Source organism: Helianthus annuus, chromosome 9, assembly GCF_002127325.2.
Source record: "Helianthus annuus cultivar XRQ/B chromosome 9, HanXRQr2.0-SUNRISE, whole genome shotgun sequence".
NCBI classification, from domain to species: Eukaryota; Viridiplantae; Streptophyta; class Magnoliopsida; order Asterales; family Asteraceae; genus Helianthus; species Helianthus annuus.
In genome coordinates, this window is record NC_035441.2 from 32,421,808 (window position 1) to 32,534,815 (window position 113,008).

General features: G+C 37.9%; 3 protein-coding genes and 1 long non-coding RNA gene across 17 annotated transcripts; 2 read left to right on the forward strand and 2 right to left on the reverse strand.

The window, feature by feature from the left end:
• The first annotated feature begins 44,036 nt into the window (after positions 1-44,036).
• LOC110877451 (proton pump-interactor 1) lies at positions 44,037-48,916 on the forward strand. 14 transcript variants are annotated; one of them, XR_004868318.1, is made up of 13 exons: positions 44,038-44,256; positions 44,363-44,765; positions 44,849-44,923; positions 45,008-45,086; positions 45,312-45,491; positions 45,570-45,764; positions 45,853-45,951; positions 46,412-46,493; positions 46,598-46,665; positions 47,150-47,260; positions 47,321-47,640; positions 47,881-48,071; positions 48,274-48,916. XR_004868318.1 is itself a non-coding variant. In XM_035978094.1 (12 exons), the coding sequence occupies exons 4-9, from the start codon at positions 45,112-45,114 to the stop codon at positions 47,151-47,153; spliced, it is 573 nt and encodes a 190-aa protein (XP_035833987.1). In that variant the 5' UTR covers positions 44,038-44,256; positions 44,363-44,765; positions 44,849-44,923; positions 45,008-45,111; the 3' UTR covers positions 47,154-47,260; positions 47,321-47,640; positions 47,881-48,071; positions 48,274-48,916. The 14 variants fall into 14 exon arrangements, 11 of the variants coding, with proteins under 11 accessions (XP_035833983.1, XP_035833987.1, XP_035833986.1 ...); XR_004868319.1 differs by having other exon boundaries at positions 46,435-46,493; XM_035978094.1 differs by lacking the exon at positions 46,412-46,493 and having other exon boundaries at positions 45,008-45,138.
• Positions 48,917-52,589: 3,673 nt separating this feature from the next.
• On the forward strand, positions 52,590-53,840 carry LOC110875553 (protein FAR1-RELATED SEQUENCE 5-like). The gene is made up of 2 exons (XM_022123749.1): positions 52,590-53,045; positions 53,217-53,840. Exons 1-2 carry the CDS (start codon positions 52,590-52,592, stop codon positions 53,838-53,840), a joined length of 1,080 nt encoding a protein of 359 aa, XP_021979441.1.
• Positions 53,841-65,867: 12,027 nt separating this feature from the next.
• LOC118481691 lies at positions 65,868-70,879 on the reverse strand. The gene is made up of 8 exons (XM_035976894.1): positions 70,834-70,879; positions 69,855-69,995; positions 69,406-69,614; positions 68,583-68,723; positions 67,599-68,491; positions 66,957-67,044; positions 66,376-66,633; positions 65,868-66,305 (listed from the first exon to the last, which is right to left on the reverse strand). The coding sequence occupies exons 1-8, from the start codon at positions 70,877-70,879 to the stop codon at positions 65,868-65,870; spliced, it is 2,214 nt and encodes a 737-aa protein (XP_035832787.1).
• A 7,384-nt stretch (positions 70,880-78,263) lies between these two features.
• On the reverse strand, positions 78,264-81,230 carry LOC110877450. Its single transcript, XR_004866176.1, has 8 exons — positions 80,876-81,230; positions 80,696-80,783; positions 80,505-80,587; positions 80,049-80,092; positions 79,804-79,979; positions 79,612-79,680; positions 79,416-79,445; positions 78,264-79,201 (listed from the first exon to the last, which is right to left on the reverse strand). It is a non-coding gene; the product is annotated as an uncharacterized LOC110877450 (long non-coding RNA).
• Positions 81,231-113,008: the final 31,778 nt, after the last annotated feature.

Consider the following 113,008-nt stretch of genomic DNA (forward strand, 5'->3'; position numbering starts at 1 on the left):
AGAAAAGGCTGATCAAAAGAAGAAGTTGAGAGAACAACTTCTAGCCTTCATCATGAAAGAAAAGTTCTATCATGTTGAAGAACAACAGTTTAAAGAATGACCTTTAGTAGCTTTAAAGCATGAGGCTGAAAGGATCCAAAGAATCAAAAATGATCCTTCAAAGAAAAAGAATGCTCCAAACTGGAGTAAATACAAAAAGCTCATTGCTGACCTCATTGCTGAATATAAAGGAAAGAAAAAGGAGCAAGTGGATGCTAAGGTGGACACTGCTGAAGCCATTTCAAAATGGTCTAGGCAGCAAATTGATGAAGCCTATGAGAGGCTGAAGAAAAGGAAGAAGAGAGAACAAATGGTGAAGCTGGAACAATAAATTGAAAGCCTCAAAACAATGCTAAAATCAGCAGACAACCTTACTTTTGTGACAAACCAAGAAGAAGGTAAACAACTGTCTGACAAGGAGGTCAAAGAAAAGGAAGCAGAGTATCTCAAAGACACCATCATGAAAATGGGTCTAAAAGAAGATAGCTCAGCAAGAATTCAAAACCTTTTTAAGAAGGTATTAAACAGTTCTGCATCCCCAAACACTGCAACAGGCATGATAGAAAAAGAAAAACAAGAGCTTACTGGACAAGAAACTGCAGAAAACATAGTTGCAGCAAACCAAGTCATTGAAGAAGCTTTCAAAAGAATGTCTGAGAGTTTGCATGTGTTTTCAAGGCCATCATCCCTCAACTCATCTGATAATAAATCTCTCCCAAGAAACCCATTGGATTCAAAAATACTAAAGTGGAAGTCTGATCAAAAGACCCACGTATTGACTTTGCTCAGATCCAACTGTAGGTGAAGCACATATCAAGGAAAGAAGCACTAGACCTTAGTGTTGAAGATTTGCAGGATCTCCTTGAGCTGTCACTGTGCAGGGATGAAGATGACCAGAGTGCCAAAGAATTTGAAGCTGAATTTAAGGAACAAGCTAAGGCACTCTTGATGAGTAATAAAGGTCCTGAATAAGGAAGGGTTTTGGCATTATCTGTTCCAGGGGAGATTGTTGGGATTGAACCCTAACAGAGGAACAGATAATGTAAAGCCAAAACCGGATCTCATCAGTGGACCATCAATAAGCAGCAGTTTATCGTATGCTCTCCCCTTGACAGTTGTTATCTAACAACTGATAGATCTTAAGTGTTGCTCAACTACAAAGACTGATAAACCAAACTCTGATGATTATCCAACGACTGCTGAAGACAAACACTGATGCTCTATCTACTGTTGTTTCCTAAGTACTGCTGAAGACTCAAGCACTGCTCTCTCAAAGATTGATCACCTTTGAAGAATGCACTGAAGATTCAACATCTGTGCTCAGGCTACAACAGTGGAACGTGAAGCAGTAGTTTTCCTTAGCTTTGCTTTTTACTACTTATCAGATGCTACATGTTAGTAGTTTGTATAGAACAGTGTTTATAGTTTGTTAGGTCGTTAGATGTCACTATCATGGTGACGTCAGCTGAAGCCCATCAGTAGTTTGGTTTGCCTATAAATGTGACAGTATTCTGTACTGTTATATTTGATCGTTTTGAGTGAGCTCTTCTCCTCAATTCAATCCTTTCATCTTGTGCAACCAGCTCTGGTGTATCAGGCTGAGGGAGAGTTTAGGTTGTAAGCTTGCATTGTAATCTTTTGCTTTTATGTAAATCTTTTGACTCAATGAAAAGCAATTGTTTATCAATCTATACTTTCCTTTGATTGTGTTTACAAAGTTTGCTACTCATTTCCGCTGCACTTAGTATTCGCTTTATGCAAACAAACACAATCATCACGGCCCCAGATCCTAACAGTCTCATCTGAATCTCTGAAATTTCCTCAACATTTTCTGAAAGTTCATCAACACTTTCTGAATTTTCATCCGACATAACAGTTTTTTCATCCTCACTCGTCACATTCACTCCAATAGATTTCATCCATGTAGCAAACATATCTGGCTCTCTGACAATCTTGGCGATGAAGGCTTTGAATTCTCCTTTTTCATCAACGAACATATCCCAGCAGAAACCTTCAGGTAGTCTCTTATCATCTTGATCAACTATACAGGCTTTGCTGTCAGGAGATATGTATTTGTTCCAGCTGAAGTCTACTAAACATGCTCTCTTAGAATCTTCAACCTTTCTACCATGAGCCGTCTGTGAGTCTTGAGATTGACCAACCTGCTGATAAATGGCTTTCCGGTAATAATCATCTTTTCCGAACGGATTCTGAGCTCCACTAGCTTCTCTATTCTTGCATTCCCGTTTGAAATGACCTTTCTCCCTGCATCGAAAACAAGTAACTTTAGATTTATCAAAACCTAAAGTAGATACATGAGCATCAAGAAAGTCATTTCTCCCGGTAATTGTTTTAAACTTTTCAGCACGTCGAAGAACACTAGCAAGACACCATTTGATATCCATCAATTCTATCTCCTCATCGTCTATTTGATCGTAATCCTCTTTGTTGAGCATGGGATTTCCGATCCGACCTGCTACTAGCCCTTCATAAGATAACAATACGGAACCAAGTAGAGCCATGTGGTCTTTAGCAGTGTCTTCTGAGAAGCTTTGACCATCTGGAAGATTTAGAGCTATGCTGCATTGAATCACATATCCATTTCCTGTCTTTGTACCCTGAGACTGAAAGCTTGTATTTGTCTCTTTAGGATTGACACTTGGAAATGATGAGAATCCGCTGATGCTTTTGGTTGAATTCTGATCAACTTTTTCCGTTGAATCACCAGCATTGAAAGCAGTTTGGATTTTCGGACTTCTCTCAGCTTCAGGAACTGGAATGCTACCTTTATAGTACATCTTCACATCCTGCTGACCACTCGGATTGTTCATCCTAGCGATCTTTTGTTGTTCCAAATCCTGACTTTCAATTTTTTCTATGAACTGAGAAATCGTTAACCCATCATAAACACCCGTGTTTTTCAGAATCATCAGATAAGTTCCCCACTCTTTCTGTGGTAAAGCATCAGCTAGCTTGTCCACCACTTTTCACGATCTTTAGTAATACTCAACATTGACATCGATCGCACTAAGTGACAGTATCTCTCAGTCAGTTTCTTTGTGTCTTCACCCGGTAAGCTGCTGAACAAATCAAACTCTTTCTTAAGTAACGCTTTCTTGCTCCTTATCATGTTCTCGCTTCCCTCAAATTTAACTTTAAGAGCATCCCAAATGGATTTTGCAGTTTTGTCATGCTGTAGCAGAATGAATATATCTTCTTTGATCTCTTGCTGTAGCAGACTGATCATCATCTTTTCTGCTTTGTACATCACTCGTTCTTGATCAGTGAACTCAGATAACTCTTTGAGAACCTGCAAATCTGTTCTAGGTAACACATATTTCTTTAAGATGCATTCCCATGATCTAAGATGATTTGCTTGGACCCAGTTCTCAAATCGATCTTTCCACCCATAGTATTCTTCGATACTCATCAATTTCGGGGGCTTTTGGGTGGTTCTCGTATCGTTCTCTAAGTTCATAGCTTGAGCAATCGCAGCTGGACCAGACGGTGTTGCAAAAGCATTATAGAATTCGGTATCCATGATGACTTGGCACGTTTTCAAGATCATTGACAGATAGGCGAAATTGATTGACCACAAAAACGAAACTGCTGAAATGCACTTGAAGCGAAACTGTGATGCTGTCCGAATAAGCGAAACTGTTGGAGCGGAACCTTAGATAATCAATGAAGCGAAACCTAATAAGCGAAATTCCAAAACTGTTCTATAAAGCGGAACCTTGAAGCGGAATCCTTGATGTTTTTGAAGCGGAAACTCACTTATGGTGACACACAAGCGGAACTACCACGTAATTTGAAGCGGAACCTCTGAAAAATGACCGAATAAGCGGAACTATGAAGTAGTTTGGAGTGGAACCACTCAAGCGAAATTCCAAATTGTTAGTTGAAGCGGAACCTTTCAAGTGAAATAGTTAAGTGTCCAAATAAGCGAAACCTATTCGAACGTCAATTTGATCAACTTTTAGTCCATATTTTGGCATGAAACTTTCAAGGGTTTATTAATGTCCAATAACACACATTCTGTGCAATTTTGATCCAATTCTGACCAATACAACTTTCTGAAATGATCAAAGAAGGTGTAGAAGTAAGAAATGATGATGAAATCCAGCTAATTTCTGTAGAAAACCTCCTCCCAAGCTCTGATACCACTTGTAGCATCGTGAATTGACCCGAACGAGTCGTTCAGAGGTGTTCTTCTATGTTTCAGGTGCGGAATAACAAGAAACGTAGATAGAAATAGCTTGCTCTTCACTTTAATCTACTGTATTATTGATTTGACAATGATTACAGCTCAATCGTCACACTGGCAGCACCTCGGTATGGAAATTGTCAAAAATTCTTATGGTTTCGCTCATAGGGACCCTATTTATAGTACTTGTAGTTTCGCTTGTGTGTACATGACACATAAGCGGAACCTCTACAGTGACAACAAAGCGGAACCTCTAGCATATGTCCCTTTAAGCGAAACCTCCCTATTACACACATACAATCTTCAGTTTTCTCGTAAAACACGCCCTAAACGATACAATACAATGTATGACTCGATTCAAGACGAAGTCGACAGATGAAGTGCACCAACACAACTGTTAACAAACCGGGTTTTGGTGAAAATGAAAAAAATGAAAAAGTTGAGGGTGAACCCAGTCAAGTCCCGTTTCCATCGGCTTTACTTAACCCGGGAAAGAAAAACTTTATTGCATCGAGAGGTCCCCAAAAAGAAGAAATGTGGGACATGTTTAAACAAGTGAAAATAAATCTTCCACTCCTTGATGCAATAAAACAAGTACCCGCCTATGCAAAATTTTTAAAAGAGTTATGTACACAAAAAGGCAAAACAAGAAGAAAGTGCCTAAGCGGGTGGACTTAGCCGGGCAAGTGAGTGCGGTTTTGAATGGGGAGCTTCCTCCTAAGCTCCAAGATCCGGGCACGCCACTAATTAATATTCAAGTGGGTAATTTTCAAATGGCAAAAGCGTTGCTAGATCTTGGAGCCGGGGTTAGCATTTTACCGGGGGGTTTATATGACAAATATGATTTTGGTCCGTTAGCAAGGGTAGAGACAACGGTTGTTTTGGCCGATTTGTCTCATAAGTTACCTCGAGGGATGGTCCAAAATGTAATTGTTAAAATTGATGAGTTTTATTACCCGGTTGACTTTCTAGTTTTGGACTACTCATCTGCGGACCCAAAACCACAATAAAATGTAATTTTGGGTCGGCCATTTTTGAGCACCGCACATGCTGTCATCGATTGTAGATTTTGTACAGTCGATATGACTTTTGGTAATCGAAAAATGCGTTTGAATGTTTTCACTAACAATTCTAATGCTAATGGTGTTGATGAGTGTTTCATGGCAGATATAGTCGAAGGATGCAACCCGCATGAGTATGAGGAGGATGGTATGGAAGTTTGTTTGTGTGATTTTTCTGAACATGTACATGCTTATGCACTTCGGGTTGAAGAAGAGAAGCAAGATGCTATGGCCTTAAGGGAAGGTCGGCCACCATGGACTCACCAATTTGAAAACTTGCCGACGGAAATCGATTCGGGAACTAAACCGTCATTGGAGGAGCCGCCAAGGTTGGAGCTCAAAGACTTGCCGAGCCATTTGAAGTATTCGTTTTTAGGGGATAATGACACTTTACCGGTCATTATTGCCTCTAATTTGGAGTTGGCACAAGAGCAAGCTTTGTTGGAAATTTTGAAAGAAAACAAGGGAGCTATCGGATGGACGATTGCCGATCTCAAAGGAATTAGTCCATCCATTGTCATGCACAAAATCATTACCACCGAAGATGCAAAGCCGACACGAGAAGCTCAAAGGCGATTGAATCCGAACCTACGGGAGGTGGTAAAAAAGGAGGTAATTAAATGGTTGGATGCGGGAATTATCTATCCGATTTCGGATAATGCTTGGAAGTCCCACCCAAGTTGTGCCTAAGAAGGCCGGCATTCAAGTAGTCAAAGATGAAAATGGTGAACAAATTGCCACACTACCGGTTACCGGGTGGCGTGTATGTATTGACTACCGAAAATTAAATGCCGCCACTTCTAAGGACCATTTCCCGTTACCTTTTATCGACCAAAACATTGAAAAACTGTCGGGTCAAAAATATTACTTCTTTTTGGACGGGTATTTGGGTTACAATCAAATCGCAATACACCCGGATGACCAACACAAGACCACCTTCACTTGTCCATATGGCACCTTCGCCTTTCGGCGAATGCCATTTGGCTTGTCTAATGCTCCGGCCACTTTCCAACGATGTATGATGAGTATCTTCTCGGACATGGTTGGGGAGTCGCTTGAAGTGTTTATGGATGACTTTTCAATCTTTGGCACTAGTTTTGAATCTTGTCTCAACGAATTACAAAAAGTTTTAAAAAGGTGCGTTGACAAAAATTTAGTGCTAAGTTGGGAGAAAAGTCATTTCATGGTGCAAGAGGTCATTGTCTTGGGTTACGTAATTTCTGAAAGGGGGATGGAGGTGGATAAGGCAAAAATACGGGTAATAGCATCTTTGCCACCTCCGAAAAATGTTAAGGGTGTAAGGTCATTCTTGAGGCACGCCGGTTTTTATAGACGTTTCATAAAGGTTTTAGTGTCATTACCAAACCTTTGTGCAATTTGTTATTAAAAGATGTCCCATTTGAGTTTACTAATGAGTGTATGCAAGCTTTCACTGTTTTGAACGAACATTTGTTCAAAGCTCCCATTTTACAACCGCCGGATTGGTCAAAGCCGTTCGAGATCATGTGTGACGCAAGCGACACTACTATTGGTGCAGTTTTGGGTCAACGGGTTGACAAGAAACCGATGGTGATTTACTATGCAAGCAAAACGTTATCTGAAGCGCAACCGAGAAGGAATTACTAGCGGTGGGGTATGCTTTAGATAAGTTTCGCTCGTATATTTGGGGGAGCAAGGTAGTGGTATATTCGGACCATAGTGCGGTCCGTTACTTGATGGAGAAAAAGGATGCGAAGCCTCATTTAATTCGGTGGGTGTTGTTGTTGCAAGAATTTGATTTAGAAATCCGAGACAAAAAGGGAAGTGAGAATGTAGTGGCAGATCACTTGTCTCGGATTCCGGTTGAAGGGATTGACGATGTTAGTGAAATAAACGAAAGTTTTCCCGATGAGCAACTCCAAGCCGTGTCCACCTTTGTTGCACCATGGTACGCTCATTACGTTAATTATTTGGCCACGGGTGCCGTCCCAAGTCATTGGACCAAAAAGCGAAGACAACAATTTATGGTTCAAGTGAAACAATACATTTGGGATGAACCGGATCTCTTCAAGATTGGACCGGATCAAGTCATTAGGAGGTGTGTGCCCGAAACAGAAGTGTTGGAAATTTTAACACATGCTCATTCATCCGCATGTGGGGGTCACTTTAGCGGACACAAAACGGGTTACCGGGTTCTCTCATGTGGGTTTTATTGGCCCACCATTTACAAAGATGCTTGCGAGTTTGCTAGAAATTGCATCAATTACCAAAAGATGGGAAGCATATCGAAAAGAGATGAAAAGCCCTGACAACTGATCTTGGTTGTGGAAATATTTGATGTTTGGGGCATTGACTTTATGGGCCCCTTCCCGAATTCGAATGGTTTTCTATACATTCTGGTGGCGGTTGATTATGTCTCTAAGTGGATTGAAGCCATTGCAACAAGAACAAATGACCACTCAGTTGTTTGCAAATTTGTTCAATCCAACATTTTTGCTCAGTTCGGCATTCCAAGAGTTATCATAAGTGATGGGGGTTCGCACTTCAAAAACTTTAATTTCAGTAAATTGTTGAAGAGGTATAGTGTGAATCACCATATTGCCACACCTTACCATCCGCAAACGAGTGGACAAGTCGAACTGTCCAACCGTCAAATCAAGGAAATTCTCATGAAGACGGTAAGAACGGATTGGAAGGATTGGTCGAGTAAATTGGATGATGCATTGTGGGCATACCGAACGACCTTCAAAACTCCTATTGGCACAACCCCTTACCGGATGGTTTATGGGAATGGTTGTCATTTGCCTATGGAGTTAGCACATCGGGCTTATTGGGCGATTACTACGGTTAATGCGGATTGCAACGAAGGGGGGAAGATGAGGAAGCTACAATTGTGTGAAATTGAAGAGCTTAGAGATGAGGCGTATGAATGTGCATCGGCATATAAAGACAAACTCAAGAAGGTGCATGATGCAAAATTGCGGAAGAAAACATTCGAAGTGGCACAAAAAGTTTGGTTATATAACTCAAGACTCAAAATGTTTGCGGGTAAGCTTAAAAGTAAATGGATGGGCCCATATGTCGTTCGGCAAGTTGGAAGGTTTGGCGACGTTGACATTCAAGACGAGCAAACACTAAAACAACAAACGGTCAACGGTTGAAACCGTACTTGGAGGGGAACAACATTAACAATTTAGAGCTTGATAAAGTGGGCTACATTCTACGCCCGGTTGATGAGGAACAACAATGAGAGGCCCAGGTTTGGTATTGTATATAGTAGCATTTCGTTTTATTTTGTTTTGTATAGTTTGTGCAATTATCGTATTTCCTTGAAATCCGTGTTTGAAACAAGTGTGGGGACATTCGGGTCATGAATTGCTCTAACATTGTGTTGAGGACAACACGGATCTTGCGAGGGGGTAGGGTGATTTTTGCTTGTTTTTGAAAAATTTTAAAAACATAAAAAAAAAATCGAAAAAAGTGAAAAAAAAATATAAAAATACATGTAAAATAACATTTTTCGGCGAATCAGAAATGCCCAGGTGCTACCGTTACTTACGGTGGCACCGTAAGTTACGGTAGGGGGTAAAAACCTTAAGTCTTTACGGTGAAATGCCCCTAAGTTACGGTAGGAATTTTTGCCAGAAGTCCACCGTAATTTACGGTGACACCGTAATTTACGGTGGACTCTAGCGATGTAAGGATCCGTGCAGTTCAGCGGTTACATAAAAAAATATATATTAATAAAAAACGATCGGTCACGTGAATTAACCCCAACCATTCATTCTTTCTTCATCTTTCTCATCCATCTCTTTCACCCATCACTTTCCAAAACCCCGCAAGACCTCCATAGCTTTTTCCACCTTCAAACACTCATAACCTCTTCAATTTTCAACCAAATCAAGTGAAATTGGATTCTATCTTGGCTAATTTTTCACGCACTTTCTGATTTTGAGAAGAGATTGGTGAAAAAACGAAGTTTTGGGCTCGGATTCCAGACCCTAGTTCCGAAAATTTTAGGGGTTTTTGAAGTTTTTGCTTCACAAGTGTGTTAGCATCTCCAAACCAATGTATGAAAGTTTATTTGTTATATTATGATGCTACATTGTAAAAAAGTAAGGTTATTTACGTTATTTTCCCATACCCACTTGCTTGTTCTTAGATATGGTCATGAAATTGGTTATTTGAACATGGTTATGGTTGTAGATGTGGGGTTTGTGATGAAAGTAGTGAACTTTTGGGATGCTCTACATTGTAGAGACACCATGCCCGATTTTTGAAAAACTCTTGATAAATTTTTGGTTCACTAACATTTACAACCATGGTAACAAGCAAGTGTGGGGATATTGTGTGAGAAGGGACTAATTTTTGTGTCTTGGTTGTGTTGTTTGCTCTATTGTGTGTAGGATAATGGCATGCAGAAAGGAACCTATTGGAGCTAGTTCATCTTCGTCCTCGAAGGGAAAGGGCAAACAGCCGGAACAACAACCACGGAAGAGACAATACATGGGTCGAATTGATGAAAGTGAAAGTGAAGGCGGTGAAGAGATGGTAGAGTTGAATTCGCATGATAAGCCGACATGGGATTCGGGTCCTTTGGATGACCAACCAGAGGAATGGCAACCAACGTTGTATCACGATAGAATGAATCGGTTGAAGAATAAAGCGGCAGCCTTTATATGTGAAAGGGAAGTTCGGGAAGTTGAATTTAGACAGTTCGGTGTGTTTGACAAATTCCGCGCTCTAGGTTAGGAGTCGGCACTTAAATGTTTTGACAAAGATAAAAGCAACTTGTTTGTCACCGAAATCCAAGAGTGGATGGCGACTCTTAAATGCAACAGATACGACAAACCATCACAAATGAAGTTAGTTGGTGAAGTGCACGGGATTCCAGTGGAGATGTCTTTTGACACGTTGAAGAAGCTCGGGAAATATGATAGTCTTCCAGCCCGTGATTATATGATTCCCACTCTTGATGACCTGTTGGTGAAGCCGGAGAGGCACCCCCGTTGGAACGACATGCTGGCAGCACTATTTTTGCCCGGTACTTATCATGGAACTTTATATCGGAAGAATTTGAAGATCGAAGCAAAATTGTTGTTGGCAATTTGTCTTTTGAATGTCATACCACGAAGGGGGGACAAAGAACAAGTAAGGTACCCCGAAGTATCTGTCATCTACTCACTACTCACTGGGGGTCCGCGCTTCCCAATCCGATATCTAATCATGAACCACCTATGGATCTGCCGAAACAAGTTTGGTAGAGATATAATCCCATATTGTCGAATCATTACGAGGTTAATGAAGCAACAAATGGCACTTACGTCAGGAGATAGAGGAGCAACAAAAAGACATCAACCGTTTACTCTAGACAAAATGGGGATTGGTTGGAATTATACGCAGTCGGAGCGGTACCATAAGCTTACGTCTGAGGGGCAAAGATGGAGAGCGTTAAAGGCGGGTGCTAGAGATTTGTTACCGGGTGAAGAAGATGAACCTGAGAGTGATGCAGAAATCCCAAGTGGTGACGATGATTATGCGGATGCGCCGCACGGTGGTGAATATGTGAACTTGAATGTTGGGCAAGGGGGACCGTGTGGAGGTTATGGTAGCCCTTTTTACGACTACACGGAGCGTTCTTACGAGCCCGGGTGGGCTTATAAAGGTACTATGCAAGAGGTGATAGCAAATCAACGTCCTCCGGCTTCCGTTTTTGAAACGTGGTCGGGATCGGATCGGACGTTATATGATCAGAATACAATGATGAGTGCAAGCATAGAGCGGTCGTTTACACATAGCTTTGATCGTAATGAGGCGTGGAATCGCACTCGTGCGTATTCCCATGAGTTGGAGATGAATAGTCGGTATAATGATGATCAAGCTAGAAGAATGCACGCGGATTGGCATGCAGGGCGGGCGGTGGTGGTGGATCCACAACATGTGGATTATGCCTCTCTACCACCTTATGATGGTAGTGTGTCGTATCCGACTCCACAGCTTCACCACTCACAATGGATCGACCCGAGGCAACAAGAAGGAGCTCAACAACAACAAGGAGGGAGTAGTAGCGGCTCATTTGCGTTTGGAGAATGGAACGACATGATGTCTTTAATTTTTGGACCTCCGGGACCGCGCTATTATTAGTCAGGTTGTGTTCATCCTTTGTAGATTTTGTGCATATTTGTTAGTTTGTTTTGTTTATGGTCGGGTGGTTGGGTGGTGTTAGTTGTTATGATGTGTTTGGGTTGGTTCTAGTTGGTGGTGTGTTGGTGTTAAAAAAAATCAAAAAAAAAGAAACTTCGGATTTAAGTGTTTAAGGATTTGTTGATGTTGAATGAATTGTAGTGATCAAAGCCTCCTAAAACCATACATTGGGGTCAATGTATCCAAAGTGTGGGGATGGGGGGAATTTTTGAAAATTTCGAAAAACTTTTAATCAAGTGAAACGATGTGAGAATTTGAACGCCCTAGATTAACCCCAAATGATGCACCGGCAACCCTTGATACCCTTTTCATTCTTGGTGAGAGTTGAAGCCACCTTGTACATAAATAATGCTTATCTTTGATGAGAGTGGCAACGGGTGGGGGTGCATTAGAACTTGTGCTTGAATACGGTTCGAGTCCTTAGTTGAACTTGAATGCAAAAAGGATAAGGGCATCTAGGTAGCCTCGTCATGGGTGTGAGCGAGTGTGGGATTTGGGGGGTTGGACCTCATAAGTTATATATATATGAGCATGGTTGCGAGAGGGGCGGGGGTTTGGACATGTAGCAGCCATTTTGTGCCTAAAAGCTTATCGTTTGTTACCCCTAGCTACTTACTTAAAAATTTACCCAATTTAACCCGGTCTTATAGTGCTAGTAGTTGCTTTAGTCGTGTTTAGATATGTTATGTGAATGTTTCTATATGTTAAAAAAATGAAAAAGATAAAGAAAAAAAAGTGATGGTAGTTGTCTTGTATATATTAGTTAACTTGGTAGTTGTTAGTTTGCTTTATTGTAATAAAAAGACCGGGTTAAGTTTCCCTACTTCATATATATTCCATTTCCTACCCATACACCTAGCCACGTTACAAAATTGGAAGTCCCTTTGATTTGCATTCATGTTCGACCCATACTAGGAGAAGAATCGATTTAGGTACAAGCTTATAGTTGTGCAACCACCCGTTAGCCATTGTGTGTCTAGCTCATGTTGCTAGTGCTTACTTGTTACCGAGAGGAGAGACATGGCGAGGGGTGCATTAGTTGGGTGTTAAAAAGGGGTTAGTAAAAGGATTGCATGTTTTTGCTTGGTTTACAATGATCACTTGTTGAGAAATTGATTTAATAAGTTGCTTGGGACAAGCAACGGTTAAGTGTGGGGATGTGACGGGTGGTCCATTGGACAACCCTTTATGATGTTAAAAGACAAGTTTATCCCTCATTTAAGTGTGTAATTATCTTGAATTGGATAACTATTGTTTCTTATGTCTCAGGTGCGGTTTGGTGGCTTAAAGTGGATAAAATGCAGCTTTGGAGGGTTTAAAGACGAACGGGTCATGTGCGGAACGAAAGAAGAAACAAGGCACACATTTCAGGGGTCCACCGTAATTTACGGTGCCACCGTAATTTACGGTGGCCCTGAAATGTCAAAAGATCCCACCGTACCTCAGTCCTCAACTACCGTAACAACCTGATGGCCACCGTAACTTACGGTGGCACCGTAAGTTACGGTGGAAGCTGCGAGAAAAATGTAACTGCCTCATTTAATCAGTTTTGATGGTGTCTTTTGGGATATTCTCATCATTGGACGGTTTAGGAGCTTCCTAGGGGCGATTTTGGCTATCTTGCTTGGTTGTAAACATTTTCTAAACAATTCGTTTGTGTTTTCGATCCGTATGAACATTGAAGTTGTTGCTATGATGATTCACCAAGCTATGTGTGGCTAAACTTATGGTGATTATCCTGAATTGAAGGTTTGTCTATGACTTTTGTGTTTGGATTCGTATTTCTAGAATAATAGACTTGCAATGTTTGTTTGTTTATTATGGTGTGTGAATGTTTGTTTGTAAATTGTTGATTGATGTTATAATCATATTCTAAACCGTACGTTCTTGGTGTCGTTGACAATCGAGATATCACGGGAGGGATTAGGGTTGGATATTAATCAATTGGTTATCGGGTAACAACCTCGCATTGTCATAATCTGAGTAATTAGTTCCCTTTTATCAAAACAAACAATTATACACGAATCATGTCTATGTGATTCTTTCTAGTGAATTTAAACACAATTGTCAAAAGCAAAGTGGAAATTTAGGATGGTCGCTTGTTCCTAATCTGTTTACAAACTACAATATTTGATTTGCAATTTAATTAGTTAATTTTAGTTGTTAAAACCAAAACAATCAACTATTGAATTTTAATTTCTGCATTTTAGGTAATTGTAGTTAAATCACAAAGCTATAACATAAGCACATTTTCCACATACTCCCTGAGTTCGATACCCACTTACCGCTAGCTATTAGTTGTATTTGGATTAAATTTGATTGTGGCTACGACAGCACGTCAGGCTTCATATTTAGATCTTCTACCACCTTCTCCGTTGCTTCCTTCCTAGTGCCACTTGACACTTCTTGATGATTCTTATGAACTCCTACGTTCCTCATATTGAGATCCTCATCTACAGAGTTGACACTATCCTCGTCAATACCGATAATTTCATTCAAATCAAACGCGTCATTATGTCTTGTCCTCTTTCTTGGCCTTATTAACCCACTAATCGCACAAGATCTGATCGCATAAGGATCAGATCGCACAAGTCCTTAATCGCACAAATTGGATCGCACAAGCTAGGATTCCCTAAAGTGCAACTGTTCAAATCATACTGTACAACCCATTGTTGCATGATCGCACAAGATAGTGCTGATCGCACAACATGTTGGGCCGCTCAAATGATTTAACTGTTTTAATGTATTTGGGCCATGTATCTTATTTGGGCTGGGTAAAGGATGAATCGCACAATCCTTGATTGTGGGTCGGGCCTGCATATGGTAGACTCGCACAACAGTGATGGGCTCGCACAATCTTATCGGCCCAATCACTTGAGTCGCACAATTGGACCTTATACGTAAATGCCGATGTTGAATATATTATGTGGTATTAACCACCTGCCAGGAATCTATGTGTATGCCATGTATGTCGTGATCTATATGTGTTTGTAACCTGCTAGTTTATGTGTAAACATACATGCACTACTTAAACCTAGACCTGACTTGTATGGTAACCATGTTAGGATGTGGTTGACCACTTATAGCTCGAGTAACCTTTCGTGAATCTGCCGAGTAAACCAAGGTGAGTTCACACTCTTACCAAGGCATGGGATTCCCGGGGTTGGGAATGGGATTGAATGATACTTGTACTTTTATCGCTACTGGAATACGTACTATTGTCCTACTTTTATCGCTACTGTAACACATGGGAAGCCCCCACTACTCTTCGCACACATGCCTGGGAGGCCGCGATATGAACATTAATCTTCGCACACATGTCTGTGAGACCGCGATACGAATACTAAACTTCTCAAACATGTCTGGGAGACCGCGAGACAAATACAAATACAACTAGTCTAGGATACATGGGAAAACCCCACTACTCTACGCAAACATGTCTGGGAGATCGCGATACAAATTAATACGATATATGGTTTACAAAACGAACATATGATTTACGAAAACGAATACCGTAACTAGACAACCAACCGTGAACTCGCTCAACTTTGTTGATGACTCTCTGGTACATGGCTTACAAGTCGTTAGGTACTCATGGAGCTTGCACTGGGAGGCGTGGGACATGGACAGTGGATACCATGTTAAAACATTATAACACTTTGAACTTAGTACTTATGTTTGGGTTTTCACAATTATGCTTTCGCTAAACACTTACTATGCTTTGTTTTGAACACCTTTCATATTGTTGGTTAAATTACATTTATTACTTATTATGTTCAATATGATTGGGGGCTTGATCCTTGTCATGTCACGCCTCCAGGCGGTGATACTCCGCGTGTGGATTTTTGGGGCTTGATCATTGGTTATAGTGAACTTTGTTTTAATAGGGGGAAAAAGTTTTGTTAGAACCAGACTATAACCTGTACAGTGCTCAACGATCCACAACAACGCTTCGCTCCACGTGCAAGACTCAACACTATAGGTAATATTGTTCATATTTACATTTCCTACTTGCTAGATTACATAGAACTTTGCTCATGGTATGCTTAGATAAACGTAACAACTATTGCTTGAGAACACTTGTGTGCTTACTCTCTTTAGTCATCGCATTTCTCACGAACCTCTCTCATTTATGTTGCCTCTGATATGAAGATCATGGCTGGACGCATTAACATGACTCAAGCCCAGTTGACGGCTCTGATTAACGAACAAGTTGTTGCGGCACTTTCAGCCGCGCAGGCGGGAGGTCAACACGCTCAGCCACCTGTTTGCACCTTCAAAACTTTTATGGACTGTCGTCCCAGTACCTTCAGTGGCACTGAAGGAGCAGTTGGACTCCTCCATTGGTTTGAAAAGCTCGAGTCCGTATTTGAGATATGTGAATGCCCTGAGGCTCGCAGGGTGAAGTACGTCACTGGTACTCTCGAAGGCATTGCGCTGACTTGGTGGAATGCGCAAGTTTAGATGTTAGGGTTAGCAGCTGCTAACGCCACCCCTTGGAATGATTTCAAGGAACTAATCAAGCGGGAATACAGCACACGTGATGACATCCACAAGTTAGAAGTGGAGTTCTTTAATCTGAAAATGACGGGGTCAGAGATTGAGGCATATACGAAAAGGTCGAATGAGCTGGCCATCTTGTGTCCAACTATGGTGGACCCTCCAATCAGGCGCATTGAGTTGTATCTCAAAGGACTGGTACCAGAAATACAAAGTCTTGTGACGTCGGCCAACCTTGCTAATATCCAGGATATTGCAAGTCTTGCTCATCGCCTCACAGATCAGGCAGTGGAACAGAACAAGCTGCCCAAATGTATCAGTGCTGCTAATGCTACTACTTCCGCTACTCCCAGTGATAACAAGCGGAAATGGGAGCAAGGGTTCAGCTACAGCTCAGTCTCAGGCACAGCAGCAAAAGACTGATAACTACCAGAGCCCTGGACAGCAATTTTCTAGTAATCAAAGACAGGGTGGATATCGAGGAAATCTCCCAAGGTGCAACACATGCAACAGGCACCACAATGGCCAGTGCAACAAAGGTCGTTGTCAAAGGTCTCTCAAGATGGGTCATGAAGCTAAAGATTGCAGGAGTTCACGACCTGCGAATCAGAATCAGCAACGACAACCACCAGCTCCACAAAACCAGCAGTAGCAACTGACGTGATGTAGTGGTCACTATCAAATTTAATCTCCAAAACAACTATAGATAGTGGTAAGAGGGTATCGAACTCAGGGAGTATGTGGAAGATGTGTCGATTGTATAGCTTTGTACTTAAACTAATATTAAACTAAATTGCAGAAATTAAAATTCAAGAGTTTGGATTGTTGTTTTAGAAATCTAAATTAAAAACTAATTTCAAATCAAATGTTGGTTGTAAAACCGATTAGGAGAGAACAATGATCATCTTAGGTTTCAGTTTCTTTAAACAATTGTGTGTAATTCCAACTAGAAAGAGTTACATAGACATAACTCGTGTATAGATAATTGAAGTGATAAAAGAGAACAAAGTACTCGGATTATATAAACGCGAGGTTGTTTCCCAATGACCAATTAATCAATAACCAACCCTAACCCTTCCCGTGATATCTCAATTGCCAACGGCACCAAGAACGTACGATTAAGACTAGAAATTGCAATATCGATTAACAAGTTTCAAGCAATCAAACATACACCATGATATTCAAGCAATGCAAGTTATCATTCTAGAAATTCAGAAATAAAACACACACAAGTTCAAAAGAAACCTTCACCTAAGATGATCACCGAAGAGTTTAGCCGGACATGGCTTGGTGAATCATCATAATAGCAAATCCAATGTTCATACGAATCGAAAATACAAACCGGATGATAACAATTGTTCAAAACCAAGCAAGACAGCCAAAATTCGCCCCTAAACTGCTCCAAAACCGTCCACAATGATTGGCATTGAAAAGACACAATAAAACATCATAAAATAGGCCAGTTACACATTTCTCGCTGGCCTCCACCGTAAATTACGGTACCACTGTAACTTACGGTGGCTTGGAATGGCTTACGGTGGGTCTCTACTGCCTTACGGTGGAAGAAAAATGCTGGGGTCTACCGTAATTTACGGTAGCTACCGTAAATTACGGTAGGCTTCAGCATGCAATTTTGTTTTCAGCATAACTTTTTCGTTTCAACTCCGTTTTCTTCACCGTTTTCGCCTACGTTCTCGTAATTTCGTCCTCTATAATGCTATCCTCTTAATTCTTCCATAAAAATAATTGATTTTTTCATATACTCTCCATCTTTCAATCTCCAATCCAGTTGCGCCTATTCGAAGCTTCATTTCCACACTTTTAAGCCCCAAATGTACCTGAAACACAAGCAACCGTAGTTATCTAATTCTAGACAATTACCCGATTAATGTGGGATTTTAATATCATTTATACCACTTAAGGGTTGTCCTACGGACTACCCGTCACATCCCCACACTTAACCGTTGCTTGCCCCAAGCAACCCATCAAAAACCATTTTCAAGTGCACAAGCGATCAACATAAATCAAGCGTAAACATGTTATCCTTTTACTAACCCTTTCCTACCACCCTGAACAACACACCCCTCACTATATCTCTCCTCTCGGCAACAAGTAAGCACTAGCAAAGATAGCTAGACACACACAAGGCAACCGGGTGATTTCACAACTATATGCTTGTACCTAAACCGGTCCTCCTCCTCAAAAGTGCCAAACATGAATGCAAATCAAATGGGCTTTAAGGTTGTAACGTGGCTAGGTGTACGGGTAGGAAATGGAATATATATGTAGTAGCGAAGGACTTAACCCGGTCTTTTATTACACAATGAAAAAAAAACAATAAACATGACATAAACTACTATATACAAGATAACTCAAACATTACTTTTTTTTTTCATTTTTCATTGCTTCTTTTTTCTCTTCTTTTCTTTTTCTTTTCTTTTTCTTTTCTTTTTCTTTTTTTAACAACATAGCAAACATAACATAGCAACAACGAAACATTCAACATAACAAATCTAAACACCACTATAACAACTACTAACACTATAAGACCGAGTCAGGTCGGGTAAATTTTTGAGGAACTTGGTAAGGGGTAACAAATGATCGGTTTAAGCACAAAATGGGCAACTAAATGTCCAAACCCCCGCCCCTCTCACTACCATGCTCATATATATAATTAATGAGGTCCAACCCCCCAAATCCCACACTCGCACACACTATGACGAGGCTTTCCTAAATGCCCTTATCCTTTCTACATTCATGCTCAACTAAGTCCTCGAACCGTATTCAAGCACAAGTTCTAATGCACCCCCACCCGTTGCCACTCTCATTAAAGACAAGCATTATTTATATACAAGTGTAGCTTCAACTCTCACCAAGAACAAAGGGTATTAAGGGTTGTCGGTGTGTTACTCAGGTGTATTCCAAGGTGTTCAAATTCTCACAATGTTTCGTTTGATTTACAAATTTTTAAAAACCTCAAAATTTCCCCCCATCCCCACACTTGGGATACATTGACCTCAATGTATGGCTTTGGAAGGAAATGATCACTAAAAACCCATTCAACATCAACATTAGCTCAAACACTCAAACCCCAAATTTCTTTGTGGTCTTTTTCATTTTATATATTTTTTTATTTTTTATAAAAACACATTAACACCACCAAACTAGCACAACCCAACACATAACATCATAACCAATACACCACCCATCCGCCCAATCATGATTATAAACATGAATATATACAAAGGTGCACAAAATGAGAACAAGACACAACCTGATCAGTAAATCAGCAGTGTTGGTAGTGATGCAACTGCGGTAATCGGACAGGAACATAAACATCAATTGGATTCGCTGATATCTCAGCGGGGATGTTGCCAAACATCCCCACACTTGAATCATTGTATCCGCGAGGGTTGAAATGTAATAACCTGCCAAAACACAAACACAACACCAAAACAAAACCAAACAAAGCAAAACAAAACAAAACAAAACAAAACAAAACAAAACAAAACACAAATACAATACTCTACATCCTCGGGCTGCCTCCCGAGAGCGCTAAGTTTAAAGGTCTTCAGCCAGACCATACCTGATATGCGTTATGGTGGTCTTAGTGCACACTTACCTGCAACATTTCCAACAAATGCCCGGAAATTGACATGCCATCTCCATAGATTTGTCAGTATATTTGGCATGTTAAAGCTGCTGCTACGGGCTTTGCTAGTCCACTTCATGACATATACCTTAATGTCTGGTAGTTTCACCTTTCTCATCTTATTCCTCGAACCCTCTTCGCCACACTTGTTAATTTAAATCATTGATATGGGAAGAGGTTCGGTACACATATCCATCCCATCAGCCTGCTCTACCTTATAATCTGCACACATCATCTGGTCTACAAGTGACTCTTCATCAGATAAAGGACTCATTGGTGTGGTATTATCCTCCACAACCTCCTCCTTCATGTGAGAATAATCTCTAATATCGTCAGGTAATGGTGAGAGGCGTTCTTCTATCTCTATCTTCAATTTTAAAGTATTACACTTAGAAACTAAGCAGCTGATTCGGGCTTCATCGGACAGGTTGGGTGTTGCTAAATATTGCTCGAGTTTGGACAAAGTTACTTCCAATACAGCAAGCTCTTTTTCCTCCTCGGTCTCATAAACATAAACACCCTCGGGCTCAGAATATTCTTCGGGATGAAATTGTCGATATCCCTGATACGGTCTATAGATGCGCGCTTCCATCATCTTTTTATTCCAATATTTTGGGTTTTCTGAATACACCGTGCACACATCATAATCATAAGTGTGATCGCGACTGCAACAAAAACATAGACTATCCATCCTTGCCTCATAATAAACTTCCTCGTAGTCATTCTCCATTTCTGATTCATAATCGTCAACGTATGATGGAGGTGGAACTGTGAAACATAAGACACCGGTTTTCCATGTGCCCTCCTGTAGTGAGCCTCGTGGCAACCAATACATGGATGTCGTGGACCCCCGCACAATACGCTGAAATTTGTGTAATGCCCTGTCATCCTGCACAACACAACTCAACTACCAAGTGTAAATCATGAACATAAAAGAAATCTTTTTGGTTTTTTTTTTTATTTTTTTTCAAACTAACACACAAGATAACACACGTTGCGCACTACTCCCCGGCAACGGCGGCGCCAAAATTTGACGTGATGTCGTGGTCACTATCAAATTTAATCCCCAAAAAAACTATAGATAGTGGTTAGAGGGTATCGAACTCAGGGAGTATGTGGAAGATGTGTTGATTGTATAGCTTTGTACTTAAACTAATATTAAACTAAATTGCAGAAATTAAAATTCAAGAGTTTGGATTGTTGTTTTAGAAAACTAAATTAAAAACTAATTTCAAATCAAATGTTGGTTGTAAAACAGATTAGGAGAGAAAAATGATCATCTTAGGTTTCAGTTTCTTTAAACAATTGTGTGTAATTCCAACTAGAAAGAGTTACATAGACATAACTGGTGTATAGATAATTGAAGTGATAAAAGAGAACAAAGTACTCGGATTATATAAACGCGAGGTTGTTTCCCGATGACCAATAATCAATAACCAACCCTAACCCTTCCCGTGATATCTCGATTGCCAACGGCACCAAGAACGTACGATTAAGACTAGAAATTGCAATATCGATTAACAAGTTACAAGCAATCAAACATACACCATGATATTCAAGCAATGCAAGTTATCATTCTAGAAATTCAGAAATAAAACACACACAAGTTCAAAAGAAACCTTCACCTAAGATGATCACCGAAGAGTTTAGCCGGACATGGCTTGGTGAATCATCATAATAGCAAATCCAATGTTCATACGAATCGAAAATACAAACCGGATGATAACAATTGTTCAAAACCAAGCAAGACAGCCAAAATTCGCCCCTAAACTGCTCCAAAACCGTCCACAATGATTGGCATTGAAAAGACACAATAAAACATCATAAAATAGGGCAGTTACACATTTCTCGCTGGCCTCCACCGTAAATTACGGTACCACCGTAACTTACGGTGGCTTGGAATGGCTTACGGTGGGTCTCTACTGCCTTATGGAGGAAGAAAAATGTTGGGGTCTACCGTAATTTACGGTAGCTACCGTAAATTACGGTAGGCTTCAGCATGCAATTTTGTTTTCAGCATAACTTTTTCGTTTCAACTTCGTTTTCTTCACCGTTTTCGCCTACGTTCTCGTAATTTCGTCCTCTATAATGCTATCCTCTTAATTCTTCCATAACAATAATTTATTTTTTTCATATACTCTCCATCTTTCAATCTCCAATCCAGTTGCGCCTATTCGAAGCTTCATTTCCACACTTTTAAGCCCCAAATGTACCTGAAACACAAGCAACCGTAGTTATCAAATTCTAGACAATTACCCGATTAAATGTGGGATTTTAATATCATTTATACCACTTAAGGGTTGTCCTACGGACTACCAGTCAACAACAACAACGAGGCAACAAGGGATTCTTTCAGTGTGGTATTGAAGGCCACTTCAAACGAGACTGCCCCCAGTTAAACCAGAATCGCAACAAAAACAATAATCAGGGCAATGGGAACAATAATGGGGGAAACAATAACGACAATAGCGTTAGGGGTCATGCGTTCGTGCTGGGTGAGGGTGATGCAAGGAATGATCCTAACATAGTGATGGGTAAGTTCCTTCTCGACGACTTTTATGTTACTGTATTATTTGATTCGGGTGCGGATACCAGTTATGTGTCTTTAAAAGTTAGTCAAATGCTTAAACGTACACCAACTCCTTTAAACACCAAGCATGTCGTAGAGTTAGCTAATGGTAAGAGTTTAGAAGCCACACACATAGTCAAGGGTTGTAACATCGTGTTGCTGGCCAGACTTTCTCTATCGACCTCATTCTTATAGTTTTGGGTAGTTTCGACATCGTCATTGGGATGGATTGGTTATTCCAATAGCAAGCAGAGATCCTATGTGTGACATCTGTGTCACTTCAGCCATCAAACAAATACCAAACCAATGAAATATTGTATTTCATACTTGGGATTTGTATAAACATATGTATCCTTTGTACATATCAATTCTTGTTCGATATCGGGCTCTAAATCGCTTTCTGGAGGGTTATATGCGCACTAATGCGTAAATATAACTAGTTTAATGCAACAAACATTCCGGAATAGTGACATAGGCTTAACATACCTTAAATAACCTTTACATAACTTAGAAATTAGTTTTGGAAGGTTTGGTATGCCGAGATCAAGTTTATTCGCTTACAGGGACTAAATTCGAAAAACTGCGAAAGTATGCCAATTTGAACTATAACGAACATTCCGGAACTTGGCCATAAGTTAAACATACCCAAAATATCCTCTACATAGCTTAGAAATAGGCTTTGAGGTGTTCGGTGTGCTAAAATAAACTTTTTGGTCATTCAGGGACTAAAAGCGTCAAAAAGTGCATAAGTTTGCATTTTCGCGCATAACTTACGTTCTAAATACTTCCGGACTTCCAAAAATTTATTTAATCATTAAAATATTATGTTTTAGTGATTGGCTTGCCAAAAATCCATTCGACGCGCAATTTGTACCGTTTTGCATCCCTTACGACTTCCGTCGTAATTAACCGAACAACGCAATCGTACGACCAAACGAACCGACATCCGGAATATTTTTTTGCACATTTCAAGTCCCCTATACTTTAACTTCATTTTAGAGCCTTAAAATGGGGTTAACGGGGCTTAAACGGGTCAAAAATGCCTTAAAAACCAAGTTTGGAGGTGCAGGCGCCTGTTCTACCAAAATTCAAACTTTCTGACCTGCAGGGTCCTTACGGACCGTAAGACCAACTCCATACGGTTCGTAAGCAGGTGCCAGTAACCAGAAAATGCATTCCAGCTTGATCCAGCTGTTCCTCACTTGTGCAAATGGTTTTGGGCAATCTGTGGGCTGGTTTTGGATGCCCATTGTATTGCAAATCAGTGGGTACAAGTGTAGGGATGAGATTTAACGCTTGGGGAACAAGAAACGATCCTAACGGTTCCGTGTTTCCTATAAATACCCAACCCAACTCCATTCAAACCCACTTGATTCTGAGATTTTCTCTAAGTTGGAGTTACAAACACTTCATACCTGAGAAATACTCGGAAATCAATCTTGCGGGGACCTTATGTAAGTATCCTTTCGCGTTTTTCGTTCGTTTTAGCGTTAAAGTCAAGCTTCGTTTGACTTTCTGCATTGACCAGTTTATATTCTATGAGAAGTTCGTTTGAACTTCATCACGTGAGCGTAATCACGATGGTTATAGTCCCTAGTAACTATACCTACTGATTACCACGTTATCTAGGCTCAGTGACGAGTCGTAGTTTCGGCCAAAATGCGTTTTCTCGCGTATTTTGTAACCAAACTACTCTAGGGTATTAAAACCGTTTGTTTTAATACCAAACCTGTTTTCTAACTTTACTAAACATGTTCTAGCATGTTTTGCTCGTCGCTTTTAGATTTGTGCTTGTTTAGGGTCATAAAGTTAAGCGATCTAATCAATCGCTTATACTTTCGAACCCGACCCATTTGGTCAATCCTTAGGATTCGATCAAACACATTAGGCGACCATAGTTGTATAGGGAATAACCTTCTGAGGTTATACCTTATGGTCACGTGGTTTAAGTAGTTGTATGATAGGTAGTTCTTATGCCTTAGGTAAATTACCAAAATACCCTTTTTACGCATAAATTCATTCTAAGCCTATGTAACCTAAATTTTGACATCTAAACTGATTAAGCAACTATATTAGACATGTTGAGGCATATTCTACTTGTTATAGGACTAGTTAGGCGGTCCGAACGCGTTTTACGCGAACGACACGTTAAAGTAGCATAAGCTACCTAAACGGGTCGTAAGCACTTAGGTTAGGTTTCATTTTAGTTTGTAGGATTTGTTAAACCATATCATATGAGTTCCAATACTCATTTGGTTTACAAAACCTCATACTATCAATCTCCCGATTTAGGTCCGGTTATTTATGTAGTTATCTATATAGGGTGCCGTTTGATTTTCGTGATCCCTCTAGCTGTGCTTGGTTGTTGTTCAAGACTGATAAACACCCTCAAGTGAGTACATAGTCCCCTCTTTTACTGTTTTTCAAACGTTTTGGGGTGAAACACATGTGCCTACTTGTTACTTTCATGCTTTCCATGTTTTCATAACATATACTTGCTATTTTCACTAGTACACTATTAGTACATGATTTTATTATGTTTTGCTATGTATGTTTACTTAACATGCTAGCACATTATTTTACATTACTTTTTCTGCTATGTATGTTTACTGAGCATGCTAGCACATTGATTTACATGGCTTTTCTGCTTTGTATGTTTACTTAGCATACTTAGTACATTGTTTTACATTGCATTTCTGTTGCATATGTTCTCGTAACATATGGACACATTGTTTTACATCTCTACCTTGTATGTTTACTTAGCATACTAGGTACATTACATCTCTACCTTGTATGTTTTACATTGCATTTCTGATGCATATGTTCTCGTAACCACTTAGGTTAGGTTTCATTTGGTATAACATCTGGTTTGTTTAACGGATCTTTATTACATTCATTAACACCGATCATGCCGCTCGGTAGTAGGTAGTGGTACCATAGGACTTGACAAATCCCGTTCCTAAAATCCTAGGTTTGTTTGGATGGATGGAATGACCGAATCCGAAAACATTTTACTTTGATAACCTTTACTCCAAGGTTATCCTGCTGTCTCATGGCTTGGATGTATGCGTTAACATACCGCATAAATGTTTGTATCAGTATAGCATGCATTTTCACAAAACATAACTTTGATTTAAACCAAGTTTTATTTCAAATACTTGTTTTGTTCATTTTTACTTATGGTTTAAGTAGTCTCATTTTTACTTACCATACATAACTTTTGTTTACATATTACATGACTTACACTTAACTTGGGTTATACTATGACATTTGACTATTGGTTTAAACATGAACATTATACATTGGTGGTTGGTTTGGGTAAGTGATTTAAGTAACGAGGCGTGTGTAATATGATACAAACATGGTGGATAGGCCGCTGGTACTTCCTATATATAAGTGTTTGTATGATATTACATATCGCAGCATTGTTTAAATCATTTCAGTTTAGACATATTTTTCACAAGACATTGTTTTACAAACAACTTATTTTATACAAACTCGTTTTTACTTGGTTACTCATTTAACCTTACATTACTCTTTTATATATCATCTACCTTATTATCGCTTTTCAAACGTTTTACTAAAGCAAACACTTAAACTGGATTCATGACAAGTTTTCATTAAACATTTTCTTAAACCTAAGTCATGAATCCTATTTTCACAAAACCTATGTACTCGCCGGCATTTTTATGCTGATGTATTTTCACATGTGTTTCAGGAGATGATGCATAGGATTGATCAAAATACACGTAGGCGGACTTGGGCCTTAGTGACAATAAAAGATGCAAGACTAGTTAATTTTGTTATTCTTCTTTGTTTGTTAAGACATTGTAACTCATTTAATTCAATAAAACGAAATTTGTTTAATCCATGGTTGTGAAACAATGATTCTGTTACAACACTCCCCGACGTTTCCGCCACGTTTTGTTGTTTTACGTGGTCGGGGTGTGACACTATGCAAAGAGAAGATTGTTCGTACTCCCCGTACTGGTAAAGAACCTCTCGAAGTTCAAGGCGACAAGAGTGGTGCCGTGGTGGGCATCATCTCCTTTCTAAAGACTCAGAAGTGTTTGCGAAAGGGCCACACCGCTATTTTAGCGCTTGTTACTAACACATCAGCGAAAGAGAAGAAAATCGAGGATATTCCTGTACTACGTGACTTTCCACAAGTGTTTCATGAAGAATCACCAGGGCTACTGCCTCATCGCCAGGTCGAATTTCAAATCGAGCTAGCTCCTGGAGCAGCGCCCATAGCTCGAGCACCTTATCGCTTAGCTCCAACCGAACTGGAAGAACTGTCCAAGCAATTGCAAGAATTTTTGGATAAAGGTTTTATTCGTCCTAGCTCGTCGCCCTGGGGAGCTCCAGTGTTATTTGTGAAGAAGAAAGACAGTACCTTCAGAATGTACATCGATTACCGTGAACTCAACAAGGTGACCATGAAGAATCGTTATCCTCTTCCACGCATTGATGACTTATTCGACCAGTTGCAAGGGTCGAGCTACTATTCGAAGATTGATCTGAGGTCAGGCTACCATCAACTGAGAGTCCGGGACGAGGACGTCTCCAAAACCGCATTCAGGACTCGCTACGGCCACTACGAGTTTCTGGTCATGCCATTCAGGTTAACAAACACGCCTGCAGTCTTCATGGATCTTATGAATAGGGTGTACAAGCCCTACCTGGACAATTTTGTTATTGTTTTCATCGACGACATCCTGATCTATTCTAGGAGTCAGGAGGAACACGAGCAGCATCTACGACTTATTTTGGAACTTCTTCGTACAGAGCAGCTGTATGCCAAGTTTTCGAAATGCGACTTCTGGCTCTGTGAAGTCCATTTCCTAGGCCATGTGGTAAACAAGGATGGGATCCATGTTGATCCATCCAAGGTAGACTCGATGAAGAACTGGCCTGCACCTCGCACACCAACGAAAATTCGCCAATTCTTGGGTTTGACAGGTTACTACAAACGGTTCCTCAAAGACATCTCGAAGATTGCGCAATCTCTCACCTCACTAACGCAGAAGGGCATTACTTATCAATGGGGAAATACTCAGGAAACAGCTTTTCAGCACTTAAAGGATAGGCTCTGCAGCGCACCTGTCACGGCCCCCGACCCCATCTAGCCGGAATCGGTGCCGTGCGCAGTCCAATGGTACCGGTGATTATTTTGAAAAACATTGCAGCGGAAATTTCATCAGGACCGTGAGTTAGGAAAAATATCAGAGTTTAGAAACACCGGATTTTATTTCAATAGATGGAATAAAAGGGAATGGCAGGGGTTTGGGCTTTGCAAACCGGTGGGCCTGATTTGTCTTAATTAAGTTGCATAGTGGGTTGGGTGGACAACAGGATTACTAGTTGGGCCTGATGGACTTATGCAGGGTAATACGAATTGAATAAACACATATGGTCAAGAACTAGTGTGTAGCCTGTTTATCTTAGTTTAGAGTAACATATGAATTGCACCTATTTGTTATTTCGACTGGGTTGGGCTTATGTTATTCGGCCCAACATCTATAGGGCAGCACATGATGTGATTTGGGTCGGACATTGAATGTTTGGCTTTGTTAGATATCGTGATACGCATATGTTGAAACTTTGGGTCATACACTTGCTAGTTGATTTTGGTAGGAATGTAAATGGTGTGTGTGCGTGATTACATGTTGAGCATCATTCGATACTTTAAATGGACGAATAGGCTGTCATGTGTTGTAGTGCATATGTGTGTTACATGAGCAATGATCATACTTGATGTGAATCTCGAATACGTGAATTAGCTGTACGTGAACGGTGTGGTGCATATGCATGTAAAACTGACTGTAATCGGTAATCCTTTTAGGGCGTGCTTTGTTCGATTAATAAACAAGATATTTAATCTTACCGAGCAAACCAAAGGTGAGTTCATTGCTATTTTCTCAAGCATGGATCCCAGGGAAGGGATAACGGGTAACGTTCCGATGAGGAATGCATGGGTAACGGGATGTTGGTTATTGTACTCAGTTTTTCTATCATTGTAAGACCACTACATCTACCGGGTCGTTGCTTGTAGGGCAACGGGGGTTATTAGTTGATAGCGCTATTAGGTTTGGCACCCTCACGACGTTCGAGGAGAACGGGCGTGAACTAATTACCTTAAAACATGACCAATGCTTTGATAGAGGCATTGGGGTTGGCAATCACATATCATCTGGCCATTCGGTACTCGAGTAATAACAACATCGAAACATCAAACATCTTAACAACAAACAATCTATTGTCTTGTAAACTGTTTTGCTCACCTGAATGGTAACACTACTTGGTAAACAAACACAAACCTTGAACTCACCAGCGTAGTCTGACACACTTGTTTCCATGCTTGTAGGTAATTATTGAAGGAACTGAGGAGCTTGCCGTCTGATGCTGCTGGAGTGGTTATGGTCATGACAAACATTTATATTGATTGGGTTTCGACACACTTATATATTTATACTTTTATGCTTCCGCTCAATACTTTGGTTTTGGTTAAACCTTTCAAACGTTATATTTATTTTAATTGGGTATTTCAATACATTATGATCTGTGTTTGATATGATTGGTGGCTCTTTGTTGAATCGTTACACCTCCATTAGGGACACGCCCTAGGTGGTAATTTGGGGGTGTGACAGTTTGGTATCAGAGCCACTGGTTATAGAGAACTCGGTTTTAAAACATTTTCATAAAACCAGACTATAACCGAATTGATCAAAACGATGACCATGACACCCAGCTTCAGACTGCAAGGTTCGTTCCTCCTTTGCTTATGCTTTATATGCCTAGTAAACGTAACTATATTTATAGCATGCATGATACGACATGGTAGGCATCATGACACATTGATAGTGTAACATAACACTTGCATATAGTAAATTCTAATCTTGTTGGTAGTGCTTATTTTGTGTTGATTGGGGTGGGAGAAACTTCAAACATAAGTTAAGAAGCATCGAGAGGAGCATGCAAACCGCCTTATTATCATGGGGGCACACATAATAATAACGCGTGGTGCATGCAAATCCCAATGAGGCTTAACGAGTGTAAGAGGGGTTCTTCCCTGTTTGTGTATGAACATGGTAGTTAATCGTTCTTAACGTGATAAACCTGAACACTTTCCTCGTTTTCGACCCCTAAATTAGTTCATTTCCATATATAGAAACATGAGTGGACGAGGAAACGGACGTAGCAACTATTGATTGAAACCTTGTGTGCTCACTCTTTCTGTCATTTTTTTTCCTTTCTGCGTTAATACCCTCTTTTGGAACGTTGTGAGTGTGCATTCTTTCGTTTAACTTGCGTTACGTCATCAACTCGACAGGCATGTCTACACCGTCCGCATCTTTCGACCAATCCCGGGCGCCAGGGAAGGCACCCGCTGATACTCACTCACCCCCGCGTCAGATGGAGACGCGTGCTGCTTATAGGAAGAGACTCGCACAGGGCGGGGAGTCGTCCTCCCGACCTACGCATGCACTACCAGTTAACTCCCTCAGCGCTCAGGCCGAGTCGGCTGTGAGTAAGGCCCTCCGAGATTATAACCAGATTCTAATAGGACAAAACCAAGTCCTAATGGAGCAAAATCAGAAGTTACTAAGAAAGGTTGATACCCTAGGAGGGCGAGTGGAAGCTCAAGAGAAGCAGATACAAGAACTTACTAGGAGCACTACTGACTTGAAGGCAGAAGCCCTAAAAGGGCGTGAGGTACAAGGTCTGATACTGAGAGACGCTCGAGTGGATCATGAAAGGCTTAACTCGCATGCCGAAAGGATAGGTATGATGGATTGGAGGGTCCATCAGTTGGAGGAAGCCCGCTTCGCACCTGAACCCGAGCCAGCCCCAGTCCCGGCACCTCCCGAACCAGAGGAGGAGGAAGAGCCGGAAGAGGAGGAAGAAGAGCCAGAGGAGGTCTCGGATAATGACGGAGACGATGATGATGGTAGTGACCTCGGGGATGGTGACGTGGACGACTGACTCGTCTTTCAATCGTTTATCAAGTTATTTTTCTTTCAGTTGTTTTCATATAAACAATCATGGTGATTAAAACTTTTGCGGATATTCGATGTAGTGACTTATATGGTTTAATTTGAATGGGTTTCTTATTTTATCGTTTAAAGGATATTTCTTGTACTGAGTCGTCACCTTACCTCTTTTTACCCTTGCACCACAAGAGTCACATCTTTGACTCTACGACAGTTACCTTAATTATGGTAAACCTCTCGCTGGCCTTTGTACTATCCGGTGCCTATGGGTGGATGCAATGCCTCTATTGGTTGATGCAATACTCTTGTAAGTTTTGACATGGTCGTTGACATGGACTTGGTTATCTAGGTATCAAGCGGAAAATTTTCTGCAAACAGAAAATCGTGCGTTCCCTCTCCCCAGTGGGGAATCCTTATCAGTTTAAGATCATCGTAGTGGTGCCGTTGTTGGCATTGTCACGGTCGTGAAAGCCCAGAAGTGTCTACGGAAGGGCTACCCTGCCATACTAGCTCTTGTCACCGATTTGCCGCTTTAAGAAAGGAAGATCGAGTGTCTTCCAATTATCCATGAATTTTCTGACATGCCTTCTGAAGAGTGAGCAGGTTTACTTCCACATCGTTAGGCGGAATTTCAGATTGACCTTATGCAATTTCAGATTCCTTAAGGGAAACGGAAATCCCTTAGGTTCGCTAGATACTATCACAGCTTCATCATAGGATTTTCGAAAGTTTCGCAACTTCAACCTCCTTAGCATAGCGGGGAGCTGTGAATTCCTGAGAAATAAAATCGGAGAACGTCTTTGCAGCTTTTGAAAAACCCAACCCTACAACACGCAGAGCATCGCTTCTATCCGAGGGTACCGATGATCCAGCGATATACCATGATGGTGTTACGGAGAGGAACTGCACGACCTACAACCTCCGGTGGAAACCGTGGTCATTGGATTTAAGTGGGGGGCATTACTTGGACGGTACCGAATGCACCAATTAGACCGATCACAAGGGCCTCCAGTGCACCTTTGTTTCAATAGAGCTAACCATGTGATGGCATCGCTAGATGGAACTTCCAAACGAACATGGGATTAGGAGAACTATACCCACGCATCCCTGTAGACGAACCTTATCACTTTCACTTGTAATCGCCGCTAGAAGTAAAGCAGTCACAGTTACACGCGTATGTCGTTTTGCAACACTAACCTTTACCCACCAAACTCTGTTTTGGACAAATGATACACTCGCGCGACCGCAATGTGACGAACCTCCCTGTTGTGCCATGCCGCCATGCACCACTACTGGAAATTACTTCTAGACAACAAATTTGCTGGCCAAATCCTTCGGATGTTTAATGGACCCCTGTTTCGCTCGATTCTTTGTACGAACCTCATTAATTCCCTGTTTCTTTGATTGGCAGCTGATATAACAAAACGCTAACCACCATACCATGATCTCCACCGATCACAAGATTAGCCCCCCCAGGCGTTGTAAAGTATCTATGGATCGAGTTCGTCGGAACTCACTTCAAGCCATTGTATTAGATCAATTTTCGGGACGAAAATTCTTTCAAGTAGGGGATGATGTGACACCCCGCGAAAACGCTTAACAAAACTAGCTTCCTCAGTGACTGTTTGCTAAATTTCGGGACGAAATTTCTTTCAACTTGGGGATGATGTGACAACCCGAACTTTCAAGGTTAGAAACGTGATTCTAATTCCTCAAAATTCTCTTTCTTTCACGCTCCTGGTATAGTAAACCGTTATCTAACTTCTCGTTTTCATAAACTTGTCGAATGAAAATCTTAGTGGTTATGGCTGAGGGTATGATTGGATTTGTTGATAAGGGCCGCACATGAATCTTGGGCCGTTATGTATGTTTTGGGCCGCGAGGGTATTGCGTCCACACGCACACACGCGCGGCTTATATGTGGGCCACGATCAGCCCATACATACACATCGGACCAAACCATCTAAGCCCAATCCCCATTTTATCAGTATGCATATGTAATTAAAGTAGAAGGCTTAAACTTTTGTTTTTACCTAATTTATTTGGCAGTCCAATCTATTGGACCTAGGCCCAGATCGGTCAAGATAAACAACCGCCCCCAAGATCCTATATCTATTATATTTATTAAAACGTATCATACTCCAAGACGAATTCTGCTTAGCTTAAAATCATAACAAACTCTACTAACAAACTCTACTCCCTATCTCTCTCTCAAATCTACATACGGCAGACGTAGGAGACCCCCCCCCCCTCTCGCAGCAATCTTGTAATCTGTGAACATCCGCTCGTTTAGTCGAGTTCCTGGTTAGTAATTCGTATTTGTTGATCTTCATGGTTGTGTGATATTGTTCATGTGTGAATCTCATGTTCGATATATATATATACATGAATGTATTCGTATTATGTTTTGCAATGGGCTCGTTGGCCTTGTGATGATGGTCTGATAAGACATTATTGCCCTTGAACACTTAGCCAATCATCTCCACTTTGCCGCCCAAGATTTGTAAATATTATGATAACTAAACATGATTAATTGCCTTCGTGTGATGTGTGAATATGTTTGATGTTGATGTATTGGATTGCTGATCAAAACAGGAATAATAGCATGATGTTTTAATGCATAGCAAGTGCAATCGGAGGAAAGTAGATGGTGTTTATGTTGCTAATCAAAATTGTTAGTAATGGTCTCCTGTTTGTTCATAAAGAATCTGATTTAGAACAAGTATTAATGGATGATGAACAATGGTCTTAATGTTAAAACGTTGATGTTTAGGTATGGGCCGATCTGCATGAATTGGATTATGATGTTTAGGAATTGGTTAATTAGATAGGCTAGGTGCGAGTGGGCTGCCTTGGTATGATGTGCCAAACAAAATAATTAACCATATACGGATAAGTTGTAAATTGTAAGTCTGGTTGTTTATTGTTCTAGGATTTCGTGACTTAATTGCTTGCATGATCTATTTGGTTGTTGGATACTGTATGTACATCGAATTCATTGAGACTTCTGGTTTGTTAATGGGCTGGCCACAAGGGTTGGGTAAGGGGCCCAAGACTCCGGTTTAGATAATGGAGGATGCATAACGGTTGGGGCTGCCCACCTGTTGCTGGGCCACGTAACAAGCTGGGGTACACCGGGCCCAAACATAAGTGCCTAGCCGAGAGTTATAAAAGGGAATGGCAGGGGTTTGGGCTTTGCAAACCGGTGGGCCTGATTTGTCTTAATTAAGTTGCATAGTGGGTTGGGTGGACAACAGGATTACTAGTTGGGCCTGATGGACTTATGCAGGGTAATACGAATTGAATAAACACATATGGTCAAGAACTAGTGTGTAGCCTGTTTATCTTAGTTTAGAGTAACATATGAATTGCACCTATTTGTTATTTCGACTGGGTTGGGCTTATGTTATTCGGCCCAACATCTATAGGGCAGCACATGATGTGATTTGGGTCGGACATTGAATGTTTGGCTTTGTTAGATATCGTGATACGCATATGTTGAAACTTTGGGTCATACACTTGCTAGTTGATTTTGGTAGGAATGTAAATGGTGTGTGTGCGTGATTACATGTTGAGCATCATTCGATACTTTAAATGGACGAATAGGCTGTCATGTGTTGTAGTGCATATGTGTGTTACATGAGCAATGATCATACTTGATGTGAATCTCGAATACGTGAATTAGCTGTACGTGAACGGTGTGGTGCATATGCATGTAAAACTGACTGTAATCGGTAATCCTTTTAGGGCGTGCTTTGTTCGATTAATAAACAAGATATTTAATCTTACCGAGCAAACCAAAGGTGAGTTCATTGCTATTTCTCAAGCATGGATCCCAGGGAAGGGATAACGGGTAACGTTCCGATGAGGAATGCATGGGTAACGGGATGTTGGTTATTGTACTCAGTTTTTCTATCATTGTAAGACCACTACATCTACCGGGTCGTTGCTTGTAGGGCAACGGGGGTTATTAGTTGATAGCGCTATTAGGTTTGGCACCCTCACGACGTTCGAGGAGAACGGGCGTGAACTAATTACCTTAAAACATGACCAATGCTTTGATAGAGGCATTGGGGTTGGCAATCACATATCATCTGGCCATTCGGTACTCGAGTAATAACAACATCGAAACATCAAACATCTTAACAACAAACAATCTATTGTCTTGTAAACTGTTTTGCTCACCTGAATGGTAACACTACTTGGTAAACAAACACAAACCTTGAACTCACCAGCGTAGTCTGACACACTTGTTTCCATGCTTGTAGGTAATTATTGAAGGAACTGAGGAGCTTGCCGTCTGATGCTGCTGGAGTGGTTATGGTCATGACAAACATTTATATTGATTGGGTTTCGACACACTTATATATTTATACTTTTATGCTTCCGCTCAATACTTTGGTTTTGGTTAAACCTTTCAAACGTTATATTTATTTTAATTGGGTATTTCAATACATTATGATCTGTGTTTGATATGATTGGTGGCTCTTTGTTGAATCGTTACACCTCCATTAGGGACACGCCCTAGGTGGTAATTTGGGGGTGTGACAAGTTAGATCTAATATTGAAACATGGTTGATATCGGCCGACGATGTAGAATTGGTAGTAATCGGTTTGCATGTTGAATGTTGTTTGAGAGCATGTATATACGGCATGAATGAATGATCTGATAGTGATGAATATTTGATTTAATGAACATTTTGATTGATCCAAATTGATTTATGTGATAAGGGTTGTTCATGATTTTAGGTTAGGGTTCTAAGTAAATTAATTGATAGGTGTTGATTTGAATCTGATCATAGGTAAATTGATGATTTGATCATGGTTAGGTTCATGTTAATTGATTGAGAATTGATTGTCAAAAACCGTGTAATTATGGAATGTGTAATTGAACCCATAAGTTATGGTCACATATAACTAATCGCACAAGATCTGATCACATAAGGATCAGATCGCACAAGTCCCTAATAGCACAAATAGGATCGCACAAGCTAGGATTCCCTAGAGTGCAACTGTTCAAAGCATACTGTACAACCCATTGTTGCATGATCGCACAACAGGTTGTGGATCGCACAAGATAGTGCTGATCGCACAACATGTTGGGCCGCTCAAATGATTTAACTGTTTTAATGTATTTGGGCCACGTATCTTATTTGGGCTGGGTAAAGGATGAATCGCACAATCCTTGATTGCGGGTCGAGCCCGCATATGGTAGAATCGCACAACAGTGATGGGCTCGCACAATCATATCAGCCCAATCACTTGATTCGCACAATTGGACCTTATACGTAAATGCCGATGTTGAATATATTATGTGGTATTAACCACCTACCAAGAATCTATGTGTATGCCATGTATGTCATGATCTATACGTGTTCGTAACCTGCTAGTTTATGTGTAAACATACGTGCACTACTTAAACCTACACCTGACTTGTATGGTAACCATGTTAGGACGTGGTTGACCACTTATAGCTCGAGTAACCTTTCGTGTATCTGCCGAGCAAACCAAGGTGAGTTCACACTCTTACCAAGGCATGGGATTCCTGGGGTTGGGAATGGTATTGAATGATACTTGTACTTTTATCGCTACTGGAATACGTACTATTGTCCTAGTTAGGGGAAGGACACCTATAGATACAACTAGACTAGTAACACATGGGTAGCCCCCACTAATCTTCGCACACATGCCTGGGAGGCCGCGATACGAACATTAATCTTCGTACACATGTCTGTGAGACCGCGATACGAATACTAAACTTCGCAAACATGTCTGGGAGACCGTGATACAAACACAAATACAACTAGTCTAGGGTACATGGGAAACCCCCACTAATCTTCGCAAACATGTCTGCGAGACCGCGATACAAATTAATACGATATATGGTTTACAAAACGAACATATGATTTACAAAAAAGAATACCGTAACTAGACAACCAACCGTGAACTCGCTCAACTTTGTTGTTGACTCTCTGTTAGATGCCTTGCAGGTCGTTAGGTACTTATGGAGCTTGCACTGGGAGGCGCAGTTGTTGTGGGACATGGACAGTGGATGCCATGTTAAAACATTATAACACTTTGAACTTAGTACTTATGTTTGGGTTTTCACAATTATGCTTCCGCTAAACACTTACTATGCTTTGTTTTGAACACCTTTCATATTGTTGGTTAAATTACATTTATTACTTATTATGTTCAATATGATTGGTGGCTTGATCCTGGTCATGTCACGCCTCCAGGCGGTGATACTCCGCGTGTGAATTTTTGGGGGTGTGACATTTTCTCTCACCTCACATGTCTTTGATGCCATTGAACCATCATAGGTGAATGTGGAGGCATTAAATCTAGAATCCTGGCATCTAATACTTTCCATATGACCATTATTTTCCATTGGAAAACCCCACTCATTAACTTCTGTCGACGCTACCTCTATCGGTCGTTCCATACCATCGACCGAAGATACCTCTTCCGACTGTTCTTTTTCTCTGGTACACCTACTCTTTGCCGGAACACTCCCGCTTCAGTCACCATCCCCTTCCTGTGTCGTCGGAGATCTCACCTCACAATACTCCCTCCCACCAACCGCCGTATTCCGGGAATTTGTGTTGACATCGAGTTCCGGCTGGGTGGTCGGGCATGATATTTTATTATTCTTTACACCTTCCTTCTTAGTTTTTTCTTCACTAACTTGACTATCAGTCTCTGTCATATTCTTTATGTTATTTTTGTTTTCACTCTCAGATATTAAATCCCACCCGTCATATTTTTCCCGAATAGTCTTCCTGATTTTCGATCGAATCTGGTATCCAATCTCCCCTTTCTTCTTCGACCCATATCCTGAAACGTTTCCCGTCTTCAATTAAAATGACTTCTTCTTCAATCCTCTTGAACGATTCTGTCATAACGCACACACAATCAGAGGTTAAAATATTGTCCTTTGGCTGCCTTTGTGAAGCATGAATAACTTTTCCAAAACGCCTTCCCACCGAATCATATGTTTCATTTTCTGACAGATGGTGTGGAACCCCTAGAATGTTCAGCCATGCCAATCTCTCAAAAGTTAAAGATTGTCCCTTCCATATTTCCACGAAAACGAACCACCCATACCCCGGAGCATTGGCTCTAAAACTGTCTGCCTCGAGAGATGATTGGAAAACCAATAGAATATTCAAACCTCGTAGATACTTAATCTTCGTATCCCCAATATTCGCTTCCTTTAGCAGGATATCAAACTTTCTTAATGTCCACAAGTCCTTAACTTTGCCGATTATTGCCTTACCGTGTAGCTCCCCATAAGCCTTAACGTACCCGGAGACCACCACTTCCTTCAATTTGGTCGGACCCAAAGTCTTACCTGACAGGGATTCAGCGAAGGATCTCCCATTGTTGACAAAGTTGCTACTTCTAGAGCCTTCCTAATCCAAGTAAGTCTGACCCTTATTCATTCCTTTCTGCTCCTTATTGTCTCTCTCAGCTCCGTTTTCCATTGCAAACTTAGCCACATTGATGACGAGACTATAGTTTCCCATCCAAATATTACCCAAATCCTTCACTAACTGCACCGCGTCTTTCACTCCTTTGAAACTAGCGAAGCCGAAACGAAATCCTCGCTTGTCTCTCTTCCTAGCGATGTAAACTCCCTCGACCGTCCCAAAGGCTCCTAATGCTTCCGCAATATCCTTCGAACTACATCCATCTGGTAACCTCGAGACAAAGTATTTCGTAATACCCTTGCGACCTAACTCTGTACTCCGGCCGTCCATATTTGCCGGGTGCCTTCTGCCGGAAAAGAATTATGTAAGGAGACAATAGACCTCAATTAAAACATATACTCATATTAGTTATGAAGTTAATGTGTTTAGTCATACACATGAATTTTTACTCCCAGTTTTCAAATACAATTAAGATTTGAGATCTTCTTGCTTAATCATGACATGGCTCAATCATAATGTTCACCGCTACTAAATATTCGCAATTACTACCAAGATGGTTTATGGGTCCAATTCCTTTGCTTTTCTATTTACTCCTAATATTATGGTAATACGAGACCAAGATCGTTTGTGGGTCTAATTCCTTTGCTTTTCAATTCACTCCTAATATTACGGTAATATGAGACCAAGATTGTTTGTGGGTCCAATTCCTTTGCTTTTCTGTTCACTCCTAATATCATGGTAAACGAGACTTCTCAAATACTCTCATAGTCTTCATATACCATCCTATCATGTTGCATTCACAAACGTGTCTCGTCAGCTACCACATCAAACATTTACCACTGCCAACATCAAACATTTACCACTGCCAACGCAGCTAATATTTATAAACCCCAAGAGAGGCTACCTTAATATATGTATGAATCATAAGATTAGAGGGTATGGTGAGGTCCATCCATATGAGGATGGGCCGCCACGTAGACGCCACATCACCGGCTCATGGGGGTGGGCCACCTTCACTTTTGAGGGGGGTGGAGGATGGGGGCTACCCCACCTAAATATTTTATAATTTTCTAAGTTTTTTTTATCAACTTAATAAAAACTTTATAAAAAATTAAAAAATACAACATAAAACAACATAAATAAATGGATAAATTACACTTTTCGTCCTTTATGTTTATACCGGATTGCAATGGATAGCCTTTAACTTCAATAATTACACCAACGGTCCTTTATTTGGAAAACACATTACACCCTACGTCCTTTAACACTAACAATGCTAAAATTTTAGGTTAAGTCTATTTACACGAGGGTGGTTTTGTAATTTTACCTATTTACTTATAAAAATATATTAAAAATGAAAAAACAAGAAAATATATTTATTTATATCTGTAAACCAAAATTCACCCAAAGTCTCAACCGTCTCTTTCTCTCTCTCTAAAACCCTGCTTCTCACCACCACCAGTCCTACCGTCAACCACCACCTAAAGGCTCGCCACAACCACTCCGGCCATCACTCACTCTAAGCACTCCCTCATTCCTGCAACCCCATTGCCCCATCTCGAATCTGTTTTAGCAGATCTGCAATCGATTAGTCGGATCTAGGGTTTAGGTAAATAAAGAGATGAAGGTGCGACTCCCGAATCTGGTGGTGGGTGGCGAAGTGGCTATGACGGTGAAGTACAGAGAGAAAGATGGAGACGCAGGTACAGTCTGATTCTATTTTCTCTCGCCATTTGAGTGAAGAAAATCAATTGTGCGTGTTTAAAGAGAAAGATTCTGTTTTTAGAAGTAGAAAATCATTTGTTTCTCTTTTTTCTCTCCCTCTCTAAACATCACAGATTTTCGTTGTTTGGTGATGGTAGTTTCTAGATATGGTGGAGATTTCTGGTGGTGGTGGGTGTGGACTTAACCCAAGACTTGACGATGGTGGGTAATGGTGGAGAATGGGGTTTTCAGATTTAGAGATTGTGATGATGGTTGTTGGTGGTATTTGTGATTTGAAATCCACAGGTTTCATGTTTTCTTTTACTGATGCCTTCGATGGGATACCCTAACTGTATATATTAAGTTAGTGGATTTTGATTTGGTTGGGGAAGAGGTTTAGAGAGAGAGAAAGTGTGTGTGTTAAATTTCTGGTATACGTCAGAGGTGGTGGTATGGCTCGAGTCGGTGGTGGGGGCTGGGATACGAAGGTGATGGTGGTGGAGGTTGGTGAGGGGGGTTGAAGAGAGGAAGAAGCTGACCAGAACTAACTGGATTTATGTGTATACATATATATATATATATATATATATTTTCTTTTTTTAAATAAATGAGTAAAATTACCAATCTGCCCTTATATGCAAATCACATGACTAGATTTAACTAAAAAAATTTAACCTTGTTAGTGTTAAAGGACGTAGGGTGTAACGTGTTTTCCAAATAAAGGACCGTGACTGTAATTATTGAAGTTTAAGGTTATCCATTGCAATCCAGTATAAACATAAAGGACGAAAAGTGTAATTTATCCTAAATAAATTAATTTCATAACATAAAAAAATAATTACATTTCCTAAAAATAAAAAAAAAAAAAAACATTTCCGAGAAATAAATAAAAATTACATTTCCTATAAAAAAAACCTACGACGTCCATTTTTTCTTCACCTCTTCCTTCATCCTCCGATACACCTCTCGTTCATCTTCATCCTCTGGAACCGAGTCGAGATCCAACCTCATTATCCTAAAATCCTCCGCTCTAGCATAGTCGGCCGACACGTTTTTCTTGTGACTATATTTTTCGGCTGCAAAGTCTTTAAACAAACAGAATTCGGAAATCAACTCGTCCATTTTCGAAGACGCCTTCGAGCAGCCACCTCCACCCGAGCCGCCCCCTCCACTCGAGCCGGCCCCTTTGCATTTTCCGGCCGCCTCTTTTTTTGCTTTATCTATTCCGCCGGGACGTTCGATCTCGTGAGCGGGCAACGCATCCTCGTCATATTCTGGTTCGTCGTTTATGTCAATTTGACAACGAGCGGTGGAGCCTCCCGCACTATAAATTCTGGACTCGGAAGTTTTAGTCCGCTTGGCGGTTGCGACCTCATTTGGAACCGGCGCCCATTTAGGTTCTTTCTTTAAAATGTTCCATACTCCGAGGTGCGGGAAAGGCGGATTTTTTGATTCCCATTTAGCCATCGCAAGGTTAAGAACGTCCTCTCGCTACTCCCACTAGGACTATTGATGTAAAGTGGGTTATAAATCCCCATAAAATCATTCACGCACTTGTTCATTTTCCGCCACTTGCCCGATACGGAATCAAGATCACGTATCGGACCTTGCCCTATAAGCTCGTTAAATTTATCCGTACATGCATTGCAAAAACTAGAACCCGTCCCTAAAATTAAAAAATTTGCATTAGTAAAACTATAAAATAAATATTTTTAATTTAAATTAAAAAAAATTAACTTTGGTTCATACCGACAATCGGGCAATTTGAAGACTTAACATACACAATTGCTAGCGCCTCCTCCTCTACTTTTGTCCACGTTCTCGCCTTTGCTCTCAAAACGCTTTTTTTTTTGCGGTGTCGGGTTCGGTTTCAACCGCCTTCCCCTTCCCCGTGTTTTTTTTTGCGCTTGAGTTTTTTAGGTGGCGATTCGGGGACGACTTCATCATCATCGTCAAGTTGAACCGAGGGTTGCGGTTGCGAAGTTGGCAGTTGCGATTGGAATTGATCAAGTTGAAGCGAGTTGCGTTGCATGAATTGTTGGAGTGCTTGGTATTGTTGCATTTGTTGAACTTGGGACATAGAAGGCGTTAAGTGATTGTTGGAAACCCGAAAACGTAAATGGTGGAGACCCCCACGAAGGATCTATAGTCGGAGTGTAAGTGGGACTCGAAAAAAAGTTAGGATTGTTCGGGTTGGGATTGTTAGGGTTGGAATTGTTCGAGTTGGGGTTGTTCGGGTTGGGGTTGTTTGGGTTGAAGGGATTCATGATTGTATAAAAAATGGGAGTGTTTTTTAATAAAAATGGATGAGAGAATGGGAGAAGAATGAAAGAAATGGATGAGAATTGTATAAAAAATGGATAAAAGTTGTATATATTTAAAGTGAAAAAGTATTTTTTTACTAAAATTATCCGTTATGCAACGGATATATCTTTGAACTTTGGGCCCTCGACTTCGGCTGTGGGTCGCTGGATTCGCCGAGCTGTTTTGAGGGCGGCGGTGTGGGGGACCGGCGGCCGGGCCTCGCCGGGCCTAAGCCGGCCCCCATACCGCTTAGTCTAAGGGAGTATCTCTCCTATTCTGTACACAGTGTACCTGTCAAAGCATGAAAACTGGGAATATGATTAATTCCAGGATTTGGATTAAATACAAAGGCTCCTATTGTAAAAAAGGTACAAAGGCTCCTAAAAATATCCACTACAAAAACCCCCACCCCCACCCCCACCCCCACCCCCACCCACTACAAAGGCTCCTAATTGGGTGGTGGTTGGGTGGGGTGGGGGTGGGTGTTTAGGTTTTGTATGGTGATGTAGTGGGTTTAATTTTAGATTATTGGACACTTGTTACTCTATAAATTCTTCTTACACTTCTTAGAATTAAGAGCCTTTATATAATAAATTGACCCATAAATTCAATATCGAAACCATAATTCATGTGGTAAACATCTAACACTCCGTTTTAGTAGCAAAAGTACAAGGCATTACTGAGAATAAGGAAGACCTCTAGCCCTGTGCGAGTAGAAAAACGGACTAGAACTTTTTTTTTAACAAGGGGTCCAAAGAAAGTTGTTTTTACATTCCCACATATGTTGGTTATCTTTCTTAATTACCGATGTAATAATTCTTTTTAATAACCAACTAGATGTGAGCTCCCGCTGCGTTGCAGCCGGGGCTTACAAATTCAGCCGGTATGGGTTAGTTAATAATTAAGGGGCTGTTTGTTTACCTCTTAATGAGGGTCTGGATGGTTCAGACCTCTTACTGGTTCAACACTTAATGATTCATATTGTTTGTTTCGTGAGTAAATGTCTGAATGTTTCAGACATTTGCATCTGAATGGTTCAGAAATTTGCATCTGAATGATTAACTATTATACCAAGTCTCAATGTTTAAGACCTCTAATCTGAATTTGTCAGACATTTGTCTCTGAACGGTTAAGTATTATACTGTCTCTTAATAGTTCAGACCTCATACTGCTTAAGCATTTAGTAGTTCAGACATCTTACTGATTCAGCACTTAACCATTCAAAAGTTACCAAACAGCCCCTAAACATTATACATGAGCTCCATGTTATGGCCGGTGTATTCGGTATCGGTACCCACTTTTCTCGTTTTTCAGTACCGGTACCGAACGGGTACCGTGCTCATCCCTACCTAACAATGTTACCAATTAATAGGATATAAATAAATACTATATTACATGGTTTTATCATAAAGCAATGTCCAACTTTATAAGCTAAAAATACAAGTTTTAATGCCTAACAATGTTACCAACTAATAGTATATAAATAATAATAATATCTAGGATTTAATAAATATTCTATTTGAAATAAATACAAATATGATATGGATACTTGAATTTCTCAGAAATTTTTATTTGTATTAACTATTTAAGAGTTAAGAATTATACATTTGTCTTAGGAAAAAAGGTGTAATTAACTAACACATTTGTGATAAATGAAAACTCAAAAACTTTTTTGGAAAACTCCCAATTCTTAGAGTACAACTCCATTAAGCACAAACATGTTTGTAAAAAGGTGTAATTAACTAACACATTTGTGATAAATAAAAACTCAAAAATTTTTGGAAAACTCCCAATCCTTAGAGTACAACTCCATTAAGCACAAAGATGTTTGTAATTTATAATATGGTAATGTAATATAAACACAAGAAGGGTTGTTCATTGTTGGCTTCTTTTGTTGTTGCTTTTCTCTTTTTTAATAACCGATGTAATATAAACCCAAAAAGGTTGTTGGCTTCTTTGAAGGTTACTTTAATTGCATCATTGGATTTAACTTATTATATTACTTTTTGTCAGAATATATTTAGAAAAAAGTTATTAAATAATTATATATTAGGGCAAAGATCAAATAGAAAGTTAATTTTCGCTAGGAAGGATAGGAAGCAATCTCAGCCGTTCATCATCAATTTTTAAATTTTTGTACGCGTGGGCTTTTTCTTCTTTTTACATTATCATATCTTCATTCTAATTTATAGATTCTGTTACTTATCTATACTACTTTATAAAGCATATAGGAAGGATAGAATGGTCATTTGCCACTTTACAAGTCTTTGAAGCCCATTGTACAAACCTATTAAGCACAAAGTGTTGAAAAACCCATTCAACACACGCGGAGCTTGAACCGGATATTCTTGACCCGTATTTTATATTCCGGATCCAATATAATGTTCGTATCTCTCTCCAAACCCTATTCATTTCATTCGGCCGCTCTTGCATTCTTCAAACCCTAATCTTCTTCATCTTCAACCCCCCAAAAGCACAAACCTGGTGAAAACCAAACCCCGCAAGACCAAAATTCAAACACTCATCTTCCTTCGTTCACCTTCTCACTCTCTCTCGCAAACAGGAAAGAGGAGTCAAACCGTATACACAAATTTCAGAAAACCAAACCAGGTACTTTTCTTTTGTTGGTTCTCCTTTTCTTCCCTGTTTATCTTCAAGTTCTTGCTTTCGTCAGCTCAAGGTCATTTTTTTGACATTTTCGGTTTGTTTGGTGTAGATGAAGATGGAGTGAGGAAGATGAAGATGACATTACTTTGCAGATCTGAGTCTTTTACATTCAAATCTTATGGGTTTGCGTTCAGATCTGGATCTGGATCTGAATCGATTTAATTTAGGGTTTATCTGGATCTGGATCTGAGTCTTTTTAGGGCTTTGCTGAATCTTCTATTATGTGTTTTAGTATTTGTTTATTTACGGAACATAAATTATTGCAGGCTTTTTATTGATATTGTTGTTGATTATTTCAGTTGGTGAAGACAGAGAGTGTGGCTCTTCTTTTTTGTATGGAGCCTTGCGATAATCTGGATTTCTTGAAAGACATGGAATGGGATCTGGGGTATTGGTGTCCACTTATTGATAATATATGTTTCTTGCAGTAGCTTTGTAAGCTTTAAGATATTGTAAGTCTCATTTTTACTGATTTTTAAGCTAAAAATGTGTAATATATGGATAACACTGATGACTAAATTTGTTTGATCTGCAGAGGTATATCTTACAATCAGATCACCGGTGAATCCCATACAATATTGGGTCTCTCCAAGATCATTTGCTGAATGAGGTTATTTTCTGAATTAGACACTGTCGTTTTGCTTTCATATAAAAATATCAGTGCTTCGTTATAACTAAATCATTTTGTATTCAGGTGGTGACCCTTATTTCTAATCTAACTGAAGAGAAAAATTATGCTTGTAGAGTTGGAAGGATATATTCGTGTCCTCGATGTACAACCTTGACTATTTTTATTGAATGCTAAGGTTTATGTGGTTGATTAAGGTCCAAGAGTCGCTCAAATTGTATTTTCATTTTTCGATGATTGGTAAAACAGTCAAATGGCTCAAGAGTCGCTCAAATTGTATTTTCATTTTTCGATGATTAAGGTCCTAAATCGTCTTTTAAAAGGGATCAGATAGTTATTAATTAATTTTTACTCTTGAATCTTGATGCAGATTAAGAGCATGCAATACCGTATTCAACATGAAAGTATTACTCTAAACGAGGAGAAACAAATCATCAGAGAAATAAAACAACTTCAAGGGACGAGGGATAAGGTTATTGCAAACGCTGCTATGAGGGCTGAAGTTCAAAAATTTGTTGGTGAAAAAGATGCCATTCAAGACAAGGTCAAAGTAAGAACGCCTCTTCTTCTATATACCAGTGTAAAAGTTTATTTATTAATGCTTATTATGATTCCATGTTGTTTGTAGTCTATTAGCGTTGATCTTGACGAGGTCCGCAAGGATCATCAAGCTATCAAGGCCAAATTTAAGACACTCGAGACTGAAAAGGAGGCCATAAACAATGTGATTGCTTCTTTAGAGGAGGAATTGTGTGTAGTGATCGAGAAAAAGGATAAGGTCTATCACAAAATTCGTGAGCTGAGGAATAAACGTGAAGAAGAGGTATGTTAGCATTTTCATTTAAGGCTAGATTTTGTGTTTTAGAATTTAAAATGGATGTCATCAATTTTTTCGTTTTCTGTCTTTCCAGAATACTTGCTTTTACCAAAGCCGCTCCCTCTTGAACGATGCAAGAAGGCTAGCTGCAAGTAAGGACGTTAATGCCCTTATAGAGCTTTCAACCTCAGAGGTTTGTTAAACACTCCAGTTGTCTGATTTCTAAATTTTATTAATATTGGGAAGCACATTAAACGCTTATATTCGCTTATTGGTGATTCTCTACTATAGAGCACACTGGTTTGTTTTTATCAGATAGTTTACATTAGTTACGGTTTATTGTAATTCGTTTTTAAGATATTTTAACAAATGAAACAATCATCTGTTTGTTTATCTCCACAAGCGATGCTATTTTTTATGTCTAACAGGATGGCAATATGGTTAGATCGTTGATAGCTGATATTCGTAATTAAAACATTTTGATTAAAGTCCATTTTATGGAAATTTAGGGGTGCTAAACGGGTCGGGTTCGCTGGTTGGCGGGTTCAACCCGACTCGACCCCGAAAATTTTACACGAATCTGAATCCAACCCGAACCCGAAAATCGTATTATTCATATAAGTGTCATTTATGGAGCTTATATAAATTCATAGCTATCTTTTATTACCCAATCAAGAAGTAGCTTAAAGAGGGAACTGGCCCTGATACAGACATTGGCCTTATGATCATATAATGGTGCGCAAATTGATATTTTTTCGAAAATAATCTTTTCTATTACCTTTTTGTTCTAAATATCTTATTTATTAGTCATTCTTTGATATATTGTGTTGTATTGGCAGGGAAAGGAATTAATCCAAGTAGGTATTGAGGCTGGTGCTAGATTATTTATTATGGAAGAAATATTGAGGTCTATCCTTATCTAAAAATAATTGTCCAAAACTATTAGTTTGATATATTGATATCAAGTAGATTAAACATATGGATATAGTTTTTTCCAAACTGTAACACATGTGTGTTTAGTCCTTTTCACTCAAAGATGATATAAAGTTCATTTGACTCCAAGTGAAATGACCATTATACCCTTAAAACAATTCGACGCACTGGCCTACTTTCTTGAATTTTTGTTTTACCTTTTCAGTTTTGTTCATATGACATGTGTTAATTAACTATCATAAGTGGATTGAAATGGCCACCTTTAAAAATATAACAACAATTTCCAGGAGTTCTTTAGGTCAGTCATCAGTAACATCTACTTCGTTTTTTATTTTTGTTTTGCTCCTGATCTCTGGCTTCTTAATTCCATTTTACACGCTGTTTGGCAAATTAAAGTCATGATTTTTTGGTATTAAGAAGTTTCGCTTACATGCTTAAGAAGTTTCGCTTTGTTCCAGGTAAAGATGAAGGTGAGTAGATCGCTTAAGTTGACGAGGGGCGCTTCAATTTGCACAAGGAAACTGGCAAGGGACATGCTGGTCTTTTGGAAGAGAATCGATAAAGAAATGGTAATATTTTTGTATTTTAAGTGTTGAGTGAAGTTGACAACACTAATGTTGTTCTTTCAGGCTGAAATAAGGAAAAAGGAATAAAAAGAAGCTGCGGAAGCTTTGAAACGTGAACAGGAGCTTCGGCGCAGTGAGCGAGCGAGCGCAGCTGCAGCGGCGTGGCGAGCGCAGCCGCGACAAGCGTAGCAGCATGGTTAACAAAAATGGCAATATTCGTGTATGGGACTTGACTGCAAGAATGTAAGTTCAATATTCGTGTATGGGACTTGACTGCACGGTTAACGAAAGGCTATGTTAAAGCTTGGAATGAAGCCCATTCTTGGAATGAAGCCCATTCTTGGAGTCGGTCGTGTTAAAGCTTGGAATGAAGCCCATTCTTGGTATAATTATTAGGACTAGAAGTGTTATTAGTTGCAACTATTAGGGTAAATCTGTGTTAGGGATGAATGATTTAAAAAAATGGATGGGTACAGGTTAGGGCGGGTTTTAAAAGGTTGGCATTTTGGTTTGTGTTAAAACAAGTTTTGTCAATATGGATGGGTCCAAATGGGTTTGTTTTTAAAAAGAGTATTTCAGATAAGGTACTGCTTCTGATAATGTGTTTGTTTGTCAAAATGCAGAGGAGAATCCTTCTGGTGGTATATTGCTACCATCAACTGCAGAGTCAAAACCTCAAAGGTGGATCTAAGTGTCAAGCTAATGCTTCCTCTATATCAAGCTCTAATGCTCTAAGGCAGGACAGTTCGGCAGCAACCTCCACGTCGATGTCTCACCATCTATTTTTTGTCTCGATTGTTCTTCATTCGCGACGGTAGGCACACTTAAGGGGCATTGGTGCACTCATATGTCTTTCATTAAAGAAAATGTTTTGACCATTGGATCAAACCTGCATGAATCGACCGAATACACGTTCAACTTGTTGATTATCTTCACCTAAATCCATTCTGATGCGTTACGTGACCTGCCTTTTTTCTTTGAAATATTGAACTCATTTTGTTTGCTTCTTTGAACAGGTTTCGCTCAGAATGGCTTCCAGTCAACAGGTCAATTAAAAAAGGCTACATTTGTTCGGGTCGGGTCGAAATGGGTCGATTATTGAATGTTGTTTTGGTTCAGCTAAAAAATGAATCGTTTCAACTCATTTAAATGTCACATTTCCAAAGCGATCCGTTTTTTACCTGAACTAAGCTATCCGTTTTTGAAACTGGATGTACTGTTGTTGGTGGAGGAAATATGGTTGGAAGTTTTTTCTTTATATAGTTCTACCCCATATGACTAGCTAAAAGCTATCATCATTGGTAAGGTGTTTAATTGAATTTGTTTAAAATTAGATATGTACTTTTAGTTGTTTGCCTAAATATTTGGATGATGAAGTACACTTGGGTTGAAGCGACCTGGTTTTTTAGAGAAAGGGGTGACTCCAGTTCAGATGCGAGTTCAGAGCATGGTGAGATCACCGCTGAAGATATTTTGATATTCTTTTACCAGTTGGATTTGGGGGATTTGGGGCAACTGGTTAAATGTGTCATGTGGGTTACGGGTCAAACGCAACATAGGTTTCTAGCATTTTATGAGTTACCTTTTTTATTGTAATAAACTAGCAGAATCCTATGTATTGATTCTTATGTTAAATAAAGAAACTCATCTTTAGATTAACCAGCGAGAGATGGATCAGGTCATGTTAGATTAAAAACCTTGATTATCCACCTACAAATGGTTTGGTGAGGTACATCGAGCTTTGGCTAATTCTCTGTTGTGGCTTTTGGTGACGCTAGAAGATTACTACAAGAGTGCAGACTCTGTTTGTTGTGCGGGTGCCAGGGATGGACTCAAAACTGGTGTTCACCTGCTCAAGTCACACAAGAGGCTGGAGTAGTTTTACATAGCTCAAGTGCATTTTTTACGTCACTTTGTAACTTAAGTTGTGTTACAATTTCTCTACATAGATGCTTGTATGTGGGAACTTCGGGGGAATTAATGTTTGGTTTGAGTAGCTACAACATAAGCTAAAATAAGTGTATTAATTTGATATGTGCCTTCCAGACCTCTTTCACCCGAATATATTCCTTTTTGAGCTAATTTTATCTATCTAATAACAGTTAAAGACTTACGTTATTTTCAAGATTAAAAATACAATTTAGACCTAAAAACTAAATACTGATAGTGGGTCAGCGGTCAACCCAATCTACCTTGGTTATTTAGATTGTACTAAAAATGACGTTATAACAACCAAGCATTGTGCTACTTATATGCTAAAAGTTGATTTCCTCGAACCCATGATCATATAAATTTTATATAATTTTAGAGGTGATAATATGATCATTATGAATAGGTAGATTTAGGTTGTTTTATTTTAAACAAGTCAACTTGGATTGCGTTTTATTCCAAAGGAGTGGTATAAAAATTTAGTTAAACAAATGACGCGTTGAAAGTCACATTTTTAGAAAAAAAGTAACACAATATATGATTTTAAGTAAGGGTTATTTGATTTTAAAAATTCTAAGTTTCACATGTTGGCCTTCTTCAGTTTCTCAACGTGATGACCCGACCCAGCCTTTCAGGAGGAAACCCACAACTTAAAAAACCTCTAGCCTTCATTTGTACTTATGATTGATTTGATGGAAAGATTGATAAACTAATACCTACAAAAATTAATAAAGTATATCACCAAAAAATCAATAAACTAAAAGAAAAACGAGTGCCAACATATCACGAAAATCAAACCAGTCGCTACGTTTTGAAGATTTTGATCATGCTTAAAGCATCAATGGTCTGGTTTGATTTTATATGGCCGGTTTTGGTATAAAACCGAAAATCAAACCAGACGCTATGTTTTGAAGATTTTGAAACCGACAAGCTAAAAGTTAAAGAAAGAAAGTTACCGCGAAACCAAACCGAAGACCAGTTTTGGCAGTTTTATGATTTGAAACCGACAAGCTAAAAGTTAAAGAAAGAAAGTTACCGCGAAACCAAACCGAAGACCAGTTTTGGCAGTTTTATGATTTGAAACCGAACCGTGATCACCCCTACAATATATCACCAAACGACAGATAAACTAATGGTAAACGAGTATCCTATTGTAAATCGTCTCCGCCGCTGCATCGCGCGGGTAGAAAGCTAGTTTTCTTAGTTCATCACTCTCATAACAGAATTGAAGATTTCATAACCCTAAATCGCCATCGATCGCAAATTCAACTCTTTTCAAACATTAATCTTCTTTCGTTTGTCAATTCGATAACTTCAATGTCTTCGTCCGACTCTGCTGGTATGTTTAGGTTCAATTTTGAGTAATTTTTTGTAATTTTTGTCCAAAATTCATTGTTTTACGATTTATAATTCGTGTTTCTGTAATTAATATTTTATATTTCATAAGTTTAATTGTTATTGTTGTATAATTTAACATAATTTGTTTGTTTTGTTTCTTCATCAATTTATTGCGTTTTAGTTAATAGTTGCATTTTATGATATTAATTAAATCATACGCATACAAACTTGTAGTTTAAGATTTATGTGATATAAAGCTAAATATTAGCTATAACTGTTATTGTTGTACAATTTTTGTTTCTTCATCATTGAATGCGTTTTACTGAATGTATTGCGTTTTATGCTTTTACTCACAATACTTCTTATACAAACCTTAAAGGTCTGTATTTCTAAATTATTATATACATACTTTGAGATTTAACAGTAAACACATTATTATATAGGTTGTAATGCGTTTTATGATTTTTTGTAAAGTGTTTCAGATCACATGTGCGTTTTACTGAACATATTTTTAGGTTTATCACTAAAAACATTATTCTGTAATAGGTATTGCGTTTTATATTCTTTTTAATTGTTTCAGATAACATTTCCAAGTGGGAGGAACGTGTATGCATAAACAGTGGAAGAAAGTTTTTCAAACCTAAAGTCAGTGGATCACTTACACCTGCTGTTGGAATGCTTTTTAAGTCATTTGATAATGAGGCATTTGCATTTTATCAGAGATATGCACTTGCTGCAGGTTTTTCTGCAAGAAAAAATACCTCTTGGAAAAATGTTGGTGGTTTAGTAAAAATAAGATATATTGTCTATTCAAAAGAAGGATTTCATGTTTCCAAAGCAATAGATTCTGGTTCAGTTGAGAATAGTAAAAAGATTGTTAGACGTAATAGAGGTTCAAAAAGAGTTGGATGCAACGCTCATGTGAAACTATTATTAGAGGACAATAATATGTATAAAATCTACTTCTTTGAAGAAGAACATAATCATATCTTTGTTGAAGATGAAGATATTTATTTCTTGCCGGCTGCCAGAAGTATCGATTATGTGAAAGAAAGTTTTATATCTGGATTGTCTACAATCAATATTGGACCTGTTAAAGCATTCAATATTATGAAAACAGTCTATGGTGGTTTTGGTGAAGTTGGAGCTAGTAAAGTTGATTGTAAGAATTATAGAAGGGATTTGAATCTTTACATCGGAGAGTATGATGCAGAAATGGTAGTTAGGCGACTTATTAGGAAGAAAGAATGTTGCCCTGGTTTCACATGAGATTATGTTATTGGTGAAGACAGAAGATTGAGAGGGCTTTTCTGGGCTGATGAGCAATCAAAAAAAAATTATACAGTGTTTGGTGACATATTTGGTTTTGATGCTACTTATAAATCAAACAAGTAAGTTTTTTTGATTTATTGCGTTATATAAATTCTATTGCGTTATATATCCTGTTCTAAATTTTCTAGTGTTTTTTTAATTTTTTTTATTCAGGTATGATTTGGTTTTTGTACCATTTACTGGTATCGATAATCATTTTAGGAATGTCACATTTGGTGGTGCATTACTTGGTTCGGAGACTGCAGATTCGTATAGATGGCTTTTAAGATGCTTTGTTAATGCTTTTGGAAGTGAGCCTAAAGTTGTTGTTACTGATCAAGATGCTGCAATGAAGAGAGCTATTAAGGATGTACTTCCAAGAAGTAGGCATAGGTTATGTATGTGGCATATATGGGAGAAATTGAAGACAAAGGTATTAACTGCGTTTTATGATATAACAAACTGCAATTTTATAATTGTTTTTTTACTGCGTTTTATGTATTATACAAAAAGATCCAACATTTTTAACATTAGAATTACAAAACAATTGCTTTTTTACGATCAATGCATTATGTTAGTCATTTTGAATATATTGGTATTTAGGTATTGCGTTTTATGTTTAATGATTTTATAACTTTTTATTCAGGTTGGTCCTGTTTTGTCAGCAAACACTGATTTTAATACAAGAATGACTCGTGTTGTTTGGAATGATACTATTATTCCAGAAGATTTTGAAACTGAGTGGCATTCAATAATGTGTACTTTTGGATTGGAAGATCATGAGTGGTTAAAAGACATGTACGATCTTCGATTTGATTGGATTCCTGATTATTACCATGGAGAGGATTTGGCTGGGCTTATGCGTACCACGTCAAGATGTGAAAGCGAGAATTACTTCTTTGGTCAGATTTGCAATCCAAGATGTACACTTGTTGAATTTTTCTCTCATTTTGATACTGCAATGGATATTCAAAGGCATGAGCATAGGAGGAATGATCATGATACAAGGTATATTGTGTGTAAACCGTGGAGTGACTTTGTATTGGAGAAACAAGCATCAGAAATATACACCCAAACTATTTTTAAGGATATTCAAATAGAAATTGATGCTGCTATTACAAAGTGTATGTCAAAGTCTGTTGAAACTGTGGGTGATGTTCAATATTTTGACATAAAGGATTTCAGACAGCCATGCACATCTTTTTTCAAGGTAATTTTTTAAATTTATATTGTTTAAGTATCTATTGCGTTTTATATTTCATCTTTAATTGCGTTTTAACATTATATGATCATATGGTTATATCTGTATTATATTTATTATTCATTGCGTTTTACATTACATTTCACTAATTTTATATAGCTTTTTAATCTTATTTTACAGGTGCAATACAGCAAAGAAGAAGATGGTTTAAGTATAAATTGTTCTTGCAAACGGTTTGAACAATTTGGTATATTGTGCCGCCATATATTTTACGTATTACGGTATGAGGATATTAGTGAGTTTCCTAGAAGATATGTTCATAGAAGATGGACGAGAGATGTCGTTTCAATGGGATCAAATCATTCCAATATTCGATTTGATGAAATTGGTAGGAATAGTGAGATAGATAAAGTTTATAGAGAGATTGTTGTTGCAAATGAGTACGTGGTTAATAGGCTGGTTGGCGATTTAGATGAACTGTGTCATTACATGGATCATATGAAAAGTTATATTGATAAAGCGGATGAGGTTATGGTTTCTGCGCCGCCTCCTACTCGCAAAGAAAGATTTGCTGATATTGGAGGGAACATAGAGAAATCTGATTCTATGATTCGTGTCCCCATCAAAACAAGGACCAAAGGATGCGGTGTACAAAAAAGGATCAAGTCTAATCGTGAGATTGCAATTCAGAAATCATCAAAGATCCAGAAATCGTGCCGTGTTTGTGGTGGTAAAGGACATAACAGTCGAACATCTAAAGATAAGTTTTCTTCTAATGCTATAGGTTCTAGCAATGGAATGTAATTATGTATACAAATTCTTTCGAAATCAGATATCAATAAGTAAAAAAAAAATTGTCATTGTGTTTTATGATGTATAGGTTTCATATCTTTTTGTTACTACGTTTTTGAGATATCCTTCATAAATATCAGTTTGTTTTTGGTTAATTGCGTTTTATGATAACAACAATATATTTGATCTTTACCATATACTTTATATGGTATTGCCAAATCTCTTATCAGCTTTTTTTGGTTATTCCGTTTTATATATAGAACAATACAATATACTTTAAGGGATACTTTAAATGGTATTTATTGATTATTGCGTTTTATTATCACACAGATGATACACAAAATTAAACAAGAAATGTGTGACAACCCGAACATCTAAGGTTAGTCTCTCAAATTTTGATTCCTCGTTATTCCTCCTCTCACTTTCGCAACGACTAGTTCATGTCATGTTTACATTTATCATACACATATTACATTGGGCCTGTGTATATCTGTCATGCACATGCTACATTGGGCCGGCCATCACTATTATATGTCTAACTAGTCAAGCCCACAATCACTATTATATAGTTTATCGGCCCATCAGTTTATTAGCACAATTATATATAGCCAAGCCCACAAACATGATTATATGTTATCGGCCCACAATCACTACTAAATAGAGTGACCGGCCACCCTAGCCCATACGAATGCGGGCATAAACTTAGTTTGGCGGTCCACCCTTTGGGCTTAGGCCCAGAGGGGGTAAGACTTAACCACCGCCCTAAGAAACCTGATTGATGCGTATAAGGAAGGTAAACTAATTAAATACGGATCATAACAAACAAAACCCTACCCCCTTTGGAATTGCGGCAGACGAACCCCACTCCCCTCGAATTCTGTGTTCTTTGGTAGTATAATCAGGTTAGCATGTGCTTGGATTGTTCACGTGATATTTTTATTGTAAATATGTTTGTGGATTGATATGTGAATGATACTTTGATTGATGTGCATAATAATGTTGTATTAATGCTGACTTCGTGACATTATCCGATTATAATTAATCTATAATTGCATGGAAATTAAGTTGGATTGGATATGTATGGAAACAACACAAAACCTAGGATTGGTGTATATGGCCGGCTAATTGGAATATATGGGCGGCAGGTTTAGTAAATATATGATTGTTTAATAGGTGTCGGCCACCATAATACTAATGTTGATGACATGTATGATGGGTTAATAAAGGTTCAATCACATCAAAGGGGGGGTGCCGGCCATTAGTGGGTGGCGACCAAGTAAAAAGCAAAATAAGATTCGTTTGTTTTGTCAGTTTGTGATAAGTTATGGGGTTATGGGTTATAAGGGGCGGCCCATGTGCATGATCAATCATAGGGATTACTTAGTTTAATAAGTTGCCGCCCACCACTGATATTTTATTATATGTTGTTTGTCGCCGCCCATGTTCAACCAATAGTAATTAGTTGTTTGATAGTGAGCCGCCAGGTAAGTATCTTGGTAGTTTTGATATATACGACCATGTGCAGATCAGATCATTATTAAAGTTCAGCGGCCCAATTAAAATTCACAATTCCAATCAAAAGAGAATCATATGTGAAGGAGTGTGTGGCTCAAATATAAAACAATATTTCACTCGGTTACTCGGGATAGGTGATCAAATTTGTTGATATTTGTAAGGTGGGCCGATAATCCATTAAATGTGCTTAGGTTATCGGGCTCAACCTCAACAGGGCCGCATAAGTTCCATAAGCTCCGTAGTGGGCTATCCAAATGATTGTAGTCTATTAAACATATGATTCGAATTGCATTATGACCCAAATGCTTGTTGTGTGTTATATGCACTTGTATGTATACTTGATTGTGTGTTGAACTGTTAATATGTGACAAATGGCATTGTGAATGTGTAATGTGGGTGTGCTTAGGATGCGAATAATAGCCGTAACATGAGTAATGATATGCGCCATAATTGCTTACTACTTGAGGAATGTGTACAAGAATATGTGGTTTTGAGTAAACGAAACTAATTGTTATTGGAACTACATTAGGTGTGAGTGTCCATCAATAAACAAGTAGATTAATCTTACCGAGCAAACCAAAGGTGAGTTCATTGCTATTTTCTCAAGCATGGATCCCAGGGAAGGGATAACGGGTAACGTTCCGATAAGGAATGCATGGGTAACGGGATGTTGGTTATTGTACTCAGTTTTCTATCATTGTAAGACCACTACATCTACCGGGTCGTTGCTTGTAGGGCAACGGGGGTTATTAGTTGATAGCGCTATTAGGTTTGGCACCCTCACGACGTTCAAGGGGAACGGGCGTGAACTAATTACCTTAAAACATGACCAATGCTTTGATAGAGGCATTGGGGTTGGCAATCACATATCATATGGCCATTCGGTAATCGAGTAATAACAACATCGAAACATCAAACATTTTAACAACAAACAGCATATCGTCTTGTAAACTGTTTTACTCACATGATTGGTAACACAACTTGGTAAACGAACACAAACCTTGAACTCACCAGCGTAGTCTGACACACTTGTTTACATGCTTGTAGGTAATTACTAAAGGAACTGGGGAGCTTGCTGTCTGATGCTGCTGGAGTGGTTATGGTCATGATAAACAATTGCGTTGTTTTGGTTTCAATACATTTATACTTTTATGCTTCCGCTCAATACTTTGGTTTAGGATTTGGTTTAACTTTCAAACGATACTTTTCTTTCAATTGGGTATTTTATTACTTTACAACTTGTGTTTGATATGATTGGTGGCTCTTTGTTGAATCGTTACACCTCTAGTAGGGACACGCCCTAGGTGGTAATTTGGGGGTGTGACAGTTTGGTATCAGAGCCACTGGTTATAGAGAACTCGGTTTTAAAAATGTTTTCATAAAACCAGACTATAACCGAATTGATCAACACGTTGACCATGACACTCAGCTTCAGACTGCAAGGTTCGTTCCTCCTTAGCTTATGCATTATATGCCTAGTAAACGTAACTATATTTATAGCATGCATGATATGACATGGTAGGCATCATGACACATTGATAGTGTAACATAACACTTGCATCTAGTAAATCCTAATCTTGTTGGTAGTGCTTATTTTGTGTTGACTGGGTGGGAGAAACTTCAAACGTAAGTTAAGAAGCATCGAGAGGAGCATGCAAACCGCCTTATTATCATGGGTGCACACATAATAATAACGCGTGGTGCATGCAAATCCCAATGAGGCTTAACGAGTGTAAGAGGGGTTCTTCCCTATTTGTGTATGAACATGGTAGTTAATCGCCCTTAACGTGATAAACCTGAATACTTTTCTCGTTTTCGACTCCTAAATTAGTCCATTCCCTATTATAGAACCATGAGTGGACGAGGACACGGACGTGGTAGCATCAACATGACTCAGGCTGAGTTAACGAACCTGATAAACACACGTGTGGCTGAGGCTCTGGCAGCCTACCAAGCTGGTATGAATTGTACCAAATACTTTTAATCCTATATAGTGAACCCAACTCTTACTCTTGTGTTGTATCTTCTTTCATTCAGCGCACCCAAACAACCAGCCTGCCTGTACGTTCAAAATGTTTATGGATTGCAAGCCACAGACCTTCAGCGGGACGGAAGGGGCTGTGGGACTATTGAGGTGGTTCGAGAAAGCTGAGTCAGTGTTCGCTATGTGCAACTGTCCCGTGGGGGACCGCGTGAAGTATGCGACAGGCACGCTTGAGGATGGTGCCTTAACCTGGTGGAATGCCCAGGTTCAGCTGCTGGGTATTGAGGCAGCAAACGCTACTACTTGGGACGACTTCAAGGAATTAATGAGGGAGGAATATTGTCCTCGTGACGAGATACAGAAGCTAGAGAACGAGTATTACGATCTGAAACTGGTAGGGTCTGAGGTTGAAGCGTATGTGAAGCGATCATATGAGCTGGCTGATTTGTGTCCGAATTTGTCTCGACCTATGTCACGAAGGATCGAGTTATTCATCAAGGGGTTACCTCCACGAGTGAAGGGTCTGGTTACTACTGCAAACCTCAATAACTTGACCCAGATTGTCCGGTTGACTCACAAGATTATTGATCAGGAGGTGGAAAGCGACTCACTGCCACCACGTATTTCTAAAGCTACTACTGCCGCCACCACCGCCACTACTCCTGTCACTGATAGTAAACGCAAGTGGGGTGATATGGACAAAGCGTCCAACTCGATTCAGCCCCAAAAGAAGACAGACACGGGCAGTACTCGCAGCTTTAGCCAATCATCCTCAGTGAATCAAAATCAGAGGTCTTATGCAGGAAAGAAGCCTCAGTGTGGCAAATGTGGGTTTCATCACTATGGGCAGTGTGATCGGGTTTGTCGCAGGTGCGACAAGGTAGGCCATGAGGCCAAAGATTGTAGGGCTCCTCAGCGAAAGCAGCAGCAGCAGCAGACACAGTCGAATCAGAGACAGCAAGGGCAGCAATCTCAACAAAGTCAGGGGTCTAAAAAGGGGTGTTATCAGTGTGGGGCTGAGGGGCATATGAAGCGGGATTGCCCGCAACTGAAGCAGAATACTGGTGGTAACAACGCAGGGAGCAATGGTGGGAACAATGGGGGCAACGTGGCACGTGGGCGTGGATTTACTATTGGAGCTGGTGAAGCTCGGAGCGACGGCAATGTAGTTACTGGTACGTTCTCCATTAACGGTGTTTTTGCTTCTATATTATTTGATTCGGGCGCCGATTGGAGTTATGTGTCTACGGGGTTCAGTAGTCGTCTAGGATTGAGTCCTACACCTCTTATTGTTAAGCATGTAGTGGAAATAGCGAATGGTAAAACAATTGAAGCGTCTCATGTCCTCATGGGTTGCAAGTTAGATCTCTTGGGTCAAGTATTTGACATTGACCTACTCCCTGTCACCCTCGGAAGCTTCGATGTAGTTGTCGGAATGGATTGGTTATCCAAATATCAGGCGGAAATTCTCTGCAAGGAGAAAGTCGTTCGTATTCCTCTTGCTAGTGGTGAATCTCTATCTGTTCAGGGTCATCGTAGCGGTGCTACAATAGGTATTATCTCAGCCATGATGGCTCTAAGTTGTCTGCGTAAGGGCTATCCTTCCCTCTTGGCCCTTATTACTGACTCTCAGACTGACGAAAGGAAACTCGAAGACCTTCCTGTTGTTCGAGAGTTTCCTGACGTTTTTCCTGAAGAGCTTCCCGGTCTACCTCCGCATCGTCAAGTAGAATTTCAGATTGAACTCCAGCCAGGAGCAGCACCGATTGCTCGTGCTCCATACCGTCTTGCACCAGGAGAGTTGCAAGAATTATCGAATCAACTTCAAGAGTTACTAGACAGGGGTTTCATTCGTCCTAGCTCTTCCCCTTGGGGAGCCCCTGTATTATTTGTGAAGAAGAAGGACGGGTCTTTTCGTATGTGTATCGACTATCGCGAGCTCAACAAGGTGACAATCAAAAACCGCTACCCATTACCACGCATTGACGACTTGTTTGACCAGCTGCAAGGGTCAAGTTTCTATTCAAAGATTGACTTGAGGTCAGGATATCATCAGGTACGAGTTAGAGAGGAGGATGTGCCTCGAACAGCTTTTCGAACGCGGTACGGCCACTATGAATTTCTGGTTATGCCATTCGGGATGACCAACGCACCAGCGGTCTTCATGGATCTCATGAACCGCGTGTGCAAACCTTACCTTGATGACTTCGTTATCGTTTTCATTGACGACATATTGATCTACTCCAAGAGCAAGGAAGACCACGAGCGCCATCTTCGTCTTATTTTGGAGCTCCTGAGGAAGGAGCAATTGTACGCGAAATTTTCTAAGTGTGACTTCTGGATTCGGGAGGTACACTTTCTCGGGCACATCGTTAATGAAATGGGTATTCACGTGGATCCTGCCAAGATCGATGCTATTCGAAATTGGGCGGCACCAAAGAATCCTTTGGAGGTGCGTCAATTTCTTGGTCTTGCGGGATATTATCGTCGGTTTATTCGGGATTTCTCTAAAATCGCTCAACCCCTCACCTCCCTGACTCAAAAGAAAGTCGTTTATTCTTGGGGGTCGAAACAAGAAGAAGCATTCCAGCTCTTAAAGCAGAAGTTGTGCAGTGCGCCGATTTTATCACTACAAGAGGGTACTGAAGATTTCGTGGTCTATTGCGATGCGTCTATTCAGGGTCTCGGCTGTGTGTTGATGCAGCGGGACAAGGTGATAGCTTATGCTTCTCGACAGTTGAAGGTGCACGAGAAGAACTATACGACACACGACCTGGAGTTAGGAGCCGTAGTCTTTGCGTTGAAGATTTGGAGGCATTACCTGTACGGTACCAAGTGTACCATCTACACCGATCACAGGAGTCTTCAACATATCTTCGACCAGAAGGAGTTAAACATGCGGCAACGTCGTTGGGTCGAGCTTTTCAATGATTATGAGTGTGCTATCAAGTATCATCCGGGTAAAGCTAATGTTGTAGCCGATGCCCTTAGTCGCAAGGAACCGAAGCAGAAGCGTGTTCGTGCCCTACAGCTTACTATTCACTCTGATTTACCTGCTCGGATTCGTTCAGCTCAGATTGAAGCGTTAAAGGAAGAAAACATCGAAGCCGAAGGATTACGAGGGCTACACAAAAAGAAGTTCGAGCAACGGTCTGACAATATCTACTACTTCATGGAACGGATATGGGTCCCTTTATTTGGTGATCTTCGAGAACTTGTGATGGACGAAGCTCACAAGTCACGATACTCTATTCATCCAGGGTCTGATAAGATGTACCAGGACCTCAAGGTTTTGTATTGGTGGCCGAACATGAAAGCTCTTATTGCCACCTATGTGAGTAAGTGTTTGACCTGTGCTAGGGTCAAGGTAGAGTACCAGAAGCCGTCAGGACCACTTCAGCAACCGGAGATACCTATGTGGAAATGGGAACAGATCGCTATGGATTTTGTTACGGGGTTACCTAGGTCACAGGCTGGAAACGATACTATATGGGTGATTGTTGACCGTCTCACAAAGTCAGCACATTTCCTTGCAATCAAAGAGACAGATAAGTATTCGTTGCTCGCAGCAGTGTACCTTAAAGAGGTGGTTTCCAGGCACGGGGTGCCGACTTCTATTATTTCTGATCGAGATCCTCGTTTTACTTCCGAGTTATGGCAGGCTATTCATAAGTCGTTCGGCTCACGTCTTGATATGAGCACGGCTTATCATCCACAAACGGATGGTCAGAGTGAACGCACTATTCAGACACTGGAGGATATGCTGCGGGCGTGTGTTATTGATTTTGGGAAAGGTTGGGAGAAGCACCTGCCGTTGGTTGAGTTCTCCTACAATAACAGCTACCACACCAGCATCAAAGCGGCACCGTTTGAGGCACTGTACGGGAGGAAGTGTCGTTCACCCCTCTGCTGGGCTGAGGTGGGTGATAGTCAGATCACAGGGCCTGAGATGGTACTCGAAACTTCAAAGATGATCGTGAAAATCAGAGAACGTATGGCAGCTGCTCGTGATCGCCAGAAGGCCTATGCGGATAAGCGTGCCAAAGAGGTAGTGTTTGAAGTAAATGACCGCGTCATGCTGAAAGTCTCGCCGTGGAAAGGGGTTGTACGCTTTGGGAAGCGTGGCAAGCTGAACCCACGTTATGTTGGTCCGTTTAAAGTTCTCGAGCGTATCGGTAAGGTGGCGTACAGATTGGAGTTACCTACTGAGTTGGGTAATGTTCACGACGTATTCCATGTCTCGCAGTTAAAGAAGTGCTATGCTGATGACCCACTAGCGGTACCCCTTATAGAGTTAAAAGTCAACGACAAGTTACAGTTTGTTGAAGAACCCATCGAAATCATGGACCGTGAGGTCAAAGTGCGTAAGCACAGTCGTATTCCCATCGTTAGGGTTCGTTGGAACTCAAGACGTGGACCAGAGTTCACGTGGGAGCGCGAGGATCAGATGAAGCTCAAGTATCCTCACCTCTTTCCCAAAGACAAACCAGAGTCAAGCGAAACTGGTGAATCTCGGGGCGAGATTCCTCTTCAAGCTGGGGATGATGTCGCAACTGAGCAGAACCCGCAACAATCCTGATTTCTCAAATCGTTTCTCTCACACTTGACGCCTGCCAATTTCGGGACGAAATTTCCTTCAAGTTGGGGATGATGTGACAACCCGAACTTCTAAGGTTAGTCTCGCAAATTTTGATTCCTCGTTATTCCTCCTCTCACTTTCGCAACGACTAGTTCATGTCATGTTTACATTTATCATACACATATTACATTGGGCCTGTGTATATCTGTCATGCACATGCTACATTGGGCCGGCCATCACTATTATATGTCTAACTAGTCAAGCCCACAATCACTATTATATAGTTTATCGGCCCATCAGTTTATTAGCACAATTATATATAGCCAAGCCCACAAACATGATTATATGTTATCGGCCCACAATCACTACTAAATAGAGTGACCGGCCACCCTAGCCCATACGAATGCGGGCATAAACTTAGTTTGGCGGTCCACCCTTTGGGCTTAGGCCCAGAGGGGGTAAGACTTAACCACCGCCCTAAGAAACCTGATTGATGCGTATAAGGAAGGTAAACTAATTAAATACGGATCATAACAAACAAAACCCAACCCCCTTTGGAATTGCGGCAGACGAACCCCACTCCCCTCGAATTCGGTGTTCTTTGGTAGTATAATCAGGTTAGCATGTGCTTGGATTGTTCACGTGATATTTTTATTGTAAATATGTTTGTGGATTGATATGTGAATGATACTTTGATTGATGTGCATAATAATGTTGTATTAATGCTGACTTCGTGACATTATCCGATTATAATTAATCTATAATTTCATGGAAATTAAGTTGGATTGGATATGTATGGAAACAACACAGAACCTAGGATTGGTGTATATGGCCGGCTAATTGGAATATATGGGCGGCAGGTTTAGTAAATATATGATTGTTTAATAGGTGTCGGCCACCATAATACTAATGTTGATGACATGTATGATGGGTTAATAAAGGTTCAATCACATCAAAGGGGGGGTGTCGGCCATTAGTGGGTGGCGACCAAGTAAAAAGCAAATTAAGATTCGTTTGTTTTGTCAGTTTGTGATAAGTTAAGGGGTTATGGGTTATAAGGGGCGGCCCATGTGCATGATCAATCATAGGGATTACTTAGTTTAATAAGTTGCCGCCCACCACTGATATTTTATTATATGTTGTTTGTCGCCGCCCATGTTCAACCAATAGTAATTAGTTGTTTGATAGTGAGCCGCCAGGTAAGTATCTTGGTAGTTTTGATATATATAGGACCATGTGCAGATCAGATCATTATTAAAGTTCAGCGGCCCAATTAAAATTCACAATTCCAATCAAAAGAGAATCATATGTGAAGGAGTGTGTGGCTCAAATATAAAACAATATTTCACTCGGTTACTCGGGATAGGTGATCAAATTTGTTGATATTTGTAAGGTGGGCCGATAATCCATTAAATGGGCTTAGGTTATCGGGCTCAACCTCAACAGGGCCGCATAAGTTCCATAAGCTCCGTAGTGGGCTATCCAAATGATTGTAGTCTATTAAACATATGATTCGAATTGCATTATGACCCAAATGCTTGTTGTGTGTTATATGCACTTGTATGTATACTTGATTGTGTGTTGAACTGTTAATATGTGACAAATGGCATTGTGAATGTGTAATGTGGGTGTGCTTAGGATGCGAATGATAGCCGTAACATGAGTAATGATATGCGCCATAATTGCTTACTACTTGAGGAATGTGTACAAGAATATGTGGTTTTGAGTAAACGAAACTAATTGTTATTGGAACTACATTAGGTGTGAGTGTCCATCAATAAACAAGTAGATTAATCTTACCGAGCAAACCAAAGGTGAGTTCATTGCTATTTTCTCAAGCATGGATCCCAGGGAAGGGATAACGGGTAACGTTCCGATAAGGAATGCATGGGTAACGGGATGTTGGTTATTGTACTCAGTTTTCTATCATTGTAAGACCACTACATCTACCGGGTCGTTGCTTGTAGGGCAACGGGGGTTATTAGTTGATAGCGCTATTAGGTTTGGCACCCTCACGACGTTCAAGGGGAACGGGCGTGAACTAATTACCTTAAAACATGACCAATGCTTTGATAGAGGCATTGGGGTTGGCAATCACATATCATATGGCCATTCGGTAATCGAGTAATAACAACATCGAAACATCAAACATTTTAACAACAAACAGCATATCGTCTTGTAAACTGCTTTACTCACATGATTGGTAACACAACTTGGTAAACGAACACAAACCTTGAACTCAACAGCGTAGTCTGACACACTTGTTTACATGCTTGTAGGTAATTACTAAAGGAACTGGGGAGCTTGCTGTCTGATGCTGCTGGAGTGGTTATGGTCATGATAAACAATTGCGTTGTTTTGGTTTCAATACATTTATACATTTATACTTTTATGCTTCCGCTCAATACTTTGGTTTAGGATTTGGTTTAACTTTCAAACGATACTTTTCTTTCAATTGGGTATTTTATTACTTTACAACTTGTGTTTGATATGATTGGTGGCTCTTTGTTGAATCGTTACACCTCCAGTAGGGACACGCCCTAGGTGGTAATTTGGGGGTGTGACAAAATGCAAGTGGATATAATAAACATTGCGTTATATAGATGATCATAGTTTTTAAACAGACAAACATGATGTTTTCATAACACAAAATTAAAGAAAAATTACTAGCATTATCATCTTCATGGATCAAAGTTTGTTTCTTCATCGGATGAGAACCCTAAGCTTTCCATCAGGGATTTCCTCATCACTTTCAGATTCAACCCAAAGTTCAACCTGTGAGACTACTGCGTTTTGGAGCTTCTCTGCAAATTAACTACCAGAGTTGTTGATGATTGGTATTTAAGATAACTGCTTCAGAAACCTTAGATCCTCATTTGTAGATATGTCCTTTGGGTCATACATCTCCACTTCACCATCGTCCCAAGTCACTGAAACTTTGAAAGTTTCCTCACTGAACTCCCAAGATGTAACCTGGGCATCTTCAGTTGCAGTTTGATTCGGATCACCATATCTCTTGTGTAGAATTCTGAACAGTGCGGCTGATTGATTTGTGTAACAAGAAGGTGGTATACCTATTTCGTTCATTCTTTTCAAAACATCTTCATTGCAGTTATGAAGAACAGAAGCAACGGAATGGTATTTTATATTTTTTCCATCAAGGAATTGAAGAACGAAATTGCCTTTTTTAACCCACCAAACTGATAGTTGTGTATTAGCCATTTTAGGGTTTGTATGTGTTGGGTATTTTGGTGTATGATGAGAGCAATGTGAAAATAGTTTAGGGTTTCTTTTCTTATATATTGCTAGAGGAATTTGAATCAACTGTTTTTAATAATAAAAATGATTATTTTTTATTTTTTTCTTTGAATTGAATGTTCAATCATACACACTATTGGCTATCAGGAATCCAAAAGGCTTTTTAAGGCATTTTAAGGCTTTTGGTCTAATCAACTGTATAAATTTCTATCATACACAGTATTTTTAAGGCTTTTCTTTGAATATTATTTTATTTTTTTATAGCATTTTGTTTAAGAAGATTATAATATATTATTTTTATTATTGTCCTTATTGTAATTATGTTTTTTGTGTTATAAAAATTTAAAAAAAATGCATTGCGTTATAAATTATATTGCTTTATATGTTTGGAAATGAACAATTAGAAAAAACATTGCGTTTTATAATCAAAACATATTAAAATTAACATTGCGTTATATGTTGAGTTATAGCATACTTTTAAAATGTTGCGTTTTATAAATTGTATATATATGTTATAAATTTTTTTTAACCTTTTTTCAAAATAATGTTTAAATAATTTTTAAAGGATACATATTGCGTTATAAAATAAGTGCATTTTATATGAAAAAACATTGCGTTTTATAATAAGTAGCATTTCTAAATCAATGTAACTAGCAAGATCAAAATCAAAACATTGCGTTTTGAAATAAGTAGCATTTCAAAATCAAAGTAAACCAGCATTAGAAAGCATGTCTTTAATCCTATCTAAACTAGTGTCATAGGATTGTTTTTTAAGTTTCGCACTGAGGTCTCGAAACTTCTTTGAGTCCTCAATAACATAATCTCTTTGTTCGTTGATTTCATGCAATAATATCTTCGCAATGAACTTTCTTCTTAAATCTTCAAGTTGTGCGGTCTGCTTGTTGATTGGTTTTTTGTTTTTATCCCTTGCAGGTTGTTCATACTCCACGTTAAACCCACAATCCCATTTTTCGACCGGTTCTCCATGATAACATTCCATATGACGCATAGTGAATATACCACAGTCAATGCCATTATATTGTGTCCTCCATTTCATCTGCATTCTAACAGGGGTTATATTCTTTATATCATCTGCTTTTTCATGTCCAACAGATTTAAGGTAAGCTGCCAAAGCATTCCTCTACAGAAAAAAAACAAAAAGATTAGGTGGTTTATATACGTGTTTTAAAAGCATAAGTAAGAATACATACTGTATTTTCAGGCACATTCCCATATTTAGCTTCATTTGTTTCTTCTTTGGCACTGTTGTCAATGATGAATATTTGGTTCTCCTCAAGATTGAAGGAGATCACAAAGAAATGCTGTATATGGAGAATCGGGACAAGGATAATTTTAAAATCCTTTATGCTTTTTAGCTTTGCACCTTGAAGAATTTTTTCTATGTTCATTGTGAATGCTTCTATCATGTTATCTTTATTTGTTTCTTCTTTATCATTCAATGGAAAAGTCTGCGTAAAATTAAACAAATTAACATATTATTGCGTTTTATGAAGTTAATAAATATACAGCTGCGTTTTATGAAGGTAATAAAACATACAGTTGCGTTTTATAAAACTTCATTAAACAAAGTAAGCATTGCATTTTATTAAAGAAATAAATTATAAAACTTCATTCAATCAAACTTCAAAATACTTCATTATACGAAAACAGAAGAATTGAGTTTTATATATCATACCAGCATTCGAATAGTACAGAAAAATCTTGGAGTTTTGTTGTCTTTTGATCTTCTTTTTTCTTCTTCATTCAAAATATATGACCAACAATTGATTACTTCTCCGGTGATTTCCAATCCTGGCCTCATTGTTTCAACAGCATATCTATATAGAAATAAATGTTCTTTGATTTCAAAGAGAGTATCCCTGCAAAAAAAAATTAATAATTAAATTATAATTTTTTTTATTTTTGTTTTTTTGTTATAGTGTATATAAATGAATTTTTACATCATTTCTCCTTCTGCATGGAAAGCGTATCCCGATATGTTGTTTTCGTGTGCCGTTCTTGCTTCCTTCATTACTACTTGTCTTAGATAGTACGGTGAACAAAATACTTCTGGTATTTTTTTCTCTCGATCAGGTCGTACCATCTTTGTTATTATTTCTTCTGTTTTGCTTATATCTGTTGTTGGTTGTTCTTGATGAACTGATTTTGCAGGTGTTTTATACGGATCTTCTTGTGGGTTGAGGAATGATATGTTTTGAATTAGATCACTGATTTGCTTTTCAGTATTATCCTGTTCTTCAATTCTCTCAAACATTGTTTGTATTCCAGTAATTTGAACATCTTTTTCGATTGATCTATTTTCAGATTCCGCTTGAATTTCGGTTTGTGAAGCGTGAGGAGTAGCATTAACTTCAACTTTATTTTCATCAACATTTGAAGACAACTGAGAAATTTTCAAATCAAAGGATGGTACCTCATTATCCTGAATTTTCTTTGATTAGATTTTTTTTCTTCTTCATCTGTCCTTTTGATCATCTCCAACATAACTGATGGAGTTTCTTCGCTAAATGATGATTGTTCCAATGAAGGTTTTTCCATGTGTGTTTGCAGAATAGATGCAGGGTCATTGTTACTGTTTTTTTCTGGACTGGAGGACTGGACTACAACTATGTTATCCTCATTGCATTTTGCATCATCATCATCATTGCGTTTTATAACCAATGGAGTTGAAATGATTTGATTTTCAGTGTCTTCATTTTGGCTCAAATTTAGAAATCTTGATGGTGTTTCCATCATATTTGAATCAATATTAACTTTCTTGTGCTTTTTTGCTTGATGGTTTAATTTTTCCATCAATGACACCCATTCGTTTACTTTGTTATGAAGAGCTTCACTGTTTGGATATTCTTCGACAAGCTCATCTATGCGTGATTGGATGTTTTCGAAAATATCTTCGAATCCTTTTAAATGATCATCCAAAACAGACACAAGATATTCTTCATGTGATCTTTTATCTTCAATGTTCTTCATATTTTCATCGCCACTTTTTGTTGAATGAATGTCAGGAAGACCTTCACTTTGATTTTGTGATTGCATGAAATTACGCAGTCGGCTTTGACTGTCTACCCACATTTTATCTTTATTTCCTATTGATGGTTTAATGAAGAATTGCCCCCATGATCCTCCACTTTCAGTTTGTGTTTTCTCAGTTTCATTGGTTTTAATGGGGCTGTTTTGAACATTTTCTTGATTCTCTTTTTGATCAATCCAGTCTGTTGCAGCTTTAAGTAATGTGATTGGTTGTTCTTCAGCATCGTCTTCATCATTTTTTTCAGATTCATTTTCAAAAATTTCTTCGTTTTCATTCTCTGATTCAGTTGGATAAACATAAAATTCATCCTTTTCATCTTTCTTTTTTTTGCTTAGTCTTTTTGACTTTTTTCTTTTTTTCCATTACAAGACATCTCCCTTCATTTTGCGCAGCAATTTCCAATTCATCTTCAAATTCTTGTAATGTTGTAGAATCAATTTTATCAAGAGAGAACACTTCAGTGTTTTCAGCATCGTCAAATCCTTGTTTTTGGTAAGCAAATAGTATCTGTATGAATCATTGCGTTTTAGAAATATAATCAATTCAAATTTTGATGAGTTTTAAAATATAAATCATTGTAAAAAACTTTAAATATATTGCGTTTTACAAAAATATTGTGTTTTACACTAGAAAAGAAGTTTTAACAAATAAATAATATAAAGAAACAAAAATGAAAGATCATTGGGTTTTATAATATACATTGCGTTTTATAAAGTAAAGTTTTAAACAAACAAAGAATATAAACAAGCAGCCTAAACAAGCATTCAGAAAATATGCAGCAATAGTGAAAGATTAGATTTCATACCGCTAACAATGCAATAGGTCCATTGAAGAGCTTCTCATTTCCAGGCCATTGTATTCTTGTACGCCTTAAAATGGTCAGAATATATTCACACCAATTAATATCCTGGATTTTTTTGTCACTTTCCATTGATGGCAAGAATCTTTGATTAACGTTACTACTTTGCATCGCCTCCGCCATGATCGTAAAAAATATAACCAAGAAATTTAGTTTGAACATTCTTCCAAGCTCATTTCTTGATTTTAAATAACTAATCAAGTTGTGTGAATACATTCTCTTCAAAATATCTTTGCTGAATTGACTGCGCCAGAATTTAATAATAAGATCATTCTCTTTTGGTCTCAATTTTTCCTCAATCACTGTTTTTCCATTTGGTATTTGAAATACCTTTTGGATAAATTCAGCTGTGATCTTAATGGTTTCAACTCCAGTATTTATCTCATTATTATCAGCATCAAAGATTTTTACCAGCCAATATCCAAATTTGCGTGGAACTGAATGCAGATTGAATTTTAGTATGCTCTCAAACCCTATTTCTCTAACAGCATCCCTTTGCTCTTTTGACAAACTTTCAATATAATCTTTTAGATTATTTACTGCACATCTTATGTTGATTTTTTTTCCGTCGTAATCATAATATGGTTGTTGTTCTGGTTGTTCTTTTGTGTTATCTTTCCTCTGTGATCTCTTTGTTTTTTATTCAGCCTTTTCCTTCTTTTGATTTTTTGTCGGGTTAACTCTTGGTTGTGGATCAACAAAATCATCATCTGACACATTGAATTGTGTTAAAAACATATATTTTTTTCTTGAAATTTGTTAAATACGTTTTATGTTACCTGAATTTACTTCTTGTTTAGAATTATGCAGAACGATAGCACGTCTAGATTTTTTATCATTGGAATCAGAAACTGTCTCTTCTGATGATTCAATCACCACTTTCTTTCTTCTCCTTTTTTGTTTTTCCTCTTGTTTTTTAACTTCAAATAGAATAATGAAACAATGTCAATTAACAGATTTATGATAAAACGCATTAGCTAACACTATAAAGATAAAAAGCAGTGATTCCGATGTTTTAGATAAAACGCAATACTTTAAATCATATTATTTAACACATCAAATTAACATTACATAATCTCATTTTGTTTTTTATGATAAATTAATATAAAACGCATTAGTTAACAATGTCAATTAACAAATTTATGATAAAACGCATTAGCTAACACTATAAAGATAAAAAGCAGTGATTCCCATGTTTTAGATAAAACGCAATACTTTAAATCATATTATTTAACACAGCAAATTAACATTACATAATCTCATTTTGTTTTTTATGATAAATTAATATAAAACGCATTAGTTAACAATGTCAATTTACAAATTTATGATAAAACGCATTAGCTAACACTATAAAGATAAAAAGCAGTGATTCCCATGTTTTAGATAAAACGCAATACTTTAAATCATATTATTTAACAGGCAATAGGTAACAACACATGTATCTCAACAAATTCAAAGATAAAATGCAATGTTCTAAAATTCGATTACAATTCTCATAATAATAATCTCTTTTTTTCTGCAACTTTATTAAGGTAAAACGCATTAATTCACAATATATAAATCCCATAAGAAGCATTAGCATCTTAGATCATAGTTTTAACATAAAACGCAATGTAGTCTCTACTAACAAAAATGTTAAGATAGGGGAATATATAACTCATTAACTATTTTTCGGAACGGATATGATATATTAGGTCTACTGTACTTCATAAAACGTAACTTGAATTCAGTTAAAGAGCAAAAATAGATAAAATTTACCATTATCTGAAATATCTTTGCGTTTTCTAGTTCTTTGTTGTTTCATTGGTGATTTTCGGCTAATATTTTCTTGTTCATCTATGTTCTCTTCTGCTGATGATGTTAAATGCAATGTTCTAAAATTCGATTACAATTCTCATAATAATAATCTCTTTTTTTCTGCAACTTTATTAAGGTAAAACGCATTAATTCACAATATATAAATCCCATAAGAAGCATTAGCATCTTAGATCATAGTTTTAACATAAAACGCAATGTAGTCTCTACTAACAAAAATGTTAAGATAGGGGAATATATAACTCATTAACTATTTTTCGGAACGGATATGATATATTAGGTCTACTGTACTTCATAAAACGTAACTTGAATTCAGTTAAAGAGCAAAAATAGATAAAATTTACCATTATCTGAAATATCTTTGCGTTTTCTAGTTCTTTGTTGTTTCATTGGTGATTTTCGGCTAATATTTTCTTGTTCATCTATGTTCTCTTCTGCTGATGATGTTTTTTGCTTCTTTGATGATTTAGGGTTTTCAGCGACGGATTTCTTTTGAGTAACTCAGATGTAAACCTTCAAATTATCTCTCGACGACGACATGAAGTTCAATGGAGTATGATTTTCTCAAATTTCTGTGTGTGTTTGATCGTTTAATGGAAGTGTAAAACGTAATACACTTTTTTTCGAAGGATTTCTGTGTATATTCAACGGCGGTTATTTTGGATTTTGACGATAATACCCCTGAAACCCCGGAGAGCGTGTTTAAATGACAGTTTTTAATTTGATTTTGATTTAGACCGTAGATTGTGCAATTGGACGGTTATGATTGCTTCCTATCCTTCCTAGCGAAATAAACTTCCTATTTTATCTCCACCCTTATATATTATAGGGCTGGATCATTTACAAGATATAATAATATGGTTGTACAAAACATAGGGGATAACCTAAGCATAACATAGCATAACACGGGTACTTTTTAGTTTTTTTTTTTTTTTTTTTGTGGGGGGGGGGGGGAGAAGTATTGTAGTTTTTTTATTATGATTTTTAAACATATATAACTTTTTCATATGATAATATTATTTAGAAAAAATTACATTGTATTATATGGAGTATTTCTTTCTCTTCAATTTGAGTACGTTTTTCTTTGTTTTTAATAATTTATCTTTTTACAAGTTATAAAGTTACGTGAATATGTTCTAGTACGTAATTACGTACCATATGTGAAAGCACTAACAAATTCTCAATGTGACCCTAAATTTAGAATCACCCACCATGTGTAACAAGTGTAATGAATGTCACATGATTATGTATTAGTACGTAATTACGTTATTATAATTTTTTTATTGTATAATATTTTTTTACTAAAGCTATGCTTATTACATGATTATACATTCAATACAATCAGAACTTAATTGTTTTTATATATTACATGATTAAATTTGTAATATAAGTTGTTATGCGATTATAGATATAGTGTTTTAGTAAGCATTTGTTATCGCTTGCACACATGGTATGTAATTATTACATTAGCATCTGTTACTAATTTTGCACACATAATGTAAGTGTACCATATTTTGATAAATTATGGATACTGCTGAAGTTTCAACATTGAAGATGTTCGTCGTTTGAGAAGTTTTCTTCTTTTCCAAGATTGTTTTAGATTTGTGTTTTGATCCAAAAAGGTATTGTGCGTACTTAATTTCGTGTTACAAGTTTGGCTGTGCGTATTTGTTGTTCTAATGACTAGTGTGAAGTCACACTGATGAGAACTTGTGGTGAGAACCTGTGATTTTTTATTCATGCGAACTTATTCATAATACCTTGTTTTTATGAGACCTTGTTTTTATTCATGAGAACTTATTCATGAGACCTTGTCATGAGAACTTGTGCATTTATTTCTCTGTCAGACCTTGTTTTTTTTTTTTCACAGAACTTGTTTTTTTCATCAGACCTTATTATTATCATCAGAACTTGTCTTTTTTTTTTGTTCATCAGACCTTGTGGTTTCTAATAACATCGTGCGACCTTAATCAATTGATAACCCATCAGCACTTGTTAAAACTTAGGGTCTAAATTTGTTCATCAGACCTTGTGGTTTCTTATAACATCGTGTGCGACCTTAATCAATTGATAACCCATCAGCACTTGTTAAAAGTTAGGGTCCGAATTTGTTCATCAGACCTTGTGGTTTCGTGCATACTTGTTTATATATATAAACAAGCATCAGAGTTTGTTATTCTCAGCAATTTCAAAACCCACAGTTTCGACATCACCCCAACGACGACACACCCAACGGTCTCCCAATCCATCTAATTTTTGAATCTTTGTGATTGAAATTTCAGAGTATTTTCATCTTCAAGGGTTTGGGTGTTAGCAAAATTGGGGATTTTTGGTTGAACTTGATGAACTTAGTGTTTGGCGGTACTTATTCTCTCTTAGTGTGAGTTTAAGCGTTTGTCATGATTTCTTCATTCTCTTTCCATTGTCCAAATTTCTTCACTCCTTTGAAATCCGAATTTATGAGTTATATTCGTAATTTCCTTGCTTGTCCTAATTGTCTTTGTATTCTGAAGTACTGTTCGGTTTTGGTTTATCTGATCCGCGGTTTCAAAAGCTTTCGGGTTTTACAAGTTCCGAACTTTCTAGAATTCCAGGTTACTAGGGGTACCGGATTTTTAGTTAAGTTTCAAAGTTTGTGTAGTTCAGAGGTTTTGATTTGTGCATATTCCGAGTTTTTCTAGCTATGCTGGGTTACCGGGGGTACCGGATGATTAGCAAAAGTCAGAATGTTGTGGAATTTGGAAATTTAAAGTCAGATTTGGATTACTGGAAAGTTACAGTGTACTTATATTTTTCGGATCCAGTGAGAGGATGAGAAGTGGAAAGGATGGTCCACGGTGTTCTATTCAAGATTCTCGGAGTCTGAATTTGGTCCTTACTTGAGTTTTGGGACAATCTTAGACTATTATCGTGACTTGGTTGGACTTTGACAGCTTGTGCGTGAAAAGACTCATGTGTGATGGAGTTTTGTCAAGTATGTTCGTGTTTTCAATCATGTATGGACATGATGAAGTTGGATTCTCGGTTGACGACTAGTTAAAGATTCAAACTTATTAGTTGTTGTTTAGAGTAGAGATGATTGGTTTCTTGTTCTCTCTTCCAAGATGATTGCTAGTCAGTTCTCGAAATAATGTGGTTCTTCTTGATGAGGGAAAGATCGGAAGTGAAAGCCACTGGGGATTTCAGTGGATTCGTGAAAATAGGAGATTGATTCATGAAGATTCGTGACGAGATGAGATCATACATGAAGGGTTGCAGATTTAGATAAAGATGGTGGACGTACTTTTACAAAGTTCAGTTTGTTATTAACTTATCGAACTGAACTTCATGTCTTTGTAAAGTTTGAAGTGTTCAAGGTTGGGGATTGGAAATCCAATGTCTCTTTCTGCTGCCGATTAGGTTTGAAGATTATGGTTTCGAGCGATATTCTTACATTTGGTAGTAGGTTGTTTCGTGTTAACTTGATTCGGGAATAGTTTGGGGGGGGGGGGGCTACAGTGTTTGATGTTGGATGCTTCAGGTTTCACAAAGCGGCCATTTAAGTGGTCATCAACAAGTCTTTAATTAAAAGGGTTGAAGATCGTTGTGCTCTGCCGGAAAGATCAAGTTTCAGCCAAAATAGAAAGCAGGCATAATATCATCAGTCAAGGGGGAGTCTGTAAGCGCAGTATCCGGTGACTGAAGACTTTCGATGCCAACACAGAACTGATAGCAACAGTTAAGGGGGAGTCTGTAAGTGCAACTTTCGTCAGGTAACTGTGGTTTATCAGTTCTGGTCAAGTCCGAAGTCAAGATACAGTGTATTCGGACACATATGTTAAAAGCCTAAGATATTTGGACTAGATTATGTGTTATGTTGTCCGAATTTGTGGTCACGGATTGTCACGACTAAGGGTTTTGCCCTAGCCTATATATATGGGGTATAGGCTAGGATTGTGTACATCCATCACATTCATTCATCTCAGTGAGTATGGGTCGGGGTGATCAGCTTCGTGCAACCTCTCACAAACCCTACCATTTCCTCAACAGTGTGTGCACATTTCTAGAGAGAGAGTGACTATGTGTTAGTGAGAGAAAGCTCGGTTTAGATAGCTTGTAGATGATGTATACTCTTTTGGTTTGTAATCTGTGATGACTGATTCAATAATAAAGTGTTTCATCTTCTACATCTTTCTATCTTTCATGTTTATGATTGTTCTTCATGTCTTGTATCAAGTGCAATGTTTGATGTTCGTCATCGATCCGGTGCTTTAACAGTGGTATCAAAGATAACTTATAGCGCTATAAATATTATTAATAAAATTCCATTTAGTACATCAATATTAAAATTCCTATAAATTAAATTTCGGCAACGAAATTGTTAAGTATGGATTACGAGCAAATTCAAATTCAAATATAATATATATATATATATATATGTATATATACACACACGAAACAGACTCTGTAGATCAAATTTTTAAATACGAAACATACTTAATATGTCAAGATCAATAAAATTTTGAGGTTGAAACATACTCAATATGTCAAAATTTTAAAACAAAGTTCTGTTGCAAAAATTTGTTGGAACAGGAAGTTATATGGCTGAAGAGTGTTTGAAGTTGTACAAGGTTCAAAAATCAAAAGGGGCCCTTTATGGTCCGATCAGAATAGTCAAAGGGGTTTCTAGACCCCTTTGAGTTGGTCAAACATAGAAATTAGCACTTAAAGATGAGTATGAACTTGGATTTTATGTTTCGGATTCGTTAAACGCGCCTCGGTTCGGTAAACAGACGCGAAATAATGCGTTTTTTTTAAAAAAAAATGCGAACCAGTATTGAACGAAAAGCCGAATGCTTTCACGTATTTGCTTGAAGTACATTATATTAATGTTCTATATTTGTTTTTTAGGCTTGACGGATAAATACAATGCATGTTTGGTTATTATCGTTCGCGTTAAAATCAAAGGCGTTTGACTAACCGGACACTAACTTTGTTTAATGTGTTTTCTATGTGTTAAGCATCCATAACCCAATGTTATCATCTACGGATAATATTTAAGTAATTCCGTGCCTCCAGGTTCGCTTACGGCACGTACGGCTGCATTTAAACAGTTAATGCGTTGTTAACTGGAAATCCTTTCGTTTAACCTATTTTCTGTACACTGAGGCCCCAATATCACCATGTTAACTATTATCGTTCATATGTTAAACCATAGCGTGCCCTCGGATTCATCCGAGGCATGATTATTATTGTTTCATTAATCGTATAAGCAATACATGTCAGTTAGGGTTTACCTAGTTTTAGCACAAATGTCACACACCATCACACATTAACTAATTTATATTTTCACAAAAGCAAGTAAACAACATTTTACCCCATAAAAGTATAAAGTAGAACAGTAACCATCACGGCCAAATACTAGTTAAAGAATGAACATATATCGAATAGTTCATATAGAGAGATCTCAGTAATCTAAAAATTGATAAAAAATATCAAATATGGAGTAGAAATATATAGATTAATAATATTTTTGTCATAACTCCATATAAATTTACATTGGAAGAAAAGAAAAAACAAATTGGAGAAAACAATCCATGAATCCAACAAAAATTTGTAATCCCAATCAAGTAATCAAGTATCATCAGTACATCAGTAATCAAGAAAATAGCCCAAAATTTGAGAACCATCAATACTTGATAGTTGATACCACTGTTGCAATGTTGTTTGAGTCATGATCGAGTCTTCACAGTTGAGTTAAGAGGCCAGGGTCTTAAGCGTCAAGCAACGAGGTGTTTTAAGTAGCTTGTTTTTAGAAGACGAAAATAAGTCCAAAACCAATGATAAAATTTAAAAAATGTGTCCAAGTTAATGAAACATTTATATGGGGTGGGTTTGGTTACCATTGAAACAAAAACCAAAACAAACCAAATCAAACCCGACCAAACCAAACAATTTACTCTGGTTTAGGATATAAAGAAAGACGAACAGTGTTCGAAATGGTTCATATAATTTCTTGTTTTTCTACCACTAATTCCATGACAAAGTATTTTAAATAAAAGAAGTGAGAAACATTCAACGGTCAAATCAACTCAGTATTTAAATACAATTAAGATTTGAGATCTTGTTGCTTAATCGTGACATGTGCCTCTCAATCATAATGTTCGCCACTACTAAATATTCGCAATTACAAGATGGTTTGTGGGTCCAATTCTTTTTCTTTTCTATTCACTCCTAATATTACACCATGCGTAGTCGTTGGGTGAATAATGCGCCACCCTAAGACGTTTTGCGCCACGTGTAATTCTAGTCATCAAAGGGCGTAGTGGTGATAATGACCAATAATGCCCCATAATCATTACACAATCATTAATTTTTTTAATTAAAACTAATTAAATTTCATTAAAATCTCAAACAAATCAAAAAGCAAAGGGGCAAGAGTGTTGTTAAAAGAATGCCAAACTCAAAAAATTGAAAAAAAAACGCCCCGTGGGACGATTCCGGGCGTTGTTGGGCTTCAAAACGCCCCAAAAGCAACGAGTACACATGGTCTTATGGTGATACGAGACCAAGATCGTTTGTGGGTCTAATTCCTTTGCTTTTCTATTCACTCCTAATATTATGCTAATACGAGACCAAGATCGTTTGTGGGTTCAATTGCTCTGCTTTTCTGTTCACTCCTAATATTATGGTAAAACGAGACTTCTTAAATACTCTCATAGTCTTCATGTACCATCCTAATCATGCTACATTCACAAACGTGTCTCGCCAGCTACCATATCAGACATTTACCACTGCTAACGCAGCTAATATTTATCAACCCCAAGAGAGGCTATGTATGAATCATAAGGGAGTGTCTCTCCTATTCTGTACGCAGAGTCCTGTCAAAGCATGAAAACTGGGAATATCACTAATTTCAATATCGAAACCATAATTCATGGGTACTTAAACATCAACACTCCATTTTAGTAGCAATAGTACCAGGCCATTACTGAGAATAAGGAAGACCTCTAGCCCTGTGCGAGTAGAAAAACTGGCCAGTTCTAAACATATAACTAGTTTAATACCCGTCCGGTGGACGGGTTACGTTAATTGACTAAACGTATTATTATATTATTATGTGTCCTACAAAAGTTAAGTGACTATGAATCTAAATTAACCAAGATATTATTATTAATGACATAGTAATGGATGCAACAAAATCTTGAGAACTTGAAACAAATTGTTAATGGTATTGAATGACAAATCTATTTACCTATTCTGTATGACTGTCCAAATGCTTCTAATATTAGACATGAAACAACACAACTATAACAACAAATATACAAGAACGAAGTTTTATAAAAGTTTTTACATAATTCTAAAAGAATAATATGTTAAAGAGGATTTATAAAGCGAGGCACATACCATAATAATCTTATATATAATAACAGCAGGCCAAACACAAAGATAGTAAGTAATAAGGATCCCTCGTAATTTCATCTCAACATCTTACTACATTGTTGAGAGCACCAAAAACAAACAAAAGTTTCAACTGCTGAATAAAGTAAATAAGCATATTATTCGATATAAAATCAAAACACAACAATCTCAAAAATACCAAATAAGCCCGACCATAAAAGCCTGCTAACTTTAATACGGGAGTACTTGTCTATATCACCAACACCGGACCTCAATTTCTTGTAAGCCAAAATAACAGATGGAATAACTACTGCAAGTGCAAGTGAAAGACATTCCGAGCTGCTAGTTTTCCACTTGATTTGACCACTCATTTTATTGTTAATTCCGGCTCGAACCGCCACTTTTGAGTTTCGCCCAGCAGAGAACTGAGAACTGAGCCAAATTGTTAAATCCTAACGCCAAATCACCCCTCCATTTTATGATGGATAACCGGATTGTTGACTGAACTTGACTGATTGGGTAATCCAGCTCCCGCCGTTGGACCTCGATGTTGGCTCCAAAAGTTGTATCGGATTGGAACCGAACTGTACCTGCACTCCCGATGGTCGAGTATCGTCTCCCAAGTGCAATTTGATCTTCAAGTTTTAGCCCGGTTACAATGTTTTCTCCAAGGAATGTGACTGAAATCCCTGCAGCCCCTGCAGTGGTTTTGCTTTTTTTCAAATTCTTGAATTTAGTCTCACCTCAGACTATGCAAGCCATCTGTTTCCAGATTGGTTGAATGTCAAACCCGGCCATAGTAGAATTGTTGTCATTGCATCTTACTTGTCAATTTAGTGTAGTTTTTTTAAACATGGCAGCAGGTTCATATGCCTACATCACAGGCAATTTAAGCTCCATGATGTTAACTCTGGGATCTTCTATTTGTTCCCTAAACAAAGGCATCAATCAGATCCATTAGATTCCTAAACACAATGCATAATCTAAGACCTAACAGTGTGATATGTTGTAGCTGGTGCTGACATTTGTTGTGTTGGGTTTCAGTGGTGATCATGGCTCTAGATATCACAATCAAACTCTTTTTCTAAGGCCAAATAGAGAAAGAGGTTGCAAGAAAGATATGAAATAATTCCAGATTCACATACCTTGCTCTCCAAAAGCAGTGTGGAATCCACCTAAAGTCAAAATAAAAAATCTATACTAATCAGAAACTAAAAGCACAACCAAGGATTGTGTATGCTATCAATCAGTTAAAAATATCCGTACCTAAATAGACTTGTTTCCCACAATCCTTAAATCAAACACAAAAGTACAATAATATAAGAACAAAATGACCATCACCTTGAGAATGTTATGAATCCGCTCAAATCTCATCTTACCGACATTTTTAAGCATTCCAATGATGAATAACTGCACCAAAAATTAAAGTTCTAGTCATAACTTATAATATAACTGGAAAAATGTGACTATTAGTCAAATGTCTATAGTATCATCTAATAATCAATATCATTGAAATAAAGTTCAAACCCCAACGTTTTTTTTTTCTTAATCGATCTTCAACTGAAGCCACTGATGTCTCAGCATCATCATCTTCCCCCAACGCCTCATTATTGGTTACTGATTTGCCACCATCAGCCATGTCATTCTCTAGTGTACACAAGCGGTCATTTGAGACAGCACATGATGACTCAGCAATCGGCAATAATCCCCTTCACCACATAAAGGAGTTTATAGAATAGTTTAAGGCTTAATATTATAACAACAAAATGAGGACCAACCTTGTTTATCCAGAAGTTTAACCTCCTTAGAAGTGTGTCAAATCCTTAATAACATGCAACAAAAATATAATGAAAAGATCAGCGCAACCAAAAATTCAAAATCAGATCACTACATTATATTATAATATAGGTTCTAAGTATATGCGCAGCATAATCGAACGTGACTAGTCCTTGCTCAGCTTCATAAACACCTTTACCATGAGCCAAATCATCTTAGATTGTACCTTCATAACTTATTTTAAAATAACCCAAATAAACTTGATATTTAAGTGATAAATAATATAATGAAAATTATAATTAACAGTAAACTTGCCTAACATAAAATATTAATCATTTGAACTCTATTTTAAGTATTTGTAGACACCAGTAAGATAAGTGCAACCAACAACATTTAATATTAAAATAGATGCTTTATACAAAGATCAGAAAAAGATCATAGTGTCAAAAGATACTTACATGTAATTGAGTTAATGTGCAGGGTAGAGAGAAAAACTCCTTTAAACTTCAAGCACTTGGTTTGTCATCACTAACATTAATTACTTTGAAGGAAACGAAATAAGATAACAGAATCAAAATTTAAGAATAAAAATAAATAAATGGGATTTCAAGGATAAATAATAGAATGTTTTGAAATGGAATCGACAAACCTTTTTTATATCAGAAGTCCCACTTGATTACTCGATGACCTTTGCTAGAGGTGTGGATATAATGGGCCTAAAATTAGAAGATAACCACCTGAGGAGATCATGGGCAGAAAAAAAGTGGAGCAAACCACCTTATTATAATCTTTACGAATAAAAATCTACTGAAATCGGTGAAGATGATACCTAGCGACCATAGCCTTCATGATTACATTCGAGAACAATCCGTGATTAGAAGTTTCCGATTGAATATGATCGCAGAGAGAAGTGATGTGACAATCGAGTGCCGGAAGTTCGCCGCTAGTGCGGCCGTCGTCGGAGTGGTGGTGTGACGGTTGCCGGTCCATTCCCCTCGTTGCGGTGGTGGTTGTGCGATGATTGTCAATTGGTGATGGTTAGGGTTATGTATTATTAGAGTGAGAGGAGTTCCAATGGGGATTGAAGAGTGATATATAAAGGAGTGTAGAGGCAGAACGTGGGAGTGGGATTCGGAAGGGAGTGTGAAAACCGTCTTAATAAAAGGAGATAACCACCATAGACATGGAGATCATGTGCAGAAAAAGATGGAATAAATAAACCACCTTCTCAGAAAACCGTAAATAACCTTTCTGAACTGCCAATAACATCTCTGAACTGCCACAATGACGGTTTTTTTTGTGAGTTTACACGGCCCAGATTTAATCTCAGCATAATCGAACGGATGATATTGATTTCAAAGATAACTTCCACTTAATGGGTTCCATATATATATATAATTACTGTTAGTGACGGACTAGCGCTTTTTCTAACAAGGGGTCCAAAGAAAGTTGTTTTTACATTCCCACATATGTTGGTTATCTTTTTTAATAACCGATGTAATTATCTTTTTTAATAACCGACCACATATGTTGGTTATCTTTTTTAATAACCGATGTAATTATCTTTTTTTAATAACCGATGTAATATAAACACAAGAAGGGTTGTTCATTGTTGGCTTCTTTTGTTCTTACTTTTCTCTTTTTTAATAACTGATGTAATATAAACCCAAGAAAGGTTGTTGGCTTCTTTGAAGGTTACTTTAATTGCATCATAGGATTTAACTTATTTTATTACTTTTTATCAGAATATATTTAGAAAAAGATTTATTAAATAATTATATATTATAGGGCTGGATCATTTACAAGATATAATAATTTTACTTTACAAAGAGTAAATTGTCATTTTGGTCCCTGAGTTTGGTTACTTTTATCATTTTAGTTCAAATTTGAATTTTTTTACATTTGAGTTTTTGTGTTTTCACTTTTATTGCTATTTTGATCGAAAAATAAATTAGTTCATATTTCTCAAATTAAATCATGGTATTTTGTCCTTTTTCCTCATGTGCAAAATGATCATTTCTTCCTCACCCCACTAAGCTCGTGGCACCAGACGGCGGTTAGTAGCCGGAGAGGCTATTTACCTTTTAACCTAAACTAGTTGGGGGTGTTCATAAACTTCGTGGCTCCAGATATATATTCATCCACTCACTTCTAGGGTTTCCTCATCCCTCTTCATCCTTCGACACACTCAATGGCTAACGACGCACACTACACTGCCGGAGTGTCGCAACCCCCGACCCCTGCCTCGGGAGGCGGGCGGCCGCGCCCTACTCAGAGATGGTTGTATCGGTGTTTATCATTATTTGACAACGGAAATTTCATCAGGACCGTAGTTAGAAAATATTTTATCAGAGTAAAATACTAAACACATGGGAAATTACCAAGTTTCCATTACAAACATTTTTAAAGGGGGTAAAACCCTATTTTATTAAAATAAAACATCTTCTTTATTTAGGTAACTTTTATAGCCACTTTTTCAAAACTTCAGTGCTGTCCAGCTGGCTTCTATTTGGCTTTCACATTTTATTACCTGAAACGCATTTAAAACATTTTGTCAGTGGGAAATACTGGTGAGTGAATCCTAATTTAATCAAGACTGGTTTTATCAGTTTACAGTTATTGAGGGCGATTTCGCAATTACATTTGTTTATTTTTCTACTTTAATTACCACCCACGGTACTATCAATCCTGACTGGTGGTAATGCTACTACTCACAGTGTAGTAACAAAACCCTAACATACAGACGATAATTGTATAATTTACAAATACTCAATCACTGTGAATTACAATTAAAAACATTAAGGCTTTGTAAAAAGTTCGCAAAAAGGTTTACAAAAAGAAGATTACTCACATTGCAACTTTTGGGTTTCCTTTGTGATTCACTGGTTATTATCTATTAGTTAAACAATGCACACGCGTTAGTATAATAACCCAAATTTTTACATTAGTCATACCCTCCCTGAGACAGAACTCCAACGACTAAGTCGTGCAGAGCCTCGACAGCCGTTACGGAGCGCTAGATCAATCGGGCAGCGTATCTAATTACGTAACCGGGGATTATGATACTTACAATGAGGCAAAGCTTCGCTAATTAGAGGGATATTATGCCTGATTATAATAATTGCTATGTAGAATTGAGAGAGAAAGTCGAGTGTTGAACGAATTCAAAATGAGAGCCGATGGCCTCTATTTATAGTTATGTTCGTCCACCTTGCTGCGCCCCGCGACGTAGGGTGTGGAGGGTCTCGCTTGGTCTGGTCACAAGTGTAGATTTGACACGATGCTGCCACGTGGCAGCTCAGGGTGTCGCCCTGATCTAGAGTTGTCGCTCCCCACGTAACCCGAAGACAAGGTCTTCGCAGCCCGCGAGCGCCCTAATTTCTTGTTTTTATTTTGTTTTTGCAAAGTTAAAGGTATTTAGGGCCATTTCACATATACGGGGTGTATTTTAAGGCGTATTGGGGTGTTCTAAATATTTTAGGGGTGTCGAAAATATTTTAGGAGGGTTGTTATATCCTCCCCACCTTGTTTTAGAACTCGTCCTCGAGGTTTGAGATTCTTGTGTTTGAGATACTTGACTTTCATGTCTTCAATTTGTAGAGGTCTTTCTATGAACTTAAGTTTCTCATTTACCTCTATGTCCTTGAGAGGCACTACTAGTGATTTATCGGCTAAACACTTTTTGAGATTACATACATGAAATACATCATGTATTCCCGCCATTTCCTCTTGCGGTTGTAGCTGATAAGCTACAGGTCCTATTCTTTTAATAATCTTAAAAGGTCCCTTATTAGCCCTTTGAGTTGTAACTTAAAGTCTAAGGCATCTGTATCATCTTCATGTAACATCCATCAAAATCGGACCTCCAAAATCCGACCTGGAATTGTAAAACCGGACCTTTATCAATAAAATAAAAATAAGAATTTATATTACTCTATTTTATGATGTAATTAATCGTCACATGTTGTATCAGATTAAAACCGGAATTAACAGAAGTTTAAAAGCGAAACCCGGTTAGATCATTTTAAAATTGTAAAGGAATTAACTAACTACGTTAAAAATGGTAGTTAAAACAAGATTTAAATGTTAAAGGGTGAAAATTGTCAAAATATGAAGTAATTGAAACTATAAAATAAAGCAAGTCGACGAACTACGTTAGCAAACGCAGCTGTCACGGCCCCCGCGCCCGGTTTGACCCGGTCCAGGAGCCGCGGGACAGGAAACCAGCGGTATTCATGTTTACAGCGGAAGTCTTAACAGGATCGTTTTAAATATTGAAAATGCTCGAGTATTATATATTTACATATCGGGATAACCCCGTAAATTTCATCATTTTATTATTTTACAAACATGTTTATTTTTTCATATGAGCCACTACTTCAAGCTTGACGGTGCTCCGTAGCACGTGTACTGAATTCACAGTATGTCACCTGAAACATGTTGTAAAAAGGTTTTGTCAGCGGGGAAATACTGAGTGAATCATTCAGTTTGATAAAACGACACATAGTTATTAATTACAGCATAAGAGCGATTACGATGGCAGTATCTTATTTTATATCTGGTCTTGCCACCCGTGTGACGATGGTCATACCACTATTGGGTCCAGTCACCCAATTAGTGACGTTTTGTCACTGTTAGGTCTTGTAGCCTAACCCCTGTTAGGGCTTATTGCCTAACCGTGAAAAATAAGTAATGTGCACAATACCCCACTAACCAGCGATCAAGATAACCACGACTTAATCCCTGTAATTATAACACTTCGAAAATAATTTGGAGTATTGTAAAACAGTTTGATAAAAAGAAGAATGACTCACTTTGCAGATTTAACGGGCAAGGTATAAGCCTACTGATTAGCCTTGATTATCCTAATTCAAATAATAATGCATACATGCAAACGGGTTAGTGATCAATACAGCAGTCACGATACCTTACGAGATAAAATTCTCACAATGAATGACAAAGTGCAATACTTCAACTCATTTATCGGATTAACGACAAACGACAAAGTATAATACTTCAACTCATTTATCGAATTATTGACAAACGACAAAGTATAATACTTCAACTCATTTATCGAATTAATGACAAACGACAAAGTATAATAGTTCAACTCATTTATCGAATTATCGACAAACGACAAAGTATAACCCAATGTGGGCGGCACCTAGACATTCTTTGGATATATTGATCCCGGAAAATGAATCGTAATAGCGATCGAGTAATTACCCTGATTGCGGCAGCACTTCGTGATCGTGTGTGTTTAATTTGTGATATTAAGAGCCTAAACTCGATGTACAGAACAAATTTGGCCGACGTTTGAACACCAGAAATCAAGTGCCAAGGTCGGCTATTTATAGCCAGAAATTCGACATGCTTACCTACCTGCTTGACATGCCTACCTACCTGCTTGATTGACATGCCTACCTACCTGCTTGATTGACATGCCTACCTACCTGCTTGACATGCCTACCTTCTTGCTTGATTAACATGCCTACCTACCTGCTTGATTGACATGCCTACCTACCTGCTTGACATGCCTACCTGCTTGATTGACATGCCTACCTACTTGCTTGATTGACATGCCTACCTACTTGCTTGACATGCCTACTTGCTTGACATGCTTGGGTGTCTTAATTAGGGTTTCCTTATTGATTAATTATCGTCCTAATTACGGATTTTAGTGATAGTTGTTACATCCTCCCCACCTTAATAAAAATCTCGTCCTCGAGATTTACTGGAATAGATGAGGGTACCTCTGCTTCATTTCTGATTTTAGTTTTCAGATATATTCGGGTTCTTTCTTTGAGTCCTACTAATACTAGTTGTTTATGTGTAAGAAATTTGACTCTTCTATCTTTTATCCGTAGTGACTTCTCTATGAACTTTAACTTTTCGTTTACTTCTTCCTCTTGAAGAGGTACTACCAGGGATTTGGCTGCTAACTATTTCTGGAGATTGGATACACGAAACACATCATGTACTCTAACTACTTTCCCGAGTAGTTGTAAATAATAAGCTACTGATCTTATTGGAAATGGTCCTACGTATCTTAGACTTAGTTTTCCTTTCTTACTAATCTAATAATTCCTTTCTAAGGAGTATTATTTTGTCTCCAACTAGAACTCTAATGACTTTTGTTTATAATCGTCTTCAGCTTTTCCTTCATGATACGAAATATTAAAGTTGTATTTTGGATTTCCTTTCCTCAAATTCTTGTTGTTCCAATATGTATCTTAATTTCTTATGACCTGTATGGATAATAAACTTATCTTCCTATAGATAGTGTTTTCTACTCTTAAGGGTAAATTTATGGCTCCTAATTTTAGGTTTACAGGTGGAATGGCTTTCTGTCACGGCTCCCGACCTAGTTTGACCCGTTTCAGGACCCGTGGGACAGAAATTCTGCGGTAATCTTGTTTATTGGGAATTAGCAGCGGAAAATTTCTTTCACAGGATCGGCTAAGTTAAAACTTTTCCCGATTATTTTTATTTCACAATTCGGGATAAAATCCCGGTAATTTACAACAACAAGTTTTTAGTAATAAAACACATTTCTTTATTTTATATCGAGCCACTATCTTAAGCTTGAAATGCTTCCCCTGCATTTTTCCTGAATTACAGCAGATCACCTGAAACATGTTGGAAAAGAATTTTGTCAGCGGGGAAATACTGAGTGAATTATTCTAGTTACTGAAAATGACGTATTTATTATAATTTACAGTGGTAAGATCTTTTACAATGTATCCTGATATCAACCAACTACCCACAGTACTTTACCACTCGATCCATTGGCCCTTACGTCCAATGGTATCTATGATTATGGTCATATCACCCAATGGCTGCCCCAATGGTGAAGATTATCAAGTAATGTATACAATACCCCACATACCGGCTGTAATTTGGTGATTCACATAAACTTAATCACTGTAAGTTATAATTCTGAAAATGACTTGGAGTATTGTAAATAGTCACAAACTGTGATAAAAGAATTTATAAAAAGAGAATAACTCACATTGCAGATTTAGTACTGATAGATTATGATTTTATCCCTGTTAACCTAATTTTACAATAAAGCACACAAAACAGGATTAGTGATCAATACAATGATTACGATAATTTCCCGAGATCAATTTTTTTTACAATGAATGTCCAAGTGCGATACTTCGGCTCATTTATCAAAATGATAAACGATAAAGTACAGTACTTCAACTCGTATATCGAATTATCGACAACGACAAAGTACAATGCTTCGGCTCATTATCGAATTATCGACAACGATAAAGCATAGCCCAATGTGGGTGGCACTTAGGCATTCCTTGGATATATTGATCCCGGAAACTGAATCGTAATAGCGATCGAGTAATTACCCTGTTCTGCGGCAGCACCTCGATAGTGTGTGTGTGTTAATTGTAATATTATTGTTCGAACTCAATGCACAGAATGAATACGATCGAATTGTAAACATCAAATTTCGTCTGCCAATGTCGGCTATTTATAGCTCGAAAATTGTCTCGCTTACGGACCGTAAGACTTGAGCTTTACGGTCCGCAAGGGACCTGGTTTGCTTACGGACCGTAAGCCATCACCCTTACGGTCCGTAAGGGTTGGTTTTAGGCTTGTAGACTAGCCTCCTCACTGTTATAGCTTCGGTGAATCATCAGTTTAATTTAATTTACAGTGCACACAACGAATTTTAAGATAAATATTAAACAGGGTTTAGCCCCCCTGAGTTTTAGGGGCCCTGATCCTGATTCCGATTATTCCGGAAATTTCAGGGTTAGTGCCAAATCACTTGGGTGTCTCAATTAAAGTATTTTTATTGACTAATTATCATCTTAATTTATTAATTTTAGTGAGAGTTGTTACATCCTTCCCACCTTAGGAAAAATCTCGTCCTCGAGATTTACTGGAATAAATGAGGATATTTGCGCTTCATTTCTGACTCCAGTTCCCAAGTATATTCTGGTCCTCTTTTGGAGTTCCATTTTACTTTTACCAGCACAAGTCGTTTGTGTTTGAGAAACTTGATTTTCCTATCTTCTATCTGTAGAGGTTTTTCTATGAATTTTAATTTCTCATTTACCTCTATGTCTTGAAGAGGTACTACCAGAGATTCATCTGCTAAACATTTCTTGAGGTTGGACACATGAAATACATCATGTACTCCAGCAAGTTCTTCGGGTAATTGTAATCGATAAGCAACTAGTCCGATTCGTTGGATCACTGGGAATGGTCCAATATATCGAGGACTCAGTTTTCCTTTCTTACCGAATCTGACTACTCCTTTCCAAGGAGATACTTTCAATAATACTTTGTCTCCTATTTGGAATTCGAGAGGTTTGCGTCGACTGTCTGCATAGCTCTTTTGACGATCTCTAGCTGTTTTCAATCTTTCTTTGATTTGAGTGATCTTGTCTGTAGTTTCTTGTACAATTTCTGGACCTGATAATTGACTTTCTCCTATTTCTGCCCAACATACGGGTGTTCTGCATTTGCGTCCATACAGCGCTTCGAATGGAGCGGCTTCAATACTTGAATGATAACTATTGTTATAGGAGAATTCAATTAATGCTAAATGGTTATCCCAATTGCTTCCAAAGTCAATTACACATGCTCTGAGCATGTCTTCCAGAGTTTGTATCGTCCTTTCACTTTGTCCATCTGTCTGTGGATGATATGCAGTACTGAGATTAAGTCGAGTTCCCATTGATTCCTGGAAACTTGTCCAAAATCGGGAAGTGAAACGACTATCTCTATCCGATATAATGGAGAGCGGGACTCCATGTAAGGATACTATTTCATCCACATATAGCTTGGCTAATCTTTCCATGCTAAAGGTTTCCTTGATTGGTAGAAAATGAGCTGATTTGGTTAATCGGTCCACGATTACCCAAATCGCATCATTACCTTTTCTGGTTTTAGGTAACTTAGTAACAAAATCCATTGTTATGAGTTCCCATTTCCATACCGGCATCTCTAACTGTTGTAGTAAGCCTGAGGGTCTCTGATGTTCGGCTTTAACTTGTGAACAAGTTAAACACTTAGATACATATTCAGCTATGTCCTTTTTCATTCCTATCCACCAGAAATTCTTCTTTAAATCTTGGTACATTTTGTTATTTCCTGGGTGTACAGTATATCTAGATTTATGAGCTTCCTCTAAAATTTTTGATCTTAAATTTCCTTGTTTAGGTACCCAAATTCTGCTTTTGTGGAATTTCCAAGTTCCATCATTTCCTTGTTCTAATTCTTTTAGGTAACCTTTCATTCCTTCCGCGTCGTCCTTGATTGCTGTTTTCTGAATTTCTTTCACTTGTTCTCTTAAATCTACTTGTAGATTTATTCTAAGAGCACGGAATCGCTTTTGTTTTTCATGATACTTACGACTTAAGGCATCTGCTACTACATTAGCTTTTCCTTCGTGATATTGAATATCACAGTCGTAATCACTTAAAACTTCCATCCATCTTCTTTGCCTCATGTTTAATTCTTTTTGCCCAAATATATACTTTAAACTCTTATGATCTGTATAGACAGTAAACTTACTTCCATACAAATAATGTCTCCAAATCTTAAGGGCAAAAACTATAGCTCCTAGTTCTAAATCATGAGTCGTATAGTTTTCTTCGTGCTTTTTCAATTGTCTTGAAGCATATGCGATTACCTTTTTGCGTTGCATCAATACACATCCGTATCCTAATTTTGAAGCATCACAATATACTTCAAAATCTTCTGTTCCTTCTGGTAGGGCCAAAATTGGTGCATTGGTTAATTTCTGCTTTAAGATTCTAAAGGCTTCTTCTTGCTTTGGTCCCCATTCAAATTTAGTGGCTTTACAGGTTAGCTTAGTTAATGGTACAGCTATCTTGCAAAAATCCTTAATAAACCGTCTATAATAACCGGCTAAACCTATAAAACTTCTAATTTCCATTGCAGTTTGTGGAACCTTCCAGTTGATAATTGCTTCGATCTTAGCAGGATCTACGTGAATACCTTCATGATTCACCATGTGGCCTAAGAATTGCACTTCTTGTAACCAAAATTCACATTTTGAGAATTTAGCGTATAACTTTTCTTTTCTTAACAAAGTTAAGAGTGCATGCAAATGTTGACAATGCTCGACTTGACTTTTGGAATAAATAAGTATATCGTCAATGAATACGATTACAAATTTATCCAAATAGGGTTTACAGATTCTGTTCATCATGTCCATAAATGCAGCTGGGGCATTTGTTAATCCGAAGGGCATGACTGTAAACTCATAATGACCATACCTAGTTCTGAAAGCAGTTTTAGGTATGTCCTCCTCTTGAACCTTCAATTGATGGTATCCGGATCTTAAGTCAATCTTAGAGAAATACCTAGCTCCTTGCAATTGATCGAAAAGATCATCAATCCTAGGTAATGGGTATCGATTCTAAATTGTAACCTTATTCAATTCTCTATAATCAATACACATTCTCATTGATCCATCTTTCTTTTTCACAAACAACACTGGTGCACCCCAAGGGGATGAACTAGGTTGTATAAATCCTTTGCTTAGTAATTCATCTAATTGCTTTTTTAATTCTAACATTTCGGTAGGAGCTAATCGATAAGGTGCCTTGGCTATCGGTGTAGTTCCTGGAATTAGATGAATTCTAAATTCTACCTCTCTATCAGGTGGTAACCCAGGTAAATCTTCTGGAAAGACATCTGGGTATTCTGAGACTACAGGAATTTCCTTGAGTTCCTTGCCTTTAGTACAAATGATTACAGAAATCATATATACTATTCCTTGGTTTCGTTCATAGTTAGCCACTTTCATTACTGATATGAACCTTAACGGCTTCCGGGGTTTATCTCCTGAAATCTTAATTATCTCTCCTGTAGGTGTTTGAATTTCTATAGAATTCTTATCACAAATGATTTGCGCATGGTTGGCTATCAACCAATCCATTCCTAATACCACATCGAATTCAGCTAATTTCATAGGAAAAAGGTTTGCAGTAAATTTATGACCTAAAAGTTCTATATCTACTTTTTGCAAAACCTGATTGATTTCTACTGAATTCCCGTCTGCAGTTTCGACTGTAAAGATCTGTCTAATGGTAGATAATGGTAACTTAAGAGCTTGACAGAATGAAGTATTTATAAAACTTTGGTTTGCACCAGAGTCAAACAATACTTTGGCATAGACGTTGTGAACTAAAAACGTACCGGCGATCACATCCGGGATGAGTTCTGCTTCTTGAGTTGTCAGCTGAAATGCTCTGACATTCTTCTTAGTAGTTCCTTCAGCTGTCTTGGGTTTGTTATCGTTGATCTTGTTCAGTTTAGGACATTCAGTTTTGTAATGTCCCGTTTCTCCACAGTGAAAACAAGTTACAGTTTTCTTCACTATGGCCTATAGATTTGCAGAAGTTACAAACCGCATTGCATTTTCCAAAATGCTTCCTTTTGCAATTTCTGCAAAATGGCGGAATGGAAGGTTGTCTCGCTCCTTTCTTCCTGAAATTACTACTATTACCCACCCTAAATCCTTAGGTAATCTTCTGAGCCAATTCTTTCTTCCTATCTTCATCTCTTGTGCGGATTAGTTCGTCGGTCAAGGTATTAGCTAATTCTACTGCATCGTCAATAGTGCGAGGTCTCGCTGCTTTAACGATATTGCGAATTTCGCTAATTAATCCCCAAATATATCGAGAAATGAGTACTGGCCCTGGCGAAGCCAGGTTAGGTACCACTCTCGCATATTCGAAGAATGTCGAAGTATAACCACGACAATCCACCCCAGTCATTCGATGATTTAGGAATTTATTTGCCAGTTGTTCTTTTTCATACTCAGGACAGAATTTTCTTTCGACAAGATTTTTAAATTCGTCCCAAGTCATAGCATATGCTACCCGTCTGTTTTTTTTTTTGCCTGTAGCACTGTGTTCCACCATTCTAGTGCTCCTTCTTTAAACAGGTTTGAGGCATACATGACTTGATCTTCTTCAGCACATTTACTTATTGCAATTACTGCTTCGGTTTTCTCCAACCATCGCAATGTTGCAGTTGCTCCTTCGTTGCCTGCAAATTCAGCGGGTTTACAAGCAAGAAATTCTTTGAAAGTGCAACCAGGCGTTGCAGACTTTCGCTTCTTAGGGTGCCGGGTGTGCTGAGATTCATTGTCATGATTTATATGGTCATTGCCCCCGTTGATGCTATTACTGAAATTATCTTCGATAGTATGTTTGCTAGGTACAATATGTTGCGGATTACTTGGATTTTTCATAGCAGCAACGAACATTGGAATTGCGTTGGCTATTCCTTGGGCAACCATATTTTCAATATCTTGCTTGGTCATATATTGATCCTCTGGGAGTTGCTCCGATTGATTAACTTCATTTACCGGTTCATTATCGTTATTTGCCATCTGATGATAATTTGTTATAAATAATTAGCAAATTGCAATTTGTACAAGTAATTTGAATAATTTACAACACATAAAGCCAAAATTATCGATTTCTCGATTTCATGTTATATCCGTATAATATGCATCAGTACACACAGATATCTTACAACGTTTTATTCATTATGTACAACTGGTTTTGCTATTTACGTTTACTATTTTACAAAGATAGTTATACTGCCCTCCTCCTTGTTATCTTAGAAACGGAATTCCCTCTCGTCGTATTTCCAGGCAATCTGTCCCCCTATTTCCCTAATTCTATTCCCTGCATCCATCAGCTCTTCACCGAAATGGCGAAGTTCAGCCAGGTTTTCATTGCTCATTGGTGGATTTGGTAGGGGTTCTGGGTCGAATTGTGGAAGAAACGAGTAAGGACTATTGACAATGTTTTGGAATTGCCAATCGTTAGTCCACCATTCCTCTGGTTCTACAGGTTGGTCATGGACTATTGGTTCAGTGATTGTTGGTGCCAAATTCATGGGAATTGGGTTTTCGATAGGATAGGTAAAGATACCTGAGTTAATAGGTTGCATAGTTTCACACTTTTCTAGTAAAATATCTATTTTATCCTGAAAAGTAACTCTCCTGGTTTGATTAGAGCTCTCTCCGACTTCTACCTGAGTTGGGTTAGAACCTTGCCCTGTTTCTATTTCTATTTCCTGAGAATACTGATTAAATTGTTCCTCCATTTGCCTAGACTCCTTATTAGCTTCAATTTCTCGCTCCTGTGGATTAGGGTTTTCCTGAATTATAATTGCTTTTCCTTTATCTAAGGTTTTACTAGTTTTAGGGGTTTTTGTAACTGTCTTTCTCTTACGTATACGGCTTCCCCAAACATAATTTTTCTTTGGCTTCCGTTTTGGTTTGGTCACTGGTGGAGTAGGGAGTTTTACAGATTCATCCACATCAGCAACGTATCCCGTAAATTCATGAGAAACTTCAATATTTACTGGGTACAGATTGAGGTTCTGAAAAGCTTAAGAGATCTCGTTCATGCTGTGTAGCATATATGCAAAATGCACAAAATATCAAGTTAAAACTTTGGAACAAAGTTTACCAAATAAACACAGAAGTTTTATTGCACACTTCTTTGTACAAAATACAGGAAACACTCAGTTTTATTTATCTACTTACTGAGAATTATTAGTACTGTATTCCAGATACTTTTTAAAGATTAGCATTTTCTGCTACAGTAGCTAACATATATAAATTAGCCCATTTTTCATCAAGTTTATCCTCCCAAGGGGATTTCTTAAGTAATTCCAGGGTTTCCTTTTTGATTTTCTTTTCCCTAATTTGCTCCTTACTTTTCTTAATAATCATACTCCTTTTTCTAGGAGAAAGCGGATTTTCATAATTCGCTTTTTGCACAAATATTCCTTCCTCAGGAATTGTAGGGAGCTTTGAAGTTTTAGTTTTAGAAGAACTGCCTTCTTCGTAAATTGATCTATCTAATTTAAGATAGATATCTTGCAACTTCTGTTTACCCATACTGTAACTAACAAATAATCAGTTAGAAGCACATAAACACATAATCACATATAGTAATCAGGAAAAATTAAGTATCGTGTAAATACTTAATTAGCTTAACTTAGTGGCTCTGATACCACCTTATTTCTGTCACGGCTCCCGACCTGGTTTGACCCGTTTCAGGACCCGTGGGACAGAAATTCTGTGGTAATCTTTTTTATTGGGAATTAGCAGCGGAAAATTTCTTTCACAGGATCGGCTAAGTTAAAACTTTTCCCGATTATTTTTATTTCACAATTCGGGATAAAATCCCGGTAATTTACAACAACAAGTTTTTAGTAATAAAACACATTTCTTTATTTTATATCGAGCCACTATCTTAAGCTTGAAATGCTTCCCCTGCATTTTTCCTGAATTACAGCAGATCACCTGAAACATGTTGGAAAAGAATTTTGTCAGCGGGGAAATACTGAGTGAATTATTCTAGTTATTGAAAATGACGTATTTATTATAATTTACAGTGGTAAGATCTTTTACAATGTATCCTGATATCAACCAACTACCCACAGTACTTTACCACTCGATCCATTGGCCCTTACGTCCAATGGTATCTGTGATTATGGTCATATCACCCAATGGCTGCCCCAATGGTGAAGATTATCAAGTAATGTATACAATACCCCACATACCGGCTGTAATTTGGTGATTCACATAAACTTAATCACTGTAAGTTATAATTCTGAAAATGACTTGGAGTATTGTAAATAGTCACAAACTGTGATAAAAGAATTTATAAAAAGAGAATAACTCACATTGCAGATTTAGTACTGATAGATTATGATTTTATCCCTGTTAACCTAATTTTACAATAAAGCACACAAAACAGGATTAGTGATCAATACAATGATTACGATAATTTCCCGAGATCAATTTTTTTTACAATGAATGTCCAAGTGCGATACTTCGGCTCATTTATCAAAATGACAAACGATAAAGTACAGTACTTCAACTCGTATATCGAATTATCGACAACGACAAAGTACAATGCTTCGGCTCATTATCGAATTATCGACAACGATAAAGCATAGCCCAATGTGGGCGGCACTTAGGCATTCCTTGGATATATTGATCCCGGAAACTGAATCGTAATAGCGATCGAGTAATTACCCTGTTCCGCGGCAGCACCTCGATAGTGTGTGTGTGTTAATTGTAATATTATTGTTCGAACTCAATGCACAGAATGAATTCGATCGAATTGTAAACATCAAATTTCGTCTGCCAATGTCGGCTATTTATAGCTCGAAAATTGTCTCGCTTACGGACCGTAAGACTTGAGCTTTACGGTCCGCAAGGGACCTGGTTTGCTTACGGACCGTAAGCCATCACCCTTACGGTCCGTAAGGGTTGGTTTTAGGCTTGTAGACTAGCCTCCTCACTGTTATAGCTTCGGTGAATCATCAGTTTAATTTAATTTACAGTGCACACAACGAATTTTAAGATAAATATTAAACAGGGTTTAGCCCCCCTGAGTTTTAGGGGCCCTGATCCTGATTCCGATTATTCCGGAAATTTCAGGGTTAGTGCCAAATCACTTGGGTGTCTCAATTAAAGTATTTTTATTGACTAATTATCATCTTAATTTATTAATTTTAGTGAGAGTTGTTACACTTTCTTTGCGCTTTTGCAATTGCTTTGATGCATACGCAATTATCATATCTTCAAATTCTAGCTTTGCATATTTAAAACCTTCTATTCCTTCCGGTAAGGCTATAATTGGAACCCTTGTTAATTTATGCTATAAGATCCTAAAGGCTTCTTTTGGTTTAGGTTCTTATTCAACCTTAACTGTTTTAGCTTAGTTAGGGATATACCTATCTGGAGAAATATTTCCAACTAAACTGTCTATGTCTAAATTTACAGAATTCCTAATTTTTCTTTAGGGATTGCGAAATCTTCCAATTAGTAATTTGCTGCTAACTTTAGCAGAATCTAAGTGAATACCTTCAAGATTCACCATGTGTCCTAAGAATTGCATTTCTTGAAGCCAGAATTCATATTTTGAGAATTTTCCATATAGCTTTTCTTTTCTTAACAAGGTTAAGAGTGCGTGCAAATGCTTACCATAGTTTTCTTGACTTTTGGAGTAAATAAGTATATTGTTTGATAAAAACATTTACAAATTTATCCAAATAGGGTTTACATATTCTGTTTATCATATCCCTAATTGTGACTGGGCATTTGTTAATCCGAAGGGCATAATTTTAAATTTGTATCGTTCATATCTAATCCTGAGAGCGGTCTTAGGTATGTTTTCTTCTTGTATTTTCCATTAATACAAATCTATCGTGGACAAATACCTAGTATTGATCAAATAGATTTCTTATTCCTAGGGAATGGGTATCGATTTTTTAATTGTAACTTTGTTTAATTACCTATAATCGATATACCTTTTCCTTGATCCGTCCTTCCTATTAACACGGAAGCATTTATTATAGAGAATTCGAGCAAGGTTGGTTAGTATTCCTATAACATTGAATCCGGCTAATTTATTAATAACAACTTTACATAAAAGTTTACGTCCCATTAATTCTATCTTTGCTTCTTGCAAAATATTATTTATTCTAACGAAATCTGCGTCAACTGTAAAAGTCGGCCTAAGGTTGGTTAAAGGTAAATTAAGGACTTAGCAAAATGAAGTAGTTATAAAACTTTGGGTTGCACCAGAGTCAAATAATACTTTTGCCTAATCGTCGGGAACTAAAACGTACCAACTAGTATGTCAGGAATTAGTTCAGCTTCCTGAGTAGTCAATTAAAAAGCTCTTGCGTTTCTTTTGGCAGTCCCTTATGCAAATTTTGCCTTCTCGTTTGTTGGGTTGCCTAATTTTGGGCAGTTTGTTTTGTAATGTCCAGTTTCTCCACAATTGTAGCAGGTTATTGCCTTCTTTTTCCTGCAATCCTCTTCCCGATGTCCCGGAATTTTGCAGAAATTGCAGCATCCTTTGCACTTTCCAAAATGCGTTCCTTTGCAAGTATCGCAAAATGGAATAGTAGGAAATCGCCCGGTTCCTCTTTTTCTAAGATTGCTACTATTATCCATATGAAATTCTTGGGAAATTTTCTGGGCTAAATCCTTCCTCTTATTTTCTTCCCGAGTGCGTACCAGTCCATCAGTTAGAGTGTTGGCTAATTCTACCGCATCGTCAATCGTGCGAGGTCTCGCAGCTTTAACAATATCACGAATTTCACTAATCAAACCCCAAATATAGCGAGATATAAGTACCGGTTCTGGTGAAGCCAGAGTAGGTACAATTCTGGCATACTCAAAGAATTTTGAAGTATACCCTCGACAATCTACGTCCACCATTCGGTGACTTAGAAATTTATTTGCCATTTGCTCTTTCTCATATTCGGGACAGAATTTTCTTTCTATTAATCGCTTAAACTCTTCCCAACCCATGGCATAGGCTATGTCACTTCCTTTGGCTTGTAACACTGTATTCCACCATTCTAACGCTTCTTCCTTAAAAAGGTGCGAAGCGTACATAACCTTATCTTCCTCAACACATTTACTTATTCTGATCACTGCCTCGGTTTTTTCTAACCAACGCAGTGCCGCAGTTGCCCCTTCATTTCCTGCGAACTCTACAGGTTTACAGGCAAGAAACTCTTTATAAGTGCAACCAGGCGTTGCAGCTTTCTTTTTCTTAGGGAGGGGAACTTGTCGCGGTTCATTATCATGATTAACATGATCATTGCCTCCGTTTACGCTATTACTGAAATTATCTTCAGAAATACGTTTGCTAGGAATGATTTGTTGTGGTTCTACGGGATCTTTAACAGCAGCAACAATTGCTGGAATAGCGTTGGCTATCCCTTGAGCAATTATTGTTGGAATAGTGTTGGCTATCCCTTGAGCAACGATATTTTCTATATCCTGCCTAGTCATATATTGACCCCCTGACTGTTGCTCAGATTGATTACCCTCGTTAACTGGTTCGTTATTAGCGTGTTCCATTGGATAACTGATTTATAGATAAATAATTAGTATACAAGATCCAATGTTACACTTAATTGCACATAACCACGTGAACCCAATTCTGTAAATTTTCTAAGATTTTTATTATATCATGCTTCTATATACAACCGTTTTATTTATTTATTTTACACATACTGATTTTACTTATTAATATTACATAATCGTAATTTCATAACTCCTTTATCCTTTTGTTAGATAATAGTCTAGTAACGGTGTTTCCTTGGATCGTAATTCCAGGAGATTTGTTTCCCAATCTCTTGGATCCTATTTCCAATATTCATTAGTTCTTGATCCAAGTAGTGAAGTCTAGCTGTATTCTCGTTAATCTTTGGTGGATTTGGTAAAGGTTCTAGATTGAACTGAGGAAAAAGCTTATAGGGATTGTTCTGTAACTGTATTTCATGAGTCAACCATTCGTCTATGTCGAAAGGTCGCGAGTGGATTGAAGGATTCAGAATAGCTGGTTCTAAGTTCATTGATAGTCGTGTTTCATTAGCAGTCTTGATAGTACTATAGTCTGTTAATGTAAGATCTAATTCTTCTTGAGATGGTAACCCTTTAATTTGCCTAGAGCTTTCCCCAATGTCTATTTTCTTGGGCTTGGGTTTCTTGAGAGGTGAAGCATCAAATTCTATAGGTTCCTCTATATCGGATATATATCTATTGAAATCTCTAGAAACTTCTACTCTTACTAGATAGAGATTTAAATTCTGAAGGGTATCAGACAAATCATCCATTCTGTTTACACATAATTAGTATGTCAGAATTTATAACAATTTTGATAGAGATCCGTGTTTTAATTATCTGAACAACTAGAATTTTAAAGCATCCTAGGTTTTACTTATAAATTTATTTATTTACTGAAATAAGGCTTTTAGACTTGTAAAGATACTAAAATTTTTGTTTAATTTATTTGCTGAACATATAAAATTTGTTCCATGCTATATGCAATTAATCAGATAATAAAACACATAATCACAGAATAGCAATTAATAAAATTAAGTATTTTCTAAATACTTAGTAGGCTTAAATCAGTGGCTTGATTAGTGGCTCTGATACCACCTCTTTCCTGTCACGACCCCCGCGCCCGGTTTGACCCGGTCCAGGAGCCGCGGGACAGGAAACCAGCGGTATTCATGTTTACAGCGGAAGTCTTAACAGGATCGTTTTAAATATTGAAAATGCTCGAGTATTATATATTTACATATCGGGATAACCCCGTAAATTTCATCATTTTATTATTTTACAAACATGTTTATTTATTCATATGAGCCACTACTTCAAGCTTGACGGTGCTCCGTAGCACGTGTACTGAATTCACAGTATGTCACCTGAAACATGTTGTAAAAAGGTTTTGTCATCGGGGAAATACTGAGTGAATCATTCAGTTTGATAAAACGACACATAGTTATTAATTACAGCATAAGAGCGATTACGATGGCAGTATCTTATTTTATATCTAGTCTTGCCACCCGTGTGACGATGGTCATACCACTATTGGGTCCAGTCACCCAATTAGTGACGTTTTGTCACTGTTAGGTCTTGTAGCCTAACCCTTGTTAGGGCTTATTGCCTAACCGTGAGAAATTAGTAATGTGCACAATACCCCACTAACCAGCGATCAAGATAACCACGACTTAATCTCTGTAATTATAACACTTCGAAAATAATTTGGAGTATTGTAAAACAGTTTGATAAAAAGAAGAATGACTCACTTTGCTGATTTAACGGGCAAGGTATAAACCTACTTATTAGCCTTGATTATCCTAATTCAAATAATAATGCATACATGCAAACGGGTTAGTGATCAATACAGCAGTCACGATACCTTACGAGATCAAATTCTCACAATGAATGACAAAGTGCAATACTTCAACTCATTTATCGGATTAACGACAAACGACAAAGTATAATACTTCAACTCATTTATCAAATTATCGACAAACGACAAAGTATAACACTTCAACTCATTTATCGAATTAATGACAAACGACAAAGTATAATACTTCAACTCATTTATCGAATTATCGACAAACGACAAAGTATAACCCAATGTGGGCGGCACCTAGACATTCTTTGGATATATTGATCCCGGAAAATGAATCGTAATAGCGATCGAGTAATTACCCTGATTGTGGCAGCACTTCGTCATCGTGTGTGTTTAATTTGTGATATTAAGAGCCTAAACTCGATGTACAGAACAAATTTGGCCGATGTTTGAACACCAGAAATCAAGTGCCAAGGTCGGCTATTTATAGCCAGAAACTTGACATGCCTACCTTCTTGCTTGATTGACATGCCTACCTACCTGCTTGACATGCCTACCTGCTTGATTGACATGCCTACCTACTTGCTTGATTGACATGCCTACCTACTTGCTTGATTGACATGCCTACCTACTTGCTTGACATGCCTACCTACTTGCTTGATTGACATGCCTACCTACTTGCTTGACATGCTTGGGTGTCTTAATTAGGGTTTCCTTATTGATTAATTATCGTCCTAATTACGGATTTTAGTGATAGTTGTTACAGCAGCTAACTAGGTTAGTTCTTTATGTTAGAAGTGGGTTAAGTAGGTTAGGAATGTTAGTTCTATGAAAACAAGACACTAACTAAGTTAGTGTCATTAGTTAGTTAGGTTAGCAGTTAACATAAACTTAAGGGACTGAATTGTATATTTATAAAAGTGCTATTAAAAAAAATAAATGAAACGCATGGAACGGGGATTGAACCCGGGTCCTCCTTTGCACAAACCAACAGCAGCACAGTTGGACTGCAAAGCAACTATCGTTAATTACTGTTTTCTTTATATTTTATATACACATTAAGCAGCCTTAGTATATGAAAAAAATATGCCAGCTTCGGGTTTCGAACCCAGAACCACAACATTCAGCAAACATAATACAAACCAATACATCACCTTGCATTTTGTGATAGGAGTCCCTGCTGCATAATAATTAAACATAATCTCAGAGCCTAAAATCCATCATCTTCCTTCTTTGTTGACCTGTAACGCAAAAGCACGTGAAGATAGAAACCAAAACGTTTTGAACGGCAATTTTAATGTCCAATTAAGTCTGATAATCATCCTTAACAATGTATAACTTCGAGCTAATGTTTTCCATGACCTTTAATCGTCCCATAGTCATCTGAATCGAATCAACCATTATCACCATGAAAGCTTTTGTTCAACATATGAGTTTTCAATCAAATCGTGGAATTGTCTTCTAAAACTCATACCATTTGTTCTCTTGATCAAACCATGCAAAACCCCACTGAAATTTCTCCAGTACATCACCTCTACATCGCGAATTTAATCGAAGAACATTCTAGGGCTTGTAACTTGTGAGGACGATATCTCATTCAATTCTCAACCTTTTCAGGTGATTCCGAAGCCCAACTTGCATAATCTTTCATTCTCTACAAAAACCTTCTATCAATTTCAGTGATAGAAGGCTAATTTATCTGAATTTAATTTTGGTTGAAATTAGGGTTCTTCATGCATAAATTTGGTGCTTTAAGGTTTAGACATGTGTTTTGATGAAATTGAAAGTAGATTATTGTTATATATCATATTATCACATTGTGTGTAAATTTAGGGAATTTTTGGATGTCGATTGCAATTTTGGTGAATTATTTATGTTTTAATCATTAGATAAAACAAATAAAAATACAAGTTAATCTGTAATAAATTCAATAAATATTTTATTGGTTATTTCAGATTATATCAACACTATGGATTTTCTACATAAATTCTTCCTTAATTTTTTTTGGGAAACCGTGAGTTTAATTTGGTTTTATACATGTTTTAGTTATATAAAAATACGAGGTTTTCACAAATAAATTCTATATACATTTTTACTGATTTCTATACATTTGTATAGTTATATTAGGACTTTAATATGGTCTTTTCATAATTTTAAATAATTATCCTATTATAGGATTTATGGAATTTGCTAAATAAATAAAACTTCCTTTAGAAAAGTTGTTGATTTAAATTAATAAAAGTGATAATCATGAATTGATGTTATCATTAATCATGGCAATTTATACAAAATACCGATTTATATATTATTTTGAAAACTCATATAAGTCCCCAAATAGGAGAACCTAATTTCCTAAAATTTATATATATTGTCCGTTTGCTTAGGATTGAGTTATTTATTCTAGGGTGATTTAGTCAATTGTTATACCTAGTGTACTCGTGCGGTATTTCTCGTGGAATGTTTGTTCGCAACCTGTGAGTAAACTCTCTCCTCTTTTTATCACTAACTTTTTGGGGTGTATCAATGTGTCTCGTTCAGTTGTTTTTATCTAAAATCGAGCATGCAAAGTCTTGTGTGTCGTATATGCATTACTTGTTGTTGTTGATTGTTTGTTTAGGTTGTTGGTTGTTGTTGTTGTTGTTGTCATAATCAATAGCCAATTCAGTGGATCCACGGCTGACCTTTCCTCATGACCTGGAGATGTCGGTATGGCCCCACTAGTCTTGGGATGACATATCCTTATAACTATGGGATGTTGGTATCACCACAGTCATACCCTTTTTGGGTGTGGGACGCAAGGTGTTGGTTTTGGGTTTTGGTGTCGGTCTTAGTCTTAATCATTACTCAGTTACTATTTTATGTTCATACTACTTGTGCATTGCTTTCACATGATTGATTGCATGTTTAATATTTAACTAGCATTTGAAATTAAAAAAAAGGTAAAACATATTACTTTTATATCTAAATTTTAAATGGTAAACCTATTTTACTTAACCAGGGTTTACTCGCCAGCTCTTGTAGCTGACCCAAAAATACTATTTTACACATGATACAGGTGTAGAGGATTGAAGACTGGACTGGATCAGGGTCACGTAGGAACTTTGCCTTAGTAATTAAAAGGACAAGTTGATGTATTATTTGAATATTTGAAACTTATATGGAAGGTGTGACATTAAATCATGATATGTTTAATTATGAAATTTTAATAGTGCCATAAGCTTTGGGCAATCATCATGCCCCGTACCATTCCGCTGCGGGTCGGGGTGTTACAGATTGGTATCAGAGCCAATGGCTATAGGGAATTAGGATAGGTTATTAGACCCTTAGACCTAGACTATAGCCTAATAGGGTTTTTTGTGCATTACATGCTAAATTGTTGTCTTAGCTTATGTCATTAAATTTCATAAGTTTAAAAGATTGTTAATGTCACACACAAATACATGTGAGCACTCAAAAATGTTATATGTTATATGTTATCTGCCTTGCATGATAATACGTGATTTAATTCTATGCTATAGTTTATTATTTCAATGCTACACTTCACACACTATACAATATAAACATTAAGTTTCTAATTATTCTATTCATATTTTTATTCATACAAAGTCTAAGTCAATTCAACATTCAATTCATGTCAATTATACTTGATTCTAATTCTATTTCATTTAAATATTTAAATTTCATTTAAATTTTTCGTCAAGTGGGGCTAGCTCACTTGGTAGAGGTTCTTGCCTCTTAGTGGGAGGTCTTGGGTTCAATTCCAAGCAAGGGTGAGTTATTTGTAAATATAGGAGTTTGGGAGAGTAACGTTAGCCATTCAAAAAAAAAAAAAAATTTAAATTTTTCAATCACGGTAGGGCATACCAACATGATAGCAGCAATCTCATCTTTTCAACCACGGTAGGGCATACCAACATGATAGCAGCAATCCAAGGATTCAAAGACGACAACAGAATAATTTCTACTACGGGAGGATCACACATGACGAGGTGAGGATGGCACTTAGGAAGATGGGAAGAGGCAAGGTAGTGGGTTTGGACAACATTCAGATTGAGGTGTGGAAGTGTTTGGGACATGAAGGAGTCCGATGGTTAACATTTTTGTTCAATTGTATTTTCAAGACTAGGAAAATGCCATATCAGTGGAGGAGCAGCGTCATGGTGCCTTTATACAAGAATAAAGGAGACGCTCAATGTTGTGGGAACTACAGAGGAATTAAACTGCTAAGTCACACTATGAAGCTCTGGGAGAGGGTAATTGAAACTAGAATTAGAAGAGAAACTCAGGTTTCAGTAAACCAATTTGGATTCATGAAAGGGAGGTCAACTACAGAAGCGATACATATTCTAAGGAACCTGATGGAGAAATATCGAGCGAAGAAGCAAGATTTACATATGGTGTTTATCAACCTGGAAAAGGCATATGCCACTGTCCCACGGCAACCTATGTTGTGGGGAACCTGCATATACGTTGCTTGCCTCACCATAGGAGTTATTTCTCAAAGCTTCGTCTACCCTCACAGCTTCTTCCAACCTTTGTAGTACTTTCTTTGATTTAGGCCGACCGCGAGTATCTTGCTGGACAATCAGTGGTTTCTTAGTTGATTTTGTTGGGGTCAAAACCGCATTTATCTTTGAAAGCAAACTTTTTTTCTGAGCGGGGGATTTTGACTCAAATTGTTGACTCACAATATTGAGCTCTTCTACAACATCGACCTCCTCATCTATCAGTTTAAATGGTAGTAAGTCAAGCTTACTCCAGAATACATCTACGTCTTCGAGTTGTATCTTACAACGCCCTACACAGTTAAATTAGTACTGTGTGTAACCTACTAAAATCGTATTAAATAACAAAAGGTTTGTATGTTTAAGATTTCTTACCTATACGTGTGTACTTTTCCAGCCTACAAACATACAACAACCCACAACTAAGCCACATATGGCAACCACATGATGCGTTAAGTTTATGCAACACCTTTAGCTTCCTCATTAGCTCTCTTTCTAGTAAACTAAATGTTGTATTGGAAACCTTTCCACGTAGGTTGACCAACAGTGGTTGTCGTCTGTGGTGGTTCATCGTTTTTATCGATGCTTTCAGTGAAACTTTTTTGTATTTCCCCCATCTGAGTTTCAACTATATCAGTGACACACCCCACGATTCGCAACCTGTGAGTAAACTCTCTCCTCTTTTTATCACTAACTTTTTGGGGTGTATCAATGTGTCTCGTTCAATTGTTTTTATCTAAAATCGAGCATGCAAAGTCTTGTGTGTCGTATATGCATTACTTGTTGTTGTTGATTGTTTGTTTAGGTTGTTGGTTGTTGTTGTTGTTGTTGTCATAATCAATAGTCAATTCAGTGGATCCACGGCTGACCTTTCCTCATGACCTGGAGATGTCGGTATGGCCCCACTAGTCTTGGGATGACATATCCTTATAACTATGGGATGTTGGTATCACCACAGTCATACCCTTTTTGGGTGTGGGACGCAAGGTGTTGGTTTTGGGTTTTGGTGTCGGTCTTAGTCTTAATCATTACTCAGTTACTATTTTATGTTAATACTACTTGTGCATTGCTTTCACATGATTGATTGCATGTTTAATATTTAACTAGTATTTGAAATTAAAAAAACGGTAAAACATATTACTTTTATATCTAAATTTTAAATGGTAAACCTATTTTACTTAACCAGGGTTTACTCGCCAGCTCTTGTAGCTGACCCAAAAATACTATTTTACACATGGTACAGGTGTAGAGGATTGAAGACTGGACTGGATCAGGGTCACGTAGGAACTTTGCCTTAGTAATTAAAAGGACAAGTTGATGTATTATTTGAATATTTGAAACTTATATGGAAGGTGTGACATTAAATCATGATATGTTTAATTATGAAATTTTAATAGTGCCATAAGCTTTGGGCAATCATCATGCCCCGTACCATTCCGCTGCGGGTCGGGGTGTTACAGATTGGTATCAGAGCCAATGGCTATAGGGAATTAGGATAGGTTATTAGACCCTTAGACCTAGACTATAGCCTAATAGGGTTTTTTGTACATTACATGCTAAATTGTTGTCTTAGCTTATGTCATTAAATTTCATAAGTTTAAAAGATTGTTAATGTCACACACAAATACATGTGAGCACTCAAAAATGTTATATGTTATATGTTATCTGCCTTGCATGATAATACGTGATTTAATTCTATGCTATAGTTTATTATTTCAATGCTACACTTCACACACTATACAATATAAACATTAAGTTTCTAATTATTCTATTCATATTTTTATTCATACAAAGTCTAAGTCAATTCAACATTCAATTCATGTCAATTATACTTGATTCTAATTCTATTTCATTTAAATATTTAAATTTCATTTAAATTTTTCAATCACGGTAGGGCATACCAACATGATAGCAGCAATCTCATCTTTTCAACCACGGTAGGGCATACCAACATGATAGCAGCAATCCAAGGATTCAAAGACGACAACAGAATAATTTCTACTACGGGAGGATCACACATGACGAGGTGAGGATGGCACTTAGGAAGATGGGAAGAGGCAAGGTAGTGGGTTTGGACAACATTCCGATTGAGGTGTGGAACTGTTTGGGACATGAAGGAGTCCGATGGTTAACATTTTTGTTCAATTGTATTTTCAAGACTGGGAAAATGCCATATCAGTGGAGGAGCAGCGTCATGGTGCCTTTATACAAGAATAAAGGAGACGCTCAATGTTGTGGGAACTACAGAGGAATCAAACTGCTAAGTCACACTATGAAGCTCTGGGAGAGGGTAATTGAAACTAGAATTAGAAGAGAAAATCAGGTTTCAGTAAACAAATTTGGATTCATGAAAGGGAGGTCAACTACAGAAGCGATACATATTCTAAGGAACCTGATGGAGAAATATCGAGTGAAGAAGCAAGATTTACATATGGTGTTTATCAACCTGGAAAAGGCATATGCCACTGTCCCACGGCAACCTATGTTGTGGGGAACCTGCATATACGTTGCTTGCCTCACCATAGGAGTTATTTCTCAAAGCTTCGTCTACCCTCGCAGCTTCTTCCAACCTTTGTAGTACTTTCTTTGATTTAGGCTGACCGCGAGTATCTTGCTGGACAATCAGTGGTTTCTTAGTTGATTTTGTTGGGGTCAAAACCGCATTTATCTTTGAAAGCAAACTTTTTTTCTGAGCGGGGGATTTTGACTCAAATTGTTGACGCACAATATTGAGCTCTTCTACAACATCGACCTCCTCATCTATCAGTTTAAACGGTAGTAAGTCAAGCTTACTCCAGAATACATCTACGTCTTCGAGTTGTATCTTACAACGCCCTACACAGTTAAATTAGTACTGTGTGTAACCTACTAAAATCGTATTAAATAACAAAAGGTTTGTATGTTTAAGATTTCTTACCTATACGTGTGTACTTTTCGAGCCTACAAGCATACAACAACCCACAACTAAGCCACATATGGCAACCACATGATGCGTTAAGTTTATGCAACACCTTCAGCTTCCTCATTAGCTCTCTTTCTAGTAAACTAAGTGTTGTATTGGAAACCTTTCCACGTAGGTTGACCAACAGTGGTTGTCGTCTGTGGTGGTTCATCGTTTTTATCGATGCTTTCAGTGAAACTTTTTTGTATTTCCCCCATCTGAGTTTCAACTATATCAGTGACACACCCCACGATTCGCAACCTGTGAGTAAACTCTCTCCTCTTTTTATCACTAACTTTTTGGGGTGTATCAATGTGTCTCGTTCAATTGTTTTTATCTAAAATCGAGCATGCAAAGTCTTGTGTGTCGTATATGCATTACTTGTTGTTGTTGATTGTTTGTTTAGGTTGTTGGTTGTTGTTGTTGTTGTCATAATCAATAGCCAATTCAGTGGATCCACGGCTGACCTTTCCTCATGACCTGGAGATGTCGGTATGGCCCCACTAGTCTTGGGATGACATATCCTTATAACTATGGGATGTTGGTATCACCACAGTCATACCCTTTTTGGGTGTGGGACGCAAGGTGTTGGTTTTGGGTTTTGGTGTCGGTCTTAGTCTTAATCATTACTCAGTTACTATTTTATGTTCATACTACTTGTGCATTGCTTTCACATGATTGATTGCATGTTTAATATTTAACTAGTATTTGAAATTAAAAAAACGGTAAAACATATTACTTTTATATCTAAATTTTAAATGGTAAACCTATTTTACTTAACCAGGGTTTACTCGCCAGCTCTTGTAGCTGACCCAAAAATACTATTTTACACATGGTACAGGTGTAGAGGATTGAAGACTGGACTGGATCAGGGTCACGTAGGAACTTTGCTTTAGTAATTAAAAGGACAAGTTGATGTATTATTTGAATATTTGAAACTTATATGGAAGGTGTGACATTATATCATGATATGTTTAATTATGAAATTTTAATAGTGCCATAAGCTTTGGGCAATCATCATGCCCCGTACCATTCCGCTGTGGGTCGGGGTGTTACAGATTGGTATCAGAGCCAATGGCTATAGGGAATTAGGATAGGTTATTAGACCCTTAGACCTAGACTATAGCCTAATAGGGTTTTTTGTACATTACATGCTAAATTGTTGTCTTAGCTTATGTCATTAAATTTCATAAGTTTAAAAGATTGTTAATGTCACACACAAATACATGTGAGCACTCAAAAATGTTATATGTTATATGTTATCTGCCTTGCATGATAATACGTGATTTAATTCTATGCTATAGTTTATTATTTCAATGCTACACTTCACACACTATACAATATAAACATTAAGTTTCTAATTATTCTATTCATATTTTTATTCATACAAAGTCTACGTCAATTCAACATTCAATTCATGTCAATTATACTTGATTCTAATTCTATTTCATTTAAATATTTAAATTTCATTTAAATTTTTCAATCACGGTAGGGCATACCAACATGATAGCAGCAATCTCATCTTTTCAACCACGGTAGGGCATACCAACATGATAGCAGCAATCCAAGGATTCAAAGACGACAACAGAATAATTTCTACTACGGGAGGATCACACATGACGAGGTGAGGATGGCACTTAGGAAGATGGGAAGAGGCAAGGTAGTGGGTTTGGACAACATTCTGATTGAGGTGTGGAAGTGTTTGGGACATGAAGGAGTCCGATGGTTAACATTTTTGTTCAATTGTATTTTCAAGACTGGGAAAATGCCATATCAGTGGAGGAGCAGCGTCATGGTGCCTTTATACAAGAATAAAGGAGACGCTCAATGTTGTGGGAACTACAGAGGAATCAAACTGCTAAGTCACACTATGAAGCTCTGGGAGAGGGTAATTGAAACTAGAATTAGAAGAGAAACTCAGGTTTCAGTAAAACAATTTGGATTCATGAAAGGGAGGTCAACTACAGAAGCGATACATATTCTAAGGAACCTGATGGAGAAATATCGAGCGAAGAAGCAAGATTTACATATGGTGTTTATCAACCTGGAAAAGGCATATGCCACTGTCCCACGGCAACCTATGTTGTGGGGAACCTGCATATACGTTGCTTGCCTCACCATAGGAGTTATTTCTCAAAGCTTCGTCTACCCTCGCAGCTTCTTCCAACCTTTGTAGTACTTTCTTTGATTTAGGCCGACCGCGAGTATCTTGCTGGACAATCAGTGGTTTCTTAGTTGATTTTGTTGGGGTCAAAACCGCATTTATCTTTGAAAGCAAACTTTTTTTCTGAGCGGGGGATTTTGACTCAAATTGTTGACGCACAATATTTAGCTCTTCTATAACATCGACCTCCTCATCTATCAGTTTAAACGGTAGTAAGTCAAGCTTACTCCAGAATACATCTACGTCTTCGAGTTGTATCTTACAACGCCCTACACAGTTAAATTAGTACTGTGTGTAACCTACTAAAATCGTATTAAATAACAAAAGGTTTGTATGTTTAAGATTTCTTACCTATACGTGTGTACTTTTCCAGCCTACAAGCATACAACAACCCACAACTAAGCCACATATGGCAACCACATGATGCGTTAAGTTTATGCAACACCTTTAGCTTCCTCATTAGCTCTCTTTCTAGTAAACTAAGTGTTGTATTGGAAACCTTTCCACGTAGGTTGACCAACAGTGGTTGTCGTCTGTGGTGGTTCATCGTTTTTATCGATGCTTTCAGTGAAACTTTTTTGTATTTCCCCCATCTGAGTTTCAACTATATCAGTGACACACCCCACGATTCGGTCCAATGAACTCATGTCTCGAACGTATCTTTTAGAATTTGCATGTTGGCTCTCAACTCTGTTAGTGGTGCCATGACCAAAGTTGCGACTCTTATTAGTCCACGCAAAAATGAACATTTCTTTATAGTCTTTGAGCCAGTTATCATATATATAACTAAAGACCCCTACAAAAGTAAAATAATAAAATGTAGAAGCGTGTGTAAATATAATGGATTGTATGGGTCATTTGTTGAAGATACACTTACTTAAATGGTTACAAGCCACAAGTCGGTTATACAATTTGCCCAAGTTGTATTCGTATATGGGTTTTGAAGCAGAGTTGTACACTCTCTACCAGTACGACAAAATTTTTTCCCAATCTTCTTTCTTGAACCCTTGCTTGCAATATTTACAGATATTTTATTCGATGTGAAACCGGCATAGAAACCTAGACGGGTTCGGGAATACTTTAGCACACATGTTAATTAGGGCTAGCTCTCTATCCGTGACTATCACATTCTGCATCATACATTCATTCAACATTGACTTAATCCTTTCAAGCACCCACATGAAGTTATACCTCCGTTCTTTGCAAAAAAGGGCATGTGCGACACCAAAAGACTTGTTGGTCAACATCAAACACACAACCTGGACAAATGGGATGTTGTAGATATTTGGTTTGTACGTTGCGTCGGTCAACAACACATGCGGGAATGCACGCCACATAGTAGTCGAATGGGGATAAACAAAGAAAATCTTTGTTACAAAATCTGTTTTGGGTTCCTATCGGGTGTCGTAAATGAATTGGTTTTAATCCAGCATGTTTTCCACTGCGTGCATGGGAGTCTTTCCGTCCATCTGTAAAGTCCTCCAAGTTCCTATCGGGAAAGTCACATAAGATAAAGGTAAAGTCCTCCAAGTTTCAGATTCTGGGTTCACACCAAACTCAGTTTAATCATTAATTGGACACCACATAGAAATGGTGCTGAAAAGTCAGTTAATTTAAGTTGTAATCAAAAACAGGTTTTTGTGATCAGATCTTTTACAGTTCAATTACCCTATTTACTAATGTGAGTCAACCTACTCTATGTCACCCAACAAGCTACAAGATCTTGCCATCGACTGAGCTAATTGTAAAGCAAGAACTCAAAAACACGGAAATATTATAAATAAACCAACTCATCAAATTGTTTATACGACGTTGTCACCTGAATAAACTGAGAAAATTATTAAACCCTACGAACCGTTCACTTAGAGAAAGCCACCTAGACGCTCATGCCTACCGTGTACAGCCGCCAAAAAGCTGCCTTCTCCGTGCATACCTACTGTCAAAACTTCTCTTCAAAACTGCCGTCCAATCCCCCAAAATTGCCGTCCAACTCCTCCCAGCCATCGTTCTCTATTTATCATTTATTATTGGGTTTTGTGATGGCCCAATTTATGTTAATTTGACGTTGCAGCCCAAACATAAATTTAATGTAAATAGTTTCCACTTGATCGATCCTTGTCTTTGCAGCAGTTCTTTGCTCTTTCTTTTTATCATCCAAAAAAGTGTCACATAATAATTCTAATACACAAACTCCTTAAAACGTGTTTTTTTCCCAAATGGGTGGAGGTGGAAAATTATTTACTAAAATAGACGATTAGAAAAATAATTAACAAAATGGGTGTTTTATCATATTTACTTATTTGAACTAAACTCTTTTTTGTTTTATTTATCGTTCCATTAATCAATTATCATTTTTTTCCTTCTCACTACACTCGCCATACACCACCTTATGTCGACGAATTCTATCTCCTCCGTATCGATCTGATCGTAGTCTTCTTTTGTTAGGTTGGTGTTGCCTATCTTCCCAGCTACAAGACTTTCATATGATTCTAGCACAGAGGCCAAGAACACCATCTGTTGCTTTGCTGACTCCTCACTGAAATTTTGACCATTTTTCAAATCCACAGCGATGTTGCTTTGAAATATATTCTTTGGTGCTGATTGTTGTTGACTTGAAGTACTAGACGATGATCCTTGACTTGAAGCATTGGAAGACATTCCTCCATGGAAACCACTGTTTAAGTTTTCTTGATTGGTCGGTTGTGAATTTTCTGCTGAAAAGGCTGTTTTGGGGGATATTGTCTTTGGGATCATACTACCCCTATTGTACAGCTCTACATTTTGCTGGTACGATGAGTGATTGACTTTGTTCAATTTCTTTATTTCCAGCTCATGACTTTCTAGTCTCTCAATCAGCAGATCAACAGTCAACTCTTCTGGCTTTATCGTGTTCTTTAACATCAGGGCAAAGTATTGCCAATCTTTATCATCTGGTAAAGAATCAAACAGCTTGTCGACTAGCTCTTCTCGAGAATATATGACTCCATGTCTTGCTAACTCCATCTTTAGATGCCCAAATCGCTCAATCATTTTAGAAATAGACTCATTTTTTAAGCATCCGAACAAGTCAAATTCTTTTCTCAATAACTTCTTCTTGTTCTTGACTATTTCTGCAGTACCAACACATTTAACCTTTAATTTTTCCCAAAGATCCTTTGCGTTTGTGTATTCAATCAATGAGATTATATCGTCTCTCACTGAACTGACTGGTGAATCAATGCTATGCATTTCTGCTCAACCACAAAGTTTTCTATATCTGCCGTTTCTGTCAAATTTTCACAATCCAATCTTCCATTGTTGAAGCCGTTCTTTAAACTTTTCTAGCTCGGGTACGCAAATGCTTTCAACCATTTATCGAATCTTTTTGCCCACCTGTTATACTCTTCGATTGCCATCAACTTTGGTGGTTTATTATATGTACCATACGCGCTCTCTACACTTATTGCATCGGACAAAGTCTTCTTCGCGCTCGGAGTATTTTCATTTGATCGGTTTGTCGTATAATCGCCGGTGTTTCCAGCGAAGGCATACATGTCACTGAAAGGATTCATGAATTCGTCCATTTTCAAGTACCTGCAGTTAACAAACACTTAGACAAATATATGTGATTTTCAATAATTTTAACACAAGTGTACTTGGA

Excerpts from the sequence above, each read along its gene's own strand:
- LOC118481691 (XM_035976894.1), bottom strand. The coding sequence starts at position 70,879 with ATGAAACAACAAAGAACTAGAAAACGCAAAGATATTTCAGATAATG. Across the intron at positions 66,634-66,956 it reads GATTGGAAATCACCGGAGAA|ACTTTTCCATTGAATGATAA; the intron begins GTAATCAATTGT and ends AATTTTACGCAG. Across the intron at positions 66,306-66,375 it reads GGAATGTGCCTGAAAATACA|AGGAATGCTTTGGCAGCTTA; the intron begins GTATGTATTCTT and ends TTTTTTCTGTAG.
- LOC110875553 (XM_022123749.1), top strand. The coding sequence starts at position 52,590 with ATGTGTACTTTTGGATTGGAAGATCATGAGTGGTTAAAAGACATGTAC. Across the intron at positions 53,046-53,216 it reads CATGCACATCTTTTTTCAAG|GTGCAATACAGCAAAGAAGA; the intron begins GTAATTTTTTAA and ends CTTATTTTACAG.
- LOC110877451 (XM_035978088.1), top strand. The coding sequence starts at position 45,048 with ATGCTTGTAGAGTTGGAAGGATATATTCGTGTCCTCGAT. Across the intron at positions 45,952-47,149 it reads TAGAGCTTTCAACCTCAGAG|GTAAAGATGAAGGTGAGTAG; the intron begins GTTTGTTAAACA and ends GCTTTGTTCCAG. Across the intron at positions 47,261-47,320 it reads AGAGAATCGATAAAGAAATG|GCTGAAATAAGGAAAAAGGA; the intron begins GTAATATTTTTG and ends TTGTTCTTTCAG.